Source organism: Pinus tabuliformis, chromosome 3_1 (assembly GCF_031772625.1).
Source record: "Pinus tabuliformis cultivar Carrire ecotype Pingquan chromosome 3_1, CPIR1, whole genome shotgun sequence".
NCBI lineage: Eukaryota > Viridiplantae > Streptophyta > Pinopsida > Pinales > Pinaceae > Pinus > Pinus tabuliformis.
In genome coordinates this window covers 849,157,006-849,301,184 of record NC_142301.1, presented here as the reverse complement: position 1 = coordinate 849,301,184, position 144,179 = coordinate 849,157,006, and the positions used below count along the sequence as shown (strand labels likewise).

The 144,179-nt window shown below is 39.1% G+C and overlaps 1 protein-coding gene across 3 annotated transcripts; it reads left to right on the top strand.

Annotated features, from left to right (window-relative positions):
- The first annotated feature begins 31,806 nt into the window (after window positions 1–31,806).
- On the top strand, window positions 31,807–112,812 carry LOC149190193 (Protein-tyrosine phosphatase-like, PTPLA). 3 transcript variants are annotated; one of them, XM_089412066.1, is made up of 9 exons: window positions 31,814–32,087; window positions 32,229–32,314; window positions 32,403–32,450; window positions 33,279–33,367; window positions 42,278–42,331; window positions 111,487–111,554; window positions 111,660–111,709; window positions 111,850–111,947; window positions 112,056–112,812. In XM_089412066.1, exons 1-9 carry the CDS (start codon window positions 31,870–31,872, stop codon window positions 112,182–112,184), a joined length of 840 nt encoding a protein of 279 aa, XP_089268192.1. In that variant the 5' UTR covers window positions 31,814–31,869; the 3' UTR covers window positions 112,185–112,812. The 3 variants fall into 3 exon arrangements, with proteins under 3 accessions (XP_089268193.1, XP_089268194.1, XP_089268192.1); XM_089412067.1 differs by lacking the exon at window positions 42,278–42,331 and having other exon boundaries at window positions 31,807–32,087; XM_089412068.1 differs by lacking the exon at window positions 111,850–111,947 and having other exon boundaries at window positions 31,807–32,087.
- Window positions 112,813–144,179: the final 31,367 nt, after the last annotated feature.

The following is a 144,179-nucleotide window of genomic DNA, read 5'->3' as shown; positions in this document are numbered from 1 at the left end:
CTACGTGTCATCCTTGTGGGTAATGCCTGCAAAAATTTTAGTTGTTTCTCAAAAACTTCAACAAGCCATAACTTTCACATAAGTGTCTAATTGAGGTGTCATTCACGCCGTTGGATTCAGAACGAAGAGCTCTTTAATTTAATATAGGTTTCACTAAGTTTCAAGGACTTAAAAAATTTGGCCTTTTAAGATCCTCCTAGACCATTCCTACCAACTAAGGAGTTTTTGGTCCACCAAAAGCATGAACACAATATGCAATTTGTTTACTACCTCATATGCACAACAAGTGCCATGTCAGGCCACACTTCCTTCTCCTTCACCTTTGTACTTCGGAACCATAAGTGACGAACCAACGCCTGCATTCTATGCACTGTAATACATTCTTTGCAAAATTCATACAAGACTAATCATGACCCAAACAACCCCATACTTTCCAAGAGTTTATACAACACTCATTGGCCAAGTTTACATTAGAATCATAACATAAACAATACCCAAGTTATCAACGAAAAAGGCCAAAAACATCATCATGTTGCATTCATAAGTGATGGCAAACACTTCATCACTTTTACAATTGTTTCGCAACATGTGATTTACAAAATGTGGCCATGTTCAACTACTTAAAAATGCTACCCATTTCTTACCCAACCAGGTGAATGGTTTCTCTTCCTGTAGCTAGATTTCTTCATTGATTGGTCCTTATTCCTTCACATATTCTTTCTGGTCATGGAGTACCTGACATGTGGCTTCCTAATGTACAACCTTGTTTCAGTTATTAAAACAGTCCTTCCTCATCCAAACTTCCTAAACCTTCTTTGAATGTTGGTTCTTAGTGCATCCTTGACGAGGAGGACTTCCTATGGAATCCTCAATATCACTGGAATGTTGGGAGGTGCTCCCATCATTTGTTTTTTATTGGTCACTAATTGTCTTGGAGCATTCTCCAACCTCCTTTCTAACATAACCAAGTCCTACATAGCGAGGCAATTCCTCCACTTTGATGGGAATGAAAATGCCTTGGCCATTAATGTTGAGGCTCTTTCCTTGATTCCCCATTTTTTTCATCAATTTTGATCCAATTCATGTAGTATGTTTTCCAAAAACAACGAAATCATCATCATAAAGAGAAAAAGAAATTGAAGAATCATGTTTTACCTCAAGCTTGTTATGCTGCAACTCCAAAGCCTCCTCCTTGGCTTGTAATTGATGTTGTAACCTTTGTTTCTCCTCCTATGCTTCTTGTAGGAGTCTCCTTGGTTCAATATTATCCACTTGAATGGTTTGGTTGATATCCTTTGAGTTCTTGGAGCCATGAAGTCTTTGGTGCCCTTCTCATCTTTGGCACAACATCTGCTGAAATATTTGTCTCATCACCTGAATCAAAACCCAAGTCAATAGGTCCATCTTCTGCAATCCCAAGAGCTGCAATATTCATCTCACCCCCTGAGTCTAATCCTAGGTCAATTGGTCCAACACTCGCAAATCCTGCAGTTGTGATCTTATCTTCATCCTATAATTTGGATTCTTGGTCTTGTTGTACGGTAGCGACTATCTTCTACTTCTCTTTTATGGCATTCCTCTTTGGCCTCAATTCTAGACACAATTTCTAACAATGCTCCTCATCATGCCCTTCTTTCTCACAATGACTACAAGAGGGATTTACTTCCTTTCTCTTAGATGTTGTTGTGCTCTTTGGGAGGTGATCTTGCTCACGCTTCCCCCTACTTTCAAGATGTACAACCTTCACACTAGCTTCATCAACGGTTTTAGATTTAAACAATAACAATGAATGATGCAAATAACTATGCAAAGAGCCAACGTATTTCATCAACGTATTAGGAGAGTCTAAGGGAACATTCAATGCTAATGCTTTTTTCGTAAACTCCTCTATAAAATTTTGAACATTTTGACCTTTATTTTGTTTCAAATGTTTCCATTCAATTATGGCCTTCTTTCTGTAGCCCAATGGGTAAAATTGTCCTCTTAAAGCAGAAACAAACTGGGACCAAGATGAAAGAAGTTTACGATTACTCTTACCACCTTTTTGCAGTTTGATTTCCCACCATACAAGATCAATGCCACTCAATCAAAGGGATGCTAACTAGAGCTTGGCATCATCCTATTTGATTTGTTGTATGTGGAAATATACTTCAACTTGTCTGATCTAGTTATCTAGCTTTTTTGCATTAAATTCTCCATTAAACATAGGCAAATCAAACTTGACATCCAACTTGAAAAAAGGTTTTTTATGAGATTTCCTACTTTGACAACGATGAGAAGATGAGGAAGAAGTGGAGCATTCACTAGCAGATGGAGATGGGGGTTCAAGAGGCTCTTCTCCTCCTCCTTGATTTACCAAGGCATGATCATCTAGCTCTTTCTTCTCCCACTTCACCATTATTTTCTCTTACTTTACAAACATTTTGTCAACTTTGTCGACCATGTCATAAAATGATTTGTGAAAGTTTTGTTTTTCCTCTAATCGAGCTTCCTCAACTACCATTTTACATCTTTGTGATGCACGCCCTGCTTCTCGATCAAAGGAATTGAGTTTTCCTTCACCTCTTTGAAGCTTTGCCCTGATTATCATACACTTGTAATTCACACCAACAGAAGACTCCCTCTGATACCAACTTGATTCCAATCTTTTCACTTTAAGGATGCATACAAAACTACATTTAAAAGAGCATGTAACCATAAGATGCATACACATAAAAGAAGTAGAAATAGAAGGCAACCATGAGAAACAAAGGCAGGCACAAGTTGATAACTGAGTTCACCCAATGTAGCTTACGTCTTCGGGTTGTGCTCAATCTGGGGAGGCCTCTTTCATTAATCTTCATCAAAATCAAATTACATACAATTACAAAACTACACTTTATACCTCCACTTCTAGGATGGCCTGAAAATGCATAGCTCTGCTGAAGAAACAAACTACACGGTTGAATTCCTAACGAAAAATTGTGAAAATTGACTATAAGTTGACCTTTTTTGTGTTGATGACCTCTAGAGCTCTAGGGAATCTTTTAGATTCCCTGCAGGAATATTCCTTGTAGATTCTTTGGAATCATTCTCAAAAAACGTGCCCGCTGAGGCACGGTTTTGACATCCAATTTCCACGATAACTAGTTCAGTTGGTTGGGCATATGGTTCTGCACTCCGTTCATCCCCCATCGCACAAAAAAATGGTGTTTAAATAAATTTGTTCAGGTGGAGTTTTCAAAATTTTTGGTGGGCACATCGATATGGTGGGAAATGGAGACGTTGGGTCCGTAGAGATCGAGGGTTCAAACTGCACGACCCGCCCGCCTATATATTATTTTATGTATATGACAAAGATCTCTCCGAGGATTTGGTCTCCTACCATAAATCGTTCACCAGATTTGGATTTCCGTTGCCACCACTTGCTAATTGTTTGGAGTTTTTGCCGCTCCATTCACCGTTTTTTTGTGGTACCACCAGTGGTTGGTTGTTGGTGCCATTTTTTTGATATCGCTGGCAGTCCAGCTGGTGACCCCGTCACGCAGGTTCAACTCTTGCCTACGTCATTTAACATATAATATATGTATGTTGGTTGGGCTTGGTTGGCTGGGTTTGATCACCAACCAACTGATGTATTTTTTATTATTTTGTTAATATTTGAATTGAAATGCCACCAATTTTTGCCGTTGAAATTTAAGGGGTCATTGGACAAATTAATCAAGAAAAAATTTGGTCACTTCCAAGTGCCACAATGGTGCAAAATGTATCCTCATTAAAAAAATACCAATGACTGTTGACTGGGCACCACATGGAACATTATGATTCACCCATACAACTTATTAGGTCACTCACATCATGCTGATGTCACCTGCCACATGTTGCCTCCTTATTGGCTCTGTAGAGACCGTATTGCTACGTTATCTTGGTGACATCAGCAACCGCATTGACAATTTCAACCTCTGTACTGCTGACGTCAGCGCCACATGTCATCCCTGTGGGTCCTACTTACAAAAATTTTAGTTTTTTCTCAAAAAAATTCAACAAGCCATAACTTTCACATACATCATTGGATTGAGGTGTGGTTTGAGCCATTGGATTCAGAATGATAAGCTCTTCCATTTGAGATAGGTTTCACTGAGATTCGAAGAATTTGAAAATCTGGTCTTTTAGGATCCTCTTACATCAACCTAGCTCTTTTAGGCCTTCCAAAAATATTGCATAGCTACCAGGACTCGGTGAATGGGAGGGAGAAATTACGAAATTAGGAATGTTTGTGGTCCGATTTGGTACAAAAAGAGATTATGTAGAATACTAGAGATGGAACTTCATCCAAGAGAGAGGATGAGGAAAATTTTGCATTTGTTGGAAAGGGGGAGAAGGAAAAAGGGAAGAAATCTCAAACCAAACTAGAATCCAACCAAGGGGGTAAGAAGAAAGTCTTTTCCAAAATAAAATGCTTCAATTGTCGTGAGTTCAGGCACTATGCTACAAAGTGTCCACACAAAAATTCTAGCAAGAAGAACTCAAGAGGAGTAGCAGGTAAAGCTTTGGCTTCATAGTTTGAGTTGGACTTCACCCTTATCGCATGCATGGCCAGCACTATGATGGGGAGTGTGTGGTACTTGGACTCTAGAGCCTCATTCCACATGACAGGATGTAGAGAGTTTTTCAGTGACCAGGAGGAGAAAGATCTCTAGAAGCATATTGAGCTTAGGGATGACAAAAGGTACAATGCTACTAGGATTGATACAATGGCCTTTAAGAGGGAGTCGGGATCTCCTCTTCGCCTCAAAGAAGTCATGCTTGTTCCTGGCCTAAAGAAGAATCTCATATTTGTAGCATTTTTGGAAGACCATGGTTATGATGTGATCTTCCACAAAGAGAAAGCATTCCTAAGAGACATAACCATTAGACATGTGAAGCTAAATGGGGTTCGTGTGAAGAACCTGCATAAACTTGATGTGGAATATTATGATGCATTAAGCAGTAAGGAAAAGATAGTGCAAAGTCGCGATGTCGGTGAACTTTGGCATAGGAGATTGAGCCATTTGCATCATGGTGCCTTGAATATTATGCTACAAATAACCACTCGCCTACCTAAAGTAGTAGTTGAGCAACAAGATGTCTGCAAAGCTTTATTCCTTCAAGAAGTATGTAAAATCCACATTCCATGATCAACACAGCAAAACACATGTACTCTTGGAAAGAGTCAACTCGGATGTTTGTGGACCCTTCTTGACAACCTCCACTGCCAGATATAAATATTTTGTTATTTTCATTAATGGTTTCTCAAGGAAGTGTTGGATCTTCTTCATGCAAAAGAAGGATGAGACATTCTCAAAGTTTGTAGAATTCAAGGCAGTAGTTGAGAAAGAGATAATGGAGGTGAGTATGTTTCGAATGACTTCAAGGAGTTATGTGTGAAAGAAAGCATTCGAAGAGAGTTGACAACACCCGACAACCCACAACAGAATGGGGTAGCTGAGAGGAAGAACCAAAGCATTGCTGGAGTTGCTAGAGCTATGCTACATGATCAAGGCCTACCACTGCATTTCTGGACAAAGGCATGTAACACAACAGTCTACTTGTAGAATTGGATTCTTGGTATGATTACAACAAAGGAGGATTTCTTGGGGAGAAAGTTGGATGTGTCTCACTTCAGGATTTTTGGAGCCTCTATCTACTTCCATGTCTCCGAAAATTCAAGGAAGAAGCTTGAGCCAACAATAGAGATGGGAGTTTTTTTGGGTTACATTGAAACTCTACACAATTACTGTGTGTACTTACCTTCCCTCAGAATGATAGTTATGCGAAGGGATGTAAAGTTTGCTGAGGAGAAAGCAATGCAGTTCTATCTTGAGAGGGAGCTTCAGATCCCACCAAAAGAGGAGATTTTAGCTCAAAAGTAGGAGCCTCATGAGGAGCCTCAAGAAGTTGTGGAGCAACCACAAATGGAGGATTAGAGAGGGGGAAGAGTGGATATATCCACTCAAGAAGAACCATCTAGAGAAGGAAGAAAAAGAACCAGGGAAGATGATAGATTAGTGTAGGATGCGAGGGAGAATGTGGGAGCTCCTTCAAATTTGCGCAGGAAAAGGAGGTCACCTGAGAGGTACATTGGCTACATGGCTCTAATGACTAAGCTTGTAGAGACCGCCCCATCCTATTTTGAGGAAGCAGCAGAACAACCAGTTCAGGTTGATGTAAGAGTGGAAGAATATGAATCCATAATGAAGAATAGTGTTTGGGAAGTGGTCCCAAGACCGACAAATAAATCAGTTGTGGGTTCGAGATGGATCTTCAAGGTTAATCATACAACAAATGGAAGCATAGAGAAGTATAAGGCCATATTTGTGGCCAAAGGATTCTCTCAAGTTGAGAGAATTGAATATGAGGAAACCTTTGCTCTTGTAGCAAGGTATTCATCCATTAGATCAATTCTTACGTTGGATGCGCAGATGGGGTGGAAGATCCACTAGATGGACGTAAAAACAACATTTCTCAATGGTGTTATTGAGAAGATCGACAATTGGATCAGAAATTGCATAAGCCTCAGGTATTTTTCCAAAAAAGGGATTATTTGAATGAATAAAGGCATCATCTAGAAAAATATTTAACATAACTGGCATTTTTATTCTCCAATAAAAATTAGGGGGGGGTAAAGCCAGAAAAGTCTTTGATTGATCGAATCGATCGAAGCTCTTCGGCAAGTTTGACCGGACTTGGGGTTGGAAGGGATGATTCTTTCATACATACAATTATTGCTTTGGTTTAGGTCACTTGCTAGACCATTTGTTCGTGGACAATGGATCCGGTTATCGATGGTACGAGAAGCAGTAGACGGTGATATGGCTTAGTTCGAAGGCTATAGCGATGGATACTTGGTATGATTCCCTCCTCCCGATAGGGAGTAATCAAGGTTCAGCTTTAGAATCAGTCAAGGTAGGCAGGTAAGGTAGCTTATATGGTGAAATTCGTTTTCGAAAAGTTGTGATGTAAGGGTTATAACCTAGATTCGGTGATATATGGTGTTATAGAGACTAGCTATTGCCCGTTCAGTAGGCTAGCGATAGAAGGAGTCGTCGGGTCGTTTCTTCTTTCCATAATTCCTCTCCCTTAATTGATCGAATCATGAAGGTCCGGAGGTCTTGCGCTTCCGAGTGCAAGGAGATCTAAATTCAATCGATCATGACTGTAATTACATATATAATAGTGACGTAAATCGAGCAACCAAAAGTTTTTAAGACATTTTATCGAGATTCTCATGTGTGCAGACTCAAGCAAGCATTGTTCAATCTCAAACACCAAGTTTGGTACACCAAGATTGATAGTTATCTCGCTGGATTAGGCTTCACCAAAAGTAAAGTGGATGTGAACCTTTATCATATTTTGGTAGAAGGTATATCACTTATCATTATTCTATATGTTGATGACTTAATATTAATAGCTGATGAGCAACTAATCAGCTCTTGCAAGGAGGACCTTACAAGGGAATTTGAGATGAAGTACATGGGTCTTATGCACTACTTCCTCAGGTTGGAAGTATGGCAAGGCAATCAAGAATTGTTTGTGTGTCAAGGCAAGTATGCCAATGAGATACTGCAGATATTTCACATGGAGAGTTGTAAGCCCATGGAGACACCTCTAGTGACCAACTGGAGGAAGGAGAATGCCACTTCAGGTGAAGAGGTTGATGCTACCATTTACCAGCAGCTAGTGGTTTCACTGATGTATCTTGTGAACACACAACTAGATATGTGTTATGCAGTCAACTAGCTAAGCTAAGCTATGGTTAGGCTAACCAAATTGTATTGGAAGGAAGCGAAGCATGTTTTACGATACCTGAGAGGCACTACCTAGTATGGATTATGGTATAGATGGATAGAGGGAGTGAAGTTGTGTGGCTTCAAAGATGAAGATTGGGAAGGGAGTCCATATGACTGAAAGAGTACATCAGGTGGAATTTTCAGTGTTCCGTCCGCAACGATTTCCTAGTACAGTAGGAAGCAAAGATATATGGTGCTCAACTTGGCAGAAGCATAATACAGGGATGCAAGTCAAGCAACATGTGAGGCGATTTGGACGAGAAAGATACTTGTGGGACTGCTTGTTTAGAAGATGGATCCAACTGTGATCTATTGTGATAATTATAGTTGCATTAAGCTCTCTCAGGATCTGGCATTTCACGATCAATCCAAGCATATAGATATCTAATATCACCATTTACAGGACTGTGTGCATAGGGGGCTAATGCTGCTACAATACATTCCAACATAGGAACAAGATGTTGACATCTTGTCAAAGGATTTGTAAAGAGGGAAGTTCAAATTCCACAGTTGCAGGATAGGGGTGGTTGAAAATCCCTTTCTTGCCAAGAGGGAGTGTTGAGAAGTGTAGCAAGAAAGTCTCAATTTGACTCTGCCTTGGTCAAATTGAGAAAATTAGAATTTCCACATTAGCAGACAACTTGGAGGAAGTTAAAATTGTGTGACATGGCTCCTATCACTCTGTTAGCTCAGTAAATTCAAGTTGGAGGGCTTGGAGTTCAGTTAAGCATGTGTGATTGCTAAATTTTAATAATCCAGTTCAGTTATATCCAATTGTGTTCAGTTAAACTAGTTCTAAAAGTTAATGGAACTAGTGGAAGGTCAGTTGTGTAGTGGGACAACAGTCTAACTCAATGATCATCCAATTAACTGATCAATCAACTCAAAATAGCTAGTGCAAGCAGAGAATTTGAGCTCCCCAACTATGATGGAGATTTCAAGCAGTGTAACAAGTAGTTGTAAACTAGTTTGAGTGTACAGTTGTTGCATGGAGTTAGATGATCAATCCTTGGGAATTGCATAATCAATTAGAGGAAAATCCTAAAAAATAGGGGGCTAATTCCTCAAGATTTACGCAAGGAAATAGGGGCTCAAGCAGAGGTAGAAATTGACTACGTCTGGGTCAAATCTTCTCATTGAGTAGAGAGATAGGTTATTCACTTGCAGGTTGTGGTCAGAGCAAACAACAATTGTAATACATCTCTATTCATCTCATTAATGCAAAGAGGCTTGAGGGGTTTTTCCCAGTTGGGTTCCCCTAGAAAAAATATTATGCATGTGTGGTTTCTTATTGCATGTTTGTGAATGTTGTTCTAAATTGTGAATTAAAATCCATAGATCAATAGAGTAGAATTGTGATTCTTGATTTTAGATTAAAATTCATGAGTTGTTGCAATTCTATCACCATATTTCTACAGATCGAATTTACCATTTAAATCACTTGGTTGCAGAGGTTTTGTTTAATAGGACATAATAAGCATAAAAGACATTTCAGACTTTTGAATATGTACCAATGGGAGCCTTTGGAACTCAATATTAGTGAAGACCCCATTGTTTACAAGTAGTAGGAGGTCAATAATTTATTGTAGAGGAACATGTGCAACACTTTTAAGATTTTCCCGTCCTTTGTATTCCCCTTATTATTTACATTTGGTTGATATTTCATCAATGTTGTTGATTCATTAAGGTTGATCTTAACTTCTTCTCTCTCTTTTTTTTGGCTTCTTCTAATTTATAAGTTCAATATTCATTTAGGTTGAGAAAATTAAAAGCTCGATGAGATTTATTTTAGCTGATGAAATGAAAGGGTCAAGGAGGTTGTTTTAACTATGAAAGGGGATATTAGTTTTGTTATAATTTATATTTTTGTTTGTTTGTTTGTCAAGTTTTATGTGATCCTCTAAGCTTGACCCGTGGCTTGAGGAGTCGTGACCTAGGGGCATCTAATCCATCAAAGTCGCTCGGGGATCGCACCTGACTTGGGCCACACTAGCTCTAAGTTGACTGGATTTTTTTAGCATGTCTTTTGCTCCTAGCATAGGGCACAACCACCCCCCGTGAGGTTTGATCCTGGGTTGCCTTGCTAACGAGGCCCATCCTCAACCAATTGTGCTAGTGGGACTTGACTTTGCTATAATTATTATTAATTAAAAAATACATTTCAAATTTATATAAAGATTTCAAATTATTTTTAATTTCTTAAGAACCCATATTCTTTGGAAATAAGTAAATAATGTAGATCTTTAAGAGTGAAATTCTAGTTTTTGTAAATTATTAATAGATTATTTTAATTGATGTGGTTTTCTTAAATAACAGTGATGAGTTAGTTTACATTACCAAGAACAATAACAGATAACAATTATTTTTACTCATTTTATGATAAATTTTACCACCTTTTTGAAAAAAATGAGAAATTAAAATTGTAATAAATTACTTTAAAATATAAATAAAAGTAGTTGTTTCTTATTATTAATTAAAAATTAATATTTACCAGCCTAGATCCCTCTTAACTTCACATCTATTCTCATCTACCAAGGGTCGAGAGAGATCAAATCTCTTGAGGTGCAAGTATCTTTTAGAGTGAAAATAGATTTGATCCATATCGACTGTTGGTAGATCAGGACTTAAGTTGGATTTAAAATATTTAAGTAGTGGCTCTCTTTCAATATTACCACTATGTGTATAACATAAATGCTAGTTTGGGTTTAACTTTTAAATCCATTGGTTTTTTTTTTTTGGCATTATCCATTTTCAAAGATATGAGTAATATTTTGATAGTTAAACATAAATAGATTTACAACCAATATAGATCCATTTTAACCACCTAACAAAGATGTATCAAATCCCTTAACGTGTAAACTTCTTTTAGAGTAAAAAATTTGACTAAAAATTTGCACACAACAATTTAATCCCTCTGAAAGCTAATAGATTTGTAATATATATATACCACTTGTAATTTTTCTCATTGTTTAAATTACATTATTGAATGTATAAAATGGGTTCAATGTATTCAAATTTTACTTGGAAACTTGGTTTGTGTACACTACACAACTAAATTTGCAATTCAAACACATTTTTGCTTGATTTCAAACAAAATTGACCAAAAAAATATTCTTAAAGAGGGACCTCAATAAAACTACTTAAAATGTTTTAGCCATAAACATTTATTTTTTTCAATTGCATTATATATATATATATATATATATATAAAGTATTTTATTTATGGACTCTATTGTCCACATTACATTGATTTTTTGTTATTAATATATTTTTTAATACACTTCAATATTAATTAACCCCCATATTAAAATATTTTATTTATGAGTCACATTGAATTTTTAATTATTAATAATAATTTTTAAATGCTACAAATTAATTTGATATTAAAAATTAATGAAGTATATATCTCCTTTTGTTTTACTTTTAATTACTACTTCTCTTTGAACATTGAAATATTTTATTTATGGTTGAGAGTAAGAGTATGACATGTATATTCATTTTTGTTATATATATATTTTAAAGGACACATGTCAACTTGAGGTTGAATAGGACATAATTACACATCTCCCTCATATTGAGTTGCAGAATGAGCCTCTCAACTCAATAAGGTTCAATTGGGTTTGTAAATTTATATTAGAAAATATGTTAAGATTGATATTACCCAAATAAATTTTTAGAGCAAGATAATTTTGAATGGATTTAGGTTTTAAATTAACAGAATACCATTTTTTGGTGTTGGTTTTATTAAATTGCTAACCTAGATGAATTAATTAAAAAAAAGTAGCAACTCTATTTAAATTACTAATATAAAGATGTATAAATTGAAAGTTAAAAATACTTGGTTTCCCTTCCTCACTCCTTCCTCTACTATGTTCTCTTTCCTTTTTTGGATTTGAACTTGCAATCTTTAATTGAAAATTAACAATACTTGGTTTCCCTTCCTCTGTTATTCTCTATCCCTCTCGGGATTTGAAAATGTAACCTCTTTAACGAAAGGACATACTTTTAATAATTAAGTCCGCTCTAGTTGCATAAATTATATTTTTTTCAATGAAACAATAATTTGTATTATAAAATTTGCAATTGGCTTGCAACAAGGACATCAAATACAATTATGCTAATTGTTCGCTAACATGTGTAAGACTTAGACAATAACTTCCACCCAACTAGAGATTTCTTCCTGCGAACTGTAACTGATCACTAAACTAAAGTTTTGGAAACTAAACATTTTCCAATATACTCCCAAAAATTTCAAAACCTTATGCTCCATACAATTCAAATTTTATAAGAAATGATCAAATGATCATGGACATTGCTCCATATATGCTTCCCAACTTGATTTACAACAAGCAAGTTGATTATTGCAAGGGACTTTGCCATGTGGCACAAATCAATTACTATCCAATATGCATGAGTGAAGGTTATGAAATGGGAAAAAGTACTATGTCCATTAATAACTATTTCTCCAAGTTTTAACAAGGTTCTTTTATTGGCCATGGCATTTGCATCTTGATTATTAGACCAAAGAATATGAAAGAATTTTGAATAGTAGAAATAAGCTTGTAGACTTCTAATTCTCTTAATCACATGGAGTAGTTTATTGCCCCGTGGAATATAATTAACAACAATATATTGAATGATTAATTGAGAGTCTCCCAACACCAGTAAGGACATTTGTGTCCATGCACTTTGCTAATGGAAGTCCCTATATGAGAGCATATACTTCTGCTAGATTATTAGGCAATGAGCCCAGACACTAAGCATAGTCCAGTTTTTTGTTTCCTTCGTGGTAAAAGATCACCTCGCTTGCTTCTACCAGCCTAATAATTTATATTAATCTTTAAAAAAAAATTATATAAATACAAAGTCAACTTTTTTAAAACAAGTTTATCATTTCATAAGGAAAAATTCTACTTTCTCTCTCTCACACACACATATTTTAAAATTTAAAAAATATAAATATTTTTTTGTTTTATTTATTTATTTTTTTAATAATTATGTGACAATATTAATTTTTAAATTAAAAAAATATAGCCCATGGGGCTTTGGATTGATAGTGAATGGGTTAATTGTTATGGCACTCCATGTGCAAAGGTCACCAGTTCAAATCCTTGTGGGTGTTTACCCAAAATAATAATAATACTTTTTTGGGGTGGCAAGAGGAGGAAGGATTCTTATTAATCCCAGAGGAGAAATTGAAATAAAGTTTGCATGGGGACTCCATCAAAGATCAAACAATCTAGTTGAGATGTATGGCCTCTTTCTCAACCTCTAGTTTGCTGAAGAGCAAGACATCCTTTCCATTTCCATTTAGGGGGACTAACTAATCATAATTCAAATCCTCCAAATGGGTTCCCTCCCTAATAACAATAAGCTCGCTCTCCTCCTTCGAAGAGTATATGGCATCCTCGATATATTCCCACACAAATCCTATTATCACATTCTCTGCAATCGAAACAAAGAAGCAGATTTACAAGTCGACATTGCATGTCAAATGGAAGAAGGGAAATACGAGGTCAATGGCTCTCTTAAATGGAAGGTTATTCCATGAACACTTTAAATCAGGTGCTTAGTTCCCCCCATGATTACAGAAAGATGGAATGGGAAAAGAGAAGGAACAATCTATATGATAAGGCTCTCCTCATATTTTCAGGAATAAAGCAACGTTCCAATTATAAGGCTCAAGGTGAATGTGTTGCTGGCATAAGGAAAGGTATAAATACTATGATTCAAGGTGAATGCACTCCTCACATGTCGTTGAAGTTGGCCCATTGACATAAGCAATTGATGCACTCAAGGTGGCGTCATTCACAAGTCTTATCGAGGGAGGTGGCAGGCTCCATGAACAAAGTCTTGAGGTGTATTAACTTAAAGCTCGTGTTGTAGATCGCATCCAAACCACCATCTTATCTTCTCTCATGCTTCGTACCAGTCTGGATGGGCATCATATGGCACAAACTCATGGAATTGATGTCAAAAGCAGCTTCAGAAGCATGGGAACATATGGAATCATGGTTACCATTCACGTGTGTTGAGATTAGGATGAATTTGTAGATTTGGAATTCCAATTATTTATACGGTTTCCCTGGCAGGAATTACAATATCGATCATATTTCTTAGCACGGGATAGTACTTCATCCATCTTCCAGGTGGTTTCCTACTGGGTCGCCCCTCCTGTAGAACTAGAACAAAACTTTGTTGCACTTAGTTATCTCAAGGCTCTCTCGCAATTGCAAAAACTATAAGCTCACGTGGAATGTGAAGGCATAGGACTCTTTAATTTATCTTAGTCCTATAAATTGAAAGCGACAGTCACATCCACAACAATTTCTAAATTTGTCTCACAGAGTTTCTGTGGGCACAAGGAAATTGCCCCAAAGGAAAGACCAGGGATGAGGCAAATGTGAAAATTTTTAATATATTGTAACAACTGGAAATTATTCTTCTAACTAATTATAATTAAGTGCAATTTATTTGCTACAAAAAATAACAAATAAAATCACAACTGCTATTTTCACCACAAAAATGCTGTAGAAAATAAAATGTTGGAAACTAAGAAAACGCTAGCACACACAATAAAATTGACATGGTTATTTTTGGACAATTGTCCTCAGAAAAACCCAATGTGGGAAAATCGGTGCAACAGATGAGGGTTTTATTATTATATAATAGTGAAATAATCTAAGTACAATCTATGGATGCCCAACTAGTTATTCAATTATCAATTATCTCACAAAATTATTAGGGAGAAAATGATCTCTCTCCACAAGAAATCCTGACATTGGCTCCTTAAAAAAAATTGGTTGTCCAAACCCTTGCGCAGGCCTTCTGCGCAGACCCTCACATGTGTGGCTCAATTCAGCCTCTAATCAAGTTGTCATGCCTGTCTCTACCGCTGGAAGTGACTCTAGCACTCTGGAAAACTTTCCCGACCTCTGAAAGCTGAATTGTCCTCCCTCTCAGCTAAATCAAATTGCCTACTAAAGCTACTGTGTAGCCCCAGCGCAAATTCACTATGGAATACTTCTGTCACTTGTTGTTGCCTCTTCAGAATTGGAATCTCCTTCGGACTCACTGTCTCCACCCCTCATTGACTTTGCTTCCCCTTTGGCTCAAACTCCTCTTCCTTGCTCAATTGTTGTTGTTGGATAGCTCGATCTTCCAAGGAAATCAATCTCTCAAGTGTGTCATCCTCAACCCCATCGACCTGCTCTTATAATTTCTCATTGGTGAACCAATAACCATGATGAAATCCTCATCAATTACTAAGATCATCTTTGAGTCAATCCATGTGAGTTTCTAGAGAAATCTCAGCTTTTTCAATTAATTCTTGCTAATTAATCACTTTTCCTGAGTTAGACTTGGGAAATATTTGATTATTGATCAATTAACTTAATTGAGCCATCTCTAGATGTTTTCTCCTGAAATTTTTTCAGGATTTTAGAGATCTTGTGTTTCTTAGTCTCTCTGACCAAATTCGAGACTAGAACACTTGCCTGATGTTACAAAACTAACACTTCCTCTCAGTGAGGAAGGTGTTCTACTATCTCATAACATCCTCCCATACACGTTGTTGATGTTTGACAACTGTGACTACCTGTCACTACCCACCAACCATTGCCAAACTATGATTCATATGCTACTCAAAGATGAACCATACCTACACCTGCACTATTGTTGATACTGCACTGCACAACCTATACTGCTGCCAACTCTGCATTGCACTGCAACTGATCTCATGTTGCTACTGCTGCTGCAACTATTGCAACTAAGAACTAAAATAATATATATTAATTGTGACCATGTGTTGCAACTAACTCTTGAGTCACTAACTGTTACTAGGCTCTACACTATCTATTGAGTTTGTTTTCACTGCAACTACTATTTGCTCCTCACCATCTGATTACAACTAGTACTGCAAATGTCTTCTCAAGAACTGACCGCACCAACTAACACTGATGCAACTACTACTGAATATTGTGGGCCCTTGTAGCAAAGGTAACGATCCATGAGGAAGCACGTGTTCGATGTTATCCTCCTTAGACCCCGCCCATAATCTCGACAACTTTGGTGACTAAATTTCAATGTCAACCCACTTCTCTCCTGGAGGTATAATTGCATATAGTGTGAATTCATCCTCCAACCTGGATGACAAATTGTTGATCTCCACCAAAGATGTTGTCTGCTCCTGCTTCTCCTTCTTGTCATTTTTTCTCTTTAGATACTGGGTATTGTATTGATTGAACTCACCATATCTGAAGCATTTGATCTTCGACAAATCCTTTTTTTTTTTCTTTTCTCCTCCCTGTGAGCCTTGTCCCTAACTAGGACCTTTCTTTGCCTTCCCTTTTGATGCAAGGGATATGTTCTCCTCCTCCTTCACACTATTCGATCCTCCGTTATTACCAATGAGACTACTATTGACTAGAGTGAGTCTCATCTCCTCCTACGTAAAATATGCCCAAAATCGATCCCATCCAAGTAGTGTATCTCGTCCAATGATAACTTGGATGAATGTAGCCCATTCCTCGGTGACACCATTGAGAGCTACATGCACCATCTCATTGTCTTGAGGTGTATCACCAACTGCGGCAAGCTCATTTCAGACATCTTGAATCCTGGTGAGGTAAGGAGTAACTACTTCTCCCTTCTGCATCTCAGTGGTTATCAACTTATCCTTCAGGAACATCCTCTGATTCTTAGAAGGATTCTAGTAGAGTGATGTGAGAGCATCCCACATTTCCTTGATTGTATTCTTGGCCGCTATGTGTGAGACTACATGATCTCGAACTCCATCGAGGATCAATCTCTTCACCTTGTTCATCTCCTTATTATAGTTCACTAGCTTATTTGGATATGTAGGTATGGAGATAGCTCTCTCTTCATACATCTTCGGACCAAATTCATATAGCAAAAAAGCCATTATGGCTTTCCAGATACAATAGTTGGATGCACCATCTAGCCTATCCTAATCTCGAAGTCTTGCTAAGGCCATTTTTTGTAAACCTCATGACTAGGAAATAAATGGGAATTTCCTCCTCTCGTACTTGGTTCCTGCTTTGCTACTCACACTCCCTTCTGGAATGTGTAGTTCTACTAGTTGGCTACTTCCACCTGCAACTGGAAATCACATATTTCCTCCAGAAAATTGAATCAGGAAACCCTATGAGAAAAATCCCTTTGTGTGTAATTTGATCTTCCACTCGGCACTGATATACTAATGAAAAACTATTGTAAATCAACTGTGCTCAGATCTTCTCAACAAGCCCTCTATTATGCTAATTGGAACTACTTCCTGGTTACACCATTGCCTGTTGGAACTGTTACTGGCTTGTTCGAACTTTTCCTGCACTTGCAACTAGAAATCGAACCCTTTCCTAGCAGTTCGAACCGCCTGGCTGGCCCTGTGCACAGACCCATAAATTCTACTCAGATACTCCATCTGAAGTTGCCAAATTTTTTCTCATCATTGAGCCACTTATCTTTCTTCAAACATGCTCTAATACCATCTAAATTTTTTTAATCTATTACAACAATTGGAAATTATTTTTCTAGCTAATTAAAATTAAGAGCAATTTATTTCCTACGAAAAATAATGAATAAAATCACAACTACAATTTTCACCATAAAAACCCTATGAAAAATAAAATGTTGGAAACTGAGAAAATGCTAACGCACACACAATAAAATCGAAACAACTATTTTTAGGCAATTGTCCTTGGAAAAACCCAATGTGGGAAAACCAGTGCAACAAATGAGGGTTTTATGAAAGAATCCAAGTACAATTTATGGATTCCCAACTGGCTATTTAATGAGAAAATATCTGGCAAAAATTTTAGAGAGAAAATTATCTCTCTCCACAAGAAATCCTAGCACTAGATCCTTTAGAAAAATTGGTCGTCCAAACCCTTGCGTAGACCTTTTGCATTGCCTTTGTGTAGACACTCACACGTGTGGCTTGATTCAACCTTTGATCAAGTCGTCCTGCCTGTCTTTGTTGTTGGAAGTGACTCTACAACCCTCAAGAAAAAATTCTCGGCCTCTGGAAGTTGAATCAACCCCCCTCTCAGCTAAATCAAACTGCTTACACTATGGAATACTTCTGTCACTTGTTGGTGCCTCTCCGGAACAAGAATCTCCTCCAGAATCATTGTCTTTGCCCCTCACTGACTTTTCTTCCCCTCTGGCTCGAACTCCTCTTCCCTGCTCAGCTGATGTTACTGGATAGCTCAATCTGTGAAGGAAATCGATCCCTCAAGTATATCTTCCTCAACCCCATCGACCTGCTCTTATAATCTCTCGTTAGTGAACCAATGACCATGATTAAATTCTCATAAATGACTAGAACCATCTCTGAGTCGATCCATGTGAGTTTCTAGATAAATCTCACATTTCTCAATTAATTCTTGTTAATAATCACTTTTCCTAAGTTAGACTTAGGAAATATTTAATTATTTATCAATTAACTTAATTGAGCTATCTTTAGGTGTTTTCTTTTGATTTTTTTTGGGTTTTGGAGCTCTTTTGTTTCTTAGCCTCTCTGACCAAAGTTGAGACTATAACACTTGTCTGATGCTACAAAACTAACAACAAAGTTGTCTAGTCCATTCAACATTCCTTGCACTCAATCTTACTTCCCTATGGCACGCTAGTTTTTCTTCTATCTTTTCTATCGATCTATGTGAAGCTCAAAAAATAGGTACTTAGATAGTTGTGATATCTAGTCTTTGAACATTCTAGCAAAAAGTCAACACCAAGGTTGCCAATCAACTATGGCTCATAATTGTCACATGTGCCTACACCCTCCATCAGATTGGTTTGAGGAAGTCAATGACCTTCACCAACAAGTTATTTCCTTGAAAGAGCAAGTGCAAAGACAATAAGACAAAATTTGGTAAAATTGGAGGACGAGATGGATTAGGTGCACCACCAAATTGTAGATCTTCAGACACAAAGAAATAATGAGGACAATAGAAGTACAACAAGTAGTGCCCCTCGTAGTCCCACGAACAAAATGTCCATAGACCCTCCATAGCAAGATATGTATGTTTCTTTTAATCTTGTTGAGCGACCAATATTGTCAAATCTATAGTAGGAGGTGTCTTAGTTTTAGTTCTCATAAGCATGTAGTAAAAATTTGATAAAAAGTTTTGAGATACTTCCTCCTATTTTTCTTGAGGCTTTTGTATCTTTGAATAAATTGTAAATTTCTCATGTACCTTGTTGTGACTAGGCATCGAATTAATAGAAACTCCTTCTTATTTTTGTCATTTTTTAATATAAATAATTTTAAAATAATTACACCCATAGGTGTGTCTATTTTGGAATAAGGCTTCCAAAGTTTTAATTTAATTATCGATAATTATTAAGCGGATGGTAGGGATTTAAACTTCACAAAATATTTTAAAATATTCTTAATAGTAGTTACAAATCAAATGTTGAGATTTATCTCAAAATTAATTATGTCATTTTCACCCTTTTAATTAAATTGATTAATTTTAAAATATGTATATATTAGTGATGGTATTGACCTAAGTACTCTAACAAAGCTTATATATAGGTTAAGAATCTCCTTGATAAAGTGGGGTGAATCTCCATGAAAATAATCTTGTTACATGTTTTTGTAATGTATATACTCATATACATATATACATACATACATACATACACACACACACACACACACACACATATATATATATGGATGGTAGGGATTTAACTTTCATAGAATATTTTAAAATATTCTTAATAGTAGTCACAATTCAAATGTTGAGATTTATCTCAAAATTAATTATGTCATTTTCACCCTTTTAATTAAATTGATTAATTAAAAAAAATATTAGTGATGGTATTGACCTAAGTACTCTAACAAAGCTTATATATAGGTTAAAAATATCCATGGTAAAGTGGGGTGAATCTCCATGAACAATAATCTTGTTACATGTTTTTGTAATGTATATACTCATATATACTACTATATATATATATGAATCCAAGTTTTCCATTAATGCAAAAGATTACATCTTCTCACGGTTTGTCTAAAAAGCTTGTTGGCCTCACCCTTATTAGATTTATTGGCCAACAAGTGCATACCCATATACATAGTAAATTTCCAAAGTGGAAACGATTTACATAAACTCACAGGCCAAAAAGTGCCAAAACACCCACAAAACTAAAAGAAAACCAATAATCATTAGGATTTACTGGGACATTATGATCTAGAGCTGAGCTAGGGGATGGTGGGGGTTTGAATTCATAGTGAACATGCCCCTCCATGTGCGCTAGCCTAGTCTCCAAATAGTCAAGCTGCTCCTGGATGTGCCACTGTCCTCTCCACAGAATGACCAGTCTATAATGCATCTCCTATAGATTTTGTTGAATGTGACTCATGAATTCAATGGTGTCATTGTGATAATCTTGCCATGCCTAATTGAGCTGGTCCAAAGAGGTGCACAACTATCAAAATATGCTCACATTATCATCCATTGAGGAGGCATTTCCCATAAAGAGAAAGGACTAAGATAACGGTGGGTCTACAGTTTCCCCATGTCCATGCTCCTGTTGTTGCTACCACCCTTGAAGATCTCTCACCTCCATCCCTCGACGCACCCATCCTTGTTGAGGATGCATATTCATCTCCCTGCTTGGACCTTCTCATCCTATAAAGACAACGTTTCTTAAGCACTGATGAAACCTGCTAAGTGGACGGGGGTGTGCCTTCTTCCCGTTAGTGTTGAAAAGTGTGCAACAAGAAATTCTTGTTGAGATTGCAACAAGATGATGGAGCTTAGTGAAAAGAGTCGCCTTCACTAAGTGGGCCCGCAGGCAAATTATGGCGCAAGTTCTATTTTTGATCCCAGCAGGGATGATCACAGTATGGGTGATCACAGTATGGGTGACCACAGTATGAGTGACCACAGTATGAGTGATCAAAGTCTATTTTTAGACTGGCTGTCAAAAATAGAAAAGTCAAATATTATTGTCTCATAATAATATTTGGACTATAAACTTGATCTTATTCTCTTGGAGCACTTCAGGATGAGCTACGGATGTGGTACATGCAGATCCCAGAAGGAAATACGTGGTTACCTATGGGATGACTAATATTTGCATGCAGGACTTCAGTTAGAACTCAAGTGAGTTGAGTTTAGTGGACTGGAGGTGCAGTTGATGGAGTTGTGTTCAGTTTAGCTTTGTTAAACTAGTTGTATTTAGTCTAACTGATCAATAGACTAGAGATGAGTTGGGTGAATTAGTTATTAATTAATTCACAAGTTATTAACTCATAATGCAACTATAGAATACATCAGTTAACTTAGTTGCATGTCAGTGCATGTTCAGTTCAACAGGGACAGGTGTTAGAGGATCAAATTGCTATCAGTTGTGACTATAGCTATGCATGATGATTTGCACAATCAGAGGGATTGAGTATGCCAATGAATTGGCCAATACCAAGAATTGTAGCCTATGCTCACGTCCAACACAGTGCGAGTGATTATTTGCAGGTCAAATACGAGTTTGGTAAACCATTCTCATAAAATTCTTGAGCAGGTATTGAGCTGTGGAGGCAGGCAAAGCAGCGGGGGAGATTTGGAGATCAAATCTGAGCTGTATTGTGTGTAACAGGTGGAGCTGGTACTGGATTGCTTGTGATAAGCATTGTACTTTGTAATGTTACATGATTCAATCAATATAATATACAGATAGTTGGGGTTTTTAGCGAGATGCTTTCCCCGGGATACATACTGTGTTAATGAGTTTGATTGATGCTTCTATGTGCGCCTGTGAATGTTTCTGCTTCTGTAAATTGATGATCAACGTAGAGGAGCTTATGTATTGTGTATGTATTCCGCAATAGTACATGATCAGGATAATCTCCATTGAATATGTGTTTATTATTCAAAATTTCTACAGTTAGAAGCCACAGACACCCATGAACCCCAATGCAAATGATGCTTACCATGGAGACCCATGCAAGGCACCACAAATACTGTCTAGGCTTGGCAACGAAATCATTGTCAAGCCACTACTACCCGTCTCCACCCCAGAGGAAAAAACACCCACCAACCACCCCAAATGGGTCAAAGAAAGCTCAAATAAGAATATGCAAGAAGCCAAGGCTTTCAAAACCACACAATTAATAGACCCAACATGCTCTCTACTATCCTAGATACAACTAACCCAAATAAAACCATAATTAAAATTTCTTTTACCTCCTGAACGCCCACGAGAATATTTCACTGCTCACTAGTAAATTTCCAGACGTCCCCTCTCCCCCACTCCCCAAAAGCATACAGAAGGGGCAAGCTAAAACACCCTTCACCTGACCATTGCTCTATCCAAACACACCCAACAATACTAAAACTTATAAGTATGTAAAAAACTAGCACAAAAAGAACTACTGTATTGGAAGTTTTATACTTGGTATGGATCACCCAAAATAACTTCGAGAATGAGTCCAAAGCATCTGCAATAATGATATAGCCTGGTTGTTCCTCAAGATATCTCCCACCACTTGAGACAATGTTGAATTTCTCTTTACCTTTGCTCCAAAACTCCTACGTGCTCTGGTTCTTAAGGCCAAAACTACTCATAATTCCCCTTGTCGTCCCAAAGCGAAGATAATGATTCTCCCCCTTGAAGCACTCCACACAACTCAACACATGAATGAATAAACTAACAAACATCCTTTCACCTATATTACATTAGGATCTTGACCATCATCTAACAGGCCTCCAACCTCTCCTTTGGTACAAAAGTGTTATGACCGTCATAAATGCCATTAATTGTCCTCCTACTATAGCTTGGATCATCATATGGCGCACGCTTCCCATCTGCTGCTTGTAATCTCATGCAATGTCAAGAAGGAGATGTACGGTGGGGAGCCCACTCCATATTCCCCAACGACCGCCGATTTGTCACCCCAATCAAGGTAATAATAATAATAATAATTTAAAATAAAGCTATAATTTGCTTAAATTTTAATACCTTTTTTTTTTAAATCTTAAGAATATGAAAGGTCTTTACTCAATCCCATGTTTTTGCGGGAACCCCTACATTGGTGAAACAAGCTGCTCAATTAATCAAAGAATTCAAGAGCATGCAATTGACATCAAACATGGGAGAACCCGCTCCTCAGCTTTGGCAGAACATGCGGAAAAGACAAAACATCACATCTGCCTTGAGAAGCTTAGGTCATTGTTAAGATCGATTATTTTCACCACGGAAGTTTAGGGAGGCCATAGAAATTGAAAGGAGGCCAAGCAATCTAAATAGAGACGATGGCTAGAAAATTAGTAGTTATTGGGTCCCTGCCGTTTTCTCTTGATTTTGTTTTTTATTTTTATTTATTGAATTCTATTTATATTTTATTATTTTTATATTATATTTCTTTCTTTTTTATTAATTTAATTGTTTTATTATTTTTTATATTTTTGAGTTTTCTTTTATCTTCTTTTAGTCACCTCCTGGTTATTCATATTATTCCCCTCTCTTAACTTCTTATTCTTGTGACCTCCTTTTTGTTCACACCTTTTATTGTTTTACCTTTTCTTTTTTTCTTTCTATTTGAACCTTTTTCCTTTCTTTTGTCCTTGGTATATTTACTTTTATTATTCCTTTAACTTTGTATTTATTTTCTTTTTAGTATAAAAAAGCTAAATAAAATATTTAGTCAAAACTAAATACTTATTCATTTGCTTAGTCAAAACTAAATGAAATAATTATTTATCTAATCAAAACCAATTTTTTTTTTTTTTTTGCTTAAGCAAGAGTCATGCCTTCTTTTTCACTAAGTCAAACATAATTTACAATACTTTACAGAATGCCAACAATGGTGAGATGTTTTAAAGTCTCTCTTACCCCTAAGAGTTCCCACCACTCACTTTCGGGTACCGGATATAATAAGTAACAGGCCACAACCCCGTACCAACCCGCTCTCTAACCGCTATAGAAACCCTGCCTCCCAAAATTCTTGAATAACCTATGCTGGAGAAATCAAACGCTTTAAAATGAAGCATAAAGTCAGCCCTCCAACCCCACCGTACCCTCGCTCATTCCTGAGCGTTGATTGGACGAGAAATAATTGGACGGTGGAGCAAAATATCGCATGCTTTGAGATGATTGAAGTTTAATGTGCGATGAGGGTGGTTTCCCGACCCTTCCCTCATCCACGTGTCGAGCGATGAAAGGTATCGCTTCCCAAAAAACGAAACCGCCTTCGGCTTGAAAGCGGTGCGATCGCACCAAAACCGCTCGAGTGGTGGTTTAGTAGCTTTTCCTTGATAGGAACGGGAAGTGTTGTCACAAGAACGTTTAATGTTCTCATCCATTCTCCTGACAATGAAAACCCAGCACCCGCCTTCAGGGCAATTTGGCGGACTGAAGATCAAAGCTATAGAATCCTCCTCTGTCATACTATCTTCCATTGATCTGTCTGGCCAACCATGTGAATCCTTCAAAAATCTGCTCATTGCGTCCTAGCTTCCTTAGTTCTGTTCTGATACTCTCTTTTGTCCTCTTCCGCCTAGGTGTGGCAAAGAGCTTTAAGTTGGCTTTGCGACATTTCTCACCATATCATTGAATTCCGGCTGACCTTACAGGTGACCCCTTGGTTGTCTAGGATGCCCGCCAATTTATTGGCCTTTCTACGCACATGGTTAAATCTAAGTATACGAAGTCCCTGAAGATGCATATGAATTTTTTGGAGCACCCTTATTAACCGCCAATGTTTTGTTACTTTTTCCGGTCCTGTGCCATGACTAAGTTTCTTGGCTGCGTTGATAACTAACTTTGAATCCGCTTCTATCATCACCTTGTGGCAGTTGTCCTGTTTCAAAAAGTCTAAGCATTGCTCCAAAGCCATAAGTTCCGCCATGTTGTTGGTAGCTTTACCTAAATGACAGTGGAAGAGGGAGATGATGTTTCCTGATTCATCCCTTAGAGCTCCTCCAAAACCAACCATTCCAAGGTTATTTTTTGAAGCTCCATCAATGTTAAACTTTAGAAAGCCTTCCGGGGGGGTCCAGAAATCCTCTATCGGTTCCCTTAAGATTATTTTCTTGTTTAAACCTTGAGGAGTAAGCCCTTGCATGTCCAACTGTCTGAGTATTTTCAACTCTGTTGATGAGGGAGGATTTTTGGGGAGATCCCTAACTGATGTACCCACTGTCTCTTTTAGTTGTTTCAAGATCTGCTCCAACAAGAGGAGAGAGGAGTTCTTTTCTTCTTTGAAAATTCTTTTGTTTCTTTCTTTCCAAATATTCCATATTATGAAACTTGGCAGGAGAGCCCAGACAGAGTTAAGAATCTCATACTCCGTAAAATTATCCCTCCAATTGTTTAAGGTGTTTGTGATACTGTCTCTGTCTCTATTGGATTGATTGAAGATGGAAGCAAGAAAATCCCATAACCTTGAGGTGAAACTGCAGCTATTTATAAGATGTTCCATTGTCTCCTCTTGTGCTTCACAAAGCTGGCAACGGGAGGGTCCCAGCATGCCCCTCTTTCTAATATTGTCCCAGGTTAAGATTTTCCTATGGTGAACCAGCCACATGAAGAGCTTGATTTTCATCCAGCCTTTGTTCCTCCATAGCTTCTACCAGGATTTGACCGGAGCTTGTGATTCCAGCCCTAGGAGAATACCTTTTGATTCCTTAATATTAAAGTTTCCCTCTTTGTTGTTGCCCCATCTTAGTTGATCCTGCCCTTTAGTGACTAAAATCATCCTTTGATCCAACATTTTTTTTAGGGACTCTGCTTTGCCGTTGAGGGTTCTGTCCTCTCTTCCATCTATGATTTTCCATGTTCTCCATTTTTCGGTATTGCGAGCATGTTGCCAAAAGTCCTTTACCTTTACTAGTCCTTGGTTATCTGTCTCTTGCTTGAGTCCTGAAAAATCCTCTGTCAAAAGTTTTGGTTCTTGCTGCCATTTGTCCTCCCAGAAAAGTGCGTGATCTCCATTTCTTATTTCCCAGAAGCTGTTATTTTGCACCACTCCTTTGTTCTCCCAGGCTTTGTTCCATATAGGAGAGCCTTTTCTGTTTCCCGTCATTCTTATTAGCTCAGAGGAGTGCCAGGAGCTTGCATATTTTTCCTTCCAGATGCTTGCCCATTGAGCCTCAGGATCCTTGACCCACCACCACCAAAGTTTGGCTCCCAGAGCCTTACTGAGAATCTCTGGATCATCCAGTCCTAGGCCTCCCTGGTTCTTAGGGTTACAGATCTTTTCCCAAGAAACCAAAGCCCATTTTTTCCTAGTTTCCTCCTTGCCCCAAAGAAAATCTCTTTGGATATTTCTGAATTGCTGTAGGACTCCTTTTGGGGTAGGAAGAGCTGATAGCATAAAGACTGGGATAGCTTGGAGCATTGCCTTTGCAAGAACTAGTCTACTAGCCAGATTTAAAGACCTGATTGTCCACTTTTTGACTTTGTCTTGCATTTTGTTGATTAACGGTTCCCAAATGCTTTTATGCAACGGTTTAACCGTAAGAGGAATTCCCAGATATTTCGAGGGGAGGGAATCTCTTTGAAAGCCTAGAATCCTGGAAACATTTCTTTATATGGAAATGTGAGTGTTAAAGAAAAAAAAATTGATTTGGAAAGATTGACCGCCATACCTGATGCCATTGCAAAGTCGCTCATAATTTTCTTGTAAGCAAGCACTTCCTTGAATGTGGGAATTCCCTGTAACATTGTGTTGTCAACAAATTGTTGGTGGGTCATAGCCTGCCCATTCTTTGATAGTTGGATTCCTTGAATTTTGCCTGTTTCTTTAGCATGCTTTATGGACTGACCTAGCCCTTCCATCATTAGGATGAAGAGAAAAGGTGAGAGCGGATCACCCTGCCTAAGTCTTCTAGAAGGAAGAAAAATATCTGAGGGAGAGCCATTAAATAAAATTGAGAAGTTGACAGAAGTCACTAGGGCCATCACCCATCTGATCCAATTATGATCAAAACCAAATGCAACAAACACTTTCTTGATATATGTCCAGTTGACTTTATCATAAGCTTTGGCTATGTCCAATTGCATTATCATACCCGCTTTTTTTTGCTAGTCAACGAATGAACCACCTTGTGTGCCTGAATGATGTTATCCAGAATTTGTCTGCCTTCCACATACCCAAATTGTTCACCTGAAATAATCGTAAGCAGCAAGGGTTTGAGTCTGTTGGCCACTACTTTGGAAATAATCTTGTAAACAACATTGCATAAGGCGATGGGTCTATACTTATTTGGCATTTGGGCATTATCCTGTTTTGGAATAAGGGCGATGAAGGAGGTGTTGAGAGCTTTCAAAATAGTTATGTTCAGCCTGGAATCTTCCACTACCCTTACAATATCCTTTTTGACAATGTTCTAGCAAAATTTGAAAAAATCCACATTAAATCCATCCAGACCAGGGGCTTTGCCATTTTGCATTTCCTTGAGTACCTCGCTAACCTCCTTTTTAGTAACAGGTCTATTGAGATTGTCATTGTCCTCTCTGGTTACCAATTTCGGGATGTGATTGGTGAAGTCTTTGATGAAGGGCTCCCTTACTAAAATGTCTTCCTGGGCTATACCACTGAAGTGTTTAACTAACACTGCTTCAATTTCCTCATGGGTTTGCTGGATCTACCCGTCCTCATTCTTGATCGAAGAGATCCTGTTGTGAGTCCTATTAGCAATGGTAGATCTATGAAAAAATTTGGTGTTGCATTCTCCTTCATTTAGCCATTGCACTCTTGATTTTTGTTTCCAGAAAATTTCCTCTTGTGTACACAGTTTTTCCCATTCTAGATGGTATTTTTCTACCTGTTCATTTTTTTCCTTATCAAATCCTTCCTTGATTAGAGTTTGGTTGAGCTCCAGAATTTTATTTTTAATCGATTTCTTACCTGCAAAAATGTTTCCGAATATTTCCTTGTTCCAAACTTTAAGCTTCATCTTGATGTGCTTTAATCTTTTGTGTAGCAGGAACATTGACGATCCCTGAATCTGCAGATCTTCCGCCCACCAGTTCTCTATGTTGCTGATAAAATCTAGATGTGATAACCATATGTTTTCAAATCTGAATGGTCTATTTCTTGGGGTGCCTATGCCCTTGATCTCCATTAGTACGGCCAGTGATCTGAGCCACTAAAAGGGAGAATTTCTGCAATTATTTCCTTATCTAAAAGCATGAGGTCCTCCGAGATCATGAATCTATCTAACTTAGAGGCTACCTGGGAATTCCCTCCTCTTTTATTATTCCAAGTGCAGAGGCCATTGTTTGTCTCAATGTCAACTAGCTCATGTTTTCTGAAAAGATTTGGAAGGCTACAACATCCTTGTTTAGAGCTCTTGTACCCCCTTTTTTCTCCGAGAGAGATATTATCATGTTAAAGTCTCCTCCTATGACCTAGGGTAACCCTGCATACTTGACCCAGAGTTCTACCAAGGAATCTAAAAACCTGATTTTGTCATCCAACCTTTGAGGGCCATAAACATTCGTGACTAGATAGGTGTTCCTGTCACCTACAGGTTGTATGACCACTGATAAATAGTTCCTTGATGCCTCCGCATCGATTATTCCAATCTTTAGGGGATTCTAGAGCGTGAGGATACCTCCTGCTGAGTTTTCAGCTTTAACTTCTAGGAACTCAAATCTGCTGAGCCATTTACTATGGATTTGCTTTAATTTTTGTATAGAGCATTTTGTTTCTTGGACAAAAATTATGTCCGGAGCTGCTTGTTTCATTCTATTATTCAACATTCTCTGTTTTCTTCTACTGCCTAGACCTCTAATATTCCAAGTTGTGAACTTCATAATTAAAGATTGGTAAAAGAGTAACTGGTTAGATCTTTCATCTTACTTGAGTCTACCATGAGCTTACCACATTCCATCAGTAGCTCGTTCTGCTTTTTTCTGCCTCTTTTTCTTCCGAGATTTCTGGGTGCTAGCCCCGGAGTCGCTTTTACTGCTTTCCCTCCTTTGTTACTCTGTCTTTCATTGTTATTTACTTCCTCCAAACCCTTTGCCTACGTTTTCCATAGGAATAGCTGTTGTATTCTATTGATCTTTTCTTGTGGTAGTGATTCTACCCCTCCCATAGTTCCCTGATTCAGGAATCCTTCTAGATCTAGGTTTTCTCTGTCAAGAATCTCCTGTAACTCATTGTCCTCCATTTCCATCTCACTCTGGTTCATTTCCTGATCCATTTCTAGTTCTGAGTCACTCATCATGTTCCTTTTCTGCTGTTCATTTTCCTGTGTCAGATCATTATCTTCTTCCTTCTTCGTCTTCTCATAACCCTCCTTCATTACTTGATCTTCTGCCGCTGTTTCTTCATCCACTTCGAGAACTTGGTATTGATTCTGATAGTCCTTTTGTCCTCCCGCTTGATGTTGCTTTGGCCCTTTCTTGCCACTTTTTCCTTTATGGACAACTCTGTGAAAGCTGTCTGTGTCTTTCATTGTGTTGTTTTTGTTTTTGTGTTCTGCTTTACTGAGAGGGCAGTCTCTCAGAAGGTGTCCATGTTCATGGCATTTACGACATCTGAATGGTATGTGTTCATAGTCTATTGTTTGCACCCATTCCTCATCAAAAACCTCCAAGATAACTTCATCCGGAAGAGCTCCAGATAGATCCATCTCCACACATATCCTAGCAAAGGAAGTATATTTTCCCCTTCTTGTGGCTTTGGACGCTTTGATAAACCTCCCTAACTTATTGCCTATGGCAGCTAGCGATTCTGTTTGCCAATAATCAAGAGGTAGAGAATAGAGTCTTACCCAAACCGGGACCGAGGTAAAAGTTTCCCTCTCCGGAACGAAGTTCATCTTCCATGGCCTCATATAGAGCCCTGCCGCAGCATAGAAGTAGGGCCCGCCTTCAAAAACTCTGTCTTTGTCCTCGATGTTGGTGAACACCACAGTGAAGAAACCTTTGGACCCCAGATGAAGATCAATGCTCGCTTTGGGCTTCCAGTGGTATCGGATCCAGGATTGTAATGCTTTTTCAGTGGGCCATAACCCCATAAATTTGCATATGATAGTGTACGTTTGCATGTGCTCCCTATATGCTTGCAGCTCTGGATTGTTTAATACTACTCTAGGAGTGATTTCAACCTTGGGTTTACATGGTCCCTTCTGATTTTTGTCTTTTGTTCCCTGTTTTTTGTCAGTTTTCTCCTTGTCTTTTGTGCCCTCATTCTCTTCCGATTTGGAGCCTTCTGCTTCCTCTTCCCTGTTTCACCTTCCTGCCTCCGCTTTCCCTTTGCCTCTATCCGGTGGTATCCAGCTCATGTTGGCTACCGCTTCCTTGTAGGAGGGAGTGGAGCTCCCTCCTCTACTCCCCTCCATGGTTAAACCTGCCACCACTACCTGTAACCCTTTCGCGCCTCAACCTTCTGCTCCTCTCAGCGAACGGTCTATGATCCAATCAAAACCAATATTTATTTATGTATTTCATATCTTAATATTTAATTATAGATTTATTTAGCCCAAACATATTTTTTTATTTTTATTTTTATTCAAAGCTTTAATAAATAGATAAGGAAATAAATAAATAAAATATTTATTTAATCTATTTATCCCAAACTCAATATTTATATAATTATCTTTTTATTCAAAATTAAATATTTACCTATTTATTTGGCCTTAGTTTATCCAATTTTGACCTCAATGTATTATATATGACCAAAATATTAATCTATTTAATTTGGATATTTTTATTTATGGAATTATAATTTAATAAAAAAAATTGATTAACAAGGAGATTCTAATAGTTACTTTCATTATATGAAAATATTTTTATTAATAAATAATAATTTCTAATAAAAATTAGTTATCTTCATAGCTGATCCTATTTAATCCCATGCCATGAGTTCTCCATTTTGTCCAGATGATAAACCATGCTAGATGATTCAAAACAAGTCAACACATAAAATTTGATGTAATCTTCTCCTAAAATATTATTGCAATCAAAATATAAAATGTATCATATAATAAATATTTTAACATTTATCTAAACTAATATCTAATCATTTAATTTATTTTTCCAAGGAAAAAAGCGAACTTTTTTATAAGAAGTAAAAAAGTTACAAGCAGATGAGTTAACATTCTGAAATGATCTGCCTATAAAAGGCCAGCCTCCTCTAATGAGGATCATCAGCACCCCTACACCGTGCTGCTCAAAAATAAACACATACTCTCGGCCTGGACAGCCGCACCCAGATCTAATCATTTAATTTATATCACTGCACTAATTTGTAATTTTTAAAATTAAATAAATTAAATTTTACATTTAAATACAAATTATAATACAAATTATAATTTCAAAATGTTCATACCAATTTCTAAAAGTATTAAACTAGATAGATAAGCTTTATTCACTTTCAACTTACTCTTTTCAATACACAATTTCATTAAAAAATAAACATTCACCCTCAACAATATCCACTCACAATCAAAGGAGCATGGCATGGTTTGGTTGAGATGTTACAACAGTTAAATACAAATTATAATTTCAAAATGTTCATACCAATTTCTAAAACCATTAAACCAGATAGATCAGCTTTATTTACTTTCAACTTACTCTTTTCAATACACAATTTCATTAAAAAATAAACTTCACCCTCAACAATATCCATTCACAATCAAAGGAGCATGGCATGGTTTGGTTGAGATGTTACAACATTTAAATACAAATTATAATTTCAAAATGTTCATACCAATTTCTAAAAGCATTAAACTAGATAGATCAGCGTTATTCACTTTCAACTTACTCTTTTCAATACACAATTTCATTAAAACATAAACATTGACCTCAACAATATCCATTCACAATCAAAAGAGCATAACATGGTTCATTCACAATCAAAAGAGCATAACATGGTTTAGTTGAGATGTTACAACATTTAAATACAAATTATAATTTCAAAATATTAGTATCAATTTTTAAAAGCATTAAACTAGATAGATCAGCTTTATTCACTTTCAACTTACTCTTTTCAATAAACAATTTCATTAAGAAAATAAACATTCACCCTCAACAATATCCATTCACAATCAAAGGAGCATGGAATGGGTTGGTTGAGATGCCATTCAACATCAATGCTACTCCACTCTTCCTTGTCAGGGAATGGTTCCTTTTTCTCATATTTGTCAGCGTAAGCTCTCTTAGAGGTTCCTCTTCTTTACAAAAATACCCTAACGAAGTTCATTCATTTTTAGTGGTTAAACAGTTCAGAATTCCAATGGGTCGTTTGGCAACACTATATCTTTTCACATACAATTCAGTTCAGGCAGGTGGATGGTAGGTATTTCGGAACATTTGGCCAGTAGTTTTGATAATTTCAACTTTGTTAACACTGTCACTGTCTGAATCGTTTTGCAAAATCTTTACCTCATTTTTTCTTATAACAGTACCACCGAAACATGGCATTTGGTACTGCAGGACAGTTGCTCTCATAAAACTCCTGACTAATGTCTCATCCACGAAATCCATTGATGGAACCTATGATGCTGCTGGGCAACTTATATGTACGAATTCTGTCTTTGAGAACTCATGTCTGGAATGTTTGGCATAGGTGGTTTGAAGACTAATTATATTTTTTGATTTTTTTTACAGGTTTGTTACAGTTATTTTCAGTTATGGAGGTCTTTCATGGGGCAATAGGTAGGTTTTAATGTCTTTAACAGCCACTGCCTTTCTCTGATGAATTTAATGAACAGACTAGAAAACACTCTATCACGTGAGAAATCAATGAACTTTAAATCTGTATGATTATTAGTCCTTGTTGCATCCAAGAGAGCAGGTGGCCCATTCTTGGTAACAATAATTCCCAATTCATATGACTTAGAGAAAAACTAAGAAACCCTTTTATTGAAATAGGGTTGGAATGTGAGGCTTTGCTTGCCTTTGATACTAATTTTGATGATATCTAAAATCGGAACTTTTTCGTTTTTGGGCAATGCTTTGAGAAACATGCCTGGATTGATTAGTTATGCTATGTGGATGGGTGGATGACAGTGAGAATGGAACCCTTGTGGATGGCTTCTCACTCTATAAACGCCCCACCCTGTTGGCCTGTTTGGATATGTTTTCAAAGCGATACAATACGCATATACAGAATAGGCCACAGATTTTTTTTTTTTTTACTCTTGTATGAGAGCTTCTGCAGAAGGAAATGGTGTAATTGAATTTCTTCAGAGTCTTGACTGTATTTTGTGCTTAGAATGTATGAAAACTTTCATTTGGCTATTCTGCACTGGTAAGATTTGTAGAGCGTCAATTAAATATTGCTGAGTTCAAAAGAGTTGTGAAGGTCTGACGGGCCATTCTGGTTCGTGGAGGCTAAAAGAGTCTATATTAGTGGAGGGTGTGCCTATTTACGGAGCCAGGTCCTATATGACATGAATCTGGGAAAACAAGGTTTACTTTGCAATTTCGTTTGGTAAAATTATTTTTTTAGTAATTAGTGATTTTCTTGGTTACATTGTCTAGGTATAGTGCCTACTAAAGTACTTCCAGTTCTCATGCAATGGGGAGGACGCACTCATTTTGTGGCAGCAATTGTTTGCCAGATTCCAGAGGTATCCCTAATACAAAACAACTTTTATTTGGCATCATGACGGCTAATTTTTTTGTCCATAAAAAGAGTCACATACAAGATGCTTAGAAAAGGTAATGATATGAAAGCCTTGAATCCTGGTTAGAACAAGGTTGTTCTGCAAATGGTAGTTTGAAAGCTTGATTAGTCATCTCTTTTTTCACTTCTATTCAAATAGGTATTTTGTATCCCTGTCACTGCAGTAACTGTCCATACTTGCAACTTCCAGATTGTCAAATTTAATTTCTTTGACTGCATGTATTGGATTTTCCATCTTTTGCAGCTTATTTTGAAGAGTGATATTTTCAATTCTCATGACATCCATTTGCCTAGAATGTTCATCCTTCATAGCACTGATTTCTTTGGCATGGTTTCTTTCCATGGTCGACAACCTATTTTGAAGGCGTATCTGACCAGCTTCCATATCCTTAATTACTTTATCATGATTTACTTGAATAGAACTTATTTCCTCCTTATGATTTGCTTTCATGGCGATCAAACAATTTTGCATGGTGGCCATCTGATTAGAATGATTAATTTCCATGGTTTTCAGTTCCTCAGCATGCTGTTCTTCTATGGCTAATAGCCTGTTCTGAAGACTGACTTCCCGATCCTGAATAGAGCTCATTTCTTTCTTATGATTTTCCTTTATGGAGCTTAACTCTTCAACATGCTTTTCTTCAATAGCCATCCACCTGATGTGCATGGATCTCATTTCGCTAGAGTGATCAGCTATCAATTTCTCTTGATTAAGTCTCATGGTTTCCATCTTTCAAGTTAACTTATTGATAAGATGGTTATCATTTTCTTTTTCATCATCAATATTAATTTGATCCTTCGTCCCTGCCTTTCCACTATCAAGGATTCTTCTTGCAATGGCACAAGTGGAATCATCATGAAATTTCTCGCAAGGTGTGCAATATTGCAAAGATTGACGAGGAGTGTCTTCTTGGACACTTTGGATGTCGGTTAAGTTCTTTACAGGTTCATCTTCCTTTATATTGTAATTTACAGAAGAAGAATCCTTTTGATTCCCATATCTATCCTTAAAGGCACTGATGAAGGCTTGTAAGGAATCAATAGAATGGTCAGGGAAACCAGAAAACCAATCCTGAGCATCATCCTCCAAAGAACAAGCAACAAGTCGCATCTTGATATCTTCATGCTTGTCATATGCCTGACCACCGAACTTCAACATACAATGAGTGAACTTTTCAAGATGATCTTTAGTAGCGATGACATCATTACCAATTAAAGAAGGCAAATTATCAATGGCTTCTTCTAGAAGATCATAAAGAATGTTAGTAAAACGACAAGGGGCGAAAAAGTCATCCATGATGACTTGCTTTAGGAGAAAGGGAGCCAATGGATGTTAGAGAGAGAGATCCTTGTTCAAGAAAAACAAGATGTCTACAAGAAGCAAGCTTCTTGCAGAAACTCTTGTAAGAAATGAAAGAAGTGGAGTCGCCACTTGAACATGAATCTAACTCTAAAACCCAAAAGGCAAAAATCAAAGGTTAGTCAAGAAGAAGCAAATGGATATTAGGGAGGGCTTCTAGTCTAAGAAAGATTAAATGCTTACTAAAATGTAATCTGCTTAACTGAGCTCCAAGAGCGGGGTTAACCAAGCTACCGGGATTTCTTCTAGTATAATCTTTTGTAAATGGAGGAATAAGTGGAGCCGCCACCCAAACTGGAAACTAACCAAAATGTCCAGGTGCTAAAGGTGTAGATTGAGAAGATGAGAGGATTAGTGAGAGGAAAAAGGATAAGGTGATGAAAAAATGAAGAGATATAATGGCTCCAGAAAATGTGGTGTTGATGGGATAAGGAATGGATTAGAAGATTATGAAGATTGTCATTGAAGCACCAAGAACAAGATAAACCTATCCTCGATAACAACACCAAAAAATGTTGTGGCATTGGTGGGATAAGGAAGATGGAACTGATTAGCAGATTAAGAAAAGTGATGATAATTGTTGTAATGCCAAAGCCCAATAAATTGGTCCTCGATAACAGTGCCAAAAAAATGTTGTGTGGCGTTGGCGGCTAAAATGAAAAGATGGAAAAGTGAAGGATTGGAAATTGTCGTAAACCTCGGCAACAAGAAACTTGTCCCCGACGACGGCGCCAAAAAATGTTGTTGCTCGGATTGTACAGGCACCGCGACAACGACTCAGGGCGGGGGCTGTCACTCTGATCCCCAACCGCTCCGTTTTCGCTGTCTCCCAACAACAGGCTGTGGGGGGTAGTCCCTATGGAAATGAAATGATGGAAAACAAGTTGGGAACCAACTTGCCCGGGAGACACAGTTGAGTGGCCTAGCTACTTGGTGAAAATTTAATAAGATTAAGGATTTGATTAAATTTAGAATTGAGACCAGTGCCTTATGGAGTCAAAATTTCTTGCTTATTATAAATTATGACCAAGTAACCGGATGGACAATTGCTGCTTATATGATTGACTAACCTATATGAGATGCAACTCCTAAGACCTAACTGTGATGCAAGGATCTATGTTAATTTTATATTATATGCCTAATCTAAATGGAACCTTTCCCTTAAGTATTTTGAGAAACAGTGTTTAGAGTAAGTTGTGGGATGGAAGCCAACGGGAAGCAAACAAAGGCTTGATTAACGATACTTCCTCCTATGTTCCAACCACCTAGTGCTTCCGGCACTGTAGAGACTGTGACTCTAACGACTGCAAGGTCACTGTGTTAACCAGGGCTGAATCCCTCAAGCTAAATAAGAAAGGGTTGTCCTAAGAGTCTATCAACCAAGCTTATGCTTGGAGGTTAGTTACTAATGCAACGACACTTAGGATGAGATGCAAGATTATGAGTGAGCTTCTTAGTTTAAGATTGTTTATATGATTTAAGTACTTAATGTTGATTAATTTATGGCAAGAGTACTAAACAATGTATTTAAAGACAATCTTAGAGAAGAACAATTGCTCAATGATACAATTTCCAAAATTAAACAATAGATCCTCTATTCAATAATTAGCCAATGAGATGCTAATAACCATTACTTGAGATAAGATAGATGCTAATGATAACGCTCTTAGATATTGACAACAAATAAGGATCTTGAAACACTTATCCACTTATTAATTAATCAATGATACAAAATGCCAATCACAATTCCTCAAGATGCATTAATTATGATCTTATGTTAATATCACAATGCCAATTAGATTTCCAATACCCAAAGATATTCAATACCAACATAAGTTATGATTAGAGTGCTTTAGTGAGTGAGCTTATTAGATGTGAAGTTTGAACTTAATAGCATATAAACTCACAAGGAAAACACAATGTTAGCTACTTCAACAATACCACCACTAGCAACAAGAATGTAAAACTATGAAAGTACTTATGCAATTTATGTTCCAATGATCCTTTAATGAGCAATAAGTGACTGATATGACAACAGTAAATAGTTTATGACAGCAGTAAGCAAGCTTGCCTTAGATGCTAATTTCAATATGCATATGCTTGCCCAATGTAAGAAAGAGAAATCTAATTATCAAACCGACTTTTCCAACTCAATAATTTAGATGTATTGAACCTTCTTATGATGAAAGTACCACAGTTATATCAGATGTGAAATGTTTATTACAACAGTAGGGAAAAATGTAAACAATGAGCTATCAATGCTACAAAAAGTGCCAAAATATGCCCAAAATTTAGAGATAGGTTGCCTAACTGAAAAAAATATGATTTTTTAGGCCCCTTTAGGTGTGTTATTATAAAAATATCAGATTTGATTAAGTGATTATGCGGAAAATTTCCAGCAAACAAAAATGTAGATCTAAGCTAGATCTTCAATGCCCAAGTGTCCAAAAATTTAGGGAAAAATTATTTTGCTACTTTAGAGTATTTTGACCAATTAGATGTGTTTTTAGGGCACTTCTATCACTGTTATGAAGATTAATTTACATCTGTAACAAAATAGAGATAAATTGAGGGTTTAGAGAGCAAACCCTAGGCCTTAGGCCGTGTAGATCACTTGTCAAATTTGCCAAAATTTTCCAATGCTCTTGCAATTGGAAAATACCAATTTTGAGCATCTTTCTCTTGCAAAACCACCAAGTATTCAGTCCCAAAAAATTAAAAGGTAAAACTAGGGCTAGAAGGGAGCGAAGGGCAAGGGAAAAGAGGACAAAGAGGATCATGGAAGGAGGAAGGAGGAGGCAGAAAGCCCAAAAAGCTTGACGCTGGGAGGAGGAAGCCCTCTTAGGGCTTGCGGCTAGGGTTAGAGGTCTTAAAGGGCTGCCGTGGGCCCCACAAGGGTCACGACCTAGGGAAGGAGGGCCACAAAGGGAGGCCGAGGCATCTAGGCCTCACACTTGTGCCTAGAAAGGCCCTAAAACTTTGACACAGAGGGTAAAATAGGAGGTTGAGGCCCCTAGGGCTTACGGTCAACCCTGAAAAGGTCGAAAAGGATGACGTAAGGGGCTCTAGGGCTGACACAAAGGCTGAATAGGAGGACGCTGGCCTTAGAGGGGCTAGATCTGGGCTCGGGAAGGCTGAAACTCGAAACCCTAGCTTCGGAAAAATTTATTTGCTTCAGATTTGAATTTTACTGCAAATTCTTCAATGGTTGGCTTTGCAAAAACTTGTAGAGGCTAGATCTTACCATCAAGGGCCTATATATAGCTCTATTCCAGCTTTCTCCACTTGATTTCACCTGCACAAATAGATTTACAAATACCCAAAACCCCAAATATATACAAAATCTAAAAACCCCAAAACCCTAATTAGCAAAAATAATTTACAAATTATTTACAAAATTTACAAATATACAAGGGTTTTAAAATAAATTTTGAGAAATATTCTTTTTTTGAAATTTTATTTGATAAATGGCTAATAATACTTTGGAAAATTAATGCACATTATAGCCTTAGCGAAGTTAAATCAACCACATAAATATCCGGAGTCCAAACAAGGTCAGTTCATGCCCATAGTTTGTGAACTTGGGGACCAAGGACTGGGGAACCTACAAACACTACATATTTTTCTCAAGAAAATTTGTTAGACATATGGCGAATTAAATCATTGAAGATAAACCCATAATCTATCAATAGAATGATTCTATCCCCATCTAATGAAAAAACAAATTTTAAAATTAATAAGCACAATATAGGAAAGCTCGTACCCAACACATACCACAAATCAATGAACACTAAACACCATGAACTGCACCCCAAAGTCTTTATTATGATTCAAATAAACGTTCCCAGCGGGACTGTAGTGTTACATCAATTCTTCTGCAACAATTTCTTAGCCAAACATCAGATGGATTGAGACTCAAATGACTCTCTAATTTATAGATAAATCCTCCAAGTGGAAAAATAACAGCTAGTTGGCTTGATCCTCGTCAAAATAATCTTGGCCGTTGATAAATCATTTATGATCTTTTAATCTTAGCCGTTGAAAATATTTATTTTGAGGAATTTTTGATTTTTTCATTAAATCCCTTTTTTATTAGCTCAAAATTAATTATTTTGTGCTAATTTCCTAAAAAATTGATTTTGATTTAACCACCACGGTCCAAGGGTCCAATTTTTCTTGAAATTTCCAATATTCCCTTGTTGGGGGCATCCAAAAATTAATTTTTTTGAGACCCACAAATTTTTTCACGTGGAGAATTTAATTTCTCTAGACATTTTAATTTTAACTTTAATTAATTAAATTTTTGGCTTAGGATTTTAATTTATTTTTTTTTCAGAAAATTTACTTAATTGACATTTGATGGGATTAAATTTTTTGCCACCCCCTAATATTTTAGCTATGGTGTCTAAGTATGAGAGATTATGCACTAAAATATTTTTTACATAAGAATTTTTTACAATTCAACTCTCGAAGGGGGAACACCCGTTTGGTATAGACCCTCAAAATACATATCCAATTTTGCGACACAACATGATCTAGTAGACCAAGTGATTTGTAATAAAATAATTTAACCAATTAACTTAAATTATTCCCAAACCACTTTTACATAAGACTTGATTAGAATATTAGGACTCACCTAAAACTTTGACTAAGAATTCCACCTTAGCTTTGGGGTGAGGTTGGAGGGAAAAACTCTGTCGACCATCCGTGTTTAGAAACACAGATGATTCAGTGAGACGAAAAATCTCCTAAGATGAAATTATTGCCAAAATAATAGGCTTACCTAAGTTGTTACACACATTCATGGTCTTACTAGCATCATTGACATTAAAAATTTGCAGAATGGGTTTACAATAACATAGTGCCGACGGTTGATGATCTCGATGCTTTGAATTTTTTTTGGTACATCTGCTTCCTTGAACTTTGAAAAAAGTGAGTGCAACATGCCCAACACAATCTTCCTTCATATTAAATTTCTTAGGAAAATTTGGGCTAGACCAACAAAGAATACACAGAAAAATACAACTACTGGGAACTTGGAACTTTACCCCACCGGGAAAAATTGGACTCAAGGAAATCGACCCTTGCAAATCAACACTATTGAAGCAACTCGACCTTTGGAAAATTTAGCCTCCCTCACTAGTAATTTGACCCTTGTCTTTTCCCTTGTATGGTCCTTGCGCACTTGAGAAATTCAACCTCTAGATATTTGGCCCTCTTCTAATAATTCGACCCTTCTCTTTAGCTGACTCGACCTCTCCCTTTCCTAGCTTTGGCTTCCTTAAGTCTTCTTCGAAAATTCCTTGCTGCAATTTTTCTCACTTCTCTTTAGTTTAATTGAGCCTCTTGCTCTTGAGAAAATTGCTTCCTCAACAATTGCGTCTCTTCACCCCGTTAGGCTTATTTTATTATTTCATTCAACCAAAATCCCTAACCCTAATCTCCTAAGTGATTAATGGCTAGGATTAAATCCCAAGCCTCACTTGAGATCAATCATTAATTTATCAATCAATTTATCAGTGTAAGTAAACACAATGACCATCATAAAAATAGTTCTTAAACCTTGAATAATAATGTCTTTCATTCCAAAGAGGTAAGTATACTTATTTGGTGCACTAAAACTACTGGAAATTGAAGAAAACTGAAGAAGCGTGAGCCACTCTCCACCCAGCCTTAGGCTCACTTGTGCTGCAGTCTTTCTTGCAATTGGCCACCCCCGAGCCAAATCCAGTGCCTTGGGGAAAGCTTCACTCAGGGTTACTCAAAAATTACAGTAAACTGGTAAACATGAAGGCCACTCTCCTTCACTTGCAGGATTCAGGAATTGCACTTCAATGCTGAGTTGGGCCTCTTAACACAATGAATATGGCCATCTAATGATTGCATAACGCAAAAGGGAGCCCTTCTTTGATCTAGCAGTCCCTCGATGCTTCCCTTCTTCAGTGCCTTTCGCGCCTCAACTCAAATGCTTGTTCAGGAATCAGAGCTACTCTAGGCCCCGAACTCAGGTGAAGGCTTCTCATTGCTTCCCTGCCCAGTTCACTTTGGAACCTACCTCTACACTAAGTGGTTGTGACTCAAGAGGCTTCCAGTCACCTCCTGTTCAGAGTCGCTTCCTTGCATTCACATGTGGAAAGGTTCGGTTCACCCGATTCACTGATCCTAGTGTTCTAGTATAGGTTCTCGCTGGTTCTCTTTTCTCTTCTTTGTCTCTGCGCTGTGTCCTCTCCCTGTCTGCTTACTTCCACAAACACTCCTGCCTTGCATGTGTGTTCAAGGGCTTTCTTTGGGTTGTGTAGTCAACTCATGGAGGATTCCAAATGGGTACGTAGCCCATGCTCTGGGGTCATTCTAGTACCACCTCTCCCATTCACTCATAATTGCCTGCAGTTGGTAGCCCAACTACCAAATCAAAGAAGAACAAGGCCCAAGAAAATTCAGCAAGGGTAGGAAATTTCTCAAATCCCCTCACATCTTTCCCTCAATGGAGCTTCTCTCCTAGGCATTGGCATCCGTGTAGGCTGTCCTTCTTCAATTTCAGCAATTTATACATTTGCAGGAATATTTACATCATCATGATGTCTGACATGACATCCATACTGATTATCCAGCATTAATGGTCTTAATTACATCGACAAAATCTGGGGATTAAAAGAGACCTTATAGACACATCAAAATGCATTCGATTTTGTATGTAGAGTTTCAAAAAAGGCTATATCCCGATTCACTAATATCCTACCAAGTTATGTCAATGTGGAAGAAATAGAGCAGTTATATGATCAAGTAAGCATCTTGGACTAAAAAACAAGGAAATTGTGTATCGGGAAAATGAAAAGAACTTAATAGAAAATAATTCATTGAAGAAGCTCCTTGGGAAGCATCAGATTTTACATGAGAATCAAGATTCATTTAGGATAATGAGTGTCCCAAAGGGAGGAGACATGTTGGAAATTTGCATAAGATCGGTTAATATGGAATATAAAACAATAAAAGAATTCAGTGATCAATTTCATCAAGAAACATATGAAGCTATGAACGTTAGATGACCAATATATGATTTTTTTATTTTGAATTGAGTATAAAATGTTACATATTATTTATTTGCAATTTCGAAACCTGGTGAATCTATTACAAAAGATTCTATAATTTCAACTCAAAAAAAACATAAAATACTTTTTTCTTGTGCCTTGGACTTTTGGGTTTCTTGCTTCCTCTTTTCTTATTAATGCTGGCTTTTACCTGACTTGTTCAATTTTTAGTTGCATTTTGTTTCACACTAATATGTATGTGGTGTCATATAATCAGTGCTACATTCTATGTTCCCAGTTCAAAGAGAAGGCATGGATAGTTTAGATGTAGCATAACATCCAAAGGTCCAGAGTATTTTTGTTTTAACTTTTAAATATTGAATTATCGAAATTTTCTTTAAGTTATGGATCAGTAGGTTTTTCTTCAAAATGATGTTTGCTGAATTTTAGACTTGTATATATTTAGGTACAGAAACTCCCAACTGTGTTCGTGACTTTTGCTGCATGGAGTTTGTCGGAGGTGTGTGTTTTTGCACTTTGCTATCTCCATTTTTCTGTTCACGGGTTCACTTTTGGGACTTGAATGGCAACATCAATTGTTGTATTTTGAGGCCATGCTTGTTCTGGAGTAACGAGTTATGTCATAATGAAAGTTCATTAATAAATGCATGTAGTAAAACTTGTATCGAGCTTTTAGAGTCTTTTATTATTTGAGGTAACATATCAAGCCAATCTAAATCACGGTATTGATCATTGTGTTTTGAGGCCATGCTTGTTTTGGAAAATCTAGTTATGTTATAATGAAAGTTCATTGATAAATGCATGAGGAAAACTTATATTTAGCTTTTGTAGTCTTTAATCATTTGAAGTAACCTCTCTAGAGCCAATCTAAATGACTGTTTAGGTGCTTTCACTGAAGAGGGAATATATCACAGTTATAAGAGATCTCCATAGTTGAAGAGAAGACTTTTGAGAAAACCGTTACATATTGGATATGCAGTATTTCACATGGGGATGGAGCTGTGTGACAAAACTGATTGTGGATAACAAAGGAAAGGGTAAAGGTGTATTCTATTTGGAGAAAGATAACCAACAATTATCTGTCAGTTTGTGGTATCGTGATTCAGATGGGACATCACCATGTTAATGTCGATGTCCCAGGGTCAAACGCTGGCAGGTATAGAGCTCTGGATAGCGTTCATAAGTGGCATTGATTCACCAAAAAAGAAAAGAGAGAGATAACGAACTTGCTAAAAAGACAGATAATGGTAGTACGTAAAAGGGTAGGGGCATACCAGGGGTTAGGAAGTTTCCCTTGTCATAGTTGTTAGGAAAATAATTTAGTTTGCTAACCAATGAAGATAAGTACATGCACGGATAAACCTAGCACAGTTTCTTTAATGTTCTTCTGTAAATGAGGTCAGAGCAAGCAGTCAATGGAAATGATGCAACTCTTGAATCAAAGCAAGTTGATTCCAGAAAGAAAGAATAATACTGCTAAACTTTCAAAGATGTGCTGGGAAAGTTGTTGAAACAACAAATAAACTGAGAAATGTGTCAGCAAAGAAGAATACCCATAAACACAGTTTTTGATGCAATTGGTGATTTGCAGATGCTCATAAGGTGATGGCATAAAGTTTTCAATGGGATGTAAGAGCAACAGAACAGAGCGAGACTGTCTCAGGAGTCAGAATATTCTGGAGCTGGGAGTGTACAATAAGCGTATTGCCAAAGAAGACAGCAATATCAAACCCATAACACTCAATCATGGTAGTTTGTGTGGTTTGGACAGGTGTTCTAGTCTTAGGAAGCGTCAATGAGGCTAGGAACACAATTGGATTAATCATCTCCAAGCCCAGTTTATTTAATAAAGAGAAAATGTCTTAATTAGATTTATTGACTAGTTTTAATTATTTTGTTAAGTCTAACTTAAGGAAATGGGTTAATTAATCAGTATTAATTCAGACAAATCGGTTTCTCTGTAGTGACTTGATGAGGTCAAGATGATCATAGTTATTGATTGTGATTAGGTCGTGGCCGTTGATTCGTCAACGAGAGATTATAAGAGGAAATCGATGGGGCTGTTGGTGACACAATTTGAGTGAGCAAGGGATGCACAATGATAGCATGGGAGACACTAGCAGCAAGGTTTCAACAAGAAATTGAGGAGAGATTTGCTGGAGGATCAGTTTGTGTTGCCAGTTTTCAGAGCAATTTACTGGAGGTAGTGCGAATAGGTTGAGTGAATTGCTGGAGGCAGATAAACTTGCAGGATTGATTTTCCAGAGGCATAGTGAATTGCCAGAAAGGCTAGCATGCATTTCTAGTGGGCAGTCCCAAGTCAGAGAGGCAGTGCAAGTTCACAGAGGTAGAGCGAATTGCTCAATAGAGGTCGATTTAATTTGCAGAGGTTCAATTTGGTCAGTGGAAGTGAAGAATTTTTTTTTCGTAGCTTTGCCAGTGTTAGGCGAGCAGTTTATGTACATTCTCAATTTGCTGAAGAATTAATAATATAAACCCTCATTTGCAAAACTGGTTTTCCCCACATTGGGGTTTTTCCAGGGACAATTTGTCCAAAAATATTGGTGTCGATTTTATGTGTGATGTTTTCTCAGTTCTTGTGGTTTATTTAATTGGTGAAATTTGTAGTTGTGTTTTTATTCAGTATTTGCAGTAAATTAATTTGCTGGGACAAATAATCTGTAAAATATAGGTGAATAATTACCAGGGTAACTACAATAGAATTTTCACAAATCATATCTTACAAAATTGATGCTTATTGCTTTGTTTATTTCTAGAGCACAAAGAAGTCTTTGGATATTTCTTTGCAGGTAAGGCTTTTAATATAACAACAAGAAGTTAGATATAAATAAGGGTTTAGGGAATGAATTCCAAAAGAATGCAAGTGTGTTAAATGAGAATTTAGGGAATAAGAATTCTGAAAGATTGCAACTATGTTACTTGAGAGTACATGCCATTCCGGATCACCTAGATGGAAACTCGTTTGAAGTTTGAGCCTCCAAAGCAATATGAATTTTGGAAATGTGTTTTTGGAATTTCAGCAAATGATGAAATCACAGATATATTAGCTATAGTTGCATCTAACTCCGGGGTACTGTTATAGCACCCACCAGGGTTCAAATCCCCAATAAAACAGTCCATTTTACCTGGGGTGGTTGGCACATTCCTACAGTGGGGCTGTTGTTTTTTGACAATTGAGCTGTCATGCATGTTAGGTCAGCCCCTGTGGTCACATGCCCTTCAATTTAAACAACGACCCACCTCTCGATAGGTGGTGAATGAACAACACCTAATTATAAACTAGACATCTAAACATGTCTAGTTATAGTTGCATTGAACTTAGTGAACATTTTGTTATCTCTCACATTGTTTAAGGGTAAACCCTTGCGATGTTCATCACAAGACATGATTTATAGGATAACGCCATGGAATGCTAGACAAATACAGGGGCATTATTACAGATGCATATATTTTCCTTGGACACTTTTCTTATGGCTTGTCTGACCATGGCCGACATTGGCTGTACGGTGTCTAGAGGAACGTATGTTGTTAAGTACACTTGTTTGTTTGTGCCCAAGAGCACATCAGCATGATGGGATTATTTTTAATGATCTATTCTTGCTATACCATGATTAGATGATGTGCATTGTCTTCTTGGCTAGTAATGTCATATCTTGCGTGGAGGCTTGCATTTGGCACATGAGGTGTTTGAGGGTCTTGCATAGCATTGCTCACACATTTGATTGAACCTTACCACATTTATGAAGAGGGAGATACCCATCAACTAAGGTTTTCCAAAAGTATTATTTTTTAATTATTCTCTTGGATGCCATGATTTAATTCTTGTCATATTCACTATGGTTGATGCTTATTATCATGGAGTATTTCTCTTTGGCACATTTTTTTAATGGTGATCTATCTTATATTTCTTAATAGTGTGAATGCCCTTGAGGATATTGGCTATTTGATGGTGGCATCCTTTAATTGGTTGGTTTGTTTCTTGAGGGACTATAGTTCTCCCTTTAGTTGGCATCTTTGGCACATATGTGGAAGGTGTGGAGACATTTGGCATAGTTTTCTAGGTTGCTCGACATGTGCACCCATGGTTTTGGTCACTTGGTTATGGTATATGCACATGGTTTCATGAGGTTGCACATTGTTTTGGATTATATTATTCTTATTTTGCATGCGCCATCTCCTAGGATGAATTGTTTATAATATATCTTGGAGATGTGTTGGTGCATGTGCCTCTAAGCACTTTGGCATGCTTCCCTTGGGCACACTCTATTTGGTGTTTATTATATTAGTGTTTGAGGGGAGGTTACAACCACTTTGCACATGTCCCTAGGGTGCACCTCTCTCTTGTATCATTTTATATTATTTGGTTGTGAAGAGCCTTTCTTGAAGTGTGCTTTTATCTCTATCTTGGCAATAATTGATATTACATTGAAGAAAGTTGTGGTGGCACATATCCCGAGGGTGCACCTCTTCAAAGATTATCTTATCATTATCTTACTTTGTCAATCTTGTCCCATTGCACATTTCTGAAAGGAGCACCTATGCGCTTAATTATTTCATATTATTTGGAGGTGGTTGCATGTTGACTTGTACACTCTCCCAATGGAGCACTTCTTATGTGGACCTATTGCACATTTTTCTGTGGATTACTATTTATGGCAGGTTTGTTGAGCCTTGGAAGTAGTGCCCTAATGACCTTGTGCATGCATATTGAAGTTGTTCCACTCCTTCATGATCATTGATGACTCTTGTTGAGAATTATAGCTTGGATATGAACTTCCACACATGTTCAGTATGAAAGTGTGAGAAGTAGTTCGAGATGTTTTCAAAAAGTAATTCTAGTTTTGGAAAAGTAATTCTATTTTGTAATGCACTTTAGTAAAAAAGTGAAATCCTTACTTTTGGTCGTTGAGTGTAAATTGTTTTTAGACTAGGAGTAATATTAAAAATAGATTCTGTGCTAAAACTATAAAGACAGGGCAAGGTAGTGACTTTTTCACACACTTGTGTAGTTGAGCAAGAGAGGGTAGGTAGCCAAGGAAGCGGCATTCCCAGAAAGCAAATAGTTCGAGACAGTAATTCCATACAATTGTATGAATACCTATGTAGCTATACTAACAACACTGTATAATGGTATGGAATTTGTACAATAACGTTTCTACAACAACCATATAGTTCGTACAATAGTGTTGTATGGTAGAGAATTGCTATGATTTTTTTCGTAGTTGTACCTCAAATAGCTTGTAGAAGCTCAATTAAAGGCATTTTTTTTAATTCATGCATGTTGCTTTTTCTTGGGAAGCATGTGGAAGTTTCCTTGTAAGTTTTTTTCAAAGGAATGAAATGATGATTTGAAGGAGTAATTACCTATGTTGATGTGAAATTAATTTTTATGCTTCCACTATTTAATTTCTAGCTATTGTGTGATTGATGCTATGGTTAAATTTTGACATGGTATCAGAGCTTGTTTTTTGTAATGTCTCCTTTATAATGCATAGCAATAGGAGGAGCTCAGAGTCATAGCCTAGGTGATCCCATCAGCTAGTGACAAAAAAGAAGGGGTCAATTAAATTAAATAAATAATAATTAAATAAAATGGGTAAGAAGTCATTTTTGGAAAATAAAGTAACCTATGGTTTTTGGAGTAGGGAAATTATTATTAAAAGGGAGAAGGAGATTGAAGGAGGACATGAGAAGAAATTATTGAAGAAATTGACAAGGAGCTCTAGTAGTTGCTGAGAAAAGGGGAAACCTTGATATTTTCTAGTTTTGGTGTTGAAAGACACACCCTAGTTGAAGACCATCAATTTCAGTGTTGAAAGACACACCCTAGCTGACCTAATGTTGCGAGGGTTGAATCATTGATGGAGGAGGTTGATTTGTTAAGGAGGAGATAGGTTGAATTATTCTATATTGACAGGGATCGAGTCATCTATCTTAAGCATGGGTCGAGTGAATTATTGTAGTGGTTGAGATTATTAATTTGCAGGCTTGAGCTCACTAAATCTGCATGAGGCCTAGTTTGTAGAACTACAAGGACTGAGTTTGTTACTTTGTTGGGGCTGAGCTTGTCATTTAGCTAGGGTTCGAGTTTTAGTATATTAGTTGAGGTCGAGTGGCCATTCCAATAGCAGATTGAGCCAATTCTATCATATTGTTTGGATCAGAATTGATTGTCGTGACAGAGGACCGCGCTGAATTTCTTGCCTGGGCCAAGGATGAATTTATTGGTTGCTAGGCTAAGAACCTGTGGACTACAAAGGCCAAGTTTACATCTTGCGTAGGGTTGAATCGCTCCATTGGCTGGGTCGAATTTATTGTTGCCGGGACGAATTAGTAGAAGGGGCCGCAAATTACTTGAAAAACTGAAGCCGAATTCTATGGTTCATGTGGGCCAAATTCGAGGGTTTCCTAGGAGCATAAAATATGAGTAGCTTGAAGTGAATTCACCAATACACAACCATTATCTTGCTGGAAATGAACTCGTTAAAAATTTCCATCTCTAGATGTGATAAGGATCGAAATATTCAAGGAGGAAGGGCCAAAATTTCCCAGTGCTCATAGGCCAAAATTAATCAGGTGTGGAAGCTAGTCACCTAGTGCAAATTAATAGTCATAGGAAGCGGAATTATTGAATTACCCAGGGCCGAGTTGCTGTTCCTTTAGGGCCGCACTACATCAGAAGCGAAGGACGAGTTTTTTGGGTCGAGTCACCATTAGGAGAGAGGGCCACATTTCCCAGTCAAAATTTTCAGCTAGAAGGACCGAGTTGACACAATATTGTGACCACCATTTTTCTGAAATGTAATTGCGAGGTTCATTTCAGAATTTTCATGTAAAAGTTCCTCTGAAAAGTTTCTTAAATAAATAATGTTGGAGTTGCAACATTCTTATTTTTGGTTGCATATTAATTTAGATTGTTGGTGATTTTTATTTTGAGAATTTCCGAGTAATTTGTGGTGTTTTTGAGACAAAACTTCATGCCCTATATGTCTAAGACAAAACCTTGAAATTTTAATTAAATTAATAATTAGTGTTATTACATTTTTGATTGAGATTCTCAAGGATTTGTAGCTTTAAATCTATTGCTCGAAAAAAGGACCAATAGTAAGAATTTTTCAAAGTTTTTTTGATTTAGAAGTTTGAGCAATAGATCTTAGAGATGGCAACAATGAGCCTCTAGTTTTAGGATAGATTAGATGGTGCCTCAAACTTAGTAGCTTGGGAAGTGAGGGCTACACTCTTATTAAAAGAGACTGAACTTTGTGATATTGTCAAGGATGTTGTGACTCTGCCTACAAATCTATAGGACTTGGCAGCTCACAAGAAAAAGGGAAGGCCTAGCAGATGACCTTGGATGCCATAAAATACCTTCTGATCCCTTATGTATTTGAGAAAATTTCAATGAAGGAAATGTTCGATGCCCTGGTTAGTCTTTTCCAAAGTCAAAACATAAATAGGAAGATGATAATGTAGGACAAACTTAGATCTATAGAGATGACCAGATACAATGACTAGTTACCATATGAAGATCACACATATTTGTGATCAACTTACAACGGTTGGGGAGAAGCTTGCGGATGTAGATTTTGAACATGGCATTAAATGGTTTCGTAGTGTCATGGGAACCATTTGTGAAAGGTATTTGCACTCAAGAAAACCTTCTTCAATTTGATGGGATTTGGGATGACTGTCTCCAGTAGGAGACTCGAATATAGTCAAATGCAAGAGGTGTGGTGATGAGAACCTAGCTCTATTTGGTTAATCAAATAAGAGTAGAGATAAAAGACCTAGCAAGGGGAAGGGAAAGAGTGAGGAGTCAACTTCATAGTTAGGAAGAAGGACTTGAGTAAAATCAAGTGCTTCATTTATCATAAGTATGGTCATGATGCATGATACTGTCTAGAGAAGAATAAGGGTAAAGGGAAACAACAATAGAAGCAGGTAGCAATCTCTGCAGAAGAATAAGGGTAAAGAGAAACAATGGTAGAAGCAGGTAGCAATCTCTGCAAAAACTCAAATGAATGTGTTTGCTACCAAGTTCGATAAGGATTTCTCGATGATATCTGTTGAAGTTTCTAATTTTACTTAATTTAGAAACCCTTCATGCACTTTTTTTGATTTATTCCTACCTATTTGTTATTTTTCGTTAACAAGTTATTTACAAGGTAAATACTGAAAATAAACACCAGTGCATGCTCAACATATTATAGATCAACAACTAAAAGAAACAAGAACAAACACACCAAGTGACACCATTATTTTTGGATTAATGTCCCCAGAAAAACCCAATGTGGGAAAGCCGATGCAACTATCTGAAGGTTTTCTTATTAAGCAATATCAAAGTACAATCTGGGTGCCAAAACTGGCCTATCCAACAGAGAATTTCCTTAGCAGCTATACCTCACAGTTTGAGATAAATCTCTTGGCTGAAACACCGGAAAACCCTTCCGGCAACTCCTCAGCACAAAACTGCTCTTGCAACCCCAAGATCTGCCCAATCTGGACTGTGTCAGCCCCTCTCTGTCTCATGCTGGCCCTGTGTCAGCTCTGGGAGCCTCTGCGTTAGCACACTGGCCTCTCTGATGCTCTGCGTAACACTTGGCTGCCTCTGTGTGGCCCTGCGTGAGCCCTTTCTGGCTCTGCGTTGCTCTCATTGGTTGCTATGCTGCTCTCCCGGCACACTCTCTGCCTTCTCTGTTTCTCTATACTCAATGCCCCTCAGCTGCTCTCCCGATCACTGATTCTATCTCTCTTAGCAAACCCCGCTCTAGAGAATAGAATGACTGATCATCTAATGTATTCTCCAAGTGACCCTCAAGCCTCTTCTTATACTTTTCCTGTTCACATCTCAACAACCGAGATTAAGTCCCTAATCAACGGCTAAGATTAGATCTAGCTTGATCCATGTCTTTTGGACCACTCTAACACAAATTCATATTAATACACATTAATATTTTATTTTCTCTAAGTTTAGACTTAGGGACTCCATTAAAAATATTAATTATTTTAATATCTCTTGATCTGTGTAGAATCTGCCCAAACCCTTTTTGGGTATTGGAGATCTCATGTGCCCCAACCTCTCCACCAAATTTCGTGGCTAGAGCACATCCGATGCTATCCCAAATCAACACTCCCTCTTAGCGAGGACTGTGCTCTAGCAATACTCCTCACTGAGTATTACTCTGATCATCCGACATCGGTACCTGTGTTGATGCTAGGCCTTCCTGCCCAACATCCTCTGCACTGCTGCCTCCTGTACTGTTGCCCATGGTTCTGCCACTGCCACTGCTGCATCTGTACGACAACTCCCTCTGCATCCGTGCTGCTGCTGGTCCTTTCTCCCAGCATTGCATCTGCATTGCACCTCCTCTCATCATGTTGCATCGTGCTGCCCACTGTTGCACTGCAACTCAGTTACTGAGAAGTAAGTAACTGATCCTCCAACTGACCTCCCTGTTGGGCTAGAAACACCCATTGATGCTGAAGCTCCCTCTACCGCTGACAAGTGCTCCCTCTCTCTGACCTCTGCGTTGCTGTAACAACTCCCTGCATCTCGCATTGTTGCACACCTCTCTGTGGCTTCCTGCACTGGTGCAACACTCCTGTGCCTCTCACACTGCTGCAGCTTGCTAGCTCTGCGCTGTCTCGGGACTCCTGCACTGTAGCTTTCTCTGCCGCTCCATCCGCATCCGTCTCTACCCACTCAGCTAGTCCTGCTACTCCTCAACGGGGCTCCCGTAGCAAGGTCTAATTCAAGAGGCTGGGTACCTCGAGGATCCTGCCCCTCATCGCATGTAGTCCACTTGACTATAGCTCAATGTCTCCCCACTTCCGCTCAAGTGGTGCGTGTGCACTCATGGCACAGTGATTGTCTGTCAAAACTTCCTTCTCTGCCCGTGCTGGCGCTGCCTTAGTCTCGAAAGACTCTCCCATACTCTTCTTCCTTGGGCACTGGGTCACATAGTGACCCATCTTCCCATAGTGGAAGCACTTGATCTTGGAGATCTTTTTCTTCTTTCGCTTCTCCTGCTTTCCCTCAGATGCTAGGGCCACATCCTCCTCCTCCTGCTTGATCTTGACCCCTTTGCTGCTGCTACCTGTCTTTTACTGTCGTCTGATCTCTTCCTGGCGAAGAGCTGCCCACATCTCATCCCAAGGTAGGAGAGTCCCTCTACCCAGGATGCTCTGGACAAACACTTCCCACTCTTCTGAGACAACATTCAGGGCTGTCCTCACCATAAGCTCCTGATCCGGTGTCGCTCCTATAGTAGTCAATTGATTTCGGATCTCATTTAGTCCTCTGAGGAAGGAGTCAGTCATTTGACCCTTCTTCATCTGATACGACCTCATCTGGTTCTCGAGCAACATTCTTCTCTGCACAGAAGTATGCTGGTACAGGTTCTTGAGAGCCTCCCACATCTCAACTGCCGTTTCCTTCTCGGCTATATGTGGTACCACATGATCCTTGACCCCGTCAAGGATAATGCACTTGGTCCTCGCCATCGCCTCCTCGTACTTGTCATTATCATTGGGGTCGACTAGGATAGCTATAACCTTCAAGGCGAAGTTCTTGACACGATTCCTATCAAGCACTGATAAGATTTTGGCCTTCCAGACTGCGAACTTCAATGCTCCGTCCAGTCTATCTTGGTCTCTTACCCGTGTAGTGCCATGATGCTCCTCTACTTCTCTCGTGGAAGTTCTCTGTTCGACTCCTCTGAGTCTCTACTTCCTGTTTGGAAGTTCTCTTTTGGACTCCCTGTGAGTCCTGATTTCCCTCCTGGAAATCCTTCTGCCACTTGTCGAGATGCCCCCTACTCTGATCGTCTTGTGCAATTGCACTGCTGATCCGGGTTCCCTAGCTAGAAACCCTCGGTAACAACTCCTTTGGCCCTGCTCTGTCAGGTACTACTCTGATTACAGTACCTCACCAGCTCCACTCTGCAATATTCTTGCAGCCTTTTAGACCCCAACAGCTGCCTCTCTGTGAACTGTGTTAGCCCCTCTCTGCCCCATGCTGGCTTTGCGTCACCTCGAATGGGTCTGCGTCAGCCCTCTGGCCCTCTGTGTCAAAAATGCTGGCCTCTCTAAGGCTTTGCGCAGTTCCCGACTTCTTCTACGTGGCTCTGGCTGGCTCTGTGTCACACTTCTTGGCCTCTGTGCTACTAGGAACAACTTCTGTCACCTTGGAACAACTGTTTTTTGCTGCTATTGCTCCGCTTGGCTGATGTCTCTTAGTCCTCCTGTGATCTGCAATCACCCTTTGATACCATGTTGAAGTTTTTAATTTTTACTTAATTTCGAAACCCTTCATGCACTTTTTCTGATTTATTCCTACTTGTTATTTTTCATTAACAAGTTATTTACAAGGTAAATACTGAAAATAAACACCAGTGCATGCTCAACATATTACAGACCAACAACTAAAAGAAACAAGAACAAACACACCACATGACACCATTATTTTTGGACTAATGTCCCCGGAAAAACCCAATGTGGGAAAACTGGTGCAACTATCTGAGGGTTTTCTTATTAAGCAATATCATAGTACAATCTGGGTGCCAAAACTGGCCTACCCAACAGAGAATTTCCTTAGCACTATACTTCGCAGTTTGAGAGAAATCTCTTGGCTGAAACCTCGGAAAACCCTTCCGGCAGCTCCTCAGCACAAAACTGCTCTTGCAACCCCAGCGTTTGCCCAATCTGGACTGCGTCAGCCCCTCTCTATCTCACGCTGGCCTTGTGTCAGCCTTTCTTGGCCTGCGTCAGCCCCAGGAGGCCTTGCGTCAGCTCTGGGAGCCTTTGCGTCAGCATGCTGGCCTCCTTGGTGCTTTGCGTAGCACTTAGCTGCCTCTACGTGGCCCTGCGTGAGCCCTTTCTGGCTCTGCGTCACTCTCCTTGGCTGCTGCGCTGCTCTCTCGACACACTCTCTGCCTTCTCTGTTTCTCTGTACTCAATGCCCCTCAACGACTCTCTCGATCACTGATTCTATCTCTCTTAGGAAACCCCGCTCTAGAGAATAGAATGACTGATCATCTGGTGTATTCTCCAAGTGACCCTCAAGCCTCCTCTTATACTTTTCCTACTGATATCTCAACGACCGAGATTAAGTTCCTAATCAATGGCTAAGATTAGATCTAGCTTGATCCATGTCTTTTGGACCACTCTAACACAGATTCATATTAATACACATTAATATTTTATTTTCCCTAAGTTTAAACTTAGGGACTCCATTAAAAATATTAATTATTTTAATATCTCCTGATTTGTTTAGAATCTGCCCAAACCCTTTTTGGGTATTGGAGATCTCATGTGCCCCAACCTCTCCACCAAATTTCGTGGCTAGAGCACATTTGATGCTACCCTAAATCAACAATATCTTGGCTTTCTATGAGCGCGATTCGTAGGGATACATGGTATGTGGACAGTGGGGTGTCTAGACATATGACATCAACTCGGTAGTTATTTTCTACTACAAAGATGTAGGAATCAAGAGTATAATCTCTATAAGAAGAATTTTGTGCGGGTTTTCCTCTCCAAGAGGGAGAGGTTTTGGCCCTGGCAGAAAGCCAACATCGTGTGTTCTTGTCTCTTGTATTTTGGTAACTATTTGATGAAGTAAGAAATACACACACTAATGATATCAAGATAAGATTGTGTTAATAAGCAAAAAGTTAAAATACCTCACAAATAGTTATCATGCTAAGAAGAATCACATTAACTACATTTCCCCTAGATTCTTCAACAGGGAGAACCCCCCTTGAGTTGGAGGAGAGCTAGAAGAGGGTTGGTGAGGTGATAGTGGCCCCCCTTTGAGGTGTAGTGGGTCTCGCACTTGAGCTTTTGGACTTTATCTTAGGAAGTGCGAGATTTTGATGTAACATTTTTTATGTCCAAGTATAAGCCTCAGGGGACCCTTGTCTTGGCTTGTCAAGGCCAATTGACCCCGAAGATTTGCAAGGGAGAACCCCTGTTGAGTTAGAGGAGAGTTGGCTAGAAGCGAGAAGAGGGTTGGTGAGGTTATAGTGGCCACCCTCTGAGGTGTAGTGGGTCTCACACTTGAGCTTTTGGACTTACCTCAAGAAGTGTGATATATTGCTGTAACATTTTTGGTGTCGTTGTGGGGGATAAATTCCATTGCCTAGAATACAACATTTGATGAATTTCAATTTTGAAGATCTTTCCATCTAGGCGACTCTATTGGAAGAACAAAGACCTTGTTCTTACATATTTTGAAGACTTGATGCTTGTGGGGCGAGACAAACACCATTGTGAAAAGGTACAAAATTTTTAAATTACATTTATTGTCAAATTGAAATTTTCATGGTGAAAAGTTTGCATGGATGAAGGATGGCTCCTTGGGATTTGCATATGTTATTTTTTGCACTGGATATTGAACATATATCGAGATACCCAAATAAGCCTCCAAAATTTTATGAGAAGCTTCCAACATTTAATGGTGTCCCTTTGCTTGTGTTAAAATTTGGGTACCAGAGGACAAGTGGTTCCCTAAGGCTTTATTCTTTGGCCTAGGGAAAAGTGTCCAAATTTATTTGTACTTTTCTCCTAAAGTGACTTTATAAGTGGTAAAGTCAATTTAATTTAAAAGTGACTTTATACGTGGTAAAGTTACATTCTAATTTAAAGGTGACTTTATTAAAGTCAATGAAGAATTAGAAAGTGAAAAAGTGACTATGGAAATAAAAGGCTAAGTGGGTCATTATTTAAGTGGGTGAGTTAAAAAATAGAAAGTGAGAATTAAATGCACATTTATTCTCATCCCTAGATCTAAATGAATCTCAGCCGTTAGATCTTAGGGTAACCCAAAAGGTCATTTAGAGAGTAAAAGGACAAGAGAAGAGAAAAAGATCAATTCATTGTTTCATGAGCATTTGAGAGAAAGAGAAGAGAGAGCAAAGAAAAAATTTCTGAGCAGTGAGGAAGTGAAGGAGAGCAGCAAGAAGACATTTTAGCAAATCTGGGTAACAACATTTATTGGCACGCATCCCAAGGCAAAATCGTACATTAGGAGAAAGGCACAAAAATCGAGGAAGAGGGACAACAGTAAGGGCACAATTTTTGAGGCAGGCCGTACAACATTTAATTTTGTTTTATTGCTGGAAAAATTTCTGTTTTGGTTATTTGCTGATTGGCATGATTTTCAAGGCAGAGTTCAAGCATGAAAAACAAGATAAGTTGTAATTTGTGGTTGCTGGAATTTTTATTGTGTATTTCAGTCTCTATAAAAGCATTTTTAGAAATAAAGAAGAGCTCTCAAACTGGTTTTCCCCAAGAGTTGTAGGGGGTTTTTCCAGGGTTACATTGACAAAAAATCACTGTGTGTGCTTTCATAATTTTACTGTGTTTTATTTCTGCGATTTCAGCAGTTGTGAAATCTCTAAATTTGTGTTTTAAGAAAATATTGTCATTTCTAGATTTTAGAATTTTTTATCATGCTTGGATTTAAAACTAAATGCATGGAGTGATAAGGAAAATTGATAACCGGAGTGGGGGTTGAAATTCTTCATGGTATCAGAGCTTGGTTGGCTGAAAAGTGCAATTTGGGACATCAAAGTGAAAATTACAGCAAGTTCTTTTTTACACAGAAAACAGAAACCTTTACCACAGATTTGAAAATTTCAGTTTGGTAGGACAATGAAACATGTCTTTGGGTTTGAGAGTTGAAGACAGGTTGGATAGGCATAACAACTACAATGCATGGAAGGAGAGAATCCAGAGCATCTTTGAGGAAGGAGTAGTCTGGGGCATTATGGTATATACGACACAAAACCCAGTAGTAGTACCTGTTGACCCTGTACAGTTGGCAGAGTTTAATAAAAAGAATGCTAAGGCAAAAAGATTGATTCTGGAAGGAGTCAAAGATCATGTCATTCCTCATGTGAGAGTGTTAATTTTAGGTATGTTCTATGCTTAGAGCAATTTATTTCACTTTTCACAATTAGCTCAATATCTTTTTCAGAATAGCAATCACATCAGCATAATAGTAAATTGCAAATAGAACATAAACATAAATCGCAGAAGACAAGCCAAGACAAGAGGACACAAGATGTGGCGCTAGCTAGGGACAAACCCCAATGTGGGGAAACCCTTGATCAATTATTCTTATATGTTCTTCAATAGTTTAGTAGAGACAAAGAGAGATAGTACAATTACAACAGAAGTCAAGACTTTGACTTATCTAAATAAGAGCATAGATCATTTCTAAGAAGATGATACATGAGGTAGCTGAACTCAGTTAAAGACATGCTGCTTCAACTGATTATCTAAGGTGACTCCATCACCAATCATAGTGCTGCACCTCGTCATCATGCTGCACCTCACTGTGTTGCACCATGCTGCACCCATCATCACTATGCTGGACCTCATTACCATGCTGCACACATCATACTGCTGCAGCTTATGCTCCACCTTCCTGTACTACATCATCTTGTTGTCCCTTATCATCTTGCTACATCTCATTGTAGCATTTATTATCACTGCACTATACTAGCAAGTGTTGCACATGCTACACTTCACTTCGTTACGATGCCCATTATTATGCAGCAACATTCCATCTCATTGCTGCACCATGATTGCTACACTGCTGTCCCATGTGGCATGCTAAACCATGTTGCCATACTGCATGTCCCATGTGATTGCAACACCATGCTTGCCACTATTGTCTCATGTGTGCTTGCAGCACCATGCTTGCCATGTTGTCTCAAAGTGCTTGCAGCGCCATGCTATTGCTGCTGTCCCATTGTGACATTGCTGTACCATGCCATCACACTACTAACACTGCTGTCCCACTGTTAGTCATTGCTGCTCCTATGTGGCAGTATATAGAATCTCCTCATCAATGAAGAGACCTCTCCAATCAAACAAGTCAAAGCACAAGTTACCATACTTCTGCACTTCTGTTTATGGGCAGTGTTTTGGTCACTCATTAGGGCTCCCACTGTAACCTACAACAACCCAACAGTCATGCCCAAAACACCTTAAATTATGCGGCCTCCTTTCCTCTTCAAGTTATGTGACCTCGTTGTTTGAGGAGGCACCTACAGCTCTATGTTTGACCCTCAAAACAGTACCAACATGCCTGTAACCTAGTCACAATAGAACAATCCCTTACACGGCCTATTTTAGGAGGAATCCCTGCATCTACTAGCACAGATCAGTCCCTTACTATTTTGGCCCTCCAGCCCTCCTTCCAGCACTCGGTTACCTGAAAACGTCCCTTCAAACTTGCTGGCCTATCTTCCTAATTGCTTCTAGGCACCTGCGTATTTGGGTTGCATGAATAGGCCTGCTATATCTCTCCTTTAGGCAGCGTAGAGGGCAGGTTGGGTAGCATATAGAAGTAGGGGTCTCCTCCTTGAATTGCGGCTAGATCATCCTCCTTAGGACTGCGTTTTCCTTGCTAGGGCATCATCTCTAGGGCAACTCCCTTAGTCTTCTTTTCTCCTACATCTAGGGCTTCATCATCTAGATTTCTCTTGCCATTAAAACCCAGAACAAGTGGAGAGAAATCAAGAGTGAAGTGTGTGTAGAAATGACTATTAAGTCACCTCCTTTTATACTAAAATGTTGAGCACATGTGGGGGTTTTTTGGTTGCTGGCCAACCTTGACGAATTGTCCCATAACACAAATAAATTCATATCTCCATGAATACTTATCGGAATCGGATGAACTTTTGATCAATCCTACACCTCTCGATGAGAGGGATCTAAGAAAAATATCGGTTGCTATAAATAAGATGACCCACATGGAGTTTGGCCCTAGTTGCCAATTTTAACAGAGAGGAAAGACTTATGCACATGAGATATGGACAGTCTTGACTAGTCTTTACCAGTGCTTAAATGAAAACAGAAAAATGGTCCTAAAGGAGAAACTGAAGGCCATTAAAATGGCTAACACTGACAATGCTACAACATACCTCACAAAGATCACTTCAGTGAGAGATGAGTTGGCAGCTGTAGGTGAGATCATTGCACCCACTGAGTTGGTGAGAATTGCTTTGAATGGTCTTCCCACGACTTGGGAGAATTTTGTGGATGGCATTGTTGCATGGGAAAACCTTCCTGATTGGGAGAGGTTGTGGGATGATTGCATTCAGAATGAGATCAGAAAGAACCATCTTGGGCAGCGAAACAGGTGGAGGAGGATGACAATGTGGCATTGTTAGCAAGAGGCAATAAGGGCAGAGCAAAGAAGCAAGCTTTCAATAGTGGAGGCAAAGGCAAAGGTAAAGGCAAGCAACAAAACAAGGAGAAGGACTATTCCAAAGTAAAATGTTGGAATTGTCGAAAGTTGGGACACTACGCTGTTGTGTGTCTGAAGAAGAAGAACAAGAAAGGGAGAGACCAAACCATGGCAACTTCTGCAGAGATAGAGAGCTTCTCAGAGAGCTTTGATCGGGTGTTTGGGTTCATAGCTTGTGAGGCCACTAGTGCAGGATCACTTGCCATACAGGTTCAAGGGGAGTGTGCACTCCCCGCTACTTACAGAGCATCTTCTAGCATTTGGTATGTTGACAGTGGCACTTCCCGCCACATGATAGGAGTCAGAGAGTACTTTTCTGAGCTTTCAGAGGATGATACTGAAATGGAGGTAGTACTTGGTGATGATAACATTGTTAGAGCAGTTGGTGTGGGACATTGACATTTGATAGGGGACCCAAACCTCCCTTGAAAGTGTCAGATGTTCTATATTGTGCCTGGAATGAAGAAGAACCTGATATTCGTCTCAACACTTGAGGACAGAGGGTACGATGTGTTGTTCAGGAGAGGGCAGGTGCTTATATATCCTAGGGGAACTCCAGCTTCTTCAGCTAGAGTGATTGGTGTGCGCCATGCCAAGGTGTACAAGTTCTGATTTTAGCCCTGATGGCATTGAGTAGCAACACCCGAGACAGGACCGGTAACAGATCTAGCAGTTCAGAGTTGTGTGAGATTTGGCACCGCAGGATGGGGCACATGTATCATGGGGCCTTGAGTACATTGCGGGAGATCACCACTGGTGTGCCAGATTTCAGTTCTGAGCACCTTGATGTATGCAGAGGATGTGCTATGGGGAAGTTTGCCAGATCCCCTTTTCACAGTAGTGACAACAGAGCGACCGAGATACTTGACTTGATTCATACCAATGTGAGTGGTCAGATGTCTCATGTATCCTTGAGTGGCTATGAGTACTATGTTTTATTCATTGATGATCACTCTAGGAAGAATGTATTTATTTCTTGAAGACCAAGAATGAGGTCTTCAAGCGGTTTCAAGAGTTCAAAGCTCTTGTGGAGACCCAGATAGGTAGGAAGATCAAGGTCCTCAGGTCGGACAATGGAGGGGAGTATACCCTTGGTGAGTGTGTTGATTTTTGTGTTGAGGCAGGCATTAGGAGGGAGTTCAAAGTTCCTTACAACCCCCAGCACAATTGGGTTGCGGGGAGGAAGAACAAATCCATCATAGGGGCTGCCAAAGACATGCTTAATGATCAGGGGTTACCTTTATTTTTGTGGGCAGAGGCCTGCAACACTGCTGTGTACTTGTAGAACAGGAGTCCACATTGTGCCTTGTGGAATGTGACTTCGGAGGAGGCTTTGAAGCCTAATGTTGGGCACTTTCGTATCTTTGGGTGCCTTACATATTCCTATGTCCCCAAGGAGAACATGACCAAGCTAGAGCCCACTGTAGACAAGGGCATCTTTGTGGGTTATAACGAGACCTCGAAAGCTTATCGGATTTATATTCCTGCACAGAGGAAAGTGGTTGTTAGGCGAGATTTGTAGTTCAAAAAGGAGAGAGCTTTCAAGAGGTCACGGGAGTTAAAGTATCCAGAGTCACCAGACCCTGAGGAGCAACTGAGTCAGTCATAGGGATCCAGTGGTCAGGGATCAGGAGGTACATCGATTACAGTGTCAAGTCCATAAGTGTGTAGTGGCTCTTAGAGTCAAGTGGGTGGTTCTTGGAGCAGCATGCAGGGCAGTGCGTAGAGCAGTTCACAGGGTAGTCCACTAATGGACAGTTCGCACGGTACTTCAACATCTACAAGCACAGATTTAGGCATGAGGTCAGTTGGTAGGCCTTCAAGAGTTCATGCTTCTGATGATGATGAGGATTCTTTCACTCCGATGGGAGAAGTATGCTCAGGGAAGAGGAAGCCCAAGTGGCTTCAAGATAACTTGCGCGAGGCCACATCAGTTGTTGGGCCAAAGAGACAGGTTAAAGAGAGTAAACCACTTGAGCGGTTCTGTAGTTACATGGCATTGGTAACAAGCATTGTTGATTTCGAGCCTTATAGTTATGAGGAGGCAGCCAACTAGCAGGTCTGGAGAGAGGCCATGATGGAGGAGTATTCTTCTATTATGAAGAACGATGTTTGGGAGGTAGTGTCGAGGCCTGAAGGTAAATCAATTGTTACTTCCAGATGGCTCTACAAGATAAAACATGCTACAGATGGCAGCATCGAGAAGTTCAAGGCTTGATTTGCGGCGAGAGGGTTCTTACAGGTAAAGGGAGTTGACTATGAGGAGACCTTCGCTCCCGTAGCTCAGTATACTTCTATTCGCTTCATTATATCGATTGCAGCAGAGATGGGTTGGAAGATACACCAGATGGATGTGAAGACCGCATTTCTCAATGGCTTCTCAGGAGGAGGTTTATATTGAGTAGTCGTCGGGCTTTGAGGTGCATGGGAAGGAGTCCCATGTATGCAGATTGAAAAAGGCACTCTATGGCCTAAAGCAAGCTCCTAGAGCTTGGTACTCAAGGATTGATACATACTTGCAGTAGTTGGGTTTCATAGAGAGTGAGGCTGATCCGAACCTGTACTTCATTTTGGTGGGTGAGGAGTTTCTCATTCTGGTGTTGTATGTTGATGACTTGATCATCAATGGTGCAGAGAGACTCATTGCGGGTTGCAAGAGAGATCTTGCTTCAGAGTTTGAGATGAAGGATATCGGCTTGATGCATTATTTTCTGGGATTGGAGGTGTGGCAGGAGGAGGGGCATTTCTTCCTGGGACAAGGGAAGTACATTGTGGATATTCTTAGTACATTTCACATGGAGGACTGCAAACCCATGTCTACACCGATGATCACTAACTAGAAGAAGTTTCACGCTTCTGATTCTGAGTTGGTGGATCCTACTCTATATAGAGCGTTGATTGGTAAATTGATGTATTTGGTCAACACTCAACCAGATATATGTTTTGCAGTTAACACTATGAGTCAGTGCATGTGTGAGCCCAAGAGAGTGCACTGGGTGGCTACAAAACCCATTCTTTGTTACTTGTAGGGGACTGTGGATCTTGGTCTGGGTTATAGACAAGGTGATGGAGTGAGACTGGCAGGGTACATAGATTCAAATTGGGCAGGTTGTGCTTCAGATAGGAAGAGTACTTCCGGGTGCTGTTTTGGGTTGGGTTCGGCAGTTGTGTCGTGGATCAGCTGGAAACAACAGTCAGTTGCATTGAGCTTAGTTGAGGGAGAGTATATGGTTGCTAGTTTGGCTAGTTGTGAGGCCATATGGCTTCGCAAGATGTTGTTTGGTCTATTTGGTCAGGCATTGAGACCTTCAGTAATTTACTGTGATAATCAGAGTTGCATAAAACTCACGGAGAATCCAGTTTTTCATGACAGGTCAAAGCATATTGAGATCAAGTATCACTTCATTAGAGACTATGTCCAAAAGGGAGTTGTCAAGCTTGAGTACATTTCCACAAATGAGTAGGTAGCGGACATTTTCACCAAAGCCTTACCACGGGGCAAGAATGTCTACTTTAGAGACAAGATGGGAGTGGTGAGAAACACTTTTCTCGGTAAGAGGGAGTGTTAAAATTTGGGTACCAGAGGACAAGTGGTTCCATAAGGCTTTGATCTTTGGCCTAGGGAAAAGTGTCCAAATTTATTTGTACTTTTCTCTTAAAGTGATTTTATAAGTGGTAAAGTCAATTTAATTTAAAAGTGACTTTATAAGTGGTAAAGTTACATCCTAATTTAAATGTGACTTTATTAAAGTCAATGAAGAATTAGAAAGTGAAAAAGTGACTATGGAAATAAAAGGCTAAGTGGGTCTTTATTTAAGTGGGTGAGTTAAAAAATATAAAGTGAGAATTAAATGTACATATATTCTCATCCCTAGATCTAAATGAATCTTAGCCATTAGATCTTAGGGTAACCCAAAAGGTCATTTAGAGAGTGTAAGGAGAAGAGGAGAGAAAAATATCAATTCATTCTTTCATGAGCATTTGAGAAAAAGAGAAGAGAGAGTAAAGAGAATTTCTGAGCAGTGAGGACGTGAAGGAGAGGAGCAAAAAGATATTTAAGCAAATCTGGGCAGCAACATTTATTGGCATGCATCCCAAGGCAAAACCGTACAACAGGAGAAAGACACAAAAATCGAGGAAGAGGGATAGCAGCAAGGGCACAAATTTCAAGGCAGCCGTACTGTTGAAATCTGTACGATTTGTACAATAGGTTTTGGGCACAATTTTCGAGGCAGGCCGTAGAACATTTAATGTTGTTTTATTACTGGAAAAATTTCTGTTTTGGCTGTTCCCTGATTGGCACGATTTTCGAGGCAGAGTTCAAGCACGAAAATCGAGATAAGTTGTAATTTGTGGTCGCTGGAATTGTTACAGTGTATTTCAATTTCTCTGTAAAAGCATTTTTAGAAATAAAGAAGAGCTTTCAAACTGGTTTTCCCCAAGAGTTGTAGGGGGTTTTTCCAGGGTCATATTGACAAAAAATCACTGTGTTATTTTCTGTGTGTGGCTGTCATAATTTTGCTGTGTTTTATTTTTGCAATTTCAGCAGTTGTGAAATCTCTAAATTTGTGTTTCAGAAAATATTGTCATTTCCAGATTTTATAATTTTTTATCATGCTTGGATTTAAAACTAAATGCATGGAGCGATAAGGAAAACTGATAACCAGGGTGGGGGTTGAAATTTTTCATGGTATTAGAGCTTGGTTCGCTGAAAAGTGCAGTTTGGGACAACAAAGTGAAAATTACAACACGTTGATTTTTACACAGAAAACAGAAAACTTTACCACAGATTTGAAAATTTCAGTTTGGTAGGACAGTGAAACATGTCTTTGGGTTTGAGAGTTGAAGACATGTTGGATAGGCATAACAATTACAGTGCATGGAAGGAGAGAATCCAGAGCATCTTCGATGAAGGAGTAGTCTGGGGCATTATGGTAAATACCACACAAAACCCAGTAGTAGTACCTGCTGACCCTGTACAGTTGGCACAATGTAATAAAAAGAATGCTAAGGCAAAAAGATTGATTCTGGAAGGAGTCAAAGATCATGTCATTCCTCATGTGAGAGGAAAGACTTATGCACATGAGATGTGGACAATCTTGACCAGTCTTTACCAGAGCTCAAATGAAAATAGAAAAATGGTCCTAAAGGAGAAATTGAAGGCCATTAAAATGGCTAAGACTGACAGTTCTACAACATACCTCACAAAGATCACTTCAGTGAGAGATGAGTTGGCAGCTGTAGGTGAGATCATTGCACACATTGAGTTGGTGAGGATTGCTTTGAATGGTCTTCCCAAGATTTCAGAGAATTTGGTGGATGGCATTGTTGCACGGGAAAACCTTCCTGATTGGGAGAGGTTGTGGGATGATTGCATTCAGAATGAGATCAGAAAGAACCGTCTTGGGGCAGCCAAACAGGTGGAGGAGGATGACAATGTGGCATTGTTAACAAGAGGCAAGAAGGGCAGAGCAAAGAAGCAAGCTTTCAATAGTGGAGGCAAAGGCAAAGGTAAAGGCAAGCAGCAAAACAAGGAGGACTATTCCAAAGTCAAATGTTGGAATTGTCAAAAGTTGGGACACTATGCTGTTGTGTGTCCGGAGAAGAAGAACAAGAAAGGGAGAGACAAACCCATGGCAACTTCTGTAGAGATAGAGAGCTTTGATCGGGAGTTTGGGTTCATAGCTTGTGAGGCCACTAGTGCAGGATCACCTGCCATATAGGTTTAGAGGGAGTGTGCACTCCCCGCTACTTACAGAGCATCTTCTAGCATTTGGTATGTTGACAGTGGCGCTTCCCGCCACATGACAGGAGTCAGAGAGTACTTCTTAGAGCTTTCAGAGGATGATACTGAAATGGAGGTAGTACTTGGTGATGACAACATTGTTAGAGTAGTCGGTGTGGGGACATTGACATTTGATAGGGGACCCAAACCTCCATTGAAAGTGTCAGATGTTCTATATGTGCCTGGATTGAAGAAGAACTTGATATCCGTCTCAGCACATGAGGACAAAGGGTATGATTTGTTGTTCAGGAGAGGGCATGTGCTTATATATCCTAGGGTAACTCGAGCTTCTTCAGCTAGAGTGATTGGTGTGCGACATGCCAAGGTGTACAAGTTCTCATTCCAACCCCTGATGGCATTGAGTAGCAGCACCCGAGACATGACTGACAACAGATTTAGCAGTTCAGAGTTGTGTGAGATTTGGCACTGCAAGATGGGGCACATGTATCATGGGGCCTTGAGTACGTTGCAGGAGATCACCACTGGTGTGCCAGATTTCAGTTTTGATCACCTTGATGTATGCAGAGGATGTGCTATGGGGAAGTTTGCCAGATCCACTTTTCCCAGCAGTGATAGCAGAGCGACTGGGATCCTTGACTTGATTCATACTGATATAGTGGTTGGATGTCTCATGTATCCTTGAGTGGCTATGAGTACTTATGTTTTATTCATTGATGACCACTCTAGGAAGACTTGGATTTATTTCTTGAAGACCAAGAGTGAGGTCTTCAAGCGGTTTCAAGAGTTCAAAGCTCTTGTGGAGACCCAGACAGGTAGGAAGATCAAGGTCCTCAGGGCAGACAATGGAGGGGAGTATACCCTTGGTGAGTTTTTTGATTTTTGTGTTGAGGCAGACATTAAGAGGGAGTTCACAGTTCCTTACAACCCACAAGAGAATGGGGTTGGGGAGAGTAAGAATAGATCCATTGTAGGGGGTGCCAAAGCCATGCTTCATGATCAGGGGTTACCTTTATTTTTGTGGGCAGAGGCTTGCAACATTGTTGTGTACTTGCAAAACAGGAGTCCACATCGTGCCTTGGGGAATGTGCCTTCGGAGGAGGCTTTTTCTGGGAAGAAGCCTGATGTTGGGCACTTTCGTATCTTTGGGTGCCTTACATATTCTTATGTCCCCAAGGAGAACAGGACCAAGCTAGAGCCCACTGTAGACAAGGGCATCTTTGTGGGTTATGGCGACACCTCGAAAGCTTATCGGATTTATATTCTTGCACAGAGGAAAGTGGTTGTCAGGCGGGATCTGAAGTTCGAGGAGGAGAGAGCTTTCAGGAGGTCATGGGAGTTAGAGTATCCACAGTCACCAGACCCTCAGGAGCAGCTGAGTCAGTCACAGGGATCTAGTGGTCAGGGATCAGGAGGTACATTGATTACAGTGTCAGGTCCATCAGTGAGCAGTGACTCTCAGAGTCAGGTGGGTGGTTCTTCAGGGAGAATGCAGGGCAGTCCGCAAAGTAGTTCACACGGTAGTCCACTCATGGACAGTTCACACTGTACTTGAACATTTACAGGCACAAATTCAGGCATGAGGTCAGTTGGCAGGTCTTCAGGAGTTGAGGCTTATGATGATGATGAGGATTCTTTCACTTCGGTGGGAGAAGTATGCTCAAGGAAGAGGAAGCCCAAGTGGATTCAAGATACCTTGCGTGAGGCCACATCAATTGCTGGGCCAAAGAGACAGGTTAGAGAGAGTAAACCACCTGAGCGGATCTGTAGTTACATGGCATTGGTAACAAGCATTGTTGACTCCAAGCCTTCTAGTTATGAGGAGGCAGCCAGCCAGCAAGTCTGGAGAGAGGCCATGATGGAGGAGTATTCTTCTATTATGAAGAACGATGTTTGGGAGGTAGTGCCGAGGCCTGAAGGTAAATCAGTTGTTACTTCCATATGGCTCTACAAGATAAAGCATGTTGTAGATGGCAGCATCGAGAAGTTCAAGGCTCGATTTGTGGCGAGAGGGTTCTCACAGGTAGAGGGAGTTGACTATGAGGAGACCTTCACTCCCGTAGCTCGGTATACATCTATTCGCTCCATTATATCGATTGCAGCAGAGATGGGTTGGAAGATCCACCAGATGGATGTGAAGACTGCATTTCTCAATGGCTTCATTCAGGAGGAGGTTTATATTGAGCAGCCGCAGGGCTTTGAGGTGCATGGGAAGGAGTCCCATGTATGCAGATTGAAAAAGGCACTCTATGGCTTGAAGCAAGCTCCTAGAGCTTGGTACTCGAGGATTGATACATACTTGCAGCAGTTGGGTTTCACAAAGAGTGAGGCTGATCTGAACCTATACTTCATTGTGGTGGGTGAGGAGCCTCTCATTCTGGTGTTGTATGTTGATGACTTGATCATCAATGGTGCAGAGAGACTCATTGAGGGCTGCAAGAGAGATCTTGTTTCAGAGTTTGAGATGAAGGATATTGGCTTAATGCATTATTTTCTGGGATTGAAGGTGTGGCAGGAGGAGGGGCATTTCTTCCTGGGACAAGGGAAGTACATTGTGGATATTTTTAGCAGATTTCACATGGAGGAATGCAAACCCATGTCTACACCTATGCTCACTAACTGGAAGAAGCTTCACACTTTTGATTATGAGTTGGTGGATCCTACTCTATACAAACAGCTGATTGGTAAATTGATGTATTTGGTCAACACTCGACCAAATATAGGTTTTGCAGTTAACACTTTGAGTCAGTTCATGTGTGAGCCCAGGAGATAGCACTGGGTGGCTGCAAAACACATTCTTCGTTACTTGCAGGGGACTGTGGATCTTGGTCTGGATTATAGACAGGGTGATGGAGTGAGACTGGCAGGGTACACAGATTCAGATTGGGCAGGTTGTGCTTTAGATAGGAAGAGTACACCCGGGTGCTATTTTGGGTTGGGTTTGGCAATTGTGTCGTGGACAGCGGGAAACAACAGTCAGTTGCATTGAGCTAAGCTGAGACACAGTATATGGCTGCTAGTTTGTTTAGTTGTGAGGCCATATGGCTTCACAAGATGTTATTTGGTCTATTTGGTCAAGCATTGAGACCTTTAGTAATTTACTGTGACAGTCAGAGTTGCTTAAAACTCACGGAGAATCCAGTTTTTCATGACAGGTCAAAGCATATTGAGATCAAGTATCACTTCATTAGAGACTATGTCCAAAGGGGAGTTGTCAAGCTTGAGTACATTTCCACAAATGAGCAGGTAGCGGACATTTTCACCAAAGCCTTACCACGGGGCAAGCATGTCTACTTCAGAGACAAGATGGGAGTGGTGAGGAACACTTTCCTCAGTAAGAGGGAGTGTTAAAATTTGGGTACCAGAGGACAAATGGTTCCCTAAGGCTTTGATCCTTGGCCTAGGGAAAAGTGTCCAAATTTATTTGTACTTTTCTTCTAAAGTGAATTTATAAGTGTTAAAGTCAGTTTATTTTAAATTTGATTTTATAAGTGGTAAAGTTACATTCTAATTTAAAGGTGACTTTATAAAAGTCAATGAAGAATTAGAAAGTGAAAAACTGACTATGGAAATAAAAGGCTAAGTGGGTCTTTATTTAAGTGGGTGAGTTAAAAAATAGAAAATGAGAATTAAATGCACATCAAAAATCGAGGAAGAGGGACAACAAGGGCACAAATTTCGAGGCAGATTTGGGCATGATTTTTGAGGTGGTCATACTATTGAAATCCGTACGACTCGTACAATCATTACAACAGGTTTCAGGCACGATTTCCGAGGCAGGCCGTACAACATTTAATGTTGTTTTATTATTGGAAAAATCTCTGTTTTGGCTGTTTGCTGATTGGCACAATTTTTGAGGCAGAGTTCAAGCATGGAAATCGAGATAAGTTGTAATTTGTGGTTGCTGGAATTTTTACTGTGTATTTCAATTTCTCTTTAAAAGCATTTTCAAAAATAAAGAAGAGCTCTCAAACTGGTTTTCCCCAAGAGTTGTAGGGGGTTTTTCCAGGGTCACATTGACCAAAAATCACTGTGTTATTTTCTGTGTGGTTGTCATAATTTTGCTGTGTTTTATTTCTGCAATTTCAGCGGTTGTGAAATCTTTAAATTTTTTTTTAGAAAATATTGTCATTTCCAGATTTTAGAATTTTTTATCATTCTTGGATTTGAAACTAAATGCATGGAGTGATAAGGAAAACTGATAAGCAGAGTGGGGATTGAAATTCTTCAGGTTGTTGTCTTAGCTTCTGCATAATCTAGCAAGGCTAGTGCAAAGCTTCACTAGGCAATCTAGGTATTAGGGCAACAATGAGATTAGCCACCATAACCACCTCAGTGGCCTCTCTCCTACTGTTTAGAGGTGGGATATTATCCCTGTAAGGGAGGTTTACGTGGAAAGAATTAGAGATTAGATGACTAAGGTTCCAAGCCAAATGGATCCCTAAGGAGCTTGTAGATAAATCACCCAAAGGATATTCAATAAAGGATGGCTCAAGGGTGAAGGAAAAGTCTATTGATTGAAGAGGAAAGTATTGGCCAAACCTTGAAAGGCTGAGATAAGAGTTACAATAATACAAGTACACTTTCCTAAGGCCTTTATGAGTAATAAGAGAGGTAGTATATGTTAGGATTTTATTGATATGCATTTTAAGGCATGCAATGGCATATAACAACTTTAGAAATAGCCTACAAAGAAAATATCAACAAAAGATCAAGGCTATCATTGAGGCAAGCAAAGCTTTTGGGTAAACAATGAAGTTTTATGGATGAAAATGCATACAATAGCAATAAATGCCTTGAAATCAGCCCTAATCTTTGGGTAAACAATGAAGTTTTATGGATGAAAATGCATACAATAGCAATAAATGCCTTGAAATCAGCCCTAATCTTAGGGTGAAAACATGCAATTAATGCCATATTTTGCCTTTTTATATTTATTCAATGTAATCCCCTCCAATAGGGCAATAACAAATAGACATAAAATTGCCGCAAAATGCAGATTTTAGCTAGCCTTAACCCTAGTTACCAAGAATTTAAAGAAAGAAAAAAGGAAAAATTTAGGATGTTCAACACCTACTAAACTAGTGCCTTTATCCAATTGCGTTATGGAGTTAATTAGGGGAAGTTCTATGATAGAGGGCCTTGGATGAAGAGGCTGAGAGAGTAAACTTCTCTATTTAGAAACCCTAGCGGCTTCTCTTTTTTGGGAGATTTAAGGTCAAAGGATGCATAAATAGAGTTCCTTTAATGGATTCTTGCAAGACAAGTTCTACATGCTATGGAAAATCAAGATTTCAAGAATGATATTGCACTTTTGAATATAACAAACATATAAACCCTAATTTCATATAAATATAGCATGCAAAATGGAAGAAAATAGCAATAAGCTTACTCCATTCCAACAAGAATCACTCCATCAGTCCTAGAAAAGTCTCCCCATGCAAAAATATCCCTCCCAAGACAATTTGCTCCACTAGATATCCATAGTGATGAAGAAAACCGAGATAAGAGCTAGTGCACATTCCTTTAGAAGAGAAGAAGTGAATGAATGATGATGATGAATAATGAAAAGTAACTTTCCTCTATTTATACGAGGGCAACCAGGTCACTTTTTCACAAATTTACAACGAATCCCTAAAAAGTTTGCTTGAAGCATTGGACTAGGCTAAAGGTCACAATCCAATCTTAAAATAGCTTTAAATGATAAGAAAATTTTTAAAATCTCTCACATGTGGGAATAAATGCTATCCAACATGACGCCATCCTCATAGAGTGGACAATCCTCATCAAGCAAGTGACAAAGTGGAGCCATGAGTCCTCCTCATTCCAAGGTAATCATCAAAGTGCATGGGTACTGTTACCTACCAAAAAGTGGGTAACCCATAGGAAATTTTTTCTCCTCCTTGGACAACTATCTTGTTGATTTTTCAAGTGCAATAGATGCAAGCACATATTTCTGAAATACTGATAATTACTTCTAATGATATATATCTTCTTTTAACAATTTTAGTTTATCATTTATGCAATTACACTTCAAAAATTCAACCATAAAACGATAAGGACAATAGAGATCACAATGCACAAAGAGAACACAAGATTTACCCTAGGAAAATCCACTCAGGGGAAAAACCCAACAACCTTTTTCCTAGAGAAATTCTTTGGTTCAACAAGAGATACATCTAATGCTACTAGTCAACTATGAGGTCAAATTGACCAACAAAGCTTATGGTAAAACCTGGTCTCCATCCCTCAAGTCAAGCCTCCAATCTGCCCTACAACTCGGCTAATCTGATCTGCCTTAGGCCAAAATTTGGCCTCCCAAAAAATGTCTAGAAACCCAAAAATTTGTCCTGCCCAGAAACACACGTGCAAGCTAGAGAGAGAGCAAATTAGAGAGAGAGAGAAAGATGATCTTTGTCCTTCTTGTCCTTCGCTTGAATGCCCAGATACTGTCTTTCTTGGGAGAGGTCAAATGGTGCTTTGTGGAGGAGGTTGAATGCCTTTATATAGTGTTCTGCCTTTGCGAGTGCATGTGTCTCTTTATTGGGGCAAACTTGACTTGAGGGAGGACCGACTTGACTTTCTTGGAGCCAAAAATTAAAAATTCAAATTTCAAAATTTTCTCTTTCAAATCCGACATGAAGAACATGTCTTATAATAATTCTTTCAAGGGCTAAATAATCAAAATGACATGAAAAACATGTCTTACAATTTCTTTATACATTACAAGGGCGGAAATATAAATTATGGAGACCCACCATAGCAACAAAATTCAACACAACTAGCTAGCAAACCTATTGATCAACACTTGAGATGATGCCTTTGACCATCCACATATGCTTCGGTTAGATTTGTTTCTCCCATTTGATAAACCTCCTTTAAGGAAGGTGGGTCATCCATTGATAGGTACTTTTACCATTTTGTAATCATGTGCCTTTACTTATTGTTTTGGGGCATACTAATATGAATCAAGGGGTGATCTATATGATTGACCGATCTTGATTGTATTCTTGCTCCCTTACTTCCCCTGGATGGTTAGTCTTTGACTCTAGTCTAGTGGGACCTCCTCTGAGGCCTTAAGGTTTTAGGAATGACACTACTGGGGAGGCTTTAATTGAAGTTGCATATCCATGGTATTGCACAGTTACCACTTTCCATCCTTCCCAGTATTCCATCTCCATTCTTTGGGCTGGTGGTCATTGGTCATGGGGGATTGTTACCCTCTCATCCTTATCCTTGAGTCTGAGCTAGGAAATTTTTCCCTGGAGGTTGATGCATCTAAAAGAAAGTTAAAAGCATAATAAAACCACAATAAAAGAAGAAGATAAAATGCAAAAGATTGCTAGGACATTTGGTTGGCATGTGGGAAACAGCCTATCATGAGCTCTAGCCCCCTCGTTAACCATCATCCAATTCCTCAAGCACATGATGCTCCATCTATAAAAGGAAGCATTGTGTTGTCCCAACCCTGATGAACGATAAACTAACTTGTCATTAAGGGGTATTAAATGCTAAATCTCAAAATGCAAGCTTGGGCTCCTCAGGTATGCACCCAAATCAAAGCATATTCATAAAAAGACAAAAGGCGCACCAAAGGGGTGGAAAAAAGAAAGCCGAGGAAAGGAGTAACTCATGCCTCCACGATTGCGCCCTCCTTATATTTGTACACTCAGTATGTTGTACCACCATTAGTTGGTCACTTGGCTATGGCATCCTGCCTTGAAGTCATTCCCACTCCCTTGCCACCACCTACAGACACACCTATGGATTGATGGGCTAACTTGGGACCTGTCACTTGCCCTTGGGGGCTGGAAACACCTAATAGGGTAACAAGTTATCCATCTTACCATCCCTAACACGACTCGATCTAGTTAGATATTTGAAGGCGATCCTTGTGTTAAGTATAGTCCAATATGATGCATCGATGGTTATTTTACCTAATGATTATTGATTTTCACTTGATCTTGAGAGGGTTTCATCATAGAAGCAAAGGCCTCTTGAGGTGATTTCCTCACTTTCTCAGCAACACATTAGAGGCCATTTTACCCATTGCAAAGAGAGAGTACAACCTTGTTGATGCAATGTTGCCCATATAGAGTAGAGCTTTGGGTAACTTGATGACACCACATGATGCTTGACACTCTGAGGTACCTATTAGACGCCGAAACGTTGATCCTATGAAGCTTGGTGTTGGAAATATCGATGATATGCCCAATGGACTGTTAGGATCAGTGTTGATAATATCGGTACGGGAAAATATCGCCGAGGGTCCAGAAAATATCTTATCGGCAATATCGGCGAAAATATCGGCAAGCATAAAAAATGCATAATATATTCATTTATTTTTTTTATTTATATATATATATATTTTATTTATTTTTATTTTTATTTTTATTTTTTCAGATTTTTAAACATATAAAGCCATAACAATATGAAATAAACACATTGGCACATAAATATGAAGAAAACACTGATATATATGATGTCAAATAGAAATGATACATCAAAGGCGATACCAAATCCTGCTGATCCCTTATAATTGTCCATTCAAGGACTCAAATGTGGAGAACCAATACAAAATAACATCACATATATAAAAGTATCTCATCATCATGAGTTATATGTCGCATAACAAATAAAACTAGCAACTATCTATCTGAAATCACTGCCCTCTCCCCCTTTTACGGGAAAACATGATGGGCTGTTTGCCAGGCCTGCCCCTAATAGTAGAAGGCCCTGACTCTACCTCTGCACCTAATGTCAAATAATGAGTGCTAGGTATGGGGCTATGCTCTCCTATATCTATAGCAGATGGTGTTGATGCTGATGCTCCCGCAGTTTCCTCCTCCTCCTCCTCCTCCTTCTCTGAGTGCTGCTGCTCCTCCGACTTCGAGTCCTCCTCTTGTTGCCCCTGTTCCAATGGATCATCTGCCACTGGCTCTAACCATGAAGGTGACTCCTCCAAGATGGGCTCCTCAGACTCCACCCTCCACGGAGACAATACATCAATATTGTCTAAGGAAATGGCATCTGGATCCATTGGTGATTCTATTTGCCTCACTCGAAGTCGGATGTTGTAATGCACATACACCAAATCGTTGAGGCGTGCGAACTCCAACCTGTAAGAGTGTCAAAAAAAGTAACGAGTCTTGACTCTTGACTCTTGACACTTGAAGGTCATAAATTAAAAATTAAAAATTACAATAAGTGTAATTGCTCAACTGAAGGCTTGAGCTCAAAGTTATACCTGTTGCGCTCTTTGGCGTGTATTTTCTCAAATACACTCCAATTGCGCTCACACCCTGAAGAGCTACATGTTTGACTCAAGATTCGTATGACCAATTTCTGCAAATTTGGTGCCGTTGCACGATAGCTTCGCCACCAAATATCTACAACAAAATAATGAAATAAAAAATTCAAAAACTTAAAACATAATTAAACTTTCAAATAAAAGTTACATAATTGAATTTAAAAAAATAGAATTATAAGTAAGGAAATTCTAAATTTGAAAATTCTAATTTCTAATGAGTGATGACTTGTCACTTATGTGGCATGAAGAGGGTCCTTTCCCTAATAGCATCATCAAAGCCAAATAGGCCAACACAATCCCGATAAGACTGTATCTCGCGATTGATTTTGCTACGAAGCTCAGGATCAGGTACCATCCTCTGAATACAGGAATGGAGCCCTTCCATCACCTCGCCATCAAAATCAAAGTTCATTTGTATGAAAATGCGGGGTTGAGGAAGAGTGCTGCTGCGTGAATGGGTCGATGAAGCATCCCTGTCCACCGACTATCAATTACATCCCATAACATCATCTGCCTATCAAGGCCAACAGAACCCTTGTATGCATAATAGAAACGAATGGCCTCCTTGGCCCTATCCATGCCTTCATACAAATAAGCCATTGCAGGCTTCTCCCCATCCACCAATCTAAGAACCTTTACTATAGGTTCACTAACTGCACATGCTTCTTCTACTCCATGCCAAAATGTCTTAGAGTGCACCATTTTTGCAATGGCTTTCCCGTCATGTCTCCTGTTGTATCTACAATTACGCCAATCATCAGACACAAACATTTGCTTCAACTCGAACTGACATCGAAGCAAAGACTGAAGAGTAATAAAGGTTGTGGCAAAACGTGTGATGACAGGACGCCGCAACTCCTTGTTTCTAGTGAACCTCCTCTTGAGGCTAAGAACAAAAGCATGGTTATAAATAAACTTGGCGATGCTCCTAGCCATATCAACCGCCTCCTTTATGAAGGAGAGTTTCCCCATATCCTCAAGCAACAAATCGAGACAATGTGCTGCACATGGAGTCCAGAACAATGTGGGATGCCTCTCCATAAGCATTTTGCCGGCGGACACATAATTAGCTGCATTGTCTGTTATGACTTGCACCACATTCTGCACACCAATCTCCCGAATGAGCCCATTTAACAACTCACATATCGTTGCTGCATCTTTGATATGTTCTGATGCATCCAACGATTTAATAAACATGGTACCTTTAGGACAATGTACCAAGAAATTTAGAAGGGTCGTACCCTTCCTATCTGTCCAACCATTAGACATCACTATGCATCTAGTAACTTCCCATGTCTTTTTCAACTCCGCCAATCTAAAGTTGATGTCCTGCTTTTCTGCTTGAAGAATTGGCCCCCGCAACTCCTCATATGTGGCACTTTTGTACCCTGGGCCCACAACAACAATAGCATCACACATTGGCTGCCAAAATGGATTGGTTTTGGTGATGCTGAGAGGTAAGTCGCTATAGAAAATACACCTTCCCATGACTCTATTTGCTTCTTGCTTCTCCTTCTTTTTAACAAGCGATTTTATGCCAGGTTGTGCTCCAGGTCCTGTTCGTGGAACAAAAAATGATGACCTCGTAGTCGCACTAGCAGTAGCATGTGATGGTGTGCCAGCTGTGGAGCCCCTCCCACTAGGGCCACTACCCTCAACATCAAAATCAGGAGAAGATAACCCGAAAGATCTACTTGCACGTTCAACTTTGTTTCTTTCTGCCTCTTCCTTCTTTTTGTCCTTTTCATCAATTGCCTCAAGAGCTTTTTGTATAAGCTCCGGACTAGAAATTGTACAAACCCCAACATCATGTTCACTGAGTCTAGCAAGATGGTATTTCAGTCGTGTAACCCCACCTGTCATCTTGGTCCCACACAATTTGCATGTAAGATATGCATGATTTGCCCCACCACCAGGGTTCCCATACTCCCAAAATGGGTCCAAGGCTTTTGGCATATTTGTATTTTGTAGTGGGCTAACTCAAACCTAGGACACCAAAAGAAAATTGGAATTAGTAACTTAATAAGTAATACTAATAACCACATCATTTTACAAAACAGTTTTTTTGTTACGTTATTTGCAAATTTGCAATTTTGCAATGTGAATTGAAAATTGAAAATTCATAAATTCATTTGAAATTTCATAAATTCATACATAGAATTTACTTTTAGAAATAGGCAAATGATAAACCTACCTCACTGTTCACAACTTCACATTGCACAATAAGAAACTAATTTCTAAGGTGAAGAAATTTTATAGAGATGAACCCCCTAATATATAATAAAATTAATAAATAGCCTCTGCAGCTATGAACTAAAAAAAATGGAGTTTGCTCTCCAAATATGGAGAAAACTTGAAAACTTAAAAACTTAAAATCCTTGCATTTGCTCATGGGCATGAAAATCTTTTCAAATGGAAAAAAAAATCAAGCAAAATGATTGTAGGCAAATAGGCAAGCAAGAACAATCCTAAAACTAACAAAGAATTCATTAAAATAGGGGTTTATTTGAACATACCTGTTAATGGAAGAAATGAAATTGTCTCACTGTTCTTGAAGCTTAGATCAATGAAATCTTCGTTGTTGGTGGCGATAATAGCTATGGAATGCTCAAACCCTCCTTGGCAGCAAGCACATAGCTCTCCCCTTCCTTCTCTAGCAATCAGAAATGAAAATGATTGAAAAAAAACCAAAATCGGACTTTTATAACCCGTGCGGAAATTTTTGACTGTCGCTGGGCGATATTTTCGATCGTCGTGCGATATTTTCCGAAATATCGGTGATATTTTGGAAATATCGCGATATTTTCGGGAGTCGAAAATATCGCGATATTTTCTCGGCGATATTTCAGCGCGTCGAAAATATCACGATATTTACGAATATTGCTGATATTTCGGCGATAGTATCAACACTGGTTAGGATATTCCGACACATAGGAAATAGTTAAGTATAACTTGGTTTAGTGTAGAGTTAGGTAAAGTGTGTTTCTTTACTATGTACTTTTGTAACTTACAATCCGACGGTCACGATATGTAGTGATCCAACGGTTCATTCTCTCCTCGATATTACCGACACTTGATCCATGGCTTAACACCTGATTGGTCCATGATCTCTATTTAAAGAGCATGGATGGTCATTTGTAGGGTAACCGTTCATGAGAGAAGCTTATTTAAATTTTCATTATTCTATTAATAAATTGCCTGAAGTGGCCGCGTTGGCTCAAGCCGTGAACTGTTTCCCTCTTTGAGGGTTTTAACCATGTCAACAATACTGGTGTATTGATCTTTGATCTGTTTGTGAGCGGTGTCCTTTGGTGTTCTGTCTGAGGAACTTACCTTGTAAATTCCTACATGGTATAAGAGCAATTTGAGGGCCGCATCTGTTGGTGATCCAAATCTGAAGCCGGTAGAACTGCATTCCACTGTCGTTTCCTAGATCTACTGTTACTGAATGCTTTCGGGCCGAGAGGACTGCTTTGTTGTGTTAGGAGCATCTGTTCCAGTGAGGAACCCCTTTCGTTTGACGCAAAAAGGTTTCTAGTAGCCCTAGCTACGTCATTTTTAAGATCTGGAGGTATACAGTGTTTATTTGCAGTTTTTAGTTATTCTCTCTCTATTTATTTCAGTTTATTTAGCTCTTTGTTTTTTTGATTACCGGATCTATCCTTTCATTTTTGCGTAGGCTCTTTGCCCCGCGACTCTGTGCGATCTGGACAAATCAGAAACAAAAAGGAAGGATTTTTCTCATGCGTATGTTCTTTTCCACCGGGCCTTAGTGTGATCTCGGAAAATCAGAAACATTGAGGAAAACATTTAGTTTCCAGCTAAAGCTAACTTCAAGCTGTAAGGTTTTTTTTTTTTTTTTATGTCCGTGTTGGGGTTTGTGTTTTTTGTTTTGTAGGCAAAAAAGAGCTCTCTCGAGTAAGCATGCACCCCAAAGCTTCAGTTACTTACAAAAAAAAAAACCTCCTTCCTCTTTTCCAAAATTTACTAACCTTTTAATCTAGCTCACTTGGTCCAAAGCTACTTTTTGAGAATAGAGGTCTTGAGTTCAAGTCTTTCTCTTTGTTGAGCTAATTAGATTAAGTTTGGAAAGGGGGCAGATTTTTTTTAAATATAACATTATCATTCATTTCTGCACATTCCTGCACTTCGTCGGCATCTTCAACAACTTTTCTTCAAAAAGCCATAACTTCTTCTTCCGGAAGCCGTTTTTTTTGAATCAACCTATTTTTTCGAGATCTTTCCATTGGAACACTTCGTTTCAACATCTATAGCTTCAATTTCTATTAAAATGGAAAGTCCATGCCAAGTTATTCTTGACAGCACCAACTACTTCCAATGGTGGTCCTACATTGTGGATTTACTTAAAAGTAAAGGTATTTATAGAATAGCCTCAGGCTAGGAAACCAAATCGAAAGATGAAGATAAGGCAACGAAATGGGAAAATAGGCAGGATCAAGCACGTGGGTTGATAGGGATGTCTATTTCTTCAGACCTTAAATTCCATATCGCAGAACTTGATACTCCTAATGAAGCAATGAAACAGATCACTAAAGTTTTTGGAATTAAAAATGAACTTCGAGCCCATCAACTCGAAAATGAGTTGCTTACATTGGACCCCAATAATTTTTCTTCCATTGAAGATTTTTTGTCCAAGTTCAAGACCCTTAGACTTCTCTTGGAAGGTGTTAAGGTTAAGAAAGAAGATGGTAACCTTATCTACTCCATTCTTACTAAGTTGGGACCAGCCTACTCTGTGTTTGTTTCCACCTTCCATTCTATAAGAGAAGCCTTCATTTCTCAAGGACAAGACTACAAGTCCCCTTCCTTTGATGCCTTTTGTGATTCTTTAATAAGAGAACAAGAAAAACTCTTACATCTTGGTCTTCTTAATCTTGGAAACCTTTCTAAGAAAGCCTTAGCCACCTAGTAGCAACCAAATTCAAAGAATCCTAAGACGCCGTATCTTAAAAAGAATGGTCCTAAACCAAACAAGGGTCCTAAGCAATTTCAGCCTCAAAATGAAAAATCATTTCAACAAAATGATAAGGCAAATAAAAACAAAGGGAAGAAGATTGATAGACATTGCCACTTTTGTAATCGAGATGGCCACTTAGAATCCAAATGCGTTAAGAAGATGGAAGCCTTGGAAGCAACAATGAAGAAACATAACATCCATTTGGAACACTCTTCAACTTCAACTTCATCTTTAGGAAAAACACTTTCTGCATGTGGTTGTCAAACATCTCGATCTCGGTTTGCACTAAATGTATCTTCTTCTTCTCATTCTCATGAGTGGCTCATTGATTCTGGAGCTTCTTATCACATGGCCAAAAACAAAGCCATGTTTTCTTCTTTAAATGATTGTAACACCAAAAATATATATGTTGGTGATGATAGATCTCTTAGCGTTGTAGGGACTGGAACTGTTCATATAAACAATGGTCAATTCAATGATGTATTATGTGTTCCAACCTTATCCTGCAACCTTTTATTTGTATATCAAATAACTCATTTAGGTGAAGGTAAAATCGTTGAATTTTCACCTCACAATGTTGTAATTAAGGACCTAAGAGATCCTAAACAGATTTTAGCTACTGGCATTGCTGATGATTTGTAATATTCCTAATTAGCTATGGCTAATTGAAATATTGGATTTTGTTCGATTTTTGCCTTCTATAGTTATTTGTAAATAAAAAGTGAGAAAGGGGGAACATAACTCACTTTAGAATAAAAAGTCTCTCCTAGGTAGCACAACGTTGTGACTTAAGGGGGAACCAAGGGGGCCAAAGGAGGACGCAGAAATGGGGCCCACGCAGACACATGGAGGGACTGCGCAGGACGGAAGGAACACATGGCAAGAAGGGGATCACGCAGGATAAAGTGAGCCTAGGGATTGTGAGAGGCAGAGGCTATAAAATAGAGAGGAACCCCCTCATTTGGGATCATTCTAGTTATGAGCATTTGTGATAGTCATTTCGACTTAGAGCACGCTGGTTGTTTAGCTAGTCTGTAGCACTGTTTAGTGCATTGAGTGTCTCCGTTCGGAGATCTCACCCTTAGCTCCGGGGGACTACGAGTGCCTGCTTGGGCAAGGTATTTCCATTGGCATTCCAGCAGTAGATTCATCAACATTTCAGCAGTAGTTTCATCAACATTTCAGCAGCAGTTTCATCAACGTCTTTAAGGAACTGCGCGAACCCCAAGTGGGTATTTTCGAGGGTCGGCCATTTTAGAAAAGCTTTCTGGGTTTTTCTGGGTTTCTTGAGTAGAGTCCGATTCCAGAGTTTCAGCTTTTTCCGAGGAGGGGAGCAGCCCCAAATCATCATTTGTTTTCTACCAGTAGCAGCAGCATCCACACAGAGAGGCCATTCTTGTCATTCTGAGAGTATTTCTTCACTTGCCTTGTGCAAGTCGAGGTGCCATCTGTCTAGTCACCTCTTGTACTCATTTATTGCTTAGTATAATAAAATGGCTTAGCATTTCTCGCTGCATTTCTTGTGTATCTGCTTATATTCCCGGGGTACATTATTATATGCTGTTCCACTGTTATTTTATCACTTCTGGGTTATTATATCATTTGCACATATTTGGTTGGAGTTTTTGCTGGGGTTTGAGGAATATTCCAGGTTAGGGATATTACATGATTCTACAAGGTTGTATAAGTCTAACAACTTTGGGTCATCAAATCTTCCCTCGGTATTTTTTGCTCATAATGATGAAGTGAGCAAACTTTGGCATGAGCGATTTGGTCAATTAAACTATCGCTCCCTTCAAAATCTATGTAAAGAAAATATGGTGACAGGTCTTCCAATGGTATCTTGCAGAGATGGTGTTTGTTCCGGATGTGTACTCGGAAAACATCATCAGGATAGTTTTGAAAAACGTGCCTCTTGGCACGCCTCAACCCCTTTACAACTTGTGCATAGTGATTTGTGTGGTCCACTTCCAGTTGTTTCATTCTCTGGATACAAGTATTTCTGAACTTTCATTGATGATTTCTCCAGACGCACTTGGGTATACTTACTAAAACTCAAGAGTGAAGTATTTAACATGTTCTTGGCCTTTAAGGCCTTTGTTGAAAAACAATCTGGACATCAAATTCTTAAGCTAAGATCTGATAATGGCGAAGAATATGTTAACAACAAATTCATCAACTTTTACACTGAGAATGGAATTCAAATGCAACATACTGTTCCATATACTCCACAACAAAATGGTGTAGCTGAAAGGAAGAATCGCACCTTAAAGGAAATGGCTAATTGTATGCTTCAATCTAAAGGACTTAGTCTTAATTTTTGGGCAGAAGCAATTAACTGTGCAAATTACATAATAAATCGCACTCCTACTAAGGTTTTAAAGTATATCACTCCAGAAGAAGCATGGAGCTCAATTAAACCAGATGTAAGCCACTTTCGTGTTTTTGGAAGTGAAGCATGGGCCCATATTCTAGAGGAGAAACATAAAGCTTTAGAACCTAAGAGTGAAAAATGTATTTTTGTTGGATATTTTGAAGATGTCAAAGGATACAGACTTATTCCACTTAATTCCAAAAATGTTATCATTAGAAGAGATGTAAATTTTGCTGAACATATATCGGCCTACGAGCCTAGTTCGGCGGATGTGCCACCTCTCTCTATCCTTTCTACTTCTGAAAATATTTCTGCTTCAGATGATGAGAGCGAGGATGACAATCCTCCCCCACCTTCTCAGGATCCTCCTTCAGCTCCTCAGTTTCCAAAATGGGTTCGTGCTACTCGAGATGCAGCAGGTGCTCTTGCCGGTGATCCTACAGATCAGCGACGTACACGTTCTTAGTTCGATAGAGCCTCTTCTTTACTAGCTCAAGCTTCAACTAATTATGATCCTGACACCTTTACAGAAGCTTCAGGACATCCAGATTGGGACGTAGCTATGAATGAAGAATATCGTTCATTATTGGCAAATGATACATGGGATCTTGTTCCTCTACCAAAAGGACGAAAACTTGTTAGATGCAAATGGGTTTACAGAACCAAGTATGGACCAGATGGAAAAGTTGATAAACATAAAGTTCGTCTTGTTGCTAAGGGTTTTTCACAAGTTGAAGGCATTGACTATACTGAAACGGAAACCTTCTCCCCTGTTGCCAAAATGAACTCTATTCGCCTTGTTCTTTCCCTTGCTGCCTCTTTCAAATGGGAAGTCCATTAGATGGATGTTAAATCTGCCTTCTTGCATGGGGACTTGCATGAAGAAATCTATATGGAACAACCTACTGGCTTTATACAAACAGACTCCAGCCTTATATGTCGGCTTAAGAAATCCCTTTATGATCTCAAGCAAGCCCCTCGGGCTTGGTATGCCAAAATGGATAGCTTTCTTTGAGAAACTGGATTTTCTAGGTTTCATTTTGACAATACTATCGACACCAAGGATGCGTACTACAGTTCTGTAAGGGAATTTAGATCCCTCTTATCTAGATATCACAATAACAACGAATAAGAAGTTTTGGTTTAAGGAGAAACTACAGATAGAATTTCAGTGGCCTCCCATTGTGTTTTCAGAAGACAAGTACAGTAAATAATTCAGATACCTTCATTCAGGTGGCCTAGTGCAGAAGACTAGGGGAATGCAGTGACATTGTCTCAGTGTCTCAGTGTTGAGGAGAGGCCACTGTTCAGACCAAGTTCTGTTTTAGACAAAGAAACCTCGGTGTTGCCACATGAAGAAGGATCCAGTGCTAACCTCGCTCAAGTCACAGTCTCAATGATGCTGCAATTCGGACATGATTGCAGTACAATGATGGATTTCAGAGCTCTCCGATTGCTATCTTGGTGAAGGTCTCTAGTGATGTAGCCTCAGCGGTGGAAGAAGAATCTAAAAGACAAGCAAAAGAGGACTCATGTCTTGATCATGGAGTGGCTAATAGGTTAAGGGTCTTGGTCTTGGCATTCGTCAATTGGAATCTCTAAGAAGAATTTGTGCGGGTTTTCCTCTCAAAGAGTAATAGGTTTTGGCCTTGGCTCATAGCCTACATGCTGTGTCTCTTGTCTATTTATGTTCTTGCATTGGTTACTGTTTGATGAAGAACACTAAGAATCTAACGTAAAGAAGATCCTAACCTAATCACGTAAAAAGCATTCACAAGCAGTCACTAAAGAAGAGAAATCATCTAATTCTAGTGCCCTAGATTTCTCAACACCTAGGACTCAAATCAGCTGAAGGAGTACAAAAAGGAGATGGCACGGGTGAAACGTTTGATCCTAGATGGAGTCCAGGATCATGTTGTTTCACACGTAGATGGCAAAGAAATTGCCAAAGAGATGTGGGATGTCGTCTCTACGCTTTACCAGGGTCCTTCCGAGTAGCAAAAGATGTACCTAGAGGAGAAGCTGAGGTGTGTCAGGACGCAAAAGGGGGAAGGCATAGACCCCTTCCTAACCAAGATTCAGGAGATCTGAGACTAGCTTGCAGCTGTTGGGATAGCGCCTCAACCCATGGAGCTAGTGCGATTAGAACTCAATAGCGTCTTCGAGGAGTTGTAATATCCCTTATCAGGGGTATCTCTCAAACACAAGCAAACTCCAACCAGAGATGGATTGGGAGGGCGTTTACCAGATATTTCGCCTCTGAAAAGAGGACGAGATCTGGAGGCTACCTGGCCCTTTCCAGACTCTGTCTAAGAGTATAGGAGACAAACACACAAGTGGTATAGTAGCCAGGAAGCTCAAAGAGATAAAAATGACAGTGGTGCAATATACAATAATGTATACATGGAATATAAGCAGATACTCGAGAAATGAAGAGAGAAATGCTAAGCCATTTTATTATACCAAGTAATGGAAAGAGTACAGGAGGTGATCAGAAAGATAGCACCTCGACTTGCACAAGGCAAGTGAAGAAATACACTCAGAATGGTAAGGAAATGGCCTCTCTCTGAACTGCATCCAAGCTGCCGGAGAACTGTTGTGTTGCTGCTACTGTTGGAATCAATTGAGGATTTGGGGCTGTTCCCCTCCTCAGAAAATGCTGAAACTCTGGAATCAACCTTTGTTCAATAAACCCAGAAAAGCCTAGAAAGCTTTTCCAAAATAGCTGACCCCCGAAAATCACCCCCTTGAGGATCTACGTTATCCCTCTAGGCTCTGCGCTGCCCCTGAAGAGAATCCTCCAAAACTCCACTCAAGACTCTGCTAAAATCCTCCAATATGCAAGCGCTGATCCCTCGCTCAATCTCCAAGCTCAAATCCCCCACATAGACCCAATCCGGAGCCCCTACCAAAAGAGACTGCGTCCTCCCCTCTCAAGACTGCGCAGTCATCAAAATGCTCAGTTCCTCCTCAACTCCAGAGATCGCTCCTCCTGCAAAATACTGATGAAACTACCTTGCCCGAGCAGGCACTCGAAGTCCCTTGGGGCTAAGGGTGAGATCTCCAAACGGAGACACTCGATGCACTAAACAGTGCTGTAGACAAGCTAAACAGCCAGCGTGCTCTAAGTCGAAGTGACTAGCTCAAATGCAACATAATCCAATGCCCCAAATGAGGAGGCTCCTCTCTCCTTTATAGCGTTGGCCTCTCTCAAAACCCTAAGGCCCACCTCCTCCAACGTAGCCTCTCTCTTGCCACGTGCTCCTTCTCCATCTGCGCAGTCCCTCCAAGTGTCTACATGGGCCCCCTTTTCTACGTGGTCCTGTGGCCCCCTTGGCTTGCCTTTTAAGTTACAACATTGTGCTACTAGGGAGTGGCTTTATTCAAAAAGTGAGTTATGTCCCCCTTTCCTCACCCTTTTATTTATATATAACTATAGAAGGCAAAATTGAGCAAAATCTAATATTCTAATTAGCCATGGCTAATTAGGAATATTACAGTCTCCCCTGGCAAAATGTTGCTTGTCCTCAAGCAACTGAAGTGATGGATGTTGCAAAATTTCCTCACTCTCCCAAGTGGCATCGTCATCCGGTAAATTCTTCCACCTCACCAAGAATTCCCGGACCGTCCTGCTCCGTAGCTGCCTCTCCCTGGTATCAATAATAGCCTCTGGCTGCAACACTAAATGCCCCTCATCATCCATGGGTGGTAGCTCATCTGTCACTGTCACCTGCTGCCCCAATGCCTTCTTCAAGCATGATACATGAAAAACGTTATGAATCTTGTTGCCTTGGGGCAACTCTAATTCATACGCAACCTGTCCAATCCTGCGTATCACCCTGTATGGCCCATAAAAGCGAGGGCTTGAGCTTATCTGCTCCCTTTTGCTTCAGTGACGACTGTCGGTATGGCTGTAATCGTAGGTAGACCAAGTCCTCTATCTCAAACTGTCTCTCCACCCGACCCCTGTCAGCATACAATTTTTGCTGGTTCTGCGCTGTAGCCATATTATCCTTGAGAGCTCGGAGGATATCCTGACTCTCTTGGATCCAAATCTTGGCTCTCGGAGCCTTGCTAGTACCAAACATCACGTCAGCAAAAGATAAAGGATGATATCCATACAAAGCATAGAATGGTGACATACCAATGGACATGTGATGTGTAGTGTTGTAGCAGTACTCCCCTAGATGCAGCCACTTCAGTCATGCTCGCTGTTGCCCACTGACATAGTTACGCAAGTAGCCCTCCAACCACTTTTAACTATCTCTGTCTGCCCGTCCGTCTGTGGGTGATAACTGGTACTCGGTGTCAACTCTGTCCCTACCAACTGGAAAAGCTCCTGCCAAAACCCGCCCATGAAACGACTGTCCCTGTCACTGATGATGGTCTTAGGAAGACCATGTAGCCTGAAGACCTCTTTCAAGAACAACTCGGCCACCTACACTGTTGTGTAGTGTGCGGATATGGCGAAAAAGTGTGCGTACTTTGTCAGTCGATCAACGACGACAAAGATACAATCCTTGCCTTGTACCACGGGCAACCCTGTGATGAAGTCCATCGAAATATTGCAATAATCCTGCGGGATGGTGTTAGGATATTCCGACACATAGGAAATAGTTAAGTATAACTTGGTTTAGTATAGAGTTAGGTAAAGTGTGTTTCTTTACTATGTACATTTTGTAACTTACAATCCGACGGTCACGATATGTAGTGATCCGACAGTTCATTCTCTCCTCGGTATTACCGACACTTGATCCGTGGCTTAACACCCGATTGGTCCATGATCTCTATTTAAAGAGCATGGAGGGTCATTTGTAGGTTAACCGTTCATGAGAGAAGCTTATGTAAATTTTCATTCTTTTATTAATAAATTGCCTGAAGTGGCCGCGTTGGCTTAGGCCGTGGACTGTTTCCCTCTTTGAGGGTTTTAACCACGTCAAAAGTACTAGTGTATTGATCTGTGATCTGTTTGTGAGCGGTGTGCTTTGGTGTTCTGTCTGATGAACTTACCCTGTAAATTCCTACATGGTATCAGAGCTATTTGAGGGCCGCGTCCGTTGGTGATCCAAATCTGAAGCCGGTAGAATTGCATCCGACTACTGTTTCCTAGATCTACTGTTTCTGACTGGTTTCGGGCCGAGAGGACTGCTCTGTTGTGTTGGGAGCATCTGTTCCAGTGAGGAACCCCTTTCGTTTCACGCGAAAAGGTTTCCGGTAGCCCTAGCTGCGTCATTTTTAAGATCTGGAGGTATACAGTGTTTATTTGCAGTTTACAGTTATTTTCTCTCTGTTTATTTCGGTTTCGGTTTATTTAGCCTTTTTTATTACCGGATCTATACCTTTCATTTCTGCGTATGCTCTTTTTTGCCCCGCGACTCTGTGTGATCTGGGCAAATCAGAAACAGAAAGGAAGGATTTTTCTCATGCGTATGCTCTTTTTCGCTGCGCCTTAGTGTGATCTCGGAAAATCAGAAACATTGAGGAAAATATTTAGTTTCCGGCTAAAGCTTACTTCGAGCTGTAAGGTTCGTTTTCTTTTGTATGTCCGTGTTGGGTTTTGTGTTTTTTGTTTTGTAGGGAAAAAGAGCTTTTTCAAAGCAAGCACGCAACCCAAAGCTTCAACTCCCCCCCCCTCCTCTCTCTCTCTCTCTCAAACTTTTTGTATAGTTCACTTGGTTCAAAGCTAATTTATGAGAGTAGAAGTCTTGAGTTCAAGTCTCCTTTTTGTGGGGGCGGATTTTTCATTTCCGCACATTCTCGCACTTCGTCGGCGACTTCATCAAATTTTCTTCAAAAAGCCATAACTTCTTCATCCGGAAGCCGTTTTCAGGACCGTTTTTTTTGAAACAGCCTAATTTTTCGAGATCTTTCCATTGGAACACTTAGTTTCAGCATCTATAGTTTCAATTTCTGTTAAAATGGAAAGTCCATGCCAAGTTATTCTTGACAGCACCAACTACTTCCAATGGTGGTCCTACATTGTGGATTTACATAGAAGTAAAGGTCTCTACAGAATGACCACAGGCCAAGAAACCAAACCGAAAGATGAAGATAAGGCAGCTAAATGGGAAAATAGACAAGATCAAGCATGTGGGTTGATAGGGATGTCTATTTCCCCAAATCCTAGATTCCATATTGCAGAACTTAATACTCCTGATGAAGCATTGAAACAGATTATTAAAGTTTTTGGAATCAAAAATGAACTTAGAGCCCATCAACTTGAAAATGAGTTGCTTACATTGGACCCCAATAATTTTTCTTGCATTGAAGATTTTTTGTCCAAGTTCAAGACCCTTAGACTTCTCTTGGAAGGTGTTAAGGTTAAGAAAGAAGATAGTAACCTTATCTATTCCATTCTTACTAAGTTGGGACCAGCCTACTCTGTGTTTGTTTCCACCTTCCATTCTACAAGAGAAGCCTTCATTTCTCAAGGACAAGACTACAAGTTCCCTTCCTTTGATTCTTTTTGTGATTCTTTAATAAGAGAACAAGAAAAACTCTTACACCTTGGTCTTCTTAATCTTGGAAACTCTTCTAAGAAAGCGGTAGCCACCCAGCAGCAACCAAATCCTAAGAATCCTAAGAAGTTGTATCCTAAAAGGAATGGTCCTAAACCAAACAAGGGTTCTAAGCAATTTCAACCTCAAAATGAAAAATCATTTCAACAAAATGATATGACAAATAAAAACAAAGGGAAGAAGACTGATAGACATTGCAACTTTTGTAATCGAGATGGCCACTTAGAATCCAAATGCTTTAAGAAGATGGAAGCCTTGGAAGCAGCAATGAAGAAGCATAACATCCATTTGGAGCACTCTTCAACTTCAACTTCATCTTCAGGAATGGCACTTTCTGCATGTGGTTGTCAAGCATCTCGGTCTGGCTATGCACTAAATGTATTTTCTTCTTCTCATTCTCATGAGTGGCTCATTGATTCTGGAGCTTCTTATCACATGGCCAAAAACAAAGCCATGTTTTCTTCTTTAAATGATTGTAACACCAAAAATATATATGTTGGTGATGATAGATCTCTTATTGTTGTAGGGACTGGAACTGTTCATATAGACAATGGTCAGTTTAATGATGTATTATGTGTTCTAACCTTATCCTGCAACCTTCTATCTGTATATCAGATAACTCATTCAGGTGAAGGTAAAATCGTTGAATTTTCACCTCACGATGTTGTAATTAAGGACCTAAGAGATCCTAGATAGATTTTAGCTACTGGCATTGCTGATGATTCTACAAGGTTGTATAAGTTTCACAACTTTGGGTCATCAAATCTTCCCTCGGTATTTGTTGCTCATAATGATGAAGTGAGCAAACTTTGGCATGAGCGATTTGGTCACTTAAACTATCGTTCTCTTCAAAATCTATGTAAAGTAAATATGGTGATAGGTCTTCCAATGGTATCTTGCAGAGATGGTGTTTGTTCCGGATGTGTACTCGGAAAACATCATCGGGATAGTTTTGAAAAACGTGCCTCTTAGCACGCCTCAGCCCCTTTACAGCTCGTGCATAGTGATTTATGTGGTCCACTTCCAGTTGTTTCATTCTCTGGCTACAAGTATTTCTTAACTTTCATTGATGATTTCTCCAGACGCACTTGGGTATACTTCTTAAAACTCAAGAGTGAAGTATTTAACATGTTCTTGGTCTTTAAGGCCTTTGTTGAAAAACAATCTGGACATCAAATTCTTAAGCTAAGATCTGATAATGGCGGAGAATATGTTAACAACAAATTCATCAACTTTTGCACTGAGAATGGAATTCAAATGCAACATACTGTTCCATATACTCCACAACAAAATGGTGTAGCTGAAAGGAAGAATCGCACCTTAAAGGAAATGGCTAATTGTATGCTTCAATCTAAAGGACTCAGTCTTAATTAGTGGGCAGAAGCAATTAACTGTGCAAATTACATAATAAATCGCACTCCTACTAAGGTTTTAAAGAATATCACTCCAGAAGAAGCATGGAGCTCAATCAAACCAGATGTAAGTCACTTTCGTGTTTTTGGAAGTGAAGCATGGGCCCATATTCCAGATGAGAAACATAAAGCTTTAGAACCTAAGAGTGAAAAATGTATTTTTGTTGGATATTTTGAAGATGTCAAAGGATATAGACTTATTCCACTTAAGTCCAAAAATGTTATCATTAGAAGAGATGTAAAGTTTGCTGAAAATATATCGGCCTGCGAGCCTAGTTCGGCGGATGTGCCACCTCTCCCTATCTCTTCTACTTTTGAAAATATTTCTTTTTCAGATGATGAAAGCGAGGATGAAAATCCTCTCCCACCTTCTCAGGATCCTCCTTCAGCTCCTCAGCTTCCAAAATGGGTCCGCGCTACTCGGGATGCAGCAGGTGATCTTGCCGGTGATCCTACAGATCAGCGACGTCCCTGTTCTCAGTTTGATAGAGCCTCTTCTTTACTGGCTCAAGCTTCAGTGAATTATGATCCTGACACCTTTGCAGAAGCTTCAGGCCATCCAGATTGGGAAGCAGCTATGAATGAAGAATATCATTCATTATTGGCAAATGATACATGGGATCTTGTTCCTCTACCAAAGGGACAAAAACTTGTTAGATGCAAATGGGTTTACAGAACCAAGTATGGACCAGATGGGAAAGTTGATAAACATAAAGCTCGTCTTGTTGCTAAGGGTTTTTCACAAGTTGAAGGCATTGACTACACTGAAACCTTCTCCCCTGTTGCCAAAATGAACTCTATCCGCCTTGTTCTTTCCCTTGCTGTCTCTTTCAAATGGGAAGTCCATCAGATGGATGTTAAATCTGCCTTCTTGCATGGGGACTTGCATGAAGAAATCTATATGGAACAACCTATTGGCTTTATACAAACAGACTCCAGCCTTGTATGTCGGCTTAAGAAATCCCTTTATGGTCTCAAGCAAGCTCCTCGAGCTTGGTATGCCAAAATGGATAACTTTCTTTTAGAAAATGGCTTTTCTAGGTGTCATTCTGACAATACTGTCTACACCAAGAAAGTGGGCAAGTCTCTTATCATTCTTGTTCTTTATGTTGATGATCTTATCCTGATTGGTAGTGATCCCAACCTTATAAACCATGTGAAGTCTAGCCTTAAAAGGAAGTTTGAAATGACAAACTTAGGACACTTACATTATTTTCTTGGTCTTCAAGTCTTGCAATCCAAGGAAGGGATTTCCCTTTCCCAGTGCAAGTATGCCTGTGATATTCTACGCCATTTTCACATGGAAGACTGTAAGCCAGCCCCTTCTCCCTTTCAGTCTGGAGTCAATCTTTCAGCCACTTGTACTTCTCCTGAAGTTGATGCTACCTTATACCGTCAACTTGTAGGAAAACTTTTGTATCTAACCCATACTCGTCCTGACCTTTCCTTTGCTGTTGGACTTGTTGCTCGTTTTATGCAAAACCCATGTGAAAGTCATTGGAAAGCAGCTAAAAGAATACTTCGTTATGTTCGAGGTACAGTTCAGTTTGGGATTCATTACAGTGCCAAGGCATCTCCTCTATTGGTTGGTTTCACTGATTCCGATTGGGTTGGTGACCCTGATGATCGGAAGTCTACTACAGGTTATGTGTTCACTCTTGGTTCAGGACCTATTACATGGGCTTGCAAGAAACAAGGTGCCATTTCTCTTTCTTCAGCAGAAGCAGAGTATCGTGGTGCCGTAGAAGCTAGTAAGGAAGCCTTGTGGCTTCGTCAGATCCTGTCAGAGTTTGGCTTTCAGCGACAGCATCCGACTACACTTTGGTGTGATAATCAAAGTGCCATTCAACTATGCAAAGATCCAGTCCAACATCAGCGCAGCAAACACATTGAACTGCACATGCACTTCATCAGAAAGCTCATCCACGACCATGTTCTTGAAGTGCAATATTGTTCAACAGATGATCAAGTTGCAGACATCTTCACAAAGGCTCTCACAGAGGCGAAGTTCACTAAACTTCGATTTATGGTTGGAGTTCAGGAAGTTGTCACTAAGGGGGGATAGGCTCTAGTGCCTCCTTCCTTCTCCTATTGTGTCATATTTGTAAATCCTTCAATTCTATCCCAAGTTGTTCTTAAGGGGGGCTGTTAGGATATTCCGACACATAGGAAATAGTTAAGTATAACTTGGTTTAGTATAGAGTTAGGTAAAGTGTGTTTCTTTACTATGTACATTTTGTAACTTACAATCTGACGGTCACGATATGTAGTGATCCGACGGTTCATTCTCTCCTCGGTATTACCGACTCTTGATCCGTGGCTCAACACCTGATTGGTCCATGATCTCTATTTAAAGAGCATGGAGGGTCATTTGTAGGTTAACCGTTCATGAGAGAAGCTTATGTAAATTTTCATTCTTTTATTAATAAATTGCCTGAAGTGGCCGCGTTGGCTTAGGCCGTGGACTGTTTCCCTCTTTGAGGGTTTTAACCACGTCAAAAGTACTGGTGTATTGATCTGTGATCTGTTTGTGAGCGGTGTCCTTTGGTGTTTTGTCTGATGAACTTACCCTGTAAATTCCTACAGATGGCTCATCTCCCCCTTGTTCCTCTAGCAAATATCGCACTCCCAGATATGTTGGAGTATGTCCTCCTTGAGGCCCTTCCATGAGAACCTCTCTCTAATGGCCCTGTAGGTTTTGGTAAACCCCTGATGGCCGACCAATGGTGAATCATGTGATGCTTGAAGTATCTTCTTCTTGAGCTGAGATCCCTCAGTTAAGAAGATTCGGTCCCTATAGTAGGTGATCTCATCGATTACCCTGTACCTGTCATCCGCCACCTGCCCATCTAGAACCTCACATGCAAATCTGCCCTTGGAGTACTCTACTAAGAGTCGAGCCCTCCAGTCTGTGTCTAAGCTCATAAGAGACAACGTGGCTGGTCTACGTGAAAGGGCATTTGCTACCACGTTGTTCTTACCCTTGACATACTCAATGTCAAAGTCATACGCTTGGATCTCACTGATCCACTTCTGCTGCCTCTCCTGTCGCTGTTTCTGCTCCAAAAAGAACCCGAGGTTGTTGTGATCAATCTTCACCCTTAACCTGTTACCCACTAAATACTGCCGAAATTTGGCCAATGCACGCATAATGATCAGCATCTCCTTGTCGTATATAGAATACAACTTCTCATGCGGAAGGAGCTTCCGGCTCTCAAAGGCGATAGGGTGACCTCCTTGCATCAACACTGCGCCGATCCCCTCCCGACGCATCCCACTCCAAAACAAATGGCTGCGAAAAATCCTACAATGCAAGCACTAGGCCGCTGCTCATAACCTCCTTGAGCCTGTCAAAGGCTCGCTGCGCTGTATCCGACCAACTGAATGCCCCCTTCCTCGTCAGATTTGTCAGTGGTGCAGCAAGCTGTGAGAAACTCTTGACGAACTTCCGATAGTAAGTACAAATGCCAATGAATCCCCGAAGTTCTGTCACATTCCTCGGCTCCGGCCAATCTCTGATGGCCCTGATCTTCTCCTCGTGGACTCTCACTCCGTCCACCTCTATGATGTGTCCCAAGTACAACATCTCCTTCAACCCAAACTCACACTTGGAGAGCTTGGCATAGAACCGCTGCTCCTCCAAGATGCGCAACATTGTCTCAATGTGCTGGAGATGCTCCCCCCAAGTCTTGATGTAAATGAGAATATCATCAAAGAACACCAACACAAACTTCCTTAAGTGACTGCGGAAGATGTGATTCATGCAGGACTGGAATGTAGCTGGGGCGTTGGTTAGCCCGAAGGGCATCACCAAAAACTCAAAGTGCCCATAGTGACACCTGAAGGCGGTCTTGGGAATGTCCCGCTCCCTCACACGAATTTGATGGTACCCAGATTTCAAATCAATCTTTGAGAAGAACCGTGCTCCTCTCAACTCATCCATCAACTCATCGATCTTGGGTATGGGGTACCTGTTCTTCAGGGTCTTCTTGTTCAGGGCCCTGTAGTCAATGCACATCCTCAATGTGCCGTCCTTCTTCTTCACCAACACCACGGAAGAAGCAAAAGGACTCGTGCTCGGCCGAATGTGCCCAAGAGCCAGCAACTCCTGAATGGCCCGCTCAATCTCATCCCGATAGGCCTTGGGATGCCTATAGGGGGTAGTAATCACTACCTGTATGCCCTGCTCAAGCTCAATGGTGTGCTCAAACCCCCAGTCCGGTGGCTGTCCCGGCGGAATCTCCCCAAACACTGTGGCATATTGGTCAAGGATGGACTGTATCTCTGGGTGCACCGTCTGCCCTGTAGTCCCTGCCTCTGATGCACGCAGCTCCACTGCCCACTCTACGTCTCCCTTCCGGAAGACTGCCTCCATCCGATGAGCTGAAACAGTCTGAGGCGGATATGTGTGCTGCCCCCGTATCTTCTCATGCCTCCCTATCTTCTCATCATCCCACTCCATCTCTAGGGCCTTCCAATCTGTCGTGACCTTCCCTAGAGTGATAAGCCATTGAACACCCAGTATCATGTTGGTGTCCGAAATATTGACCACGAAAAAATGGTCAGTCAGTGTTTAGGTGCCCATCGTCACTGATAACTCTGGGACATAACGAGCACACACCATGGTCTGATCTCCTGGGACCAAATTGAAGCTCTCTGTCTGTATACCTCTCCGCCCAACCATCTGTGCATCGATGAAGTTGTGGGTTGCCCCATTGTCAACCAAAACTGATATTCGCTGGCCACGTACTGTCCCTCGTACGCGCAACGTCAAATACTTGGGAACTCCTCACAATGCTGCAAGGGCCCCTCCCATAGGTGCAAAAGCTGCACCACCTGCAGCTGGTGGTGGAGGTGGCAAAGGATCCTGTGCGGCATGACTATCTCTTGCCTCCACATCATCCTCCTCATCCTCTTCCCCGCTGCTCTCGGAGAAGACCTCAATAAAATGTGCTTTGCCAGCAGCACATCTATGTCCCGGTGCCCACGGCTCTTGACAGGTAAAGCACAACCGCTTCTTCTTCAGCTCCCTCTTGGCATCATCATCAATCTGTGCTCGTCCTGGATTCCCCTTTGGGGCGGAATCTTCACATCCTTCCCCTTAGGTTAGAACGTCGGTCTCTGGGGGTGAGATGTCTGGGTCCTGGGTAAGGCATCCTATAAGTCCCGGGTCCTGCTAATAGCATCCTGGAGTGTGGCTAGTTTAGTGGCTCTGACTAGACCCTGAAGTGGCTCTGCTAACCCCTCAATAAACATGTAGATCCTCCGTGTCGCGGATAGATCTGGCACCCTCACTGAAACCCTCAAGAAGTCTGCAATGTAGGTCTTTGGGTTCCTGGTCTGTTTGAGCCTCGTCAGCGCAACAAAGTGCTGTTCCGGATCCCCCTGGTCAAACCTCTCTATCAATCTCCTGGTGAACTCGGCATATGTCGTCACTGTGGAGTGTCCGAGTGTAACCATCCCATGGAACCACCAGTCCTGGGCCTCACCATCCAAATGTAATGTCGCCACCTTGATGGCCTCTGTCTCCGACATCTGGTTAAGCTGGAAATAGATGTCTAGCTTCTCCACCCAAGACTTTGCCGAACTGTTTGATGAGCCATCAAACGTAGGCAAGTGGAATCTACTAGCTGTGCGGTGGGCGTCTCCATCATGATAATGCCAGTATCCTCTGTGATGGTTGCGGGGTCTACTATCTCGCTGGAGCTGAACAAAGTCTCTGAATGAGAGAGAAACCTTGAACTCCTGCCCATAGGCCTGGTACTCTGCAAAATAATCGCCCATATGACCGGGCTCTGCCTCCTGCTGGGCTCCGGCCCCCGTGTCTGCTCCTAGGAAAGTGGGCATGGTAGAGCGTGTAGGGGCATGTGAGGCCATCGGCTGAGTAGTATCATGTTGAGTGGCACCCTGCTTTGGCAAATGGTGGGATGTACTCGATCCCTCACCAACCTGGAAAACCCGTGGGTTCTCACGCTGTTGGGTCCCTATAATACTAGTGATTACCCCATTACTATTGTAGTTATACCCCTTATTAATATTGTTGTGCCCCTATTGCCCCCATATTGTTATTACTGTGCCCCATAGAATCCCTCTATTTTTATTTTTGTGGCTTTATATTATTATTGTTAGGTCGGCTGGATTATATTGTGACTCCTTAGACTCCTATATATAGAAAGGAGGTTTTGTCATTTGAATCATCCAAGAATTGTTAATTTATGTAATGTAAAGGAGGTTGCCCCCTCGAAGAGGCTAAATTCTAAGGCGTTGACCTATCTTTTCTTGAGCTGGTTTCATAACATTTGGTATCAGAGCTTTGGATTCTAGGGTTTCGCTGCTCCAAACAGGTCATCGTGGCAATTTCGCTATAACTTTTTTTTGTGACGTTTCAGAAGTCGCAAAAAAACCCATTTGAGACGAAATCACGCTGAACCTTGGGTCCGAATTTCATAGCTTTTCGCGTGATATTTGCGGAGATATGATCTGAAGAAGTTGGTCTTTTACAGACTCCTGAATTACATTCAAAACAGGTGACCTGGGGAAAATCGTCATAACTTTCTCTCTGGGGATCGGATTGAAATTTCGTAAGAAGGTGCAGAAAGAGGACGGACTGTAGTTTCTTGTATGCATGTTTCAGATTTAAAGGTCGAAACAGTGACTTGTGGCACGTCGTACAAGTTCGCTCTACTGAACTAGTCTATAAGCAAGTCACTGTGGGAGATTTCACATAACTCTTCCTTGGAAAATCCAATTTGGGTCAGACTTGTGGCATTGGAAAGAGGACACAGAGAGCTACTACAGGTCACAAATTCAGAACTAGATGATCGGAAAGTACAGAGATATATCAGAGGCAATATTGAGCTCCTACAAAGTGAAAAAAGGTGTGTAGATTTTCTTAAATTTTTGCTTAAGCTTGGTTTGAAAATTTATTTTGAAGGAATTCAAAGGGCATAGTAGAGCATTATTATCGGTAACTGATGCCCCGAGGAAAGAAAATGCAAACACCTAGTAAGGAGCCTGAAAGCTCTAGCATGACTCATGAAGAAGAGGAAGAAATGCAACATGATATATCAAAATTACAAGACCAAGTGCAACAACTGTCCCTTGCACAAAAAGGAACAGAATCTAAGATGGATGGTTTAAAGAAAGATGTAGAAGCTAAGATGGATGGTTTAAAGGAAGGTGTAGAAGCTAAGATGGACTATTTAAAGAAAGACGTAGAAGCTAAGATGATTGATGTGGAAGCTAAGATGGATGATTTGAAGATAGATTTGAAGACAGACATGGACGAATTGAAGATAAATATGAATAAGTTGCTACAAGAAATGGTCCCTAAGGGTAAAAGGGTACTAAAGGAACTCATGATGAGAACAAAAGAAATGTTAATCATGATTCCATAGATGCTAATGTTGGATCAAAGACTCACCATATTCCAAAAATCGATATGAGGAAGTTTGATGGCAAGGATCCTGCCACATGGATATTACAGATGGAGCAATTCTTCAATCTCAATAATGTGCAAAACACACAAAAAATACGTATGGCAACTTTATATTTGGAACCAAATTAGTTTGTATGATATCAATGGCTTTGCTCTCGTAAACCATTTATCACTTGGGCAATTTTTACGGAAGAATTGATATCACATTATGAGGATACAAAATGCAACACTTTTTTTAGGCGATTGATAAGTCTCAAACAAAAGGGTTCAATAATGGAGCACATTGAGGAGTTCCAAAAATTGAACATAAGGGTAAAAGATATTCCAGAGGAGCATAGGATTGATGTGTTCATAGGATCTTTAAAGGATAATATCCAACATGATGTTCGCCTTTGGGAACCTGATTCATTAGAGAAGGCATTCAAGTTAGCAAGAAAAATGGAAAGAAAAATTATGGCAACCAGGAAGCATACCACTCACAACTATAAAGACGGAAGTGTTGTTGCCCCTAGTCTTCCACAACCTATAAGGTTGACACCACAACAATTGGAAGAAAAAAGAGCAAAAGGGGTTTGTTACAGTTGTGATAGCAAATACACTAAAGGTCATAAGTGTGCTGAGAAGAAATTATTCTACATAGATTGTGAAGAGGAAGAAGAAAAGGAGCAAGAAAGGTCAAAAGAAGAGGATATACTCTAGGAACAAAGCCTAGATGAAGAACAAATAAATCCGACCATATCTTGTAATGCATTGGCGGGAATTACCACTCCTCAAACCATCAAGATAGAAGGACAAATCAAGAAGAAAAAGGTAATAGTGTTGATTGATTCAGGAAGCACCCACAATTTTATTCATTGTAAGATAGCAAAAGAATTGAATTGCTTCCTATATCCAGCACCAGAGTGTCAAGTGATGATTGCAAATGGAGGAACAATAAATTGCTCTGGAAAGTGCCATAATATCAAGCTATCCATGGGAGAATATGTATTGACTAGCCCAATGCTTTCCATTCCAATGGGAGGTGCTGATGTTGTACTAGGAGTCCAATGGCTACAATCCCTGGGTACAATAGCTTTTAATTTTAAAGAACTTTTCATCAAATTTTCTACGGAAGGAAAGGAAGTTGAATTAAGGGGTATTGTAGGGAAACCAGGAAAGATAATCAGCTCTAATAGTATGACAAAGCTTCTAAAAAAGGAGCAAAGAGGTGTAATTGCACAATTATGCTCGCTAGATGTTTCCACATTGGAATCATCTATTTCTCCAGATCTCCAAAAAGTCCTGGACAATCATTCCAAGGTATTTGAGACTCCCAAAGGTCTCCCACCTATGCGTGATCATGATCATGCTATTCATCTGATTCCAGGAAGTGTTCCTCCAAACATCAGGCCGTACAGATATGCCTATGTCCAAAAGAGTGAAATTGAATGTATGGTTGCAGAAATGCTAGAGGCTGGTATAATTCAACCGAGTCAAAGTTCTTTCTCAGCTCCAGTAGTATTGGTGCACAAGAAGGATGGATCATGGCGCATGTGTCCGGATTATAGGGAGCTCAACAAGCTCACTATTCAAGAGAAGTTCCCCATTCCTGTCATTGATGAATAGCTGGATGAATTGCATGGATCAATTTACTTCACCAAGTTGGATCTTCGTTCAGGATATCATCAAATCAGAATGAAGACTGAAGACATTCCAAAAACAACATTTAGAACTCATGAGGGTCATTATGAATTTTTGGTCATGCTTTTTGGCCTTATCAATGCACCTTCAACATTTCAAGGTTTGATGAATTCAATTTTCAAACCATTCCTTAGAAAATTTGTGTTAGTATTTTTTGATGATATACTAATCTACAGCAAGTCTTGGAAGGATCATGTTGAACATGTTGACAGGGTGCTACAACTGTTGAAGGAGAAACAATTATATGCAAAAAGATCCAAATGTTTCTTTGGAGTCCAGAAGGTGGAATATTTGGGTCATATTGTATCTCATGAAGGAGTTAAGGTAGACCCTAGCAAAATTAAAGCCATTAAGGAATGGAAAATCCGCACATCCATAAAGCATCTGCGAGGAATTCTTGGGTTGACAGGGTATTATCGCAAGTTTGTTAAGAATTATGGGAGAATAGCAGCACCTCTAACAACATTATTGAAGAAAGATGCATTTTCATGGACTCCGGAAGCAACAAAGGCCTTTGAAAATCTTAAAGAGGCAATGTGCCAAGCACCGGTCTTAGCTACACTGAACTTCACAAAAACCTTTATTGTGGAATGTGATGCTTCAGGAAATGGAATTGGTGCTGTTCTAATGCAAGATGAAAGACCCATTGCTTTTGAAAGTCATCCAATCAAGGGAAAGTTTTTAAGCAAAGCTATTTATGAGAAGGAAATGTTGGCAATACTCCATGCACTTAAGAAATGGCGACCCTACCTAATGGGTAGACACTTCAAGGTAAAAACAGATCATGATAGCCTTAAATACTTTTTACAACAAAGATTATCGTCTGAAGAGCAACAAAAGTGGGTCACAAAGATGTTGGGTTATGACTTTGAAATCATCTACAAAAAAGGGAAGCAAAATGTGGTGGCAGATGCACTCTCAAGAAATGATGAGGATGTGGAAGCATTGTTGTCCGCCATTTCTATTATCCAACCAGATTGGATAAACGAAGCAAGGGAGGAATGGAAGAATGACGAAGAAGTGTGGGCACTTATTCGAAAGTTACAACAAGATTCCAGTATGTCTGATACATTTAGCTGGAAAAATGATTCGTTATGGTACAAAGATCGCTTATACCTCTGTAAGAATTCCTAGCTAAAACAAAAGATTCTTATGGAATTGCACACTTTTCCCTTAGGAGGGCACTCAGGATTTTTAAAAACTTACCACTAGGTTAAGAAGGAATTTTTTTGGGATGGCCTTAAATCAGATATTCAAAAGTTTGTGGCGGAATGTTTGGTTTGCCAACAAAATAAAGTTGAAACAATTAAGACACCGGGTCTATTACAACCTTTATCCATTCCAAGCCAACGTCGGGAGGATGTTTCAATGGATTTTATCACAGGTTTACCCAAGTCTGAGGGAAAGAGTGTCATCATGGTGGTAGTTGACAGACTTACCAAGTATGCACACTTTTGTGCATTATCACATCCATTTAAAGCCAGTACAGTTTCTACTGCATTTATGGAAACAATTCAAAAGCTACATGGAAACCCAAAGATTATTGTAAGTGACAGAGATCCCATTTTCACTGGAAATTTTTGGACAGAATTATTTTCTTGTCTTGGTACTCAGTTAGCTCATAGCTCATCTTATCATCCTCAATCTGATGGGCAAACTGAGATAGTAAACAAATATTTGGAAGGATATCTTCGTTGCTTTGTATCTGATAAACAAACACAATGGGTCAAATGGTTGCCTCTGTCTGAATGGTGGTATAACACTTCCTTCCATACAGCAACAAAAATGACCCCATTTATGGCACTTTATGGGTATCAACCACCATCCATCACATCATATTTAAGAGAAAATTCTAAGGTTCAGGTAGTGGAACATCACATCAAACATCAACAACAAGTCCTCCAACTCTTAAAGGATAACCTCGTGTTGGCACAGAATAGAATGAAACAACAGGCAGATCAACATCGCAGTGAAAGAAGTTTTAATGTAGGTGATTGGGTATTCCTACGGCTACAACCATACAAGCAAATGTCCCTCAAGCAAGCTAAGAAGGATAATAAATTATCACCAAAGTATTATGGTCTGTACAAGGTGTTGCAAAAGATTGGTACTATGGCATACAAAATGGAGCTTCCTGCAGCTTCTTGATTGCACTCAGTTTTCCATGTTTCATGTTTAAAGAAGGTTATAGGCGACAAGCTCCTAGTTCAAACAATATTGCCAGAACTTGACGAGGAAGGAAAAATTATATTGGAACCGGAAGCAGTCACAGAAACAAGAACTCGACAGCTACGAAATCGTTCAATTTCAGAGTATCTTATCAAGTGGAAGAACTTATCCGCTGAAGATTCCACATGGGAGGATGAGAATTTTATGCAAAAGTATCTAGAACTACTCAAGCGTTGAGGACAACACTTTTTTGAAGGAGAGGGGCATGTTGGGTCCCTATAATACTAGTGATTACCCCATTACTATTGTAGTTATACCCCTTATTAATATTGTTGTGCCCCTATTGCCCCCATATTGTTATTACTGTGCCCCATAGAATCCCTCTATTTTTATTTTTGTGGCTTTATATTATTATTGTTAGGTCGGCTGGATTATATTGTGACTCCTTAGACTCCTATATATAGAAAGGAGGTTTTGTCATTTGAATCATCCAAGAATTGTTCATTTATGTAATGTAAAGGAGGTTACCCCCTCGAAGAGGCTGAATTCTAAGGCGTCGACCTATCTTTTCTATCTTTTCTTGAGCTGGTTTCATAACACACGCTGTCTAGCCTCCACTGCCGTGAATCTCTGCCCCGTCACCTCGATCTACCTCGACAGATCTTGCACTGATTTGAGGAGCATGTCTGCAAATCTCTTCCCGTCCTCATCTGCCATCGGATCCTCTTGCTCTGCGTCCACCACAGGCTCCTCCTGTTCTGTGTTCACCACAGGCTCCTCCTGTTCTGTGTCCACCACCCGAACACAGTCTCCCTCTCCGTAGGTGTTCTCCAACCTATGCTCAATATCTCTGTATTTCCTACCTCTGTAACAGATGTAGGGCTTCTCCTTTGGTGTCATAGGCCTGCTAGCTCCACAGGCTGAGCCAGATCTATGCTCTGATACCACTATAATATCCCTTATCAGGGGTATTCCTCAAACACAAGCAAACTCCAACCAGAGATGGACTGGGAGGGCGTTTACCAAATATGTCGCCTCTGAAAAGAGGACGAGATCTGGAGGCTACCTGGCCCTTTCCAGACTTTGTCTAAGAGTATAGGAGACAAACACACAAGTGGTATAGTAGCCGGGAAGCTCAAAGAGATAAAAATGACAGTAGTGCAACATACAATAATGTATACATGGAATACAAGCAGATATTTGAGATATGCAGAGAGAAATGCTAAGCCATTTTATTATACTGAGTAATGGAAAGAGTACAGGAGGTGATCAGAAAGATAGCACCTCGACTTGCACAAGGCAAGTGAAGAAATACACTCAGAATGGTAAGGAAATGGCCTCTCTCTGAACTGTGTCCAAGTTGTCGGAGAACTGCTATGCTGCTGCTACTGTTGGAATCAAGTGAGGATTTGGGGCTGTCCCCTCCTCAGAAAATGCTGAAACTCTAGAATCAGCCTCTGTTCTATAAACCCAGAAAAGCCCAGAAAGCTTTTCCAAAATAGCTGATCCCCGAAAATCACCCCCTTGAGGATCTACGCTATCCCTCAAGGCTCTGCGCTGCCCCTGAAGAGAAGCCTCCAAAACTCCACTCGAGGCTCTGCCAAAATCCTCCAATATGCAAGGGTTGATCCCTTGCTCAATCTCCAAGCTCAAATCCCCCACATAAACCCAATTCGGAGCCCCTACCAAAAGAGATTGCGTCCTCCCCTCTCAAGACTGCGCAGTCATCAAAATGCTCAGTTCCTCTTCAACTCTAGAGATCGCTCCTCTTGCAAAATACTTATGAAACTACCTTGCCCGAGCGGGCACTCGAAGTCCCCCGGGGCTAAGGGTGAGATCTCCGAACGGAGACACTCGATGCACTAAACAGTGCTGCAGACACGCTAAACAGCCAGCGTGCTCTAAGTCGAAGTGACTAGCTCAAATGCAACATAATCCAATGCCCCAAATGAGGAGGCTCCTCTCCTTTATAGCGTTGGCTCTCTCAAAACCCTAAGGCCCACCTCCTCCAACGTAGCCTCTCTCTTGCCATGTGCTCCTCCATCTGCGCAGTCCCTCCAAGTGTCTACATGGGTCCCCTTCTCTACGTGGTCCTTTGGCCCCCTTGGCTCCCCTTTAAGTTACAACGTTGTGCTACTAGGGAGTGGCTTTATTCAAAAAGTGAGTTATGTCCCCCTTTCCTCACCTTTTTATTTATATATAACTATAGAAGGCAAAATTGAGCAAAATCTAATATTCCAATTAGCCATGGCTAATTAGGAATATTATAGGAGTGGTAGGGATTTGTCCAAAGTATCTTGGGTAGAGATACCTTGCCAAGGTGGGATAGGATGTGGGTCAATTTGCAGCAGGAGGAGTTGGGACAAGCTCTGTTGAAGAGCCTATCAGTGGAAGCAACAAGGAACGAAGCAGGTGAAGGAGGAGGAGAATGTGGCCCTCGCATCGACGGGTCCCAGTCAGGGATAAGGGGAGCAGAGGAAGAAGAAGGACCTGTCAAAGGTCAAGTGCATTAGATGTGGTGAGCTCGGTCACTACAGTACCTAGTGTCCTCTCAGGAAGAAGGACAAGGAGGAGAAGTAGGACCAACATGCAGCATAAGCAGAGATCGATAGGTTGTCTTCTAGGTTGGAGGAAAACTTCACCATGTTTGCTGACATACCTCCAGGAGTGAGGTGGGGTGACTTGGTGCTGTAGCCCCAAAGCGCTACGGATGGGCAAGATCCTTGAGGAGTACACCTCATGGATCAATACCTTGCTACAGGGGCCCATAGTATTCAGTAGCAGGGTGGATCAATGACAGTTGATGCAGTCAGATGCTGTAGAGCGCAGTGTAGTTGGCATAGTGCAGAGTTAGCAACAACGCAAGTTCTTCAGGGACAGTGTAGATACTAGCAAAAGTCAGAGACTTGGGTGATAGATGCATTATACTGATCACAATTGATTTAGTATTTTGGATGCTTTTCAGTTGCAGATGTTGTAGTTGCAACAACAAATGTCAAGGAGTTGCAGTGCAGATGTAGTGTTGACAGCAGTTCGGCAGAGTTAGTAGCAGCACAGATGCAACGTTGTTCTAGCCTTGAAATTTTGTGGAGGCTAGAATACATGAGATCTCCAAAACTCAAAAATCGTTTATGGAAATTCTTCCTAGAAATGACTTAATTAGATTATTAACCAATTTTTTAATATTTCCTAAGTCTAAACGTAGGGAATATGGTTAATTAATTAGTATTAATTAAGTCAAGGCGAGAATCATCTAGAAACTCACACGGATCGATCCAGAGATGATAATAGCCATTGATTATGTTTTAATTTTGGTCGTTGGTGCTCCAACAAAGGATTATAAGAGGAGGTCGATGTGGTGATGGAGAAGCTACTTGAGCAGATCGATTTCCTAAGTAGCAACAGTCAGTTACCGGAGAGAGAGCTAGATATTGAAGCAGTGAGAGGGGGGCAGCGACAATGAAGCCGGAGGAAGTATTCTATATCCGTTGAGTGCATTTGCAGGCAGGCAGAAGAGCCATAGAGAGGCTGACGCTGGGGTGGCGAAGTAGCCTCTAGAGGCAAGATCGATTTGCTGAGAGGGAGAGACGTTTTCAGTTCCAAAGGCCGGGAAGGAGTCCCAGAGTGTCGGAGAAGCATCTTTCCAGTCAGCAGAAGGCATAACGACTTCATTAGAGACTAGTCGGAGGCTAGATATCCAGCCAGCTACGTAGAGCAGCACAGAGGCTGAACCAAAGGCTTTGAGGGCCGAAATTCTAAAGGAAAGTTGTGCTATGAGATTGTCTATGGGGTGAGGCAAATTCCTTTCCAGATTTTTGCCAGTGTTTCTTTGTAGGATTGCTAGTTTCGTCATCCAGTTGTACTCATATTATTTCACTGTTGCTTAATAATAAAACCCTCAGCTGTTGCACTGGTTTTTCCAAGTTGGGTTTTTTTTCCGGGGACTTTTGTCCAAAAATAACTGTGTTATTTTATGTGTTTGTGCAAGCATTTCTTCCAACGTTTATTCTTCCGTGGTTTTATTTGCGTAGGTTGTAGTGTGATTTATTCAGTGTTTGCTGTAGGAAACAGTAAATAAATTGTTAAATTAAATTAACAATTAGGAGAATAATTTTCTGTTGTTGCAATCAACCATACATCTCCCAGACAACAGGTCTCACAGTACACAACCTATAGGAGATGGTCCATAATATGATGCTATGTAATTAGTTCTCCCTCTTCAAAGGGATTCTCAGTGATTCAAATTTTCTTCACATAAACATCAACAACCAGTTCATCATAAAAAATGTAGCCATGGCGGATCTCACATATTTCAACAAACAATATTCAACTTGTTCATTAAGCTTCAGTTAGAGCTTCTCTAAGAAGCAAACTTCAACAACTAATGATAGACTTCACCAGTGGCTTCTCATAGAAGCAACATCGACAAGTAGAGTCCAATAGATAATAAGTGGCTTCTCACATAAGCAAGTATCAGTATCCGTAATAGAATCCAACGGATAATTAGTGGCTTCTCACAGAAGCGAATATCAGTATTCATAGTCGAATCCAGCAAAGAATAAGTGGCTTCTCACAAAGTGAATATCAATATCGTAGTCAAATCCAACAGAGAATAAGTGGCTTCTCACATAACCAAATATCAATATCCATAGTCGAATCTAGTAGATCATAATTGAGTCCAACAAGTAACAGTAGACTTCAGCGAAAACAAACATCATTAGATAGATCAACAAACCAATCAAAGAATTAACCAAGTCAATATCAGAGTCTTGTGGCTTCTTCAAATCATTCATTGGGGAGATTTTGATGGACTTGCAATCCATTGTGCCAAAGATATCACCAAACTCCCTCTTACACAAAAGTACTCTACGTAGCAGAAAAATCGTGGGCTCATCTTTAGCATATCTGGATCAACATCAGTTTTCAAAACTTCTAGCCACCTTCATAGAAACGTGCTTCAATCAAGCTGATCTTGTTTTCTCCCTTAGAGTACAAAGCCTATCACGAGTCTTCTTGTCATATTGTTCTTCCGTCATTTCCAACGATTCCCACATCTTGGTAGTCTCCTTTATGTACCTGCAAACCTCACTAGGAGGCTATGGAAGAACAAGAACAACCAAGCAAGCTAAGAGACCCATGAAGAGATAATCAATAGAAACAATGAAGACAATATTTATCTCTTGAGATTGTGTCAGCTCCTCTTGATCTTAACCTTCTTTGATCGAGTCAATCTCATCACATCAAGGAGTCCATACCATCATCAAAGAGTTGACATCATTAACGAATCCACATCATCAAGAAATCCATGTCATCACTAAGGAGTTCTCATCATCAACAAAGAGTTCACGGAGTCCACATCATCAAGAAATCCACATCATCACTAAGGAGTTCTCATCATCAACAAAGAGTTCACGAAGTCCAAGTCATCAAGGAGCCCATATCATCATCATCATCAAGGAGTCTACATCAACAATCATCATCATCATCATCAAGGAGTCTAGTCTAATTCATCATCAGCGAGTCCAGGTTATCAATGAGTTCACATTATCATCATCAACATCATCAACGAGTCCACATCATCATCATCATCCAAGAGTAAGCATCAAAGAGTTCAAATCACCATTAGTAGTCCAATCACATCATTCACGTCATCAATGATTGTTAGCAAGGAGTACTTATCATCATCAACAAGGAGTACACATCCTCAACATCATAGAGTACGCATCATTCATCATTATGGAGTCCACATCAACATCCTCAAGAAGTCCATATCATCATTCACATCATCAAGAAGTTCATATCAGCATCAAAGAGTTCACATCATCAAGGAGTTCATCATTCACATCTTCAAGGAGTTTACATCAACATCAATAAAGAGTTCACATCCACATCATCCAGAAGTCTATATCATTACCGAGTCCACATCATCAACAAATCCACATCATCATCATCAACATCATCGATGAGTTCACATCAACATCATCAACAAGTCCACATCATTTAGGAGATATTCATATAATTAGTTCTAGGATTTGGTCCATAAGCCTTGGATTTTCTTCTTCAAAGTCCTATCTAGGGTTCACAACCATAAACAATCCAATGTCAATAATGATTAAAAGAAAGAAATACAAGATACTTATCTTTTTGAGATCGTGACAACTCCCCCTTAATCTTTGGCCTTCTCTGATCCAACTTGCAAAACAACCTCATCATCAAGATTTTAAAGTGGAAGCAGATAATTTTATAAGCCCTAGGCTTACATTTCCAACTCCTTTCGATATGATAGGCTTTGCAATCTGATTAGCTAGGGTTTTGACATCAAACCCTAATAATTTAAAGTTTGTCTAGGTTTTACAAACCCTAGATTCATCCTTCAATCTTTTCCAACTTCATCCAACTTGATTTTCCAATATCAACATTATGAAAGGTTAGTCCTAGGGGACTTAGCCCACAAATTATATAAAAAAAAGTCAATTTTCTAAACCCTAGAATTTGCAGTCTTATCTTAATTCCTTAGGAATGAAGGAGCCTTGACATCCTTGCATTTATTTTCCAACTTCATTATCTTCGATATCAACAGCCCTAGGGTTTTACAAATACAAAAGCATTCAAAACTTTAGACTTCCAAACCCTTGTTGTTGTAAGCTCATCAAGCCTCAACCTTTCAGGATAGAAAATGTATTTTGCTCTTGATATGACTTAACATATTTATAAATATATCTTGCTATGATCAAGATAAATTTTCTATTACTGTAACAACAATATCATGTAAGAACCCTCCAGATCTAATTTAACACTTGCATCTTGACATTCATCACTGTGATTGCTCCAATGGATAGAACAAACCACAAAGGAAAAAATTAGACGGAAGTCTGAGCCTTTAATCATTTGAACATACTTTAGATTTTGATTTCCTCATAAAGGTAATAACTTATGTAGATAAGACAGGTTGGTTTCCTTGCAAAGATCTGCCTACTTTCATAGGATTTTGTTCTTATCGAAGTTACCGATCAAATGAGAACTGTGACCTCAAAATGAGAGCTCTAGCAAAAAAACCCCCAAAAAACAAGAAAAAACAACCTAAAAATGAGAAGTATGTTGGAATGACATTTTTTTAGGGTAAATTTTCAACATTTAAGAAAATGGTGGTAAAAACCATTTTTTTGCAAAGAACATGTAAAAACAACCTGAAAATGAAAAGTGTTGATGTTGGAACAACAATTTTTTGTTGGGTAAATTTTCAACATTTTTTAGCAATGACGTTAAAGATAAAATATCATGATTCCGAAAAACCTTAAAATTTCAACAATTTTCAGGGATGATGTTAAAGATAAAACATCATTACAACAATTTTCAACCATGGTGTTGAAGATAAATGTCGTGCCTCTGAAAAACCTTAAAATTATGACACTTTTCGACCATGGTGTTAAAGGTAAAATATCATGATTCCAAAAAACCTTAAAATTTAAAAAAATTTCAGCCATTGAATTAAAATCAAATATCATGACTAAAAAAATCCTAAAAAATGAATAAGTAGATCAAAGAGTCATTATACCATGAGTATTATTTTTTAAAATGCTAAAAGTGTAACTCTTTAAAAATCTTAACCTAAGACAATGTGACACATTGCAAGGAAAATTTAAAAATCAACCATCAAATCAACATGCAGTGGGGGTGAACTTGACCCATTGCAATGAAAAATTAAAAATCAACCATTAATTGACACGAGTGGGGATGATCTTGATCCATTCCATTGTAACAAAAACTTAAAAATTAAGGGGTTGGTTTGTTAGTGTAACAAAAAAAGAAAAAATAGATATATAATGAAAAATGAAAAAACAAAATGTAACAAATTTTTTAAAAATTTCAAAAAATAGATAAATAACTAAAATCGAAAAAACAAAAACCAAACAAAAGTTAAAAAAAATGAAAATAAAACAAAAACAAAGAACAAAAAAAAAATTAAAACATAAAAAATAGTTAAATTTTTGTAAAATGTCAAAACAATAATAATAATAATAATAAAACAATGAAAAAAATAACAAAAAAAACTCATACAGGGAAAAAAAGACAAAAAAGATTAAAAATTAAAAACAAAAAAATATCCCAAGAAAAATACGTAATTTAAAAAAGTAATAAAAAATGAACAATAAAAAAAAAACTTGCCCATATGTTCGATTCCACTTGCCCAATGAATTTGACACTAGTCTTGGTCCTCTCATCACCCTATTAATAAAATCTTTTACAAATTCTGTTTTGCTAAGGTTAACTTCTCCATTTCACCTTGAGATTTCATTCACATTAACTTTAGCCATCCTATCTTAGGGCTACTCCTCTTGTGCTAGAGGAGAGCTGGCCTAAAGTGAGAAGGCTGCTGTGGGGATAGTGGGCAGCCTCCTTGAGTTTCTCTAAATTTGCACTTGTGTTTTAGGGCTTTACCACAAGAAGTACAGGTTTAGGAGGCAACACCTAGGAAATGGGGTCAAGGCCTGCTGTTAGACTGCAGAGGTTCCATTAGCAGGGTTTGGTGTGGTGCCTAACCATTTTGTTATTTTACAGAAAATTCACATTTTTCGTATGATTTTGAACAAAAAGTCTTGAACAGGGAGAAAACAATTTATTGGGTTTGGAAGGCAACAAGTCCATAAAGAGTCAATATGAAGGGATGTTCTTTTAAATTAAAATATATGCTTAATCTTTTGTTTAAAACTTTTTTCCAGGTTTTGCAAGTCATGGAACGCACCTAAAATGTTGAAAAATAGAAGAAATGGAAATGAAGAAAATGACATTTCTGCATTATTTTTTGGCAAAATGTCTGGGAAATGTTTCCCAAAAGTTTCCTAGCTGTATCCTCATTGTGTCAGGATCAGAAACTTTCCTGCATGGAAACAGATGCAAGCTGTTGTATTTTTGTTACATGAGATGTATTTGAGGTTGAAGAAAGCAGAATGTAAGATGGAGCCTTATTTCCCTCTACCATAAGATGCGTGTTGGGGTTACGTGTCAATGCATCGACAGAGTGGTTTATAGAAAGAAATCACATTCCTCAGATTTAGGGAAGAATGCCATTCTGATAACAGCAATATGAATTATGTTGATCTGGAAGAACCTTAATCAAAAGTGGGGTAAATTTATATATAATCCAAAAACGGTAGTTCTCTCAAGGATAAGGAATAAGGCAAATTAGATGTTCACATATAGAGAGGATCAATCAGATGAGGTTTCTATGGCATATATATATATATATATATATATATATAGAGAGAGAGAGAGAGAGAGAGAGAGAGAGTAACATAAGATGGAAAGAAAATGACATGAAGCAGCAGGCATCATTCTATGGGATAGTAATTTGCAACGAGATAATAATTATATTTGCAGTCATCATTTTGATAGTACACATGGTGTGAAGTGGCAGGTTGAATTGTATAAAAGGGTATTGGAACTGACTGCATACAGAAGCAAGTTTTGGGGTACACATAAGTGAAAACAGTAAACCTGTTGAGATCATCATCGTGGAATGGGATGGTTCCCTAAAGAACTGGAAGCACATGTGGGCTCATGCTGGTTGGCCAAATGACCAACAAATTTAGAGGGATACCATTAACCCATGTAAACAATAAAAGGCAGTTCAAGCATACACAGGAAAATAAAGATGTGGAATGGCCATACGAGATCATCTTAAAATAAACTAACAAATGGAACTTGATAGAAGAAAACCAACTGCAGTAGAGCACAGAAATATTACAGCATGTGAAACTTGTTACTGGAACAAACATGACATGAATATGAAGAGATGAGAAAAACAATCAATTTTGAACATTGTAAGAATAAGTTCAATACCACCGAAAAGCAATTGACTAAAAAATACCTTAGAGACTAGTTACCTAATCAACAAAATTAATTTACTGTTTGGTTTGCATCCACCAAGTTGCTTACTGTAAGACTGGATGGAATGTACCCAAGGAATGATGGGATAACTACTCTGTAAGCTATACAGTGAATGAATGCTGAAAGCACGCTGAACACAAAGTTATGAAGTGTGTTAGTCTAGAATTGAAAAACGTCGGGTTAAGATTGGTTTAGAGTAAATTCCAGAGGCATCTTTCAAATCCATGACAATAAAACATTGGGTTAGTTCATAAAAAAATACACAAACCAAGGACAAGAACCAGTGTGACTATGCAAAGGAAGTATATCCTAAAGGGCAGAAGAAGGTCAGTAAGAGGGAAACTCGTCTACTACTCAGATTGGTAGAGGTTTTCAGATAGAACCCTTCTCTGCCCAAGCATCATATCAGATATTCATCTGCATGCACTGCTCCTTAATTGTCATTATGGAAATAGTGGCAGTATCATAATTCTTGTGCCATTGTAAATGTATATGTTTAATTAAAAGGTAGAATAAATGTTGGCTAGAAATATTTGAAACATCAACAGAGCTTTTGAAATTCCAACATTAGGTCTAATAAGGAGATAAAATTTCTTAAGGCATCTTGTTTCTACAGTTTGTATGAGGTCCATGGATGGTAATAAAGCAATTTTCACACAGGAGGAGGCAGTACTATGTATTATACACTATATCCACAGACAACTTTTGACTTTGTGGGTTTTGATTTAAAATTTCATTAATCTCATTAATAACCATGTCTTGCACAATAAAACAATGATTCTTATTTTCCTTAGGGTTTTTTAAGAATTTAGCTTTATTATTAAACATATTTCTTAAAGCTACTGTCTGTCGTTCCTCAGGTCATCAGATACCCACAATATGCGTTAAACGCTGTAGGACATTGCCCAGGCTGGCTCACTTGGTTGAGGTATTAGTTCTTTAAAAGTGTGTTCCCTCAAATTGGTTTTCTGAATTTGCAAACTAACTCTGACATTGATATTACGCTAGAGCTGATATACATGTTGTTTGGCAGATACTCTGCTTTTGTTGTCCTGTACCCCATAGGAGCAATATTTGGAGAAGGTGAGTGAGACAGTTTAAATGTGAATGTCCTTTTCTTGATTGTTTATATGAGATGGACTAATGTTGTATGAAAGTAGTAATATGTTCCCTTTGAATATTTACTTCTTGGTTTGCTTGATAGATTGTGTTTGTCCATGCAGTTTTAACAATGTATCACGCGCTTTCTTACATTAAGAAGAAACATCTCTATGGCAACCTCTTCGATAAATTACCATTTAGCTATTATTCTTTTGTTATGGTATGTAAATCAAAGGCTTCAAATTTGTTTTCTGGGCAAGTTAGCAGAAAGGTGTGTTCAATATTGAAAACTTGTATTAATGCATATATTTGTGATTGACTCTCTCAGGCTCTACTGGCTTGCTATCCTTTTTTGTGGATGATGCTATACATGTACATGTTCAAACAAAGAAAATCCAAGTTAGGAAGAAGAGGTGAAAGGAAGCACCACGGTGGACCGAAAAGAAGGGTTGACTAGTTGAAGATATTTACCAAAGTTATTTTCTTAATTGACAATATTTTAATGTTTGCATTGTATGCAAAAATATGAAGACATTCAACTAGAGTCCAACTAAATTAAACAGACAACTTATCAAACTCGAAATTTTTTACCCACAGACATGTTTCCTTAACCAAAAGACTAAACCCTATTCCTTGGGAAAGTGTCCATGCCATTGTTTTTTTATTCCAGTATCAACAGCTTGCTATGGCATAGGAATGTGGGTGGGGAGGCGGCTGGGGCTGCATTGAAGCACATTGTGTGTATTTGTAAATGAGTTAGCATGGTAGATTTTATTTTCCAATCATTTATCTCTATGAATAATAAAGGTACTGAATAGTAAAGATAAATACTGACGAAATATTGGTGTCAATGCCAGTACGTGCACATTGTATTAAAGAAGAAATTGAGTGGCTGTGTTTGTAGGGCCAAGTTGCAGGATTTAGGCTCGGAAAATTTAAAATATGGTGAAATGTAAAGGTTAGAGCTGGAAGCTCTCATGCAAGCTTTAAATAACTAAATGATATTGTATCTATGACCTGAAATTAAATTGGCCAAGCCCTTCTCAATAAAATTTGTTGAAAGCTGCAAATATTCTATTTTTCAATTTGTTATAGAGTAGTATATATCTCTTGAGTATCAACTCAATGATTGTCATTTTAAAAGTTATGGTTGGTAGGAGTACTACTACCTGCATATCTCTTTTCTTGGAAGATAGACACATTGGTTGATTATTAGATGAGAATTATTTCAGTTTATAGAGTTGTTTTTAATTTGTTGAAACAAGTCAATAGGAGAAACATTATCCAGAACAGTTAATGCTAGCAAAGAGTTGAGAATGATTCCTATTCGTTTCTATATGATATACACCAAGAATGCAATTGAATCATTTTCTGATGTATTGTTATTTTAAAATATTGCGCATGGCTGGGGGCTTTGGTCCGAGTTTTGTGATACTTTTGTAATATGTAAGTTCAGTTTTGTTTGTTTACGTTGACCGTTATGATTGCTTGCATAAAATACTTAAATATGATGCGTTTCCTTGGATGCCACTATATTGTGCATATCCCGGTCATTCGGGGACCAAAGTTTGTTGATAGATTTTCTAATCAATAAAATCATCATTTTCAATAAATAAAATGCTATGGTACATAATTTACTAAAACATAACAACGATATATATATATATATAATTTTAATTTTAATTTTCTTTTTTTAATAATAAGACTTGCAGTTAAACAAATTGTTCAAGCCATATCTCTACACATAAGCATATCATTCAAACTATACTACCAAAACTCCCAAAACTCCCTGCCATTAGTTTACAAGCTTAGTTGATGGGTATTTGCGACCAACGATGACAAACGTTAACAAAAATGGTAATGTTTTTAGTTGACAAAAGAAATTTACTGGGAACAAGTCGCAGATATTCAAAGTATTCACGTGTTTCCAGTTGCAGATATTCAGAGTATTCATGTGTCTGATGGCATGTTGTGTTACATGACTTCCACATGCTCTCTCTTAAAAGTGACCATGAGATTGATCATGAGATTGAGTTCCCTTTGCAACATGGTTTTGCATCTTTTACATATTGACTAACTTCTTTCCAGAAGGCATCAAAAGTGATTTTGGGTGATGTTGGTGCTTTAGATGTCAAAGTTATTTTTCTAGGACTATGGATTTACAAGTTCATTGACCCATCATTGAATGATAAGGAGGGACACTATTATGAGGAGATTGAGGTCTAAATATTGTAGACATTTAGCTTACATTTACCTTTTAAAGGGTGGATCACAAAGTTGTTATTTCCTTATTGTGCAAACCATCCTCTAACAAACACATGCACTCATTCTAGAGAATGTTTGCTATTTCGATCATGTGTGACTATATAGACCCCTATTTTGACAAGGATTTTAAAACGCTTACAAGTGAACACATAATTAATAGTAGTATATTGATTTTAATACTATAAATATTCAACAATGTTAAACCAAGTGTATAAATAGGAAGCAAGATAAGCTTTTACACTTTTCCAAAATTGATAATAGACAATTACGGAGGTCAATTCTAACTCGTAAATCTAAGAAAATTAATATGGTTTCCTTGAGAAATTGGGATTCATACCTTGAGAAGCAGAATGAACTTTTAACTTTGGAAGACAAAGTTTAGGGTTAAATGGTTGGAAAACACTGAAAGTATCAAATGCTATCAAGTAAAAATGCTAAAAATTGGAGGACTCGTCCTCATCTTTCACAATTACAAGCTTTTCAATTTTAGTAGTTAGGCAAGGGTTTTGCAAATCATGGACTCAAAGCCTTATTGTTCATATGTTTAAAAGTGAAGATAAAACAATCCCTCTAATTATAGGAGCATTATGATAAGCTCTCTTGTAGCCAAGTTACATGGAATTACTTTGGAGAAGAAGATTGACATTATTGTTGCAAAACCTAGTAGGCCTTGGAGATGGGTACCCTACAAGGCTATTATTATACTAGGATACAACAATGGCGTAGTGGCCCATTGTCACCATAGCCAAAACCCCCTACTCTTTATGGAATTTCACCAATGTGAGGAGTCTCGATCTGTGTATGGTCACCTAATAGGTATTCTAGGTTAGAGGCATTAGGTGACCTAAGGGCTTCTAAGGGAAAAACACAACTTCATTACAAGGCTCCAATCAAAGAGTGAAGGCAATTTGCTTTCCTTAGATAGGCCAATTTTATGCACACAAGACCTAGGGCTTGATTAATAGGTTGAGGGTTGGTGTGGCCAAAGGTCAAGGTGAAGAGAAAGGGTTTCCAATTATATATATCAGCAAGGTCAAGGCACATGAGACCCTCAAGAAGCTCCCAAGTTGAAGCAAAATATAAACTATAGTTTCCTTGAGGCAAACAACCAGGGTAAAGGAAAATTTCAAATTATAGATGTGTTTGAAGTGGATGACCACCAAAAGGGGGGATTTTGTGGCAAATACTATCTTCTTGATGTTTAGGCTCTTCAATGTTGAAAATACTTACTACCTAGAGATTTGCAAGCCCTAGCTTGGACACTTGGCCTTAAAGGGGTTGAATTAGGTCAAGGGAAAAGAGGAAATTTATGGATGAAAAGTGAATTTGATCGCCAAGAAGGTAGGCTAGTGCCTTACTCCTTGGGAGTATGGGGTCTATGAGGTGATTGGATAGTTAAAAGTTGCCGAGGAAGGATAATTGATGCCCTAACATTAAAATCCCCAGTGATTACCTATGTAATGGAGTAAGAAGTTTTATGGGAGAGATAATCAAAGTTCACCACTAGGATTATCATTCACATGTTATTCATGAGTAATGTATGCAACAATGATATCTAGATTCTATCAAATAAATTTTCAATAAATTAGGGAACAATAGAAAACCCTAGATTCAAGATATTCCATACATTAGACATAAAGAAAATATTTATCCAACAAAATGCTCACTTACAAGATAACATGCATGAAATTCCATCCATTGATCCAAGACAATAACTCGAAAGACAAGCACATAGCTCCAAGTATCAAGTTGCATTCATAGATCCAATTTCCTCCACAAGGCAGAGGTTGAAATTCACAAGAGGCTGAAATATCCAAGTCCAAGTGATGATGGATCACAAAGTGTCCTCTCCTCCATTTATATGAAGAGGAATATATACAATTAAGCCTAAAAGGCCCTAATCAACAAGTAAAATCATAATGATGAAGTGGGTTACGAGCCAACCCACTAACCCAAACATAAAGATTTTCCCACACACGTGAGCCATAAGGTTGACGTCATCCATGCGTAGGGCTATATGAACCATGCATTGAGGCTTCTTAGGAAAAAGCTAGGTGTAGAAGCCTTTTAAAATCATCCTATGAGGGTTAGCCCTTAGATCTTTGTCAATATCCCTCTATGGACCGCAAATTTAATCTTGGGGCACAAAGGTGGTGTCATAGGTCGCTAAATGGCCATAGTTTCAATCTTTGCTCCAACGTTGAGGGCTTCCAATGTGGTGCTAGCCCTCCCATGTCTCAAGGGGTGAGACCATCCTCATATGAGCCCTGGATCAACTGGAATCCCTCATGAAGTGCTAAGCCAGATGGGGGTTTACTGGGTCTAGGTGCATCATCCTAGAAAAATCATCAAATGTAGGTTTAAGTGCTAAAACAGTGTGGGTGTTGGAGGTGCCTAACAATGTGTATGATGCTTTATTGTTGCTCAGAGCCCCCTAGCTCTCAACGCTTCACTTGTGGGTGTCAATATGCTTCTTTGGAGGCTCGGGTCCCAGTTTAGGTGGCTTCAATCATGGTTGTGGAACCACTTAACAATCACATCACAAAATTTAGCAAGAAACAAATCATTAGGTACACTAATAATTTTTGCATCTAAGTGGACCAAGCTTGAATATAAAGGGTTATTTTATACTTCAAACAAGGCTTCCCTTCCAAAATTGGGGCTTTGAACTCGCAATGGTATTTCCTCCCTAGGTAGGAGTGGCTAAAGAACCACCCTATTAGGTGTTTCTAGCCCCCAAGGGGAAGTGACATTTCCTCAATCCACCTTTCAATCAATAGGTGTTATGTGAACAATGACGTTAACAAAGGGGAGAAGACTTCATGGCCAAGCACCATTGTCAAAGTAACCAGAATAATAGGGATCCACATCCCGAGTGTATAAATGTGAGGGAGCAATCATGGATGCATGAGATACCAGCTTGACTTTTGTTTTTCCACCCCTCTTGTGCGCCTTTCACTTTTTCTTGTTTTTTCTTTGTATTACTGCTCATAGCTCAAAGGATTAGAGCTTGCTTTGTATGGTGTATAACAATTGTATTACCCCTCAATAATGAGGTGGTTCATTTCCCATCAGGGTTGGGACATGCAAGGGTTCCTTTCATTATGTATAGGAGCAATATGGTGCTCAGGAACCGAGTGATGGCCATAAGAGGTGAGGTAGAGTTCATGCTAGGATTTTTCCCACGTGCTAATGTGTATGTCTCGACCATCTTTTACATTTTGATATTCTTTTGTGGCCATTATTTTCTCTTTCCTTTTTTTTTAGTTGCATCAACCTCCTAGGGCCAAGTTATGGGCCCTACCCAGGTATGAGGATGTATGGGTGCCAAATCCTAGAGAACCAATGGTCAGTTGAACATGAATAATGGAGGTGGAATATAGGGCTCATAATGTAAGATGGAAAGTGATAAATATGGAATCGAGATAGATGGAACATGCTATATCAGTTAGGGCTTCCCAAGTAGTTCGCCTCCTATACTCATTAGGCCACTAGGGGAGGTTCAACTAGACTAGAGTTTAATATTAACCCCCCATTTAAGGTGATAGAACAAGATCATGGTCAAAACCCCTCCTTCTAGGTCACCCCATAATCCATGCCAAAAGCCCAAAGTAAAACCAAGCATAAGCACCCAATTGCAAAATGAATAAAGTATCTTTTGATAAAAATCCCACCTTCGTTCATGTGCTCCTACGACATGGGTGAGAAGCATATGACTGATGCAGGTCAGGGACATGATGCTAGTGGTGGCTCTCAAGGGTTGTTGGTTGGCTAGTGGGATGCAGAGTGTGGGAGAAGAATTTTCTCCTATAAGGTCACCCATTTTTGGTCGGTAACAGGTATACAATCGGAAACTTAGGAAAAAGGGTTAAAGACTAGGCTAATTTTAGTAACTATTGTTCAATCATAGGCCACCTAGTTACATTTGGGATCATCTTAAATGAATGTTGTAATAATAAAACCAATCTTCTGTTGCTTTGTTGTGAAAAACCGATAAAACCATTGCTTATTGCAATCAACCGATAATTATCCAATGTATTCAATTTTGAGCAAAAGTATTATACTACAAATACTGAATAAAAACACGATTGCAATATTCACAAAAACAAATTGCGGAAAGTCTGATAGAAAACCATTCACAAAAATGGACATAATTATTTTTGGACAAAACGTCCTTGGAAAAACCATAAGTTAAAACCAATTCTTCATATCTAAGAGTTTTATTAATCTTCAACAAATTTTGAAATTAATGAATATTACAATGTTGCTTGCCAAACCCCAAAAAAGCTTCGAAAGAATATTTCTTCACCTCCACAAGTCAATTTGACCACTAGAAGGCTCATAGCCTCCCTCTACAACCTGACATGGCCTCTCCTGGCAAATAGGCCTATGTCACGTTACACGTGCAACTCCTCGGGCTCTCTGATGCTCACGACCTGGATGGAATTAGCCTCTCGACTATGTTGGCAACTCGTACGATCCTCCTAGAAATATGTACGACCTCCTCCTGGAAATCTCGACCTTCATAAGGAATCTTGACCTATCTCAGAGAAAACTTGGCCTCCCCTGGAACCCTCAAAGCCTCAACAAATCAACCTCCCTATCTGTAGAGGAACATTGGGAGAATTCCTCCTTTGGATCTCGTAAACTAGAAGAATATTGATGAAAGAAAACCCCATAAATTTTCACTACTTCAATTGCTGCTAAAATCTCACTATTTTCAACCCTCACATAATGATCATTATGATCTCCAAAGCTACCCATTGATTCCCTTTATAATCTCTCGTTGAGAAATCAACGACCAAGATTTAGATCTGAAATGATCTAATCAATGGCTAAGATCACTTAGAAACTTTACAGTAGAAGTATCTAGAGGAAAATTAGCCATGTCTCAGTGATTACTAATTGATAATCTATTTCCCTCAGTTAAAACTTAGGAAAATAATTAAAAATGATTAATTAGTTTAATTAAGACATTTACATTCAAAAGAATAACTTGGGCTTGGAGATATTTTCTGCTCTTGTGTTCCTAACATCACTGACACCACTTGAGGCTAGAACAATTGTCCGAGCTACATCAACCAACACTCCCTTTTAGCAAGGAAGGTGTTCTACATTTGAAACCATTGTGCTACTGCTCTGTGCTCACATCTGGAACACCTGTCGCCTCGAGTACCCCATGGTCCATTCTACTATGCCACAACTCTCTCAGACTATTGCTACAAGCAATGAGTGCAAAATCATCCTCCATCCGACTAGAAAGCTCATCTGCGACTGCCATTGTCTGCTTCTCGCCTTTATTATCACATTTCTTCTTGTGTGAGCAATTACTGCAGTAATGGCCAAACTCGTGACGACCATAACACTTGATCTTCAACATGTCCTTCTTTTCCTCCTTGGATTTGAACCCTTTACTGGATCCCTTCTTCGCTTTTCCATTACTCACAAGAGCAACATTCTCATTGTCATCTCCCCTCTGCTCAGAATTGCTGCTAGTACCATTGTTTCCTTTCACAAGGCTCAATTGAAGGTCCTTCTGTGTGAAGTTGTTCCAAAAGTGTTCCCAAGTAGGAAAATCATATCTTCCACTAACCACTTGCACGAAAACATCCCATTGCTTCTGAAACCCATTCAGGGATGTTCTCACAAGCTCTTTGTCATTGACCTTCTCTCCACTAGATGCTAGCTCATCTTTGACCATCCTGATGTGGGTGAGATAACTAACAACATTCTCTCCCTTATTTTTTCTGGTGCTTATGAGTTTCTCTTTTAGTATATTTTCCGATTCATATTTTTATCTTGGAAAGTTTGTTGATGGAATCCCACATCTTCTTGGATGTACGTTCTTCCGCTAAATGTGGAACTATGTGGTCCTTGACCTTATCTAGCATAATACACCTGGCTTTGGCATCATCTTTTAGGTACTCATGCAACATGATAGAATTTGTTGGTACAACAATATGTCGTAGAAAAATTCTTCAACCCATGGTTATTTAAAATAAGAAGACAATAAATTCTTTATACATCAAAGTTAGATGTGCCATCCGACCTATCTCCCTTAATCCTATTAAAACCATTGCTGAAGTCCTCAAGATATATAAAAAAAAATAACTCTTTTACCAGCTAACAAAAGTACCTGGAAAACCTCATGATATCCCTTTGCAAATGATCTCGGCTGCTACTGTGCAACTTGCATTTCCTGTGTGAACTTGCACTACCCATTGGAACTGTGCATTGGCCCTCCTAGAAACTTGCACTGCCTCCAGGAAATCACTTTGACAAATTTCTTTACCTCCAACAACTAGAGAAACCCACTTGCACTGCCTCTAGAAAATCAATTTGGAAACTGATAAACGAAACAATGTCTTTGAAAACACGCACTGGTAAACTAACAATTAATTCGAACTCCTTGCAGAAAACAACACTGGTAAAATTCCTCCAAGTAATTCTGGAAGTCAATTTAGTTATTAAACCCTTGGCTTCCTCTTCCAGACCGCTGCGCTGATCTACTCTGGTAAACCTCTACGCTTCAGATATGCTCTGATACCATGTGAAAAATCGATAAAAATATCAATTTTTGCAATCAATCGGTAATTCCAATGTATTTAATTCTGAGCAAAATTATTATATTGCAAATACTGAATAAAAACACAATCATAATATTCATAAAAATAAACTATGGAAACTTTGATAGAAAACTAATCACAAAAATGGACGCAATTATTTTTGGACAAAATGTCCCTGGAAAAACCCTAAAGGGAAAAATAGTTCTTCAGATATGAGAGTTTTATTAATCTTCAACAAATTTTGCAATTGATAAATATTACAATACTGCTTACCAAACCTTGACAATGCTTCGATAAAATATTTATTCATCTCCACAAGTTGCTTTGACCATTCAAAGGCTCATGGCCTCCCTCTACAACATGACATGACCTCTCCTGGAAACTATGACTTGTACGACCTCACATGTGTGATTCCTCTCGCTCTCTAATGGTCATGTCCTAGATGGAATTAGTCTCTTGATTATGTTGGCAACTCATACAAACCTCCTGGAAATCTATACGATCTCCTCTTGGAAATCTCGACCTCCAAAAAGATTCTTGGCCTCTCTTAGAGAAAACTCAGCTTCTCTTGGAACCCTCACGACCTCAACAACTTGACCTCCATGTTTATAGAAAATCATTGGGATAATTACTAGAGATCTTGGAAACTAGAAGAATATTGATTAAAGAAAACCTTAGAGATATTCACTGCTTCAACTATTACTAAAACTCTCACTGGTGTCAATCCTCACAAAATGATAATTATGATCTCCAAAGTTGGCCATCGATTCCCTTTATAATCTCTTGTTGAGAAATTAATGACCAAGGTCTAGGTTTGAAATGATCTAGTCGATGGCTAAGATCACTTAGAAACTTTACTAGAAGTCTCTAGAGGAAAATTGGCCTTGTCTCAATTATTACTAATTAATTAATCTATTTCCCTTAGTGAAAACTTAGGAAAATAATAAAACTGATTAATTAATTTAATTAATACATTTACATTCAAAAGAATAACTTGGGCTTGGAGATATTTTTTCTCGTGTTCCTAGCCTCATTGACACCAACCTCACACTCCTTTTAGCCTCCTTCTTCACCTTCGAACTTTTTCCAGCTTCCAACTTCAAATATCGAACTATGTGTGAGAGAGTGAGATGCTCCAAATGAAGTCGAACTGCCTTGTATATATAACCTTCCAATGAGGTCGAATTGCCTTCCTTGAGGCCAACTTGATCTTCTTGAGGCAAAATTGGTGTGGAGGTTACATAATTCATTTTTGACTAAAAAATAATTCTAAGTTACATTGTTTGAAAGCCCAAGAAGGGTCTCATAAAATATACAATGGTTCTAATGACTCTTTATTAATCCTAGGAGTCTACAATGGGAACTTTCACTAATAAAATGATGACCTAAGCATGAAATCCGTGCCTTAATAATCCATTGTAACAATAATAATAAGAAAAATTCCTTTGACAAATACATTTTATGAAGACCAAACCTAGTTACATTTTTCAACACTCCCTCTTAACTAGGGAGGTATTCATATGGAAGATCTCAAACTATATGAACTATGAAGAGTTTAGGCATCACAATGCCATGAACTAGATTCCTGACTAGGAAATCTATCAAAGGTCTCTCAACAGTTTAGGAACCACAATGCCATAGACTAGATTCCTGACTAGGGCAATCTATCCAAGTGGGACTAAGATGGACTAAAGTTTTCAGCCTCTCTAGGTACCACCAGGATTACTTGCTAACCATCAACCCAAGGATCTAGGTGCGTATTCGAGGTCAGAGCTCCATGACCAACACCACCCACCCTACTTCAGGAACTAGACATCAACACATGGTGTCGGCCAGATGTCCTCCCAGTCAATGTGTCTCACACACAAGGCCTCAACAAATCTCTTCCAAACTTTTATCATCATAAAAAAAATCAACAATATCAACTAAACCAAACATTCTTCTAAGATATTCAAACTTATTATTAGGAAGAGACTTTATTCGGTATATCAACTACTTGATCGTCTATCAGGACATATTATAGCTTCACGATCCCATCCTGCACAAAGTTCCTAATATAGTGGAGCTTATTGTTGATATGCTTCGTCCTAGCATGAAACACAAGATCTATAGACATCTTGATACAACTTTGATTATCACAATTAATCGCAATAGGATTTAAAGGCTGCTCAAACAAATATGTCAGAAGCTTCCTCAACCATCCAACCTCCTTTCTTAGTTCACATGCAGCCACGTACTCTGCTTTAGCACTACTCAAAGCAACGAGATATTTCTTTCTACTCATCCATGAGATCATGGCAGATCCCAAACTAAAGCATCCACTGGTAGTGCTTATTCCATCGGTCTCACTTCCAGCCCAATTAGAATCTGTGAACCCAATCAACTTGACTTCCTTGCTATTGTACTTTAAGCAATGATGTATTATACCAAGAAGATATCTCAATATATGCTTGGCATCTATCAAGTGATCATGAAGAGGCTCCAATTGAAACTGACTGAGGATCACAATAAAGCATATATCTGGTCTAGTATTTACCATATACATCAGAGAACCTATCAAATGATGATAGGAGGTAGGATCCACGAGACTTGAGTTGGAGCTCCTCAATTTCTTGAGATTGGTGATCATAGGAGTAGTCATGGGCTTGGAATCCATCATCCCAAATTTTTGCAACAACTTGATGATATACTTTCCTTGCCCCAAATATATCTCCCCAGGATTTTGCCATACTTCCTGACCTAGGTGTCTAGTCAATTTAACGTCTTAAATTGCTCTACATAAATTATCAATCCGAGTATCGTAAACTGATGAAGTGTGGTGCACCATATGTGCTTAGTTAACCTTTCTCTTACTTCGTCGTTTTATAGTTTATGTTGTTTTTGGGGTTTTGTTCTTGTTGATTTTCTAAAGTGTTTAATGCAACTTAAAACATGTTATTGATGGAGTTAGTATTTAAACAAAAGTGTAAATATACAACTAGTTCAATCGAAATAAAATGCAATAATCAAATAATGAGAGAATGACTATGAGACCCAGTATCCTTGCTGCTTCAACAAAAGGACAAGATGATTCTATCACGTCATTAGTTCATTAAAAGGCTATGTGCATCACTAATCTACAATCAACTTGAAAGCAATTTATGTACAACTAATATACATGGTGAAATAAAATGCAAAAATAAAATGACGACTATACAAGGCAGGGGCCCTCTACCACCTATGAAACCAAATGCTTAAAGGAAAATAAAGACATCAAATAAAGGACTAATGGCACCGACCCAGTATCTCTGCTGCTGATTTAAAATGAAAATGAAATCTATATTAAATTCAATTAAAAGTGAGAACAACTATCTCACACTATTTTAACTCTTCAACTTAATCTAAGCAATGTGAAATCTAAGTGACACTACATAAAGGAGACAAATCACACTACTTTAACCTTTTCTTAACCTTTTTGCCTTTCAGCTAGATTTATCATGTGAGAATAGTTATGAACAAATCAGCAATGTGAGTCTTAAAGCAAACTAAACCAAGCTGTACTAAGTGATATTTTGGCTCCAATAAAGTTATTTGATTATGGAAAAAGAACCATCAATAGATGAACAACTTGATATCTAAGAGCAGAAAGTAAAGTGCAAGTTAAAGAAATGATACTAATGAAAATCAAACTGCAGAAAAATAACGGTCAGCAACATAGACAAGATGATCACACATGCCACTAGTTATGAAATCAAAGCAAAATTGAACACATTTGCATGAATTAAAATTGCATGAATGAAAAATCTAATCTACCTTACATTCTACAAAGCAATATTTACAAAATGAAATCTACTCTACCTTACATCCTAATATGCTCCATGAAATCTACTTCACATCTCCTTCCATGTTGAGAACATCAAAGCTTTATTCAATTTCTTCAAAAGTACAAAGTACAACAAAGTTCTCCAAAGCTTTCAAAAGCCATCAAGGAAGAACTACAAACTTAAGAACTAGGGACTAAAAAGACTAACAAATGAAGGAGAGAGATCTCCTATTTATACAAAAAGATGAGAGCCATCTCATTAATGATAGTCCATGAATCTCTCCTTCTACCTCTAGAGTCCTAATCAAAATAGGAACTGATAAGACACATGTCTTTTTAGAGTTACAATACAATTAGGAGATGTGACACATATCCTCATGATCCCATGATTCTTTCCAACCAAATTCGAATTTGGCCTTAGAGTGCCACATAAGGGTCTTCTAGAAGTCTCCTTTCAACCTACACATGTCAACAACCTCAACCCATTTGTTAGGTATAAGCATATGCACATTATTTTCTAATTTTTAACCACAAATTCACTTAAAAGGCTTAGAAATAATAAATATTGGAAAAACATAAAGGTGGCCCAATGATAATGAAAGTGAGATGAATGTGGTGACATAGTAGTGAAATGGAGGTGGAATGGGGGTGATGTAATGGACATAATAGTGAAAGTGTAATGGAAATGAATGACATTTTCAAGACTCAACACTAGGTAATAGTGCATCAACCCTAGATCCTTCATCTCAAATTCAACTACCAGAATCTTCTTGCATTATTGTATTCTTCTCTCCACACCTGTAATGAATAGGTCATCCACATACAACATAATAATGGCTGGCTCATTATTCACAACCTTGATGTGGAGATTTGGATCAACAAAATTCTTCACAAACCCAATTCTTAGAAGGTATGCATCCATTCTTGCATACCATGCCCTAGGAGCTTGCTTCAAACCATACAGGGTCTTCTTGAGTCTACAAACATGAGTATCTCTACCATTTACCTCAAAGCCTTCGGGTTACTCAATGTATAGTTCCTCATCAATGGTCCCATTCATAGATGTTGTCTTCATGTCCATTTAATGGATATTTCATCCCATAGTAGCAACCAATGAAACCAAAGATCTAATAGTAGTATACCTTGCAGTGGGTGCAAAGGTTTCTTCATAATCTATGCCTTCCTTTTGAGAGAAACCCCTTGCAACAAATCTGGCCTTGTATTTATCTATGCTTCCATCAATAGCGTGTTTGATCTTGTAGATCCATTTTGAGGTGACAACCGATTTGTCACTAGGTCTAGGAATGATTTTCCAAACCCCATTCTTCAATGATGGAATGATATTCTTCCTGCATAGCTTTTTTCATACTTCTTAATGAGTAACTTCTTCAAATGTAGATGGTTATGCTTTAATTAGTCTTGTCATATATGCAACATATCCAAAATATCTCTTCGGCCTTTTGCTTTCTCTAAAGGTTCCTTTCACAGCTCCATGCCCTTCAACATCTTCAAGAGTAGCTTTTAACTAATTTTGCCTCTTCCTTGTGCTTGGTATGAACACAAGTTGAATAGGATCACTTGGTCCTTCTTCTTCTTCTTGAATTGTAGAAGGGTTGTTGGGTTGTACTTCTTCTTCTTCAAATATGGGTAGATCTTCATCATCAAAATCAATAGGAATATCCTTTGATCTTTTGTAGGCTTGATTTTCATCAACTATAACGTCCCTGCTTACTTCAATGTGTCTCCCTTCCTTGATGTAGATTCTATATGCCTTGAGGAGAGACTATAGCCAATGAAGATCCCTTTAATGCTTATAGAATATAGCTTCTTTCGTTTTTCCCTTGGAACGTGGTTATTGGCAGTAATCCCAAATATTCAGAGATGGTCCACACATGGCTTCTTCCCTGTGCTTCCTCAGGTGCCATATTATCAATAATTCTATGAGGAATTCTATTTTGAATATATACGACTGCCATTGTTGCTTCTCCCCATAAAAATTTTGGTAAGTCTTGATCAAGGAGCATTGTTCGTACACCTTCTTGAATTGTCCTATTCTTTCTTTTTGGCTATCTAAATTCTTTGAATTTCTCAAATACTTAATCCTTTTTCTTGAAAAGGTAGAGCCATGTCTTTCTAGATTGATCATCAATAAATGTTACATATTAAAGATGACCTCCAAGTGATTTGTCAAACATGGGACCACACACATTAGAATGTATGAGGTCTAATATTTCTTTAGACCTTGTTTCACTATTTTAAAATGGTTTTCTTGTATGTTTTCCCAAAGAGCATTCCTTGCAAACTCCTTCACAATCTTTCTTTGATATCGGGGATGCCATGAAATAGATGTTTAAGAGTGGGAATGACTTTGTAGTGAAGATGACCATATATTCTATGCCATAGCTCAATAGGAGAGATTTCCATATGAACTAGGGCTTGAGGAGGTGGTGTAATGACTCTATACAAACTTCCTTCAAGAACTACACGGTGAGTTTGCTGTGCGGTCCTCGTTGTGCTTCGCTACTTTGATGCGCGGTCCACTTCGTACTTCACGACTTCCTTTCTACTGCACTCTCTACCCACAAAATTTGGATTCCTAGCCCAAAATCTGGCCAAGTTGGGCTATGCCCAACATGCCTCCAACACTCACATGTGACTTGTCCCAAGTCACTCAGCTGCTTTGCCTCTGATATTGTCTGCAATGATGTTGTATGTCTTGTTGAATTGTTGCAAAATCTCTGCCATCTACTTTTCCTCGTTGCACACTTCTTCTAATAATGCTTCTGTGACATCTTTTGCAACCTTCTTTACCAATTTTATCTCACTTTATCGAAGTTGTTGAAGCTTCCCTTCCACTGCCTGTGATAGCTAGAGGGCCTCATCTTGCCAAGGATGAGTCCTTTCTATCAAACTATGCTCCTCCTTCTTCAAATCTTCGATTTTCTTTTGTAGCTCCTTTGAATCATTAATTTTTACGAGCCTCTGCGAGATTTGGAAAAGTCTTCGCAACTGCCCGACTCTCCTCCAATTGATGCTACTTTTGCTGCATTTCCTCCTGCAGTTTATGAATATTTGGATCTTCCTTCAGCGAAGTCAAAATTTGCATGCTCTCATCTAGCAATTTTCCACAGTCTACCAATGTTGTGGAGATGCTGGCCATTCCAGTCTTTAAGTCAATCTCCCTATGTTTGCGCACTTCTGGTGGTGTGGCTGGCTGCAGCTTTAATTGTTTCTCACTAATCTTTACCTCATATTCGAACTGTACATCTGTAATTTTCTTATTGGATTCCTTGACTGCAAGGCTGAGCTTAGCAACCTTATCTTCTGTGGATTCCTCCTTGTGGACATCCATGTCTGGAACTTCCCTGCAAGTGGCTTCAACCAACTCTTTCAGTCTTTGCCATTGTAGCTCTTCCTATTCCTTATCCTTGATGGCCCGGTCGAGCTGTTTCTTCAACGCAACACGCTCTTGTTCTATGTGAATGTTTAAGTGTGAGGTGCGTTGTTCATGATCCTTGAGTTCATTTGTGATACCTTGGTGCAAGTCATGTAGAACCAGAGTGGGCAATGTTTCCATGTTCATATTGACATAGTCCCAACCTTTTGCCTACTGCTTAACTTCAACGAAGTCAGACCTTAGACCTCCGATAAGTATCTGCATTATCCTCATCCCAAATGTTGTTTCTATCAGTCTTTTTGGTTGTAGTCTATGGCCTATCTGTGCTAGTGGTCTGGGTGTTTGTGCCAAAATATTCAAATCTGCAATACTTTGCTGCACACCTATGATAAGATTGCCATAGAGATCTTCCACCATATTCTAGGATTCCATTGTTATATCCTGAACCTTGTCTGTGATTTAGTCTAGGTCACCTTCAGTGAGAACCATTGGTGTGATTTCTTTTGTTTTATCCACCTTATGCTTCTTTCTGCTCTTAATGGTAGCTTTGCCTTGGATATTTATTTTCTCTGCAGCAATTTTCTTTGTTTCTACCTTTTTTTTCTCCTTAGTCGTCTCCTTGCCTCCTTGACAGTCCTCCTCATGGTGTTCTTCTTCCTCTTCCTCTTCCTCTTTCTCTAATTCCTGCTCCTTGTCTTTTCCACTGGCTTCACCATGCTGCAAAGTGTCTTGCTCTTCTTCTTTTGTCACACTGTCATTAGGGGAATTTTGAGGTCTAAAATGGGCCTCCTAAGGAAATTATAAAATAAGAGTGGAAATAATAAAATAATATTATATTACATCAACAAATTTTAGAGGGAAAAGATAAAAAACTATTTTTTCAACTCATATTTTCAACTTATCTCTCTATGGGTTTACTCAAATTTCAAGCGGCAACACTCGTTAGATGTAGAATTTGATTCCTCATCCAAGGAGTACCCATGTTGCATACTTTCGATGGACCCTGCTACACGAAAAATGAGAAATACATGAAAAACGTGATTGCAATCACGTTTTTTCATGTATTTCTCATTTTTCATGTAGCAGGGTCCATCGAAAGTATTCAACATGGGTACTCCTTGGATGAGGAATCAAATTCTACATCCAACGAGTAATCCTGTTCGAAATTTGAGTAAACCCATAAGGAGATAAGTTGAAAATACGAGTTGAAGAAAGTAGTTTTATTATTTTTTAATATTTTTACTTTTTTACTCCAAAAATGGTTGACATCATCATCTTGAATCTTATTGGTTCTTATAAAGTTTATTTTGGTTGTACATTTTTCTTAGGAGGCCCATTTTAGACCTCAAAATTCCCCTAATGCTCCTGTTTCCTCCAGTGCAGTCATCCATTATGTGGGCCATGTATGTACTAATTCTACCAGATCATCCTCTGTGACCATGTATGGCAATGCATGCCATTTCTTCTTCATGTCTTTGTGCACCCGTATATACAATTTATGAAAATTTGGCTTGAACCTTGCCACAGGGTTGTACTCTTTGTGCAAACTCGGTGAAAAGCACGGATGATGGTTTACCAACATGTGTAGATCCATTTGATATAATATGAAAAATATTCTATTCTCCTGCACTTGTGATGCTTGAGTGGTATGCCACAACGAAGGATACCTCGCTTACATACATCTAAAGGGACCGAAGAGAATTGTGTGTCCTCCAACTCTTTCCACGCTAACATAACAATGATCAAGATGAACCAGGCATAGTGGAAAAATGTACCTTTATCCTGGACCTTGCGACATTCATCTAGGAATTCCTTGCATAAGTATCCAACCCATTTATATTGGACTCCATTTGCGCACTGTGCGGCTAAAGACACCACCTTCATTTGCGTGACACTTCCTTATAATATTTTCGGCAAAAATGTGTGTGGTGAAGCAGACTGCTTGGTTTCCAATCGAGTTTATGTCATAGCCCCTTTTTCCTTTAACCAACCCATACTTCTTCTTCATATTATCTGCCAAAGTGCGATCTTGATCCTTTCCCACGAATTCCTCTGCGGGGTTCCACCCTTGGTATGGTAATCTTGTGATCCTCCAAATCAATTTGGTCTATGGGGATCTTATTCCCCATCCACATGTGTCCATCATGTATTAATACCAACAATTGTTGCGCGCACGTTGTGTTTGTTGAACTTATGCCGAAGTGCGGCACATTCAACATATTGAGCAATCCTAACTGTGCCAACCCATTCGCCCACTGTTGTGGTTCCAATCTCGTCACTCCGCTCTCTGGGTAGTGAACCTGCTTCAAGTATCGGTCTGGTGCGAACTAAGGGTACTTCTTCTGGTCATTAAAATCATAATCTGTAAATTTGAGCTGCAGAATTTTCCCTAAAATTTCTCCTGAAAACGACACAACTTCCGGCAATAGTGGTGTAAATGTCCCATACTTCGCGTCTTTGGAATCCTTTACTGGTTTGGCACTTGGCTTCCTCGGCGGGATGTATGAGGGTAGAGGCGAGATGAACACTGTGCCACCTTCCTCCACTTGTATTTCCTCCACTTCTTCACCAATATTGGTTGGCTCAGCTTGCTTCTGAGGTTTCATAGGTTTGGTAGGCTTCTTGTCTTTCTTTTTCTTGGTTCTTTCTTCCTTGGTTTGATTCTTCCTTGGTGATGTCCATTGTTTTTGTGGCGATGGTGTTGCTATTGTGGGTGATTCTACTGTGGGTGTTTCAACTGCTGGCACAGACATATCAGTGGCTTCCATGACTCCAGACAATCCCTTCTCACGAAAATTTTGCACAATCTCCTCCCAAGATCGCTCAGACGACATACACAGCGAAGTCTCCTGCAACTTCTTCGCACTATTAATCACTTGAGCTCTTGATTTAGAAAAGTTCTTAATATGAGTGGGAGTCATCTATTTATAACAATTTTGGCCTTCAAACCTCATCATTAGATTTGATTTTGTCCCGATTTTGTTCAAATTTCGTCATTAAATGCATATCTATCCTTAAATTTTTCCAATATGTCGTCTTAAATGCAACTTTGCACGTGTCTTTTCCCTTTTAACAGTCATATTTCTACTTTCCCGACGAACTTCAACACACTCCCTATTGTAACACACCTCTGTCTTACATCGCGACTTCCTGCAAACTTCAACATATTCCTGACTGTAGCGAAGTACTTTCTTTGTCGAAGCTCTCTCTACAAGGTAGTTTATAGTCCAGTGCCCACTTTTAACTGCATGTGACGCTAAGAATTTCCTTCTTTACTTCCTTAGGGCGAAGTTGTAGGGGCAGGGTTGTCCATGTACAACTTCAACTTACTGCCATTTACTTTTCCCTGAATTAATTCTCCATTTAACTTCTCTAACTACACTATGCCTCCATCATTAATATACTTAATAACATATGGGCCTACCCAATGTGTTTTGAATTTCCCTGGAAATTTCACAAACTTACTATCATAGAGGAGAACAAGGTATCTTGCCTGAAAATTCTTTTGCTTAATGTGCCTATCATGCCAAACCTTTTCTTTCACTTTTTGTACTTGTTGATGAAATCCTGCTATAAATGTGTCTTCTTCCAGAGCAAGTAACTGCAACATCCTTTCTTCCATTACGTCGGGGTCTACCATATTTGTAAAAGCTACAATTCTTAGACTAGGGACAATGTATTCCATGGGCATTACAACTTATTTCCCATAAACTGACCTAAAGGGTGTCTGACCTGTCAACTTTTTGCATGTAGTCCTATAAGCCCATAATACTGCTGGAATCCTAAGATCCTAGTCATCCCTATTTACATTACATACCTTGGTCAGTGCATTCTCCAAAATTTTATTGAATGCTTCCACAGTTCCATTTGCCTGAGGATGATAAGGAGTGTTCTTTTGGTGGTAAACTTGAAATTCCTCAGTTAATGCTTCAATGGTCTTATTCAAGAAATGTGACCCTTGGTCACTTATCAATATCTTTGGACATCCAAATCTGGACAATATGTAACCAAGGATGAAATTTGCATCAATTTCTGTGATGCAATCCTTCACTGGTTGTGCTTTGGCCCACCTTGTCAAATAATCAGTCGCAGTGATTATATACCTCACACCAATCCTTTTTCCTGGTGGATTGATAGGTCCAACAAAATCAATAGCCCATTTATCAAAAGCCTGCAATGTTACTTATGGCACTAGTGGAATTTCATCTCTTCTTGAAGGTTTTCCTATTCTTTGGTAGACATCACAAGCTCGACAGTACTTCTTTGCATCTTTGTGTAGTGTAGGGCACCATAATCCCGCTCTTAAAATTTTCTGCATAGTAGTTTTCCTTGCATAATGTCCGCCAACTATGCCACTATGAGCTTATGTTAACATTATATGTCTTTCACGCTCAGGAACATACCTGCATAGTATTTCATCTGGTCCCATATTATGCAAATGTCCTGCTATTAGTGAAAAATTTGATGCGTAGTGTATTATGAAGGAGCCATCCTTGTGGTTAAGAACTGAATAATATCAACGAAGTGATCATCCGCTATTTTGATCGCAAACAACTGTGCATCAGGAAGATTATCCTCTATATCCATTGGTTCTTCTCCCATTTCCAACCTTGACAAATGATCAAGTCCAACATTTAGTCTTCCTGGCTTAACAAAAACTTCAAAGTCATACTCCTGAAATAATAATATCCATTTGAAAATTTTTCCTCATAAAACAAGATTATTGACCAAATACTTTAGTGTAGAGTGATTTGTAAACATCTTGAAATGTGATCCCAACAAATAATGTATAAACTTCTGTAAAGCATATAACATAGCCAGTCCTTCCCTTTATGTAGTTGTATAGTTCTTCTATGCTTTAGACAGTTTCCTACTTGCAAAAGCTATAAGATGATCAATTTCTCCGGCACTAGGTTGTGCCAATACCACTCCTAAAGCTATGCATGAAGCATCCACATGAACATGAAATTCCTTATTCCATTTCGGGAAAACCAAGATAGGCATAGTTACCATATTTTCTTTTAGTGTGTCAAGGATTTTTTAACATCCTTCATTCCATAGGAATGTTACATTTTCCTTTAGCAGTTTTTCCATATGCGCAATGATCTGTGCATATCCTTTGATAAATTTTATGTAATATCCTGTATGTCCCAATTTGGTACAAAGTTGTCTCATTGTCTTTGGTGGAGGTAAATTCACAATAATAGCAATCTTTGCAGGATCCACCATCAATACTTGTTTGCAAACAATATGTCCCAACAATATACCAAAAGGTAAACAAAATATGCACTTTTTGGTATTCAGAGAAATCTGATACTGCTTGCATGTTTCAAGCATCAGTCTAAGCTCGCAACATGTTTCTTCAATAACCCAAATACTGTCCAATCATCGAAGTATACTTCTAAAAACTTGTGAATATATTCTTTGAAAGCTACAACCACCACTCTTGAAAATATGGCAAGGGCATTCTTCAGTCCAAAAGGCATCATTGTATACTGATATGAGCCCCATTTTGTAGCGAAGGTGGTCTTATTTCGATCTAGTGGTGCAATTCTAAACTGATGGTATCTTGAAAATACATCTGTAATTTAATAGGCTTCCTGACCTCCTACATTGTCCAATACTTCATCAGTTAAAGGAGTAGGGAATGGGTCATGTGGACATGCATCATTTAGCTTCCTTAGGTCAACACAAATCCTTATTTCTCCTTGTGTTTTATTTTCTTGTACAACCATAGGACTTACCCACTTTGATTCTTCCATAAGTTCAATGATTCCAGCTGCTATCATTTTGTCAAGTTCTCTCTTCACTTTTTCTTTGTACTTTGGATTATGTCTATAAGGCCTTTTCTTAACTGGATTCGCATAAGGATTTATAGGAATCTTCATAACTCCTAAATCTCCTACAATTCCCTTCATATTTGAAAACTTGGCGGGAAATAGCTCCTGGTATTCATGCCGAATATATGTCACTTTGCTGGCTGTTTATTCATCCCAATAATTGCCTATCGTTGCAAAATTTGGCTCCTCTTCTGATCTTATATTCACCTTCTTTGTCTTTAATGGATTTTTTATATCATACATTTATAACTCATGTCCATTCACTTCGCAGTAGCCTTCAGATTCTGATATGTCAATATTACAAGGATCTTCATCTTCTTCTACAGTGATGTTGTAGAAGAAGAATTTCATTCTCAAAATCTTATTTTTAACTATCTGAAGGGCTGAATCTATATATGTACATCCATCTTCAAAGCTAAATGTCAATATAAACCCATCAACCATCTCTGCCCATTTCGTAGTACCATGTTGAAGTTATGTTTCCAGGTACCATTTTTGCGGAATTCTCTTCAATGTATGGATGAACCCATGCACCCATTCTTCTTGTGGAATCTCATTCCATGCTGTCATGCAAAGCTAGATGTGCTCTCTAGGATCAACTTGACCATCATATTTATCTACCAACTCTGTTTCTACCTGACCAAACCTTATCCATATCAACCTTAGACATTCTTGCCAAGTTCCTATATTCTTCTTATGTGTACCCTACCCTCTAGCAGGATTAGCTCTTAGGGCTATATCCAGAGCTAACAATATTTGAAACTCTGGTACTTGTTCTTCATATTCTTCAAGAAAAGTATTTATATCACCCAAACCATCATAAAAAGGTAAGTCACATACCTCAGTTATCATACAATGAACTGCTTTAGTAACTCTTGAACATCACCTCGTAGATACTTCATGTAAACTATTTTTCCAATTTTCCAATTCTTCTTTCAAATCTGAAGCACACAAATTGTCATGTTCCCAACTCAACTTGCCTTCAGTAGGGTTAACATAGTCTTGTTCTTTTTTTTTCATCTGATAGATGTTATCTATATCAGCTGTGTTGTACTCCTCTTTAACTGGTTCAATATACCTTTCTCCTTTTGATGGATCCAAGGGAACAATCACTCTCATATTATTTCTTTCAAATATAATTTGCCTCTTCTTTAAATTGATTATAGCCATGTTGTAAAATTCCCAATAAAGTCTAAGTAATGCAGGATAGGGGTTACTGTCATCCACAATTTCTATTGCTTCAAAATCAGTAGTAGTGTGCACCCCTTCAATGTCCATTGTAATTCCCGATAATCTTCCTAGAGGAACAATATTTTGTTGATTCACCATTCTTAGCTGAATAGGTGACCATTACAACTTTGGTTTACCCATTAAATCCCATGTTTGCTTTGTCAGGACATTAGCTTCAGATCCCAGATCTAAAATAACTTGGTCCATGTCATATTCTCCTATTTGTGTAGTAAGCATCATTTACTTTCCAGTTCTCTTATGTCTATGTAAATTGTTAACTTCGCGCATCTCACTCCACAATACTTCTTTAGATGCGCAAGAATTTATCAATTCCTGAAGTCCTTCTATAGCTCTTTGATCTCGCAACAATTTCATACAAGTTTGAAGAAAATATTTTAAAGTATCTACCTTATATGCTACATCCTGTTCTTGTATTTTCAAAGCTTGGCTTTGTGTCAAAGATGATACACCACAAATATTCTTCTGATTCTGCTGCGCGCTAGATGTTGAAGCTCCTGCATCCATAAAGCTTTGCTTCACTTCCATAAAGACTTATTTTTCCTTTTGAATATCAAACACATGGGATTTTTCAGTAGTCTTTCTAACCCATGTAGCTTCAGCTTCCTTCTTTCCATCTACTTTATCATTTCTAGTCGCAACTCCACTCCTTGTTACAATATTAATGCAAGGTTCATCGGTCCTTGGTTTTGTAGTCATCATCTGAATGTTTTGTGTCGGCTGTTGATTTTTCTTTTCTTTCATTTTTTCCATAAGTACCAGACACTCCTCAATTATATGATCAAATGATTTTTCAATACTTACATGTCGTAGTAGGATTTTGATAATCTCTTGCAAGGTGACACGCTTGGCTGCCATTATAGCAGATAATCTATCCTCTTCCTCGAACAGCTCCACCACTTCGACCTGCACCTTGACCTCGGCCTTGATAACCACCTCGACCACTGTGTTGTCCATGTTCTTCAACTTGCATTCTATAGGCATAAACACTTCTCTCCATCATCAGCTCATAAGACCAAAAATTGTTTTCATCATGTCCCACTGATTTGCAAAACTTGCAGTACAGGTTCTTGGGGGTCTGCACATATTTTGTAACAAATAACAATCTTCTGCTCGATGTTTGCCTCTAGTTTTACATATCTCGCACCATAAGCTGGATCTGGGATTTAAAGGATTTGGTGCTACACTATCCATGTAGTTTCTGAAGAGAGGGCATTTTCCTTTAGAATGACATTATGCTTTACACTTTGTACACCACACTTCTTCTCTGACATCCTTATTTTTCTTCATATCTTGTATCTGCATAGCCAAATTTTCTAGCTGACTCTGGATTTGTTGCATACCTGCATTGGTATCCCCTATAGGCGAAGCTTCTAATTTCATCGCAAGTTCTAAAGCTTCAGCTTGAGTTTCTATCATATGTTGTGACAAAGGAAATATTATACGTGGAAGGAGCGTAGTTATAAACCATTCTTTATGTTGTTGCGGAGCTATTTTGAAGCTCACCCATTCCAATAATATCTTTAATCTTTGATCAAAATCCGAAACATACTTAGTAGGATTTTGTTTGATTTCTTTTAATTCTATGATACACTGCGACTCAGACTCCAGTTTCTTAAATTCTTTTACCAGCACTGTTTTAATGTCTGCAAATGATCCAATCTGATTGCTTGAATACTTTATGTACCACACCAACGCTCTATCTTAGAATGTCGTGACAAGCTGCACTTTCTTCATATTTTCATCATGGACCTGCTTCACTATCCATACTACTTCGCATAAAAACCAGAACTGCTTTGGATCCTCTGATCCAATCTCTTTAAAGATAGGTATCTTAATATCACCGACTATAGTTTTTCTTGGAGGGGGAGGGGGAGGGGGATTTGTATGGGGAGAGGGATAGAGGTAGGGGGGTAGGGGGACGGGGAAACCCAAAAGAACCCTAATAACTGCTTGATTTTGGCTTCGATGAAATTTCAGGTTGGAAGGGTGAATACTATGGAGTTACTTCAGGGTTCTCAGGGTGGTTTTCTTCACTTTCAGACTCACTTAAAAGAGGGCTATAGTCAGTTTCTATAAAAGTCTTTGGATCTTTTCCATGATATCTCTTCCTAGTGTCTATTCTATATCTTTTTTCACTTTTCATTGTTCAAGTTTCTTCTTCAGATCTTCTCCCAAACATAAGTAACTAATAATCTGACTACATTCGTAAAATTCTCTTTTCGCACAAAAGCATCTTAATCCAAAGTTTTAGAGATCTTGAGAACTTATCTCGTGGTCTTTTGAAAAAATTTCATTCTGATTTACTATAGGACACAATTGAGCCTACTGTGAACTTAGTAATGAATCCTCCCAAGATGCTATCAATCTAGAAATCAACAACTCTTGAGATCCTATTGTCGGTGTTCTTGAGTTGCTGTATCAGTTCAAGAGTCCATTCCTTAGGTTTGTCTCCTTTAAAACAATCCTTTCTCTTAGGAAACCTTGATATCCTCTCGTATATATCCACATGGAACGAACAAAAGAAGATTTTATATTGATCTTAAAAAATATACTTCTCCAACCACCTTTTAGTTGACAGACAATAGCTTCTATTTTCTTGTTCTGCAAATTCTTGTTCCTTCTGTTCTACCCAATCTTGAATTTATTTCTTGGATGAATGCCATATAAACATATCCCTCAAACAAATCCTGGTTTCGGTAATGGAACCATTTGTTGGCTTAGGTTGGGATGACCCAGGTTCCATTCTTTACTACGTACCAATAAAACCCTCAATCACTGGCCCTTTCGGCAACGACCTGTAAGCAAGTCACAGTCTCACCCAAAGTGACTATGGGAGGTTGCAGAACCAAGTTTCTATAGCCTTGAGGGATACTTCGATGTGGTAATGTGGTATTTTATTATGCTTTAACACTTATAAACTACTTCACATTCATTAACTAATTCACACCTATATATTACTTTGCAAAATTACATTCGTCACTTAAACATATCATAAACATCCATAAACTTCATAGTACTACTGAATAAAGTGTATATAATAAGAAAATCAACACATGAAGACACATATTTTACTGTGGTTCATCCCAATGTGGGACTACATCCACAAGAATTGTTTCTTATAATAGAGAATTTGGTACAACAAACAGTTCTTCACCTGCGCACACAACTACAAGTTGCCTGTGCACTAAGCTACAGACGATCTGCACACTAAGATGCAGACCCAGGCCTCCACACACTCAGTTGTGAAGCCTTGCCACTTTCTCTGAAGTACAAATCACAAAAATACAATGATAAACATACATCTAGATCTAATTGATTCATCCTTCCTTCCTTCTTTATTATTAATCCATATATATACTATTGCAATGAGGGATTACATTGCTACATTATCATGGACTCAATACCATGGTTTCCAAAATAAAAGGGACTTGGTCCAAAACCATTCAACTTTTACAATATTATATGATTTTACAAAAAGGAGAGGGGGTTTGCCGCAGATCCCCTATACTATGCGGTGAGTTTGTTGTGCGGTCCTCGTTGTGCTCATTGCTCTGCTATGCGGTCCACTTCACACTCCGAAACGTCCTTTCTACTGTGTGCTATACCCACAAAATTTGGATTCCTTGCCCAAAATCTGGCCAAGTTGGGCTGCGCCCAACACCACTACACATTCATCATTCCATCTCACCGTCCCATACCTTATCACCTTCCACTTCATTCCATATTCCACATCACCTTTCCATACTTGCAGACATTTCAACATCGTTTTTCCTGCTTAGTACCATAAGATTTAAAAGGGGTCTTCTACTTTCCTTTTCATTTTGTTGACATTGTCCTTCACAAGCTCCCATCGACTAGTGACTCAGTCATATTCAAAGTACTCCACATTAGTATTCCACGTCATCATCATGCCAACTAGTTAGTCCATTAGCCTATGTATTGTTCTATTTTTTCCTAAAATTTATTAAAACGAAGAACATCCAAAAACCCACCTAAAAATCCATTACTGGTAAAATTCCTTCTCATTTTCCATTGATGGATACAAAAGTTAAAGTGCATGATTATTTATGCCCTCTTGACTTTGTAGAAACTCGTTTTGATATCTATGGTAATTTTCAAAATGCAGAGGACCCTTTTTGCACTGTACAATCAGGGTTATACTACATTATCATCCCCAATGTTTATCACTTTCCAAAATTTGTGTCTTTGCTAGCATACTCCTTTGTACCTCATAGGAATTTCATCCTTTCTTCATTGGGAGAAACCATCTTTGAACTCACACCTAAGTTAATTCACAAAGATTTCAATTTCCCTATGGTCGAAAATTCTCTGAAATTCTCTGAAGCTTCATTGCACGTCACTTACCGTCAACTCCTGAAGGAAAATAGAGAGAAACTATTCAAACTAATTCTACCCACTAATGTTCAAATTCCTCCATCAACTAAAACTTACCCTATTTCTCTATTTTCTGAGATGCATAGTTTATTTTAGCCACAATTTTATCTCTAATGGGTGAAGATGATATACGGACTGTAAATGAAGGGGCCTTAGGGTTTCTAAATATTATGCTGCAACCAAAAAATGTTTTAGACATTCTTTCCTACTTGGCGAAGTTAATTAAATTTCAATTTAAAAAGAAAATCATTTTTTTGGTTATTTCAGACATCCATCTATTTTGACACACTTGTTTTTATATGTATGTGCTGATAAATTCAACTATCTTGGTCTGAGCACATTCGATTCCAAGGGTTAAATAAAATATGTGGTGGAATGGAAAAATATTGTTAGAAGGAAAGAAAATAATGAGGGTTTTTCTTACTTTTTATCTACATTCATGGCTATACCTACACTACAAGGAAAATACCTTATATCAAAGGTTTTTGTAGAAGCCCCTATAAAATAGCCCCAAAATCTGTTTGTAGCGGATGTCACTAGCGGAGGTGAGCGAATGAATGTTTTAGCATATATATATATATATATATATATATATATATATATATATATATATATATATATATTCTAAGTAAGTTTAATTCTATTAACAAAGTAAGGAGGTACAATTACATCGAGACCGAAGTCAAGACTCTGCTCTGAAGAGAGGCAGAACTGTCAAGAAAAGCAAGTGAGAAGACTGACTGTAGGCAGTGAGTACATAGTTGAGACGGATTTCAGGACCCACGCAGGGGACCAGGTTGATATTCTCTTGATACTGCATAATTAACAAAAAATACAAAAGACACAGGAAAACCACAAAACTATTTGCATTACAAACTTGCCCAGTGGTGAAGGTCGCATAACATGAAGACAAAGCCGGGGAAAGCGCACTAGTCATCTGGAGGCTCTTCCTCGATACGGCACCAACCATACTCTGGCTGATCCCTTGCTTGAGCCATGTTCTGATCGGAGGGACCAGGGTCAACTGGCACCATCACCGCATCCTGAGCGCTGCAAACCTGAACATTCAAATCCTGCCGAGGCGCAATTCCAATTCCCAACTGGAGGGAAGAAGAAGGAGTAGAAACTACCCCCGAACCTCCCGGATGAGAACCAAAGTCCTCAGTCTGATCAGTCTCATGGAAGACCACCGAGATATGAGCCGTTATCCTAGGGCGATTCAGAGAGCTATTAAAAGAGAAAATTGCAGAGCCAGACGAGGAAGGAAGCTCTGGGTGATATCTAGATGAATGGAGCCGCCCTCTCCCAAAGCGGGTGTTGGGGTAGCAGCATGCAAACATTTCACTGGAGAGGGAAGGCGAATCAGAGGACGAGCTGGTAGGCGCACGCCGAGGCTGACCTCTTCGGCATCCCATTCTTTGGCGAAGACGAGGCATCTGATAGGGAGCAGCAGTGGCATGCCAGTAAGGGTGCGTAATAGCTAGGTAAACAGAGCAACAGAGACATCAAAACCAGGAAGGGAGCCCACGGATCCCCTTCACCGAAAAACCAGAACTGAGCGCTAAATTATCCTTTCCAAGCAGAGTTCGAGAGGCCTTTGAAATGACAGGGCCTACCACCCACCACCCGAAACCATAGACGATGCCTGAGACCAGATAACGAATCGACGAGACAAAGGCTACTAAACAACGACTTGAAACCCACAACCCGAAACCAGAGACAAGGCCTAAGACCGGATAATGAAACGACGAGTCAAAGACAATGAAACAACAACTCGAAACCCAGGAGAGGAACGAGAGGGACAGCAAGAGCCGTTCCGCCAGAAGGGCCGAGCCAAGCACCAGAGAAACTTTCCCCCGCAAGTGCCGAGAGTCCTCCGGAATAACAGAGCTTACCTCAGACAGCCTAAAATCTGAAATGAGGCCAGAGGCGAGGGAATGAACCAAGTGAAACAACATAAGTGACTTCATCGCATACCCGAGACAATGCCTGGCCTTAACCTTATCTGGCATGCATCGAGATGCTCCATCCATTACTATAGCATTGAAGAACGCCGCCTCCTGATGCAGGCCGGAGCGTGCGGAGGGAGGAACCATCACTGCGGACATGAAGTATGAACCAGAGTAGTTGGACTTAAAGCCGTTTAACCTTTCACTGCGCGCATGCCAAGATCTAACCACCTTACCTGTATTAAACTCTCTGTACTGGGTGGGCAAGTGTCGATCTGCCTCGCCCCACCCCTGTCTCTTCAGAGTTGATGCCACCTCAAACACACGCATCTGGGGTTAGCATATATTTTTTGGATGATGCGTCTACAATATACAAACGTGTCAGAGCTCTACTATCCATACAAGCACGGGCGTCGTATAGAACATGGTGCACCATGGAAATTTTTGTTTTTATAAAATAAAAAATGCGGTGTGCTAAATAACACAACACACCGATTCTTGAATAATAGATAACACCAGAAAGAAGGTAAACTTAAAAAAAAAAAAAAAATCGTTGCTATATACACCCGCAACACCGATGCCCTTCATGTAGTAAAACACCCCAGTGCATACAAAGGAGCACCGCTATAGTTTTTAAATCTTAAAAAAATGTGGTGTTATTTTCCAATGGTGCACCAGTGTTGTAAATGTATTAAAACACCCCAGGGCATCTCAACAAAAGCACCACTATAGATTTTTAAACTAAAAAAAAAAGCGGTGCTCTTGGATATCTTCCGCACCAGTGCTGTTATATTAAAACACGAGAGGAGGGCTAAATAATAAAAAAAACTCTCGACAGTAAATTTCATTTTTACCATCTATAGTGTTGGAGAGCTCTAAAGCACTGGTGCCACTCTTTCCTCATGCAAGTGCCCTAACATTGATGCTTCTCTTGATCACCATCCTTCTGTACAGTGCTTAGTGCCTAAGTTTCCAATTTTTTCAAACCGTGGTGAAATTTTTTTTTCTCAATTATGTGTCAACAATGCCTCCCCGACAAGCAAATGTCCAAGTAATGTTTATGTTTCTCTCTATTTTGATTTTTTAGCGGATTAGAATTGCAAATTAGCTTAAAAAATCCATTGTTTTTGGAAAAATTCTTTTTTCCTATGCGGTGCACTCGATATGTTTGGCTCACAATGATAACGAAGCACCCCAACCTCTAAATTTATAGGGTGCATCATAGTTCGGTGCATGAACATAACACACTGTTATTGTTGTGGTGCATTTCATAAATGAAAACACACCAGGAAAGCTATAAATTGTACGTCGATGCATACAATTTTTAGGTTATGCTCAGTGCGTTTATATTTACCAAACATACTGCAAAAATAATATTTAAAAATGTAGCTATAACTTGGTGTGTTTGATAACCTGAATGTTCTGTACCAGTGTGAAAAGGTTATATGCGTGCATCGGTGCATAATTGTGATGCACCGCAGTGAAAATTTAAATATTTTAACCAATAATGGTGCGTGATACGTATGTGTTTACCAATGTCGATGTGGTTGTGTTTAACAACGCATTGGAGCCGATGCATGACTATTTTTTTGGGCGCACTGATGATTTTTTTTTAAATTGAAAGTTATGTTTACATATTTATAAATACATTTTTCATTTAATAAAAATATTTTTATTTTATGTATGAGTCTGATTTATGTTATATGTCAATCAAGTATCAGAGACGTCAGTAGAGGAAGCAACACCATGAGCTCGAGCAAATGACAGAACAATACAATGTGGTATGACCATGGAAGGCCAAAGAGAGGGAGAGGGATTTATACCCTCGCCCTATTACTCCAGTGACCCAAGTTCTCTTAAGGAATGTAGGCCTCCTCAAGTACTATGATGAGGCTACATCCTTGAAGGCACACTTTATCTTGTTGGTGCATCTGATTCGCCAATGGAGTGTCCAGGAGAAGGGTTTCCACGTCGGTACCGGGGAGTGGTATAAGCCCTCTAAGGAGGACATATACTTTATCACTAACCTATCTAGGAGAAGGGAGGATTTTCACCAGTTCCCTGATGTCCCCATGGGGTTGCAACAGAGAGTCATCTTGCATACTCTCAGAGATATGTTGGGCCTCATGTAGTTCGTCCAACATATTTTTAGGTGCATGGTGGGAAACTACAAATTTCTTCTTTTGCTAAATACGAGGTTAGGTGCCTCTCATTATTAGTCATCACCATTAAACACTTTAGCACTGAAAAACAATGCATTAGTTTCCCTCCTTTGTATTATGTCGATTTTTTGATTCAGCCGCCACATTATATCAGATGGTCTACCATTTTTTTGAGGCAATTTTGTATGGTTCTAGTTAGATGTCGTGCGATGATACATGGGAGGGTGAGCTTCCATTTTGCTTCGGAGATTTCTTGTTTATTTTTGGAGAGATTTCCAGAGACGAGGCCTGCATTTGACCGTCGCCCTCCTAGGCCGATCACTAAGGTCCGGATGTGCATGTGGGGCCAGATGATGCCCAAGAGGGGCCTATCGGAGCATCTGACTTGGATTTCTGCCCAGGCATCGACCCTAACTGGATAATGAGTTTGACCATGCGTTTATCTTGTTGACATTTCTGTATGTGGGGATTGATTGGAGACAATGTCCCAACATGCTCTTCACACCAGATGGGCCTCTAGATGATAGAGGTAATATTAATGTTTTCTTTTAATTAATCTAGTTTCATTTTATTGTTTTAATTAGTTAGAATAAAATTTATTCTAACACATTCTTTAACTTCTTTTATTAAATTGTTTAATGAAATTGTCTAATTATTGTTCTGTACTATATATTTTGTAGACATCGACACATTCAATGGGGACATGCCTCCTCCCTCATGGGACGGAGGAGATGAGGATATGAGAGAGGACCAAGAGGGTGAGTCACATTGAGTCAGGGGGTCGAGGGCATCCAGGGCCATAGGGACGGTCTGCGATTTTGAATC

Excerpts from the sequence above, each read along its gene's own strand:
- LOC149190193 (XM_089412066.1), top strand. The coding sequence starts at position 31,870 with ATGCCATTCAACATCAATGCTACTCCACTCTTCCTTGTCAGGGAATGG. Across the intron at positions 33,368-42,277 it reads TTGTTTGCCAGATTCCAGAG|GTACAGAAACTCCCAACTGT; the intron begins GTATCCCTAATA and ends GTATATATTTAG. Across the intron at positions 111,948-112,055 it reads GCTATTATTCTTTTGTTATG|GCTCTACTGGCTTGCTATCC; the intron begins GTATGTAAATCA and ends TGACTCTCTCAG.